We start from the raw sequence: 115,373 nt of genomic DNA, 5'->3' as shown, positions 1-115,373 counted from the left end.
TTATTCCATCTGCTCAAGGCCTAGGGATGGAACATTTTCTTTTCAAATGGGTAAAAGTGGGGTCCTGAAAGAAGATGGGTAAATGAGAACACTCAGAACGAACACTAGGGGAATGTGAAATGGCATCTGGTGCAGCGAGAGGCACCACTAACACCTACCTGGCTCCTCAGCCATCAGGCCTAGAAAAAATACCCCACACTCTTGGGGTAGCTGATGGCTGTTTTATGCTCTTGGGTGTAGAGACTCAGAAAACTGGATGTTTCACTGATTAAACCTGTGCCTAGTCATGCTCCAGCACTGGGTGCCACCTTTCTTCTGGCTCTGTTGTTAGTTGGTGCTACGGAGGGGGAGTATATAGCACCTATAGGCTGGGGCACTGGACTGACTTACACTTCATACTGCTAGACCTGTGAGGGAGTAGCAAAGCCTGCCAGCATGAGGCCTCCAGGGACTTCTGAGCATCCCTTTGGACTCACAGACAGGAATGTCACATTACTGCTGCTTTATTCACACACCTAAACTGAAGTCAAAGGGTATCAGTGTCATCACACTCCTGCTGGATCAGTACCATAGAGACCAGCAAGCTCTGCTTTGCGTTGTGTGTTTCTTTGATTTGAGAGGGATGGCCTGAACTCCGGTATCAGTCTCCTGGTAAGATGTAGAGAAGCAGGAAAGGGGCAGAATTTGAAATACTTGTGAAATTAAGTGTCAAGTTCAGGACGTTCTTAAAAATCCGCACTTGTTAGAGATGGGTGCCAGAAGCTCAGGATGTTTTATAGCACACATAGTCCTGATGGACCAACAGTTGACAGCAGGGAAATAATGAAAAGGACAGTTCAGACATCTGAACAAAAATCCAATTCGCTAGCCCTGTAAAGAAAGAGACCACATCAAAGCCAAGTTCACGTGAGAGCCAGATGCAATCGAACCCAAGCTTGTTTCAATGACTTTGCAGATCCCGACATCAAAGATCATGGGCTGGGCCTGATCTGGCACCAGCTCAGTAGAAGCCAAAGCTGCCGTCCCTGTGGAATGCCTCTGATGCCAGAGCAGCCCGAGCTGCTGCCCAGCCCCTGGCAGCCAAGTGGGTGGTGACAGAGCTGCAGTGTGTTGGGGACTTCTCCAGGTTGTGTCACAAGAGCAGAACAGGCCACATGCGCTGCAGTTCAGAAGGGTTCCATGTTAATGGGCTTCTGAACATCCTGCTGCTTTTTCCCACCAAAATCCGGCTTTACTGGCACCAGTAAAGATAACACAGCTTACAGCAGCCAACTATTTCCGGGCAGCCTGTGACATCTCCTATCCTGGTTTATTAACTTTCTCCTTTCAAGCTGTGTTAGCAGGAGCTGCTCTTTCAGCAATATCACCGTGTGATGTTTAACCGACCCGTGTTTCTGGTGCCCGTTTTTGTAAACTGCACTAAAATCTCACTGTTGGTTTCCATAATATTATTTCTACTCAGATGAATTTTTATATGGTTCCAGTTGTTCAAAGAACACATCTGGAACACTGTAACCTTCTCCAGATACTTCTCCCTTAAAGTTTTATGGGAATGGGATGAAACTTTGTGAAATGCTGACCTGCCAGAAGCAACGCAAATCAGCAGTTACTGGAGAAAGTCGACAGTGCAAACAGCAAAAAGCTAACAGAGATTCTCAGCCACCAAGTTCTGATTCTGAGTTCAGGTACATGATCCTCTTTAATTTTAATTTTGAATTAAAACCATATCAGAGTCCTGGTATTAAATCAGAATTTGAGTGGTAAATCATTCTTTAAAAAAAGCAAGCCCTTAATGTTTCTTGCAAAAGACTACGATCGTTGCTCTGATTTATGGATGTAACTTACAGCCCATCAAGTACCCTTTATTCAAGCGTTTTAAGCTTTGTATAGCTTTTCCAAAATTACGAAAAAAAAACCAGCAGCTAAGGAATAATAACCCTTATTACCTATTCTTCAAATATAAAAGCAAACTATATTCAACCGAGGGTATACAAACCCCCCTCTTCACCCACTGAGGTTAGCTGCAAGTTCTGTACTTAAAAACTGGTCATTAAGTAAATGCCTTATATATCTTAATTTCTAATGAAAAAATTAAGGCCTTTAATGTTCTTACTCATTTCAACTTTACCAAATAAACAGCACTGTGAAATATCACTGTGGATTAGGCTGCAGGGCTGGTAAAAAAGATGTTCTGCTGCAGGTGCATATAAATGTCCGTGGAAGTTAAGATGAGAAATACTACTACTTTCAGAACATCCAGTTATGATGATTGGCCGCGTCATGGAGCACAGACATGCCTATAAGCACACGGTCTTGGATTTATAGCTGCAAGAAAGAAAAATGTATTGAGTGCAGAGTTCAGTTCCTCATGTGCTGCTGAACAGTTTCAGATCAATTCTCTCTTCAAAACACATACAAATTCTTTATATTCTGCACAGTCACTGGCTGTAAGCCCACCCGATCCGGTGTGTAATTACCAGTGTGGGTTTTCCTGAAGGACCACTGATTATTAGGGCACCCATCCGCATAAGCGGCTCTCCCAACACAAAAATACACCTTCGCTCTTAAACACACAAACCAGGTAAGATGGCATAAGATTTATTAATACTCTCTTTTACTAAGGCACGTGACGTATAGAAATACTGAGGTACAAAGATGCAGTTTCCTGCACATGAGATTTAAAACCCCATTTTGACAAAGTTGAGCTACATCTCTTCTGCTCAGAACATTCAGCTTTTAGCCATTTTTTTCTTTTGTACCAGTTCAACAAGCAGCTTGTATCTTGCTATGCACTCCTCCTAAAAGGAAAAACAAAACTGTTAATCGACGTTTGGTATTTTACCAGTCCTTTAACGCTACACATGCTAGAAGAGTTAGGTTCTGGGGCTCCTGAGGTTTGTTTTGGGGTTTTGTTTGGTTTAAAGTTGTGCACTGAATTTGAGAAGGAGAATCTACATCTAGCAAAGAGTGGATTAGAAAAAATGAACTTGCAGTTTATCACAGAATCACAGAATGTTTTGGGATGGAGGGGACTTAAAGCTCATCTAGTTCCAAATCCCCTGCCACGGGCAGTGACACCTTCCACTAGACCAGGTTGCTCAAAGCTCCATCCAGCCTGGCCTTGAACACTGCTAGGGATGGGGCAACCACAGCTTCTCTGGGCAACCTCTGCCAGTGCCTTATCACCCCCATGTTCTTACTTCTTAAATATTTTTATTATACATCTAAATTTACGTTTCTTAATGGATATTTTATCTCTTTAAAGAGCACACAAACCCAAGAAAATAGTTGCCTTGTACTTCTTGACAATGACTGTAAAGGCAATTATGAAACACTTGGATTTTAATACCTATTTCAGAACAGTCCTTCTGGTATAAGTGATCCTGCAGGTTGGTGAGGACAAGCCCTAATGGGCACTAACATAGCAGCTACTGACACCAGATACTACTGAACAGCTTCAGAGCCAGGGAAACACTCCCACCACGTTTCCTGCTCTCACACTGTGTTGGGCACAAATACAGTGGGGATTTTCTGCAGCTGCAATGCCTGAGGCAAGCACACTACGCTATCACAACTGCTATGACATCTAGCACAGACCAACTATATCAGTGACAATGCTATTTGAAAAAGATTATACTTACAAAAAGGACATTAGATTATTGAGCATTTAACACTTGCAGACGGATTACTTATTTTTGTTTGTTCATTGAGTTGGGTTGAGAAACGTAGTGTAAAAGTGTAAGCAAAGCGGCTCACCAACGTTTGGTTACTAAGTTTGAATCAAAATTTGTTTTAAAATCTAATTTGTCCTGCAACTGAAGACCTGAAAGGCAGAGGAGAGCGAGGTACTTTAAATGGAACAGGAGGTATTTCAACATCTTCTGTAATAGATCAAGCAAACTGAATTAAGTGAAAATGTATTTTAAATAAAAGCAACAAACATGCCAGTAATGCTTCTTAGGTTGATTGTGTCTGGACCGCTAGGCTAAGTAAAGACCTCACCTTTCTGCACAGACCATATGTTCTTAAGGTAATCACAAATTGGTAGAAAACACGTTTCCCCTCTATTTATGCTACAATTCAAACACAGCCAAGTGTACCTTGTTTCTTCCAGGAACACACTTTGCTATTTTATCCCAGCGGTCCGATGTTCCCTTTGGATACTGCTGCAAGGCCATTTCAAGGAGTTTCTGTTGATTTTGAGTCCACAGTTCTTCTGGGGCACGGCTTTTCTCTCTTTTTCTACTCTCATCATCACTCTCTTCCGCTTGCTCGGTGTTACCAAAATCCTTCTGGCGCCTTCCCCTGCCCTTCTCTTCCGGGACCTCTTTTGTTGCTGGCACAGTCATTTCAGGTGCTTTGACAACTTTTCGTTTGCGGTGTCTAGTTTCACCTGCAGTGGTCTCCTTTTGATCTGTCTGGACATCCATCTGCTCTGGAATATGACTGTAGTTCCCCTCCTCCTCCTCCTCTCTTTCTCGCTGGGTGATTATGTGGTCTGGCAAAGTCATGTTGACTTTGACATTCCTGGAGTTCTGGGCCAGCGTTTTAAGCTCGGAGAGCCTAATGATACCTGTTACAAGTATTGTTACACTTGTAGGTAAATAAATCACAAACAAGCAGGGAAGTGCTCAAACAGTAAATACTGGGAATAGTGCAGAGAGGAGAAAAAGATCTTCTGGATTAAGAGCTTAAGGAAAATGCTTATTGACAAATCAAGATACTTGTTATGAAGCAATGAACTTTGCCAGTTCTGAACTTCTCTGGTGTATGTGAAGTACTAATAAATTACCACACTGATACAAAGAAAGATAACAGCCTGAACAAATGAACAAACCCCAAAATAAACTGAGTAAGAAAGCCCAGGAGGATGCAGTTAAAGGGAAACATTCCCTCAGAATAACCATCAGCTCTTTGCTTCGCTCAAAGTAAAGCGAGGAGGCAAAAGTCCCCAAGGAAAGCATACCCTGGAAGGTACAAAAACACTACATTTGCACAGTTCTAATCCAAACACAGCGTTTCTTATAAGCATCACTGAGGATCTAGCAGCACACACCTGGTGTATATGCAACAGAATCCTTCAGCTGTTTGGCTTTCATGGTAACCTGCATGAAGACAACAAAAAAAGGGACTATTAAAAATTACATTATGTGGGCTATTGAAGAAGTCATTAGCATTTCACTGCAAAACACCAACATTGCACATACGTTAAAGATGGTGACACTGAGGTTGTTCTGCTGGCCTGGTTCAGACATGGATCCCACATTGCCAAAAGTAACTTTCTACACTTACGTCCTTTCTAAAAAGGATTCCTTGCTTATTAAAATGATGCAAGCTACACATTTCTATTACTACCACCATTATACATCACAGTCGATTGTTAAACCCTCATTTTCTAACCTAAAAATACCACAAGGAGACAGGGGAAAAGGAAACAAATGAGTTCTATCTATTAGTTTCTCAATACTGAACAAAAGAACAAAATAACCCACACAGGTCTGGGTTATGAAGCACACTAATGGACACAAATTTGGTCCCAAAATAACATGTAACAGTTTAACTGGCAAAACCAGCAAAGACACCTCCCAAGTCCTGATATTTCAGTGAGAAAAGTTTATTACTGAGAACCCAAAGGATGAAGAGCTGATGCTTCAACCCCTCCATGTACACCAAAATCTGTGTCCTGGGAGAAAAGTAACACCGGATTTAGCATTTTCATTTTAACTTAAGTAGCAAAACAGGTTTTCTCCCCACCCAGAATGGGGAGCTTCCCCGTTCCAGGTTTCTAGACCTCAGTGCAGATAACAAAGAAATCAGGCTGCATTTCAAATTAAAATCCTTTTAATCACTTAGCATCTGCATTACATCAAATGATCTAGAGTCCAAAATTCAAGTACCACATAACAGCATGTTAAAATTAGAACTCAAAGAAGGATGCTTTTTAATTCCTGAAAATCTTTTACGAAGAGCTGATTTTGATTTCAGTTTTTTCAATATGAGGTCTTTGTGAAAAAGCTAGAAATTGAAATCAAGTGGTCTGAGTCACCCATATCAAGTAAAACTTACAGGCAGCACTCAGTCAGAAACGATACTACCTGGGACAGGTAACCTGTGTTTCCTGCTAGGTGAACCTGGGACTTCAGATGTTAACATCCATTTAGTTTAAGGCAGCCTGCTGCCCAGAGGAAAATCAAAAAAATACAACATCTACAAAGTCAGAAACTCCTCCATGTGGAATCATATTTACCCACCATACGGATCAGTCAGGCCTTCATAGCCACAGCGCAGGCCTCTCCTGGTTTAGCTAACTACACTAACAACGACCCTCTATGTAGAGCAGGGGGTTGTACAGCTATTTGCTGGAAGGAGAAAATACAGAGATTCAGGGGTTTTGTCCTATGACAAGATTCATGAGTGAGTACTTCAATAGTTAAAATACTATGGTACCATTTGCTTCAAGTCTGTCTGGTTCCTCCTACCCACCTTTCTGCCCGTGAAATTGCAGTACTTTGCTCTCAAAACAGGCAAGTGCTGGATCTCCTTAACGAAATGATGGCAAGACTTAACGCGGCAAAGTGGCCTATTTTCCTTACAAATTAAGCCTCATTTTCTGGGATGATTAAGTTTAAATACAAACTCTCTGTGAACAAAAGAAATCCAACTCTAATTAACCAAAACCTTTATCCAGGGGTAAACATCTGGCATAGAAACCGCCAGTTTCTACTGCTGCAGTATGATAAACTTTCAGTTGTTAAAATCTCAGAATACTAATATGAACAGATCCTTTTACGTGTCACCAACAGTCTGTGATCTGCATGATCCTGATTTTGAAACAGGATGGATCCTCTTTGAAACAGGTGATCTGTTAATAGTAACTGCCTTCCTTGAAGAGTTTATAGTCTAAAATAATCCAAATTAAAAAGTTTGTGTTCCATTTTCATTTTTAGCAGTGTCTCTGTAGGGCCACTGCTTTACAAGGCTTGGTGGAAGGGAATTCATTCTTGACTGCCGAGCAGAATGGACCCTTCGTGGTGCCCTGCTATGCATCTCTTAAATAGAAATTCAGTTTTATAAACTGGATTGTAATAGAACATTTTGAAAAGAGAAGATCTTTTCGTGCAAACACGTAGCTGATCCTCTAATGCTTACTGCCATGATGCAGTGGACTCATTGTGAATATGAGAAGGCATTATCTATGTTCATGTATTCCAGAACACAGTTTCTAAACCATTGTGCTATTTTTAAGAAGTTCTTTCCAAGATCTACAGCCTACTCGTAAGTCCAAGAAGTCAGGAAAAAGACAGAGGAAAAGATTCCCTGAACAAAACAGAGCAGAATAAATTGCAAACAAAGGCAAAGACAGGCAAACTGACTGGGCTGCTACCTCACTGGCAATGTTCGGTTTTCTCCGTGTTGAACTGCTGACGTTTTTGAAGGTTGGCAATTACCATTTTATCTTTCAAACTGAGACTGGACACCCAACATAAGGGTTGCATTGGAAGGAGTGTGAATTAATATGCTGGATTCAAGTTTCCTTTACAAGACAGATGTTCCCAAATTAGGTTAGAGTAGGTAGCCCATGATAGATACATATTTTGCTGCATATTACATCTAACTGAATTAGAATCTAAACCAGCCCTCTGCATTAGAACAGTGAAGGATTTTTGTTTATTCCTAGATCCTAATGGCACTTCCATTTCACCATACATGCAAAAACTTCAGAAGCAACAGTCTTGCCACACGTTATCTTATTTTGGATAGCTTCAGCCATTAATAACTTGGTGAACCCAGATGTAGCATTTGTAGGAAGTTACTCCATTTGTCATATCTAATATTTCCAAGACTGTCTCTTTTGAAGGCATTAGGATGTCTGTCTGTATTTTGATGGACTTTCAATTTGAACATTCACCTGGTAAGCTGGAAATAAAAAACGTATGGTTTAGATATTGAAAACCTTCAATTTCAAACACTGAAAGCACCTTCAGTTGACATTAGCTTTGACAACTCATCAAGCTTCTTACAGCTTCACTATCATCATTCACAGGTTACATGAGAATGATTATTTGTCTATTATTGTCTCTCCCTTTTTCTTTTGTCAGATTTCCTCTCCATACAGATGATTTTGCAAGTCCTTTTCCACATGCTCTGTATGGTTCATGTTTACTCCAGCTCTTTGCAATTCAAGTACAGGTATCGCTTATCAGATTTGTTTGTCCATCAGCTTCAGCTGTCATTGCTGTTAAAGATGCTGACACAGGGCAAGAATCATAACATGCCAGTATTAAACTACAAAGGATTATTAGGAATCCAACCTATGGAACATAGGAAATTGTATTTCAATTTGATCTGTTTGAGATTAATCATTTCTCTTGCCACTCAGATTTGCAGACTCCTGTTGCTGGTTCCTCCATACTTTCTGACGTCCTTAATATCAGTTTAAGTTTCCTCTCCAGTGGTGAGCAGTGTTAGCTACCAGCTAGTTTTAACAGTGACTTTAAAAAAATAAATCACTAAGTTATACAACAGAAGCTACTCCACTGCTTTCTCTATTCAATTTCTTACCGTATCTTGCTTGTATTACAACTTTTTCTTAGGTAACAGATAATGTACTCGGCAATACCTTTATTCAAAGTATGACGCAGTTGTAGAATTACTCGTCTGGTTATTACTACTGATTGTTCTTGCATAAAGCTTTAAAAACCACAGTTTTCATGTATATTAAATAATGAGTATTATCATGCTGAGAAAACTCAGATGGAAAAAGGAAGCTTATAGAAGGTGGAAGTGAGGACAGGCGGCCTGGGAAGAATACAGGGACATTGTCCGGGAAGCTAAGGATCAGTTCAGGAAAGCTAAGGTCCAGTTAGAATTGAGTCTGACCAGGGATATCAAACATAACAGGAAAGGCTTCTATAGGTATGTAGCAAACAAAACACAGACTAGGGATAATGTGGGCTCTCTCCAGAAGCTATTGGGAAAACTGGCTACCCTGGATTTGGAGACGGCGGAAGTTCAGATATAGTTAGATATAAAGAAGTTCTTTACTGTAAGGGTGGTGAGGCACTGGAATGGGTTGCCCAAGGAAGCTGTGAATGCTCCATCCCTGGCGGTGTTCAAAGTCAGGCTGGACAGAGCCTTGGGTGGCATGGTTTAGTAGGAGGTGTCCCTGCCCATGGCAGGGGGGTTGGAACTAGATGATCTTAAAGTCCTTTCCAACCCTAACCAGTCTATGATTCTACAACTGTGAAAAACTGTGCTAAAAGCCTGCTGTTGTTGACAACAGCTTTCACCAGAGCATTAGCCAGCCCTTAAGAAATCCTGGGTCTGGGGACACCTTAAATAATAAGGATCAAGGCTGTGAAATTGATTTAAAACAGAAGAACAGAAGAGGGCAGATTTCATATTCCTGCAAGTATCTGTAGTGCTGAACAGACACACTGCATTATTCTAAATGAATCAACTTTAAATGTTGCTGTCTCTATGCTCAAATAACCCTGTAGTCCATCAGGGAAAACAGAAGTCACAAATAAGTCAGACAATGCACAGGGGAAGAGATTTTCTTAGACATATAAAAATGACCAAAAAAAAAAAAAAAAGAAAAAGGTTGGATGCAAGCAGTCAAATTGCTGAAGTAGAAATCAAACCATCTTACTATGGACCTACAGAAAGAAGCTGCAGGAACAGTTTGCTTCTGATGACTCCCTTCTGAATTCAGTTTCAATAGCTCTTCAGCCACAAAAAGATCTTACTGAAAGCGAGTGGGATTAGAGGGATGATTTATGTGATGAAAGCCAGACAGAGCTGGTTTCCTCCTGGACTGCTGACAATCAGTCCAGATTACTAGACTAGTTGCTACTCAACAAGACACCTAGCAGTAAAAACATTCCTCTTCATGATCATCCAGATATTAAGTCTCATTACCCTGCACACCTGCCAACTCTTTCAGATGGGACAATCAATGCTTCAGAGGTGCACAGGATTAAAAGAAGTATTATCCAGAGTCATGTTAAAAGACCCATCAGCACAAGCAAAAGGAAATTTTGCTATCACATGCATGAGAAGCTCCTTTTCATCCTGCAGGGAAGACAGGCATAAAAAAAAGCACAGAACTGTGACAGACCTAGAGGGAAAACCCTGTAAAGAGAGGTACAGTGATCTTCCTGATGCCAGAGAAACAGCCCTTTTGCAGAAGATGAAGAGCAATTCATCATTTGCGCAGCATCAGCCACCAGCCTTCAGCTGACCCCTCCAACACCCTGACCAGCCCAGCTTCACAGGGCACACACCAACAACACCCTTGGCAATCTTCTGTGGGCAACAATCTACCTTCCTTCTCTGGATAGGATACTACTTTGGTTAGGGTTGCACCAGATCACTACAGAAGGAAGGATGTCACATTTGGGAAGCCAAGTGACATGGGTTGTTTGTCTTCTACAAACCCCACATTATTTTCTCAGAACCCAAGAGGTTTGTACTTCTGCAATTCCTTCTTGCAAGGAAGGATGACATGTTATTGTGCTACTGAAAACTGGAGGCCCTGATAGAATGGTTTGCTATTCTTAGCATCTTCCTGAGCAGTTCTCTAAATATTTACGAAAGCTGCCACAGTTTCTCAGCATCTCAGCATCAACTATCAGATATTTGCCAGTCCCAGCAGCAGTGTTCTGTTCACCCTCTTGTTATCTTCCTGCATGCTCTCTGTCCAGTTATGTTGTGCAAAAATACCAAGATCTGTGGGATTATGGAAAAAATGACATGGAGACAGCCTGTGAGTAGTTGAGGCTACTATGAACAGTAAGGAATTTCTTGAATCTCTGAGGCTAACTTGAGTTATAATCCCATCTTTCTCATAAGTTGAAAGCCAAGCACAGCAGGATTTTCATGCCTTCCTAGCTGTGTCAAAGCAGTAGGTTTTTGCAAACCAAACCTTCCAGAACAGCAGGGAATAAACTGCCAGATTTGAAGTTCTCCACTTCAAACCAAAACACTACCTGCAGCACTGAGTTGTTCTTCCAGTATAGATCTAAATAGCTTTTCATAGCAACCACCGTCGTAACAAGAACTGCTTAACCTAAGTCAGACAACAATAATGACCCTTTATTTTCATGTGACAAACTCAAAATTTGCTGCTTTATAAATTGCCCTCCCTTCCAGACACTAAAAGGGCTGCTAAAATTGTCTTCCAGTACTAACAGATCGGTGAAACTTCACATACTGAAGCATCAAGCCAAGTAATTCTCCATTTTCACAAGTATCCGAATTTGCTTAGACCTCAGTTTACTAGACCTCTTGAAATGAGATGTTTCAAATCAGAAGATACAGCTTTGTTTTGGCACTGCTTATAAGAGTTTGCTTAGTAGATTGTTACCACCTTTCCCCAAAGTATGTAGCACAACTAGTCTTTATCCATTGTTTAAATTACATGTTGAATTTAGTGCTAACACAGCAAACGAGTATTTTAAGGACAATATGCTTTTATTCTCAAAAGAGCTAAGAAACATTAGGAATTTAACTGAATTTGCTTAGACCAACTAATAGCAGACTGCAACAGTACAGTTTTCTTAGGGTTATGGATTTTGAAACTCTGTGTGACTCTGAACTGTGCCACAGCAGATGGAGAAGGGAAGCTACATCCTCAGAAATCTCCCAAAACCCTTGAGCTTAATTATGAGGCAGTTTAAGGGGTGACCTTCAAAAAAGGCAAACTTGATCTAAATCTTCACATGAGGAACACTGGCAGGTCTCCAGTTTAAGAGCCCAAATACCCAAACAGCTAATTTAAAGCAGCAGCAGAATTGCTCCTTCTTTCAGGACACAGAAAGAAGAACTCGGTAGCTGGAACTGTCAGGATGTTGGGAGACTTCATAACGTGCTTTCTTTTCGTCTGTTGAAACCCATGTTTGAGAATCTTTAGCTCACTTCTGTGGGTCCTCACATAAGAGGACAGCTTGTCTTAAATGCAACAACTTCTTGGACATCTGATTTCATGACCATTAATGCAAAATGCATTGCCCTTCCTGAGAGTCAGATGATTTGAATTCTGCAGTGAAATTCAAACCCAGCTCATGAGGATGCATATGGGACATCTACGTTAATTGCAGCGACTCTGAAAAGCTTCAGCATCAATTTGGTGCCTGCTACCTTCTGTAAAAAACCTTCTCCTTTTTTAAGTGAGAAGAATGCTCTTCTCACTTAAAATGAATCCATTTCGCATTTGGGTCTGCAAAACCCATAGGGGCAACTGCAGGACTGCACCGAAGAAAACTTTGTACAATGAGGGAACTGTATACAGCAACCACCTTTTCCCTCCTCTCCAAGTATCAACAGAGACATTTTAGTGTGTGGGATTAGACAGGTGTTTTGAAGATCTCTCTCTCAGAATGAGGGATCTACATGACCTGCACGAGATCTAAATCCCATCTTAGATACTCATAACCTCTTTTGGACCTCGATCCAGAGGTAGGTCCTTATACTTCAATAAGCAACTGGAAGAACTATTGATTACATAAATATATGCAAGTTGCTATGGGTGAATATTTCAGAATATCCATGACTGGATTGTACAGTAATCAAGTTAACACAGACATAGTATGCAAAATGAAATGTAGAACAGTCTCAGGAAAACACTTAATCTCCAGAAGCAAAAAGCTCCTAAATTCATGAACTTTTACATGTGGATCATTTCTCATATAGCTGTATTCTTACTGGAAAGGTAATGAACTTGCATTTGTCAAAAATAGGCATATGAAGTACAGTGAGAGTGAACTCATGCAGTGAGACCTAAAGGCTGAAACTGTTGCTTGGGCACGCAAGAGACACCACAAAATAAGCACCCAGACAAACCTTCTGCTTTCAGGTTTCATGACGATTCAGAAAGTCTGCTCAAATATAGCCACCTGTCTATTGTTTTGCTGTCTTACCTTAGTGTTTTTCTATATAGGCAGCAAAACCCAATCAGTCTGTTTTTGCAACACAAATGCATGAGATTAGTGACTGGAAGGGCAAACAGAATCAGTTTAAATCCTGTAAGACAAGTGAATGATATGACTTCACAAGTATGAAACCTGAGATCTCTTTGCCTTTAATTTAAAGAACCTGTACCTAATAATCACATTAAAGTCTGTTTGGCATGCCAGACAGCTTTTACTTCCTCTGTTATTTTTACTATTTGAACGTCCTTTGTAGTTCCTGAAATTCATTTATGCCTTTCAGCAAATATTTTCTTAACTTTTTATCTATAAAGATAGGTACTGTGCAGTACAATACACTTCTTGAATTTCACATCTAAGTGCTTCTTCTCAATTTCTGAATTCAGCAAAAGCTGACAATCATCATTATAAATCTTCATAAGGCTTAGCATTTGTCAAATCAAACAATGTAATTTTTGCAGAATAGTAGACTTGAAACTCCACTCCATTCACTATTTTTGTTATAGGGTGTGCACACTGCTTAGGAAATTCAAACATAACTTTTAAATTTTGTTTTAAAAGGTCAATTATTTCCTTAAGTACTGGAAGAGAGGAATGAGAACTAACCCTGGAGCAACAAATTCAGCACGGAAAATGGGTCAAAGAACAGATGTTTAGAGGATGACAGAGAGCAGTTGTACAGGTAACCAGGTCAGCAGACAGGAATCCTGATTAGAGTTAACTGAACTCCATTTCCCTTTCATAATCAAAATACTTGAAAATCTAATTTATAACACCAGCCGACTGCAATAAAAATTACTTTAAAAGCTGTAGAAGCTTTCAGTTGTGAAAGCAGTAAGATTCCATTAGAGTAAGCCGGTTGAAAATCATCTTTATGGGAAGAGATTGCTAAATTCCCCATATGCACATATTAAAATGACAATTAGCAATTTAAATAATTAAACATACTGATAAAATGAGCACAACTTAACCTCATCTATTTTGGGTTGATTATTCATTGGCTGTTAAAAGATGTCTTCCTAGAGAGAGACAAGATAAACATATCCTGTATTTAACATGACAAAAATTAAAAGTAATAAGCCTTCTCACAGTACGCCTGCACCATAGTTGCAAGCTTAACCTAGCTCCAAGCTGAAAAGTACCGGAGTATGTTGCAAAGATATTTATGCTGGTATCACATGAGGCAGCATAAACAGAAACAGTAGAGCTGAATGAGCTCAGGGGCACTACAGCATGGACATAGCAGTTTATTGTTGGATTTTGGCTGGCAGTTTCCCAGTGGCCTGCAGCACACTGTATAGACGTATCTATCTGGACTGGGAATCTGGCAGACATACCCATATAATGGGCCTTATAGTAACCTTTATTCCTGCAGTATTTTGGGAAATAACAATTAACAAACTTCAATGTATACAAAATCCCAATTTGAGTAGTAGTAGAAACAAAATCTGAAAGAACACTTTGTTAGGAATGACTGAATTTCAGAACAGTTAAGCTAAGGTATACTAACCAACAGTCACTAATAGTGACTGTCTGGCTTTAATTTTACATCTTTTTGAATGAGTTCACACATGCTTCCAATTGTAGGGAAGGTCTTGTTTCCTTCCCCTTTCCTCCTAGATAGCTTGCATTTGTTAGTCTAATCACAGACCATATGAGGAGAAGGACCTAACCTCAGGCAGAATCACTACATTGACATTTCTTGCAGATGTTTGCGTAACCTGTTCTAAAGGCCTGCAAATATGGAGACTCCACAGCAGCTTATTCCACTGATACATCGTCTCCATTGTAATTCTGTGCCCCTCCATGTCTAACTCTGGAGCCTGTGATAAAATCTGAGGTAATTACTTCTTACCCTATAAAATAATTACAGTGCACAAGCCCCTTTCTCTTTACGGTTTTCTTTCCATGTAGATGAGTATTTACATCCTTACTACACAGTTTCTTTCAGTTCAACAACATGAATTCCTTCACAGTCTTTCCCTGTAGGTAGCACTTTAGAGACCTATTATTTTCTTTTATTCTCACCTGGACTCTCTGTATTGAACCACTGTTTTAAGTGCAATACTGAAAGCTAGAGGCAAACTAAGGATTTAGATACAGGTTTACCATCCTCCTATTTGTATATTCTCAGTAAGATGCTTGCCTTTTTCACAACTAGCTATTTGTTGACCTGTATCTAGCTCGTTATCACTGCTAATCCCCACATTCCTCCTGCTTTTTAACAGTTACCTCTAACCAGTTGTATGGCATCTTTTATTTGTGAACCTCATTACCATCTTGCTGGGTGTCCTTGCATGTACTTACTGTCTGTTTAACTACATCCTATTTTTTGCATCTTATTTTTCCAATTTGTCCTGACATTTCTGAATTCAAATCATCTTCCAATAGCTTTTTCTCAGCTAAGCGCTAATAGTTCCTCTTAGCTATGTAAGATTTACATGTGCTCACCAGATTCTGGGGTATCAAAGCCATGTTCTAGCAAATCAAGGATTTGTTCCAACCTGAACAAATATCTCAATGAGTCTGACACACGAACTTGGGCTTGCTTTGTATGTGAAAAAGCAGTATTAAAGCTACAAGCATTCTAATGAATCCCTTTGCTTCACACTGTTCCAAACCTCATTAACTTGATGGCAGGAGAAAAATTCAGAAATATATTAAAAAACCCTCCAAAAGAAATAAATCCACAAAACTAAGTTAAACCAACACCATGAAGTCGAAAGTTAACAAAAGCCAAGAACACTTTCCTTAAGTCACTTCATGCTGCTTAAAAAACCTGCCACTGGGAGCAAATACAGTTTGATGTAGGAGTTTACTTTTTTTAAAAAAGGAGTTTAAGGCAATTTAAAATGGAATTTCTCTGGGGTGGTTACAAAGAGTGAATTTCACTGACGCTTTTCTGGTCTATATGAATGGTTTCAGCTTATTTTTTCAAAAGTAACAAAATACTTTTCTAACCTTTTTTTGGTGAGGAAGAAAGCTTTGAGACAGAAGCAACAATGGAAAGATCATTTTGGACTGGATTACTTTGAATGTTTTTATTAACACCTATTTAGCTAATCTACTATTAAAATGGGTTTTAATGCTTAAAATGACATGGAAACAAGCACACTGTACCTTGCCAATCCTTCCTACTACAGTTCTCTCAACTGTGAAAGGAAAACCAAGCCTTACTGCTCAATACTTTACAGGAAAAGAAACAAGCAGAAGGTGGTCTTAAGTTTTTAAAAAGTGTTTCCTGTGTCACAGAAAATATTGGAAAAATAAATTCAAATTTGCCCTTTAACATTTTTCTTTTTTTAAGCTCTAGCGCATTTGCCAGATAATACACACGTCAAACTCTCTCTGGCTTGACTAAAGTTGCATTAGCTGTATGGAAGGGACTCCCAGACTCTCCTACACAAGTTATTTCAAATCAGCACCTCATACAGCACAACTTATCTTCACTGCCAGTGAACCAGGGAACAGCTGTTTGGCAAGGAAATGATGCCTGCACATGCAAGCACCATTTTTTCTGTGCACAAAGTTTAACAAAACCAGATTTTTCTGCAGCTTCAGTGTAATGTTTCTTATTCAACTATGGTGATGCCCAAGCAAAGTAAGAACCCTTGCTGTAAATTTAGATGACTACCCTATGTCATCCTCAACAATATCAAGGATAAGCTGTCCATCTTGTTCAACAGCTGAATGAATATATCTGAGGTAGTTCCCAGTTTCCACATCTCTGAGATCCAGACAAAGTGCCAGGATGCTTTTGTTTGTGTTTCCTCTTACAACCTAATCACTGCAAAAGTAGCAGAACTCTAATAACTAGCCTGTGTCAGGAAAGCTGACCTAGCACTATCAGCAGTCGGAAATTTTTAGAGAAATAAAAACTTGTGTGGAGAACACTTACATTAATCACATAGTGGGAGGTCAATGGAAGTAAAAAAGCATTACACTCAGACCTTTCTCCACAGAAAAAAACCTGGAAACTCCTTTTTTGTTCATACAGGAAATGACAGCTCTTAGAACATACCCATTTCATTTCTGTCTCCAATTCACTGAAAAAAAAAAACCAAAACATGCTGCTCAAGACTTTTCCCCTTCTTTCCAGTACTGGATGTGTGCAAGTATGGTGGCCAAATATATTATGCAAAGGTTTCTTAATAAAGAACATTTTTACACCTGCATCAAGGAATAAAGCAGAAAATGGGTGCAAATGACAACTTAAGACAGTTTTAGTTTTGTGATCGGTGTATGTGGAACCACTCCACATGTTTGTGTTGTCAGTATTAAGCAAATTAATCAGTTTCTCTAAAGCAATCTCACGTCTTTCCCATGTACACAGCATACTACCAAGCCATGTGAAATATTTTTGCTGTTAATATCTACTTAGCAAAATGTAGCACCTTTTTAATAAAGCACTGCAGTAGTATGAATACTGCAAGGAGTAAAATAAACAACACTAAACAGGATAAACAAAAAAAAGGCAGAATTTCATTTGCATAACAGGTTAGTAACTTCTTGCTTACAACCACTTAATTGCAAATGATGTATGTTGTTCTAAAACGATAAGAATGCAAATGGCTTGGGTTTTGGTATGTATCCGAACTGTATAGATGCATTAAATCTTTAAAAATAACCTCTGAAAGTGTCTTTTTGTGATGATACCAATAGGGGTAAATAAACCATTTAAGACATACGTAATTTGCCCAGGCGGCTATAATGGGTTACATTTCACTCTAGCCAGAGGCTTTGTTTCCCATTATTTAAGATAATTCCTGAAATATAATAAATAAAGAACATCTAATCTCAAAATGTACATCAACAGATTTAAACATTATTCTCATTAACCCCTACAGAGCCTATAAAATAGGGTCAGCTGAAAGGGCTTTCAAATGGTCCTCAGCAGACACTACATCATGTTCTAGTGATCTATTGCTTGAAAAGGAAAAGTCTTTTACAGCCTAGCCCCTAAGGGTTTTAAGATCATAACACTTAAAATCCTTAAGTACAAGCTTTCTTTGATATCTGGTACAATACTATAAAATATGAATTAACAAGGCTATTAATCATTTTACACAACATTATTAACCATGCTATAATCCAGGAAAAGGGCTTGAAATAGTATCATATGTATAACTTGTTTTAAAGTTTGTAAAAATATTTCAGTTTAATTAATGGAAACCACCTGTCTAAACACCATTAGCTCATCTACATTTTTTAAGGACTGGCTTGAAACAGAAATGTAATCTTTAACCAAGTCACACAAACATTCGCTCAGTGAAAGGAAGTTGCTACAAAACCTGAAGTGCATTGTTTTTCTGTTATTGGGTTACAGTAGCTCAAGTCTGTAAGCACTAGAATCCCCCATCCAGCTGATCAGTTACAGCTGTTAATTGTGGAGAGAGAGACTGGCTCACATCTGCTTCTTGCATAGTCAGTTAATGGTTCACTTCCAGGTCCTAAAAGGACTGCAGCCTCTCTCAAAAGACAATGTCAGCCCCCATATATGTCTGGTTCTACACTGCCCGTCTTGTTCTGGTTTGTCACTCTCTACACAATGCAAATCTGAGTGAACTCACATCTGCCACTGATCGACCCAATTCGTGAGCAATCTTTTCCCATCGACCTGGAGTGCCCCCTGGGAACTTAACCATACTTCTTGTCAGCTGGCTGAGGTCCTCCTCTGTCCATTCAGGTGCCTGTAAAACATTTGTAAAACATTCATTACACTGGGATATTGGACATATTTTCTGTGAGGCAATATAGTGAAAAAAATAATCTTCAAATGAATTCATCAAATCATGTAATAAAAGTAATCAATAGCTTCAAGTATCTGGGTACCGTCTCCTTGCACTGTTGCCAAAAATGCATAAAGCCAACAGACTAACAGTAAGATATTAAAAATCCTTAACATTCAAAAAATGCATTTTGTATATTACATAGACTAACACATTTAATTTCTATCAACATTTATACAGTGTACATAATATAAAATACAGCAAAAATAAAAAGCAGTAACACTATTATTAAAGATCATGGGGTTTTGCAAGGAGAAAATTAGAAGGGCTAAACCCCAACTATAAATTAATCTGGCTACTGCCATAAAAGACAATAAAAAATATTTCATTTAATATATTAGCAACAAAAGGAGGGCTAAGGAGAATCTCCATCCTTTAATGGATGGTGGGATGTGACAAAGGATGAGGAAAAGGATAAGGCACTTAATGCTTTCTTTGCTTCAAACTTTACAGTCAGACCAGTTGTCCTCCAGGTACCCAGCCCCCTGAGAAGGAAGACAGTAACAAGGAGCAGAATGAGGCTATGAGGCTGCCATAACCCAAGGGGAAATGGTCAGCAACCTGCCACACCTCTCAGACACACACAAGTCTTTGGGGTTGGATGGGATCCACCCACCCAAGGGTATCAAGGGAGCTGGCAGAAGCGCTCAGAGCCAGTTTCCATTGTTTCTCAGCAGTGCTGGGTAACTGAGGAGGTCCCAGTTGACTGGAGGTTAGCAAATGTGACCCCATCTACAAGATGGGCCAGAAGGAGGACGCAGGGAACTACAGGCCTGTCAGCCTGACCTTGGTGCTGGGGAAGGTTATGGAGCAGAACATCCTGACTGCCATCTCCTGGCATGTACAGGACAACCAGGCAATTGGGCCCAGTCAGCATGGGATTATGAAAGAGAGGTCCTGCTTGACCAACCTGATCTCCTACGACAAGGTGACCTGCTCAGGGGATGGGAGACCAAAGAGTGGTGGTGAATGGCATCACATCTAGTTGTGACTGGTCACAAGTGGTGTTCCCCAGGTCTCAGTTATGGGGCCAGTTCTGGTTAGTATCTTTGTCAGTGATATGGATGAGGGGATCAAGTGCACCCTCAGTAAGTTTGCAGCAACACCAGGTTGGGTGGGAGTGTTGATCTGCTGGAAGGCAGGAAGGCTCTGCAGAGGGACCTGGACAGGCTGATCAATGGGCCAAGGCCAGTGTATGAGGTTCCACAAGGTTTAGTGCTGGGTCCTGCTCTTGGGTCACAACAAACCAATGCAGCGCTATAGGCCTGGGGAAGAGTGGCTGGAAAGTTGCCCAGAGGAAAAGGGCCTGGGGTGCTGATTAACAACTGTTGCTGGAAAAGGCTGCCCAGGGCAGTGATGAAGTCACCATTCTGGAGATATTTAAAAGACATATAGATGCAGTGCTTAGGGGTATGGGTTAGTGGTGCCCTTGACAGTGCTAGGTTAATGGTTGGACTCAATGACCTTAGGGTCTTTTCCAACCTAAACAATTCTATGATTAAACCACAGTTTAAGATGCAAAATTTTAGATACTGAGTTACTGCACATGTAAGATTTTTTTCCAGCAAAACCAAAGAAAATGTCCTCATTTTTATGTTTTAAAAAGTCTCTAAATAGAACAGTCGTTTTAGCTTTCTGTCCTGTGTTTTTAGCATTCTGGGATGATTCAGGAATGAAATCTGTAGATTCTAATATTCCATTAAGACAATTAAACAACACCCCTTCCCCACAGAAGCACAGTTATGCCACAAAACCAAACCGGATGCTTGTACCACCCCATAACCAGAAGACACAACGTAATCTGTTATAAATAACTGTCTTCATAACGGCCATATAAAAGTGAACAAAGCAAGGAACCCACAATTAGAACAGTTTAAGGCATCAAATCACACTTGCCTCAGCAGGCAACACACAGTAACCATCTTTGACATTTGCAGCATCTCTGCCAGTGACCGCAGAGCCGAATCTTTGTTACCATTAGTAGTTTGCCATTTTAGTTATTTTTAAGAAATTCTTTATGACATACCTCTTCTAATCACCATTTCCGATAATGAACAGGCACGTATCAAATGGTTTGCATTACAGAGCCATCAGGACAGAACAACAGTCAGAGGTGAGTGACCCCAGGGACCATCTCCACAACTACAGCAAAGCTTCTCCCTGACACTAATCCTGCCTGTCATTCTCCCACTGTGCTCTAACCACACTGACATCCGCTTGCCGCACTGCAAGCTTAACGGGGCCCTTCCTGACTTCTTACTGTCTCCCCCAATCAATGGTTCAAGCGTGCTCTTTTCACCATGTCCAAATGGCAGCTTCACTCATAATCAAAGTGCATCGCTCCTGTTAAAGGGCTTCCCGAAAGGCTCCACCATTTGCATTCATTTGCAAAGCAAACTACTTTTATTCACTTTGTTCTGCTATCAAGAGTGTTCCCTGAAGCAGATAAATTGGCATAAATACAACCTGCCACTTAAAAGACAGTAAATAATAGCCAATAGTAGCAAGGATTTCATCAGTCGTCCTACTTTGGATCCATGTAGTCCTTTATTCAATGCTGAAAGCCTCAGACGTTCATATTTGGATAGTTTATAATACAAGTATAAAACGAATTATCTATGATGATTCAAATGCAAGATGCTTAAATAATGTGTGTGTATGTGAGAGATATCACACATACAATATGTGCATTATCATACAATTACACTCTGGCCTATGGAAGAAATGATAGATACATAGAAAGTCTCCACATTGCACAATCACATTACTACTTTTATTGTATTAAAAATGAAATATAGTTCATATATTTGTTATATCTATATGTAGACTTTATACTATTTCTATGAAATTTTTAGAAGGGAAGATTTGGGGTATTTAACATTCTAGTTAGAATAATTTTCACACTGGAATTTAAATAACCCAAAAATCTTAGCAGTCTTTTCTTTAAAAAATAATAAGATTTCACACCTCAAAAATAGCCTTAATATGCAGTTTGCTATAATTTTGTATCTAATTTTTATTAAAACTTTTGTAGGTATTTGTTGTTGGTTTTGGGGGTAGGGGGAGGTGTTATTTCTTTCTTTCTCTTATTTTTTAAAAAGTAAATTCACAGCTATTCTTTCTTACCATAACCAAAGCATATCTAAGCAATTACACACGGAAATCAAGATGATCTTTTCAGTGATGTGCAGACATCGGAAGCTTGCTGGTAAAGTTTTATTTTCAGGCTTTTTCGGTAACCTTTGATTTTCCTACGTGCTTACAACTTTACCAACAATTTGTAAATATAACAAAACTCATAAGGTTATGTTCCTAAGTAACAGACAAGATTACAATCATTCTGTGGATGTGTAGCTAATTACATAGCTAATTCACAGCACAAGAATTCACCAGCTATATTAAAATATCAACTTGTTAACCTTATTTCAAGCTGATGATAATTTTAGAATGTGAAGATCTTAAAACATTTATGAACTTGGAAAATCTTTGAAAAAGCTTTTAGGAAATCCACTCTTAACTGCAAAGCTGTAAAAGAGCTTTTGTGAATTTGCAATTCCTCAGCAACAGTTAATTGTGTCTTTAGATGCAACAGCGCCTACTGTGATCCAACTACTACAAGCAGCTACGAGGGTGGTCATGGTGTGAATGTATTCTCCCTGTTCTAATCTGTAGCCAACTGTAACTGTGAGAGTCAAATGAATGCATAAACATACTGCTTTGTCACCTAAAACCATGTGTGTCCAATATTACTGAAACACTGGGCCAAAATTCATCTCTACAGTAAAGCAATGGAAGACACCACATGGTGAGGGGACAGCTGTTGTTACTACACAAGCATTGAGATTTTGCATCAAAAAAGCCCCATTCTGGGATTAACTCCCCATACTGAATACAAAATTAAAAGTACAGAGTTATGGTCTACAGTCTTTAAAATGAAAATAAGCTACAAGTGTAGATATAAAAAATTCATCGCATTCCCATAAATAATAATCCTCTAACATGGTTTATTATACATAGCTGCCAGTATTGAAGGATTAGTTCATTCAAACACTATGTACCTTCTGTAGAAAAGAAATATGAATGTGGTTCATTGTGTGGCATCACTGTTACACGTGCATCTTTGCAGTTTTGTACTACCTCTTCCAGCACAACAGTGTTTTACACTCTTGGTATTTTTTCCTTAAATTTTAACAACTCTATTTTCAATTACATTAAAAGAAGATTTTTTAGACAATAAAACACTTCAAGAAAACAGTCTGACTTGTTTAGACATGTTAACATTAATAAGTATAAAACCGTGTACTCTCTTATTGATAAAATTGGGAAGTGGCTAGTATTTGAGAGTTCATGAAGAAACTTCTATTTATGCTGATTTGACAATGAGATAATTACATTTTTTTTAGATTAAATTTTAAGTTTGGACCATTTTTTCCTGCCATCAATATACTGTAGATTCAATTTAAATCACTGTTGTACAGAAGTTTGGCTAATGTTTTCAGTCTGGCTAGGACTCTGCTTCATCTAATTTTGGTGATTTACTGATCTGAGCATGTCTTGTCCACAATCTTGCAAATAAACCATGAGGCAGCATCTATTTAAAAGTATCTGTGCAAGCATTTGTAGAGCAAGGGTCCTAGTAAAATCCCAGACAGTTTTGCAAATCAGGAAACATTCAACTAACAAGAAAGTGGTGTTTCTATCCAGTTACTGGAAAAATAGAACGTAAAAGTTTTCATTATTTGATTTCTTGCCCATAATGTCTTATTTTTCTTATAATATTCTATATTATTACAATTTTTTGCTTTATCTGTAAGAAGTCTGAAGCCAGTCTTGCTTTATCAAGTCTAAAACACATCTAGCTGGCTGCTGAACCCTAATATCTTCTGCAGTTCTAAAGATCTCTTGTGAAGATCTGAAGATCTGCTAAAGAGTATTAATGATCTGAAGTCATGTTCAGAGCCACATGTTCATATAATCCTTTGGCCCTTCAAAGACCTTGCTCAAATCCAACTTCCATGAGTACTGTTTTTATTAAGTGAGCCAAAAAAAAACAAAGACAGCTATACTGTCCCAGAGCAATGGTCAAGGTAGGCCAGTAAGCTCATTATTTGCGTTCAGTGAGTGCAGCTGTAGAAAACTTTACTATATACTTTGTGATAACAAAAAACATTATGTTTATCATTCATCCTTTCCAGTCTTACTCTGCTCTAAAAAACAGGAACCATATGCAGATACCAAGTAAAAGGCAGGCAAGCATATAGGTCTCCTATACTTCCTCCTATTACTTTCCCAGACTCCAACTGGTTTTTGCTCAAGAAATTTCTCTAGGTTATTTTATCTATTTAGTAACTCCCGGTGAATCTGCCTTTCAATGTTTTTTTCAATCTCCCCAAAACCATGTAAAATTTCTGTATTTGCAGCATCATCTTCTTAGGGAGTTGCGCATACCTGCTACCCATTATATAAGGAACCAGTATATTTTGTCTGTTCTGAGCCTGGCTCCTGCTAGCTTTGCTGAAACCTACCTCTTGGCTTTGACTGAAGAACCAGCAAATAGTCTAAGTCTACTGACTCCCATGTCACTTACAACTTAGTTAAATTAGCTCTCTAGAGTACTCCCCTGTGAATTGTCTGTTCCTGGCTAAAAGAGCCCTAATCCACTCAGGTGGTTTCTCATGTAAAAGCCATTTTATGCATAATACTGCCTATCATGCCTTTTCCTCAACCACCTGCAATTCCATTATAATCAACCTCTTTGGAACAAGGTACAAAACTGCATAATCATAAATTTATACAGTGGAATTCTTCTGGTTTTGTCTCTATTCCCTTCTTAACAATTTGCAACATTTGCATTGGGTTTTGGGATGAGCCAATCTTTTCAATGAAGCCAGTACTGGCAACTCCTAACATCTCACTCCTCAAGGACAGGTCAGAGCTCATCATCTTGTGCATGAAGACAGGACAACCATTCATTGTATCAACATTTGCATCACTTCGTATTTAAATGCTGGGAAATTTTTCTGCCAGTTTACTGCCCAAGCAGTCAAATTCTTAAGATCACTCTGCAGTTCTTCAGGGTCAGTTCTCACCTTCTCTATTCCAAATTATACTATCATTGATAAACTCACCTTAAGGCTAATTTTTTTACCATGTTAGAATTTTTTGTTACACATCACAATTCCCAGCAGAAACTCAGCTAAGTTCACTGATAACCTTGCTCTACTGAAAAGAGCTGTTCCTGCCTCCATTTCCCATCTTTAACTAATTATTTATCTAGGATTTATCCTTCCTCTTATCCTATGACTGTTTTATTTCCTTATAAGCTTACAAGCCTTGTTAAACCCTTCTGGAAAACCAAGCAGACTTTATCAATCAGATAACCTCCCTGCCTATTTGTTAATCCTTCTATGAAGCCCAGAGGGTTTAAGGCAGACTTCACTTTATATAAGAACATTTTCAGGACCCCATGCAAGCCATTTACCTGGTGCAAGCCCAAATCTCCACCAGTAAGCAGCGTGGTCTCTTTAATTACAAACACAGCTGAAAATTTTTCTGCAGTAGGACAGTCTGTAGGAAAACACAGAACTCCTCAGGAGATATTTTTCTAGACCTCTCCTGTTTCAGAATGAAGATTTCACAGACATTTCAATTAGTGCTGCCCTGAAGAATTCTACATAACCCCTTGCAATTCACCACACTGTAGACCATTTCCAGTACTGAACAGATCCTTGCAGATATACATGAAACAACTCTAATGACATTTTGCAGTAACAAAAATGTATCTGTTTCCTGTTCTTTAAGCATTACTCTAAGGACTTTCATCTTATCATTGCTTTGTCTCTGTATGAAGCCTTGCTGACAGATCCTGCCAAAAGCTTTATAAAACCCAAGTACACTGCAACGCTCTAATAAGGCAGTATAACTTTTCTTTAAATTCACCCTGACTTTTTACTATTATTTTAAAATCAGCACATCTAACATTTCATTCATTTAATAATTTCAAAAACTTACCCAGTATGGAATTCATGCTAACCAGCCTGCACTTGCCAGAACTCTCAGTGAAGCTCAAAAACTGGTGTACTATTGCCATCTCTCATTTCAAGGCTCATTTAAGTATAATTGCTAAAATATTAACAGCAGTATTAAATTGATTTAGGTTCAACTAATGGTGAAGACCATCATTCCAAGCAATTTTTTATTTATCAACTTAAGATGAATGCTTCCATCTAAAACACTCCCTTTTCCACCTGCATTCAACACATGATGTCAAAACTCCCTAGCTCCTTTGTAGTAAACATGGGTGAAAAGGACTTTTAGCCCTAGCAAATTCTTGAAACTGCTTGATATTTTGATCATCCACTACTTCAACAAAATCCTTGGCAGTGCTCCTTCATCTACTTTCTTACAAAAAAGTAATAATTATTTGGTCTTGGGCTTACCTTATTTTGGATTTACATTTGACTTGAAAAACTTATGCTCTTTTGCATAAGACTTTCCCTTTCTGCAGCTTTTTCCCTCCAATTAAGGAGCTATCTTCACTTTTTAGTTTGAGACAAGAATAACTTCATTCCAGTAAATGAGTATATTTGAGATTCTTCCACTGGCTACCATATTGATTACTCACAATTTTAACTTTTTTTTTAAACTTCAAGCAGACTGTTAATCCCTCCTAAATGCATGTCAACAGATGATTTATAAACACTACAAAAAAAATCCCAAAACAAAAACTGATTTTACTTTGAGAGTATAAGAATATTAGAAACCAAAATGCAAATTAAGTCCATAACTGTATAATGTCAATAAAACATCCCCCCTATGTTTTTAGGAAAACAAAAACAGTTGCCACCTATTCAGAAACATCAACTAAAATCTTTATTAACAAATATATTTCACAGGTTGAAAAGGAATTATTCAGCTTCCTGATTCCGAAGCTGTGCATCTATATGTACCTATATATATTGCTTATTTAAACTAAGCAGGAAGCCTGAGTGAATAATAAGAGTCTTTCACCACCAGCTTGTGCAGAATTACATGGTGCTGCCAGGCTCCTCCTTGACGTATAATAAGCCACACCTTAAGACTGAAAAGTTTGTGTTGTGACAGACTGACAAAAAGCAGGGGAGGAGGGTGAGAAGTGAATATAAATCAAGTTAAGAACCAGCTACATGAAGCAGGAAGTCATTTAAAGTTATGAATACATTCAGAAAGTTGCAGATATTCGAAAGACAGTAGTAATCAGACACCCAACAGAAAAGGTGGCAAAGAGTGACTTAAAAATGAAGTGCTGGATGAGCTATATTCTCAAGATGATTGCTATTATACAGCATTGATTCCAACGTCTTTGGGTTTTACTTCTAGCCATTGGCTCTTTTGTGTCTTCCTCTCAGACCAAATGGCCCTTTAATAACAATTATTTGCTCCCATGAAGGCACCTGCTAAGTTAAAAGGTCACTCTCCAAGTATCAGTAGATACCATTTCCACTCCCTGAGTAATTTCTACAGATTTTCTTTGTGTCTATTTTCTTCCTTTTTCCATGTAAATCTCCAATTTACAAAAAGCTGTTCAGATCTGACCTTTCCTCCCCTTTCTTATTCATTATTCCTACTTTGAGAATTCAGAGCCAAGAGCAGTTTGTATTTTTTTTTTCTGAGAAAGTACTCCAGTTCTTCATAAAGAATCTTTAGGGGAAGGCAATTCTGAGCAGTAATTTTCAGATTTGCAGAACAAAAACACCTTAAAAAGCATCTCTAAATTAGTTTAATAAAAATATTTTCTCCTCAACAGAGCTGAAATTGCTCTAAAATAATGCCTTGTTAATGACTAATCGCTGATATGAATGGTCACCTGGTTAAAGCCACATCACCGGGAAAAACAGGAGAGGCAAAAAGCATGATACTTCAGGATTTTATTGCAAAAATATTTAGGAATATGAGAGGAAAAGTGAGAAATTTATCAGATGTTTGTGGGCAAGATTTTGGTAGCCATGGTGGCCTCTCTGGAAATAGGTGAGAAGCTGCCCTGTGTGGGTCACAGCCAGCTCCAACAGACCCACTGCAGGAGACAGCTAAGCCTATCAACCAAGCTGCTGGCACCTCTGGGGAAGTGTATTTAAGAAGGGCAAAGTGCTGCACAGCAGTGTGAGGAGGGAAGGAAAGTGTGAGAAACAGCCCTGCAGACACCAAAGTCAGAGAGGAGGGGGGCACCAAAGCAGAGATTCCCCTGCAGCCCATGGAGGAGACCACGCTAGAGCAGACATCCACACTGTAGCCTGTGGAGGATCCCATAATGGAGCAGATGGGTATACCCTGAAGGAACCACAACCCACGGAGGACCCATACTGAACCAGGTTTATCTTGAAGAACTGCAGCCTGTGGAGGATCCATGCTGGAGCAAGGAAAAGTTTGAGAAGGAAGGATTAGCAGCAAGGCACTATCAGAGACTGACCAAACCCCCCATACTCCAAGCCCTCCATGCCACTGGGAGCAGGAAAGAGGTAGAAGAATTGGGAAAGACGGAGTGGAGCCGTCACCTTCAAGGGGAGTAAGAGGAAGGTATTCTAGGTTTTGTCTTTGTTTCTCACCATTCAACTCTATTTTAACTGGCAATAAAATACTTTTCTCCAAGTTGAGTCTGTTTCCTCTGTGACAGTAATTGATTACTTGATTTCCATGCCTTTACCTTGACTTACGAGCTTTTTCACCTTATTTTCTCCTCCAGTCCTGTTGAGGAGAAGGAGTGAAAGTGTGTCTGGTTGGGCACCTAGCAATCAGCCACAGTAAAGAACTAAGCCACTAAGGAACTATGAAGTAACAAATTACAACATCCTGGTTTGTATTTAGGAGCAGTTTTAGGAAGAATTCTTCAGTAATCTCCCCTCAAAACTACAGGAGTAGAAGGTAACTGGCACCTACAATTGCTGTTGTTGGTTACAAGATTTAAAGTAAAACTCTGCTAGCAATACAGTAGTCTGCAAATTTACCTCCACAAGAAATAGAAAATTGTTATCAATTAGGTATAACAAAACAAATTGGTTGGATTTTGTATACTAACCAGTGATAACTTTAGGTAAAAGTTACTGATTTCTAAGAAAAACTTACTCCCTCAACGACTTAGGCACTTCTGACAAAAATATCTTTTCTTTTTTCTAGTTTATAAAAAAGGGAAAATCTTCCATGGATGTCCACATTCTGAAGATGCTAGTGTCACCACTTTTAAATGGCGGCATGTACCGGTTGTCTTCACTGAAATACTGTAGCCCTTTTGTGATCACAAAAGTTCAAAAAGATCACAGACAAAAAGGACAATTCCATAAAATACGGATAAAATGAACACATATGCAAAAGACACAAAACCAAGAACAAAGTTATTAGAGCGTAAATGTCCTCATTTAAAGAATAATTATTCCCTACACAGTCCTCAAATAGTATCAGAAGCCTAAATCAACTAATGAACTTCCTACCCCTGTTTTTTTTTTAATGAGAGGTGTTCTGAGGAATAATTTCTATTTCAGAAGATATAAGTCATAACTAACATTTGATTCATAAGATGCTTCTCTCAGAATACTTTTAGTCAATTAAGACTGACATTACCCTTGCATTCTTTGCAAACGGAGTTAAAGTCAGTGAGCAAATGTATACCACTTAACAGTACAGAATCAGAATAGTTGAGACTGGAAGGGAAATGACTGGAGGTCATCTGATCCACACAGTGCTCAAGCAGGGCTACTACAGCCAGTTGCTGAGAACCACAACCAGACAACTTTTGGAGACCTACCTCCAAGGATGGAGACTCCACAATCCCCTGGGCAACCCATGCCAGTGCTCTCTCACTCACAGTAAAAAAGTGTTTCCTGATATTCAGAGAGACACTCACATTTGTGCCTATTCTTGTACCCTGAAGCACATTCTTCTACCATGAATCACAAAGCCTTGTTAAAACAGTTACATTTGAGTAAAGGCATAAGTAATTTATAGGTTAAGAAATTAGTAATAAAGGTAAAAGTTTTTTCAAAGTTATGCTTCTTAAAATTCTACATGGTCTGAGGGGAAAAAAAAAAAAAGGGTTATCCATCAAAGTCAGTGCAGAAATAAACCCAAAAATCCCACAACTCCTCCATGCAGTCACAACATACCAATGGAGGGAAAAAGCCCACTACAATCATGTTGCTGCACTTCAGTAAATTTGAGTTCTCTTTTCAGAGGTCATCCTTCCTATGGTATATGGGACAACATTTCAGGAGCTACAGTTCTCTTAGTACATCTCTCAGTACATAATCATCACATCAGTTATTGCCATCCTTCTGCTTGCTCACTGACACCAAGCTTTGAAAATCCTAGAAGAAAGAGTATTTTTTTTCTTGTATTATACTCTTCCCTCCTTTCTTAAACAGATCCACCACTCATGCTCACATTGCTGTTTGGAGGACACTAAGTTATAAGGTTGGGATAGGAATTGCAAGACTTGTCCAGCAATGGTCTAATTAAAAGATACCAAGAACCCTTCCTGGTAGAGAAGCTGCTGAGTCCTCACCAAAATGAGGTATATTCAGCATCTAATCAAGGCACAGGTCACTGCAATACAGGAACTTGTTTAACAGAAGGAAACAACAAGATGCCTTGAGGTTCATTCCAGCCCCAAGATCTATATTTTCATGAAACAGGATTGGACACCACCAAAAAAAAAAGTGGTATTTAGAAATTGTGGTCCTTGGCAAAGATCAGCATCGCCAAGAACTTTATGATAATACAAATGGGATGGCATTAAATCAAGAGCATGAGCCTTTCAATTTATATACAGACTGGTATCTTATCAACTGGAAGTGACACAGAAAAAGCCAGGTTTACTCTTATTCAGAGCTCGGAAAAACAAGAGATAATACCAAATGAATGAAATGAGGTCCTTCCAGAGACACAGAGGATCTAGCTTTAGAAAACAAAAAAGCTCAAACATGTTTTTTATGCCAGGTTTTGTTTTGTTTAATCCAGAATGGTTTCTGATCCCGTTCACACCCCTGCACCCGATTACATAAACATAACAGACTAACACATCACAGAAGCAGGACATGAGCACTCAGGTGTTAATCTACCGTAAATCAGAGCTGGAAATTAGAGAACGCTTCAAAGTGATTTTCAGCATGCTAAAAGGACCTGGGGTGACTTGAGTTCAAAGGGGAAGAGAAAATCCTAATCCATTCTAATATGGAGCTTGCTCCAGAGCAAGTTCCCTCTAGTATTAATATAAAAAGACAATAATTATTTGCAATGCATCAACTAAAATACCATATTCCTTTTAAAATGAGCTAAAGCCAAAAGTAGCAAAGCATCTGTCTCTAGCAATACACACCTGAAAAAAAACACTGCTCTAAAAGAGATGTTTTTGCACTTCAGGTTCTACCAGGCTTTGATTCTAAATATGAAGCTTTTTTAAGCTATAGCTCTTAGTATGAACAAATACATTCATGAATGTTTCAATGTCCCTACCTACATTACGATAAAGCACTCCGAATATTCCTCCTATGAAGCAGATTTCAAACAAAAAAAATAGATCAAATTATGTCATATATTTATCTGTCTTTGAAACAAAATTGTTCTGTCATATTTACACCAAATTCAGCAAACCATAGGGGGAAAGAGGTTACTTTGAAAATTTGAATTTTCAAATTCAAATCTACTTTTTTATCACAGAAGCTAGAGAAAAAAATGTCACAATTAAATAGTTCATAAATATAACACTAAGATTATTATTTAAGTCAATGTAATTGAACAGACATTAAAATGTAGTTAATTGCATATTACAACTTAAATGGTAGGACTTAGCAGAAAGCATTAACTCATTTATTTTTTAATTGTTAGCTGCTTCAAGGCAATTGTTTTAATGCAGAAAAAAGTGAGAAGCTCTACAGTAAATTTGATTGTAGGACACTCAGGCATGCAGATCAAATAAACTATAGGTTGAAGAGGTAACTACGTTTGGCCTGTGATACGTTAATGTGGAGACAAATTCCCAAAGAAAGTGTTTTTCATTTAATTCTCTCTCCAAAAAAATGCCCTATTTGGATTTTTAAATGCAGTTGGAAAAGTATTTCCATTTGATAGAGAACATGAAACTGCAAATCTTCTAGAGTACACATGTCAATGAATTCTTCTAGAAAAAGATTTTGTAACTTTCCTAAACTTCAATATGTACATAGGGTAGTGAATCCTCAACAGATTGCAGGTGGCAACTTCTTTTGTAATTACTTGATAAATTAAAAAAACTTTGGCCATGCTGTTAAATTCACTAGAGAAGATGAGCCCAAAGGCATGCAGATACATTAACGCATATGATTAGTCTTTATTAGTAAGGAGGGGTTTTCCTTGCAAAGTTATTATTTGTCTCATGAAATACTAAGCAGACTAAACAAGTGTCAAATATTTAACAGCACAGGGCTGGATACTCTTCTTTAATCTGCTTCAGTATAACATGGCATATTATGGATATTTTGAAAACATTAACATATGGTATTAAAAAACATTCAATACACTGAACCACCCACAGTCTTACAGACTGTGTCATAAGGAACAAGATTATTACTACATCCTGCTGACTGCTCACAGTGCTGTCCTTTGTTGAGTTTTTCTGTCTTGCTTCCCCGTGCACTTTATCATAAGATAGAGATCTTATCCCAATAACTTAGGGATTTCCCCCCCCCCTTCCACATTGGTCTGTTGCTGGCAAACTATTTCTCCTACCTTCATTCACCTTAAATAGCTTACCCAAAATCAGGGTTTTTTTTGTTGTCCCTTGCCTTTCTTTAACCAACTCCATCGGAAGTATTTCAACACCACAGTTAATGTCTAAATAAATTCTTCCTTACACATCAAATTTATCTAAATTCTTTCACTGACAATGCTATCTTGCTCTGCCAGTAATCAGGTATTCCCTAAAACAGCCTGGATATTCTGACCTCTGTATTTTAAATTCAACTGCAGGGAGTACTCTGCATCCCCAAAACGCACACACTGCACAATTAAAAAGCAAATATCTCCATCAGTGTTATTCAAATATTTCTTCTATGCAAATTTTCAGTTCTGTTTTCCAGCAGCCTAAGTTGCCATGTACCAACATGAGGCATGGGGGGAATCTGAGTTTTCATGAGTTCGTGGAACACAGATCTGTGATGGCAACCTCAAATAACCGCACTTCCAAAAGTAACCCAAATTTTAAAATTGCTTATTATCATGAAATCATAGGCATGTAATTGAAAATAAGGGCAACACTACTTCAGCTGTTTAACATATAACCACTGAATTTACCTATTAAATATCCAAATATAACCAAAAAGTCAGGGTTAATTAAAAATCAAAGTTAGCCTTCACTTTTTTCATATGCACAGCTTTTTCTTCCCATAATTTGTGGCCACTGGAAAATATATCATTTATGTCAGCCTCATTCTTCCTGTTCTCACTCTCCCATTACTGAGCAAATCTTCTAAACAAGGACAATAATGAAAAAGCCAAAGGCAGTGAAATACCGCTGATACTGGCAGATATCCAGTTGAGACCAGTATAGTTAAACGCCTTTGTCCTGGGTTCAGCTGTAACAGTTATTTTTTTCTCCTTCCTAGTAGCTGGTTCAGTGCTGTGTTTCAGCTTTAGTATGAGCACAATGATGATAACACACCAATGTTTTAGTTGTTGCTAAGTAGCACTTACACTGATCAAGGACTTTTCAAGTCTCTTGTGTTCCACCAGTGAGGAGGAGCATGGGAAGCCAGGAGGACACAGAGACAGAACACCTGATGCAAACTAGCCAAAGGGGTATTCCATACCACAGCACGTCATGCCCAGTATATAAACTGGGAGGGAGTTACCCAGAAGGGCCAGATCACTGCTCGAGTCAGTCTGGGTATTAGTTGGCAGGTGGTGAACAATGGTATTGTGCATCACTTGTGTTTAGTCTTGTTTTAACTTTCCCCTTTTAGTTTTATATTCTCTTCCCCTGTTATTTCCCTTAAAATTATTATTAATAGTAGTAGTTTTACATTATTACATTACATTTTACATTCAGTTATTGGACTGTTCTTATCTCAACCCGTGGGTTTACATTCCTCTGATTCTACTCACCATCCCACCTGGAAAGAGGGGATAAAAGTGGGGGGGGTGTTAGCAAAAGGCTGCACAGAGCTGAGTTACTGGCTGGTTTTAAACCACAACAACCTTCCACATACACTAGAAGTTACTAACTTACTACCTAGATTCTCTGTTGACATTATTTTCTTTATAGAGCTGTTCTAGTCTGGATTTCCAATGTGAATTACAAGTATCATCTAGCAACCAGTAAAAACTGAAATATTGTTTTCTGTGTTGGGGGGTGTGTGTGTTTTAACAAAGCAACAAATCCAGGCACCCAGTTTATTTCATTATTAGATCGTGAAAAACACTAGGAGAATTCTAGATGGGCAGGATGCTGATGTTCCCTAAAGAGGTCTATGTAAAATATCTGATGCTATACAACACATCAAACCTGCTGTGTTTGTAAGTAAATACATGCTGAAGTAAATGCATTCTGTAGATGTATGCTTACTTTTGAAAGTCCAATGGCCGCAGCAAAACACAGATTTTGCATAATACTCAGCTGCATATGAAGCAAGAACCTCCACACCTTCACAATTTGCACCTGAAGGATAGTCACTGTGTTTTAAGATAATCTGCCTTTTGGGAAGAGCCATCACCAATATGACAAACAAGCCTCAACTGCTATGCGCCATTTCTCATATTGTGCCATCATTAGGAGTGCTCTCCTCTTTTGCAGGTTTGGGTAATTAATACATTATCCAGTGGCTTTTTATAAAGAATGGTTTGGGCCAAATAAGTACACTTTGAACTGGACGCAAATTAACTTTAAATATGGACACAACTCTGATTCATTTAAATAGAACGCAATTGTGTGCTCAAGTGCGTTGAACTGAGGGTTTGAAGGCTTCATCTTTTCAAGACTGCATCCTCACTGTCAAAAACCATACAGAGAATGGTTAATAACTAGATTTAAATTCTCTGAAAATTCCTATGTGGCAAAATGCTTATGTCAGGGGTATTAAATCATTCCTTGGCAAGGCAGGATTACATATTCATCTTTACTGGGAAAACAAAAGCCAAACATTTCTCACACTGCTCAGTTTATTTTTAGTTGCTAGAGTTTACCCTAGATTATAATTTCTGGGCAATATCTATAAATAAATTAGGCCAAACCCCACTATAGTCACGGCCTCAGGAAGAAAAGGAAAGCTGCAGCACTGTGCATTGTGAAAGGTAAGATGCTGAATCTAATCAGCTTTTAATTGGTTTGTCTGGTAAAAATGATATAAAAACATTAATATGTATTCACATTTATAAATTAAAGTAGATTTAGTTGAAGCTGACTTAATTCTTCAATTTAAAGATAGCTAAACTTATACCACGAAAAGTAAGTAACTATTTTGCAACAGTCCACACTTTTCAAATTCATGTTAAAAAGCTGAAAAGAGCAGCAGTGAACTGCACTACAGAAGTTGGGGCCATAAACTGAAAATTCTTTCTGATCCCCAAATTATGGATCCTGTGAAAATCCCTTTTCAGGGATATTTATCATCCTTGTCTCTCATTTATTGGCAAAATTACGAGGATACATTGTGCTAAGACTGGACTAATCTCTCCCTTCTGTCAGATGGGCAGGAGCAAGCAGGGCAAGGTCAAAGTGATTAACCAGCTTTCACATCTTCCTCCAGCTTTTACCCCTTATATGTGCAACTACAGTCTATTCCTTCTGTTTTTCTCCTCTTCCTTTTGTAGTTGAGACAGGAGCGACTTTGTTTTGGGAGGTGACAGGGAGGGAGCACTGCCAAGGAAAATCAGGATTTCCATCACAACTTGACCCCAAGTGCACTAAATTGGAGCAGTCCCATCAGATGCGTTTTCTACCTCTCTCCCAGGCTAAAAGGAAGACAAAACCAGTGCAATGAAGACTAGTGTTTACAAAGGTACTGCACATCTTGCAAATTTATGTAAAATGGATATCAGCTTCAGGACAGAAGAGACACTGCCAATGACAAGAGTCAGATTTTCAACAGTTGACTGGGAAAGATCGAGTTCCTGTTTCTTCTCACAGGTACGAGGTTTCTCTTATTGTCATTACCATTTCTTTCCGTGATAGACAACTATCATGTAAATCTCAGAACTGAAACATGAGTCAAGACCCAAGTTAAATTCAAGAAGTCCAACCTGAGTTATAAAAGGTATATAGAAGCTATATAACTCTAGTTTGGGCTAAACAGAGGTTATAGTGCTGCCCGGTGCAGAAACAGAGCTGCATTTAAAAAACCCCGTGTGTTTGTCCATGCAGATTAATACTTCAAAAAAAATTAACATGAGCTCTTGAGTAGTTTTTCAACTGACAGACTCAAAACACTAAGGAGTACATACAGAAAACACACAGGTAAAACTAGTCAGACAATTATGGCAGCAAGTCACATCAATCCCTTCTTCTGGAATACAGATTTAGTTGAAAAACTACTGAAAGCTAGAATTTGACAACAGAGCACCTACAGCATGGTGCTGAAAACAGTGTATTATTATTACTGTCTACACAAGACAAGAACCTATGCTACTATATTAATAGGACAAAGTTTAAAACCTCAATCAAGATCAGGAAGTACCAGGCAAATATTAACTGTATTGCCTTAATTCAATACATATGCATGGCTGATTTATTTTTTAACTAATGTATAAGAGTTCATATAACATATTGTTACTATCTTTACAGAACATCCTGAGGGAAATATGTATTTGGCTGTTTGTTTCCTTTGCAATCTAGACTGAAACTTGGTTGTGCTGTGAAACATACTGTTTCCAAAAAATTTTTCCCTGGCTTTCATATCAAATAATTTCTCTATATTATTTAGAAGCTTTTAAATATTCTCCTTAAACGCTCATAGAATTACTTTCCTGCTTACATAGACTAAAAAAACCTCTCCACCCAAACTAGTTGTAGCCAGCCGGAGCATGATACGTTCAAGAGCATAATATTATTAAATTACATATCCTATGAACACAGCATTACTTTCTACAAATAAAAGAATAAAGAAATTAAAAGTTTCCTGTGCTTTGTTAACCTATTCAATTTAACTAATAGGTTGGAGAGAGAAAGGCAGAAATTCCACATTCTTACATAGCAGTTGTTCAGTTAGTGTTTATTCACAGTCTTGAAATATTCCTGACCTATTTTAGGCAAAACTCCATAATGCTTACTACTTCTGGCATTTGTCCCAGACATAACAACTATTTTCTCTGAATCCAACACTACGAGAAATTATTTTCTTTAATTTGTATTTACAATTTGTTCTTTGACGTGCATTTGCCTTAACACTGAGAACACCAACTTGAGATGCTAGTCGAAGAATATACCACCATCGCCCTATAACTTTATCCTTCCTTAAGAAAAGCTAAGGATTAAAAGCACTGCATGTTTAATACTGCAGATGAAATTAGATTTCTCACCCTAATGAATTGATATTCACAGCTCAAAAGCAGAGAGGTCTTATTCTAGATCTAAAGATGTGGGTCATCCTCTCCAAGGAAAACTCAGTAATTAAAAATATTTTTTTTTTCTAAATCACATTTATTCTCTCCTTAAAGCTACTCAAGTCCAAAGTAAAGTCCATAGAGGCTTAAATAGTTAAGACAGAAACCTGAAAAGAAGGTTACTGTCTTCATTTAAGGAAAGAAGACTCAAAGAGTACATAAATCTACTGTTTCTAAACAAAATAAAAATACACCACTTGAATAGAAACATACTAAATACCCTAATTTGCTAGTAATAGGCTGCTCTAGTTCAACAGTCACATAGAGAGACAAAAAGATTAGCCATAAAACAAACAAAAACGTTGGCTTCTTAGTATGATCTTGAAAAATTCAAGGTTTTTCTAGTTTTCTTTTGGTCATTAGGCTGACTTGGTAGGTAGCAAAAAAAAAGAGAAATAGAATCACTCATACGTATGTATGGGACAAAAATTACATAAACAGCTTACAATAACCAAGGTGCCAGTTTACCGTTTCAGCCCTGTTCCCTACTTCCCACACTGTCTGAACTGGTATCATCAATATTTTATCAGTGTCATTCTGCTGCACAAAAGAAAAATGCATACATTGTTCTGTACCTGTTTCACCCACCTCAGGCAGGAGCCCTAGTATATTATACAGGTAAACTTAAGCACCTGTTTTTAAAAGTATGTGTATAGGACAAAAGTAGCTTTTTTATTCACACTAGTAACTCTAAATATGATAGCTGTAGGAGTTACCTATAAGACATGAACTTAGAGTTATTTTAAAATGCAAACCCCAATATAATATTATACTCAGGCTGAGTCCACAACATTCGCAGTGACACAGAGCATAATAACCCAGAGGAAAGCCTGGAGTCTTCTGCCTTAACACTTTCAGTATCAATCTAATGCAGATTTTTGGGTGTTTTTTATTAAATGATCTATCTTCCCAGTGACACTACATTGCTTAAAAGTTTGGTAACAGAATACCAAGACTTTCACCTCAGGGTTACTAAATTTAATATGGCTCAGATCAACAGTCACTCAAAGTCATCACCATTTGATGAGAGTTTGGAGCGCAGGTTAAAATGTATTATGAGCTTAGACTAGCTTCTAGTGAATAGCTTCATAACTGACACCAACAGGTATGGTTGCTGGCAGTCTCAATATAGAGCCTTAAATTCAATGGGCACACAGAGCGATTTACTTCCTGGACCTACAGCAATCTCTCTGGTTCAGGGCCAAAGCGCACTGGCAGGACCCCCATGAGGAACCTCTGACTGCCAGCTGCTCACTTGTACCCATCCCAGGCATAAAAGAGTGTTAGAATACTAACACTTTTCAGTTACTATTATTTGTTTCACTGCTTAGAAGAAGAAAATTAGTTTATTTCAAAACTACATGACCTCGGGTAGCACACTAAAACAGAATAACCCTTCCCCTCAAAGACCAATTTATTAAAACATTTGGTTTGTACAGTACCTTAATCCTGCTAAGATACAAACTGCTTGCTTAAGGAATTAACATTTTTTAAAAGCCTGGAAACTGTATTCAGGTAATCCATCATATGACGTCTGATTAGAACAAGCACCATGTTATTTGCTACTAAAGAAAAAGCATACTCAGATTTCAAAGCAGCACAGATGTGGGAAGATTCAAGGCAAAAGAGAGCAGGTGGCAGGCTAGCTGGCAATTATGAAATGTACAAGATTATAAAATGGCTAAGATTTAAATGTCAATGATACTTTTTAAACTAACAAAACAATAATTTAGCATTTGTACAGCATTTTGCTTTTTAGTGTTATAAAGCAGTGACCTCCTTTGTCCAAAAGTTACTTTATATTATTGTTCCTCACCCAGCTTTCAAATAAAGCCTTCATGATTAAAAAGCTCACTCAGTTATCAATATCCTATCTATGAAACACAGTGGTTTGATGGCCTAGCTTGAGAAAAACACAACCACAAACTGCATTTTAACCAGAAGAGAGCTCAGTACAAGATGATCACAGCTGACAGTTCAACAACTGGAAAAAATGGTAACTACTGCATTTCCAGCACCAACCAAGAAACTGTGTAAAAACAATGCTTACGTATACTTTTGTTTCATGATACTTGTAATAATCCTCATTTAAGAGTAAAAAGTGAAGTCTAGCAAATGCAGGGGTTCCACATTATCTAAGCTTCCCAAGTTCTGGGCATAAAAATAGTTTTTACTACCCCTGCTTTAGTAAAATCAAGTCAGGTGCTCCTGCAGTATCAAAACCACCCAAATGCCAAGAAGTGCTGCAGGATAACATGAAAAACAAAAATAATGAGAAACATCATTTTCTATCCATACATCTCATCCAGCTGGAAGGGATCAGGCACTGTCTGTCTCCACCTTTATCTCCCCTCTACAGACCAAGCAAATATCAAAAGGTCAAAAGTATTCACCCCTCATTGAGGTAGAACTTGGAACTCTATCTTCAAGAAACGAGTGAGTCAAATAATGATATGAAAGGAAGAGGAGATACCAGTGGGAGAAAATGAGGAATATATAAACCAAAAGGAATTATAATCCCAGTCCCACTGAAGACAACAATAAATCTCCCATTGATTTCTCAAGGGCCAAGATTTTCATGCAACAGCATCATTATTCACACAAACAATGAACTCTCATGAAAACAATGTGTGTTACAAATCATGTAAAATCAAATCAGAACAAACAATACAAGAGAAATCCCACTGGGAGAGAAATTACTTGGCAATGATTCATCAATAGAAGGATTCCAGAAACTGCAAATATGTATATTCTTGCATGAGTATTTGCAGAAAGGACAGAACAAGACCCGATCTTACAAAATATGTCCTCCAATAAGTTTCCCTTTTCCTTCCAGTTCCACGTAATACGTGGCACAATAGGGAAGTAAGGGGTTAATGTAACGCAATAGTGGCTACAAAACAATGCAATGGTGGCTTAACAACATATGCAAGGCACAAAACAATGCAAACTATTAGGAGTCCATAGCCATATTCCCTCTAAATTTCCCCTAATTCCTGACAAGCATACACAGGACATTTTTTTCCAGTAAATTCTTGGTGACAGGTAAAGGAAAAAAAAAATAAAATATCAGAAATTCAAACTAAGTAAATTAAGCTGCTTATTTCCTCTTAACAACCTGAAAGAGGCTCTGATCTGGAAGTACAAACATTCAGTGGCAAAACAAAAATAATTTTACAAATACACTTTTTCAGTACTTGTTTTGAAGAGCTTTATTATTAGCATAAGAATGAGCTTTTAGTAATTCCTCTCAGTTTCATAGTCATATGTGGTTTGCATGAATAGTGTAAACAGCACCATATGAATATGCAATTTAGCGCTAGGTAAGTGTATGATCTCCTATACTGAAAAAAACTCCTCACAAGTCTCATCACTTTATTTATAGGCTCTCAAATGCAATTGAGTCTGCCCACACTATTTTCAACAGATGAAGTTGAAGAATATGATAGATGGTGGAAGAAAGTCTTCATAAATGGTCCAGGTAACATGTTGTAGTTATGTGCATCTCCAGTCTGAATTTAAATATCCTGGCTGCAAACTGAATTTGTATTACTTTCTCTCTGAATTTATGAAAGGCGGGAAGCAATGATAAATGATTATCATTTTACCTAAAATAGCCTGGAATGGATTGGAATAACAATCCACCCAGTTTTTACCCAACAGCTTTCCCTTTTTTGGTCTAAAACTCCACCTACTTAACCTTTCCTCACTAATATGATTTTCTAAATTTATTTTTATTGCTGATGTAGTCTTCTTGTTAATTTTTCTTTCTGAAAAGTACAACAACCAAAATTATACAAAATATCCCAAAGGTGGATGGATCACTACTGCAGAAGTGCAGAAAAATTACTTCCCAGTTCTGTAATAATGAATATTATCTATCTTTCAATAGTTCACTTTCTTTTAACAGTTATTCTAAGTAAAGAGTAACAACGTAAGGACATAAGTCCTTTAAGGACATAAACTTCATGTATTTGCAAACTAAGACAGAGGAGTAACTTTACAATGCTATAAGCATGTTTTAGGCCAGCTATGTAGCCTTATGAAAACACTCCTCTATCTACATCCCTCAGTAGATCATTTTACCTTGCCTAAGAAGGAAGCTGTTTTCTTCTCTGTAGCCTGTTCCTTATCTACTTCAATACTTAAACCCTATGGAAACAGTAATCAATAGTACACTAATAGCTTCCATATCATATTCAGACACCAGACAGAAAAAAAACAAATGTTTCTAAGCAACTATCAATAAAAATTAGTAGACCAATCCAGAACACATACTAGTATGCCTAACTGCATTTTATATTATTTTCCATGCACTTTTACATTGCTGCCATTTCATTTTGAGCTGACAGTCACTTAGTAGGGAAACGCATATATTTTTATTTTCCTTCTTAAAAAAAAAAAGACAGTGTCTGCTCTTCAGTAGGAATGATACTTTAAATGAATTCCAGGGTAAGGACTAGCCTACAGACTCTTCCGAATTTAAAACTAAAACTTCACCTCCCCATTAGAGATGGGGATTCTCATTTCAAGGTATTTTAATTAACCTTTACTTTAGGATCACCTTCAATAAACACTGAAGCAAATTATTTGTTCTATTCCAAAGCTAACCTCAGTTCATGACTAATCTTAATTCCAGCCTTTCTGCCCAATTCTTCTTGACCCATTTCTTTACATCAACATTTATCATTTTCTTCTATTCGGTTACAATATCCAACAGCTTAACTTCTGTCAAGTTGCACTTTATTCCTACACCTCCTGACTTACCCGGACATATCTTCCTAGGCTACCCGAAGTGATATTTGCCTCCAGAGCCACCAATTTTAAATTAATCAAATCCTTGACAGAAACACAAATATCTTTTTTCTTTATAAATTCAGAATTCCGATTATTGTCAACCATTACTAGAATTTATTTTATGAAGAAAATTGTCGTTATCTTTCTGCAGTGCCAAAGCCACACTCCTGATCTACAAATAAATTTTAGAGCTTTTATGTAAACTTAATGAAACAATGGTGAGGTAGATAATTCTGAAAGCCATAATCTTCTCTACATTGGCAAATCTACTTTACAGAGCTATTAAGTTTATGATAATGTTACTTGCTAGATTAATATCTGTCAGAAAAATGTTCAGACTCCTGTTAAAGATGGAACAATAAAAATCTGAATCTTTCTTTTCTACAGCTTTGATACATCTAAATTCATAATGTTAGCCTTCCAGAGTCTTTCTTCCAAGGACGCCAAATGTATTCCTCCAAACTGGAGGAAACGTTAGCAAACAGCTTACAGGACTGTAGCCCATGAACTGTTAAATCAGCTTTAAAAAAAAAAAAACCAAACAAAAAACCACCAAATCAACAAAAAACCCACAAAACAAAACAAACAAAAAAAACACCCCCTCAAAAAATTTTTTAAAAATAAATATAAATAATCACACAGACTGACTAACTTAACGACTGATCATTATGTAATTTTTTATCAAACTGGGTGCTCTGCATGGTACAGCACTTCCAAAACAGTAGCCCATTGATTGCAGGCACCTCCTAAAGTACAAGACGTCAATAGTGCAAAGCAGTTCATGAACAATATTAAATGAACTGTAATCATCTACACTCAGGGTACCAACATCAGGAACAGCAATTCCACTTTATCAAGCTACTTTGATCTTACTACTCAGCAAATGACTGTCAAGCCTCGTTGGCTGTCCATAGCCCACATCCCCGAGCTATTATGAAAGAAAATTAAAAAAAAAAGAAAACCAAAAAAAAACAACAACAGAAACCTACCAAGATTTCTCATGAGTGAAGCATAACAATCCAAAGAAAAAGTCTGATGGCAAAATGATTTATGAAAGAGTAGCTTCTTCCTAAGACAAGCAGAACTGAGAGGTGAATGTTGCACAGCACTTTACTGCACACCCATGCAAGAAGCAGAAAAGGGAGGCAGAACAGGGATGCTGTCCCAGTTCATATCTATGATGTGTGCTGAAGGAAAATACATCTTTCTAAACAAGAAAATATGTCAAATGACAGTTGGGAACAATTCACTTGTGGTACAACTATTTTCCCAGCGAGCTTATTACAAATCATATGACACAGACATTCTCATATTGACATACAAATGGCTCCTACAAGCTGCTACAGCTGGTAACATATATTTTCCATTTCTATGTACAGTTTATGAATGTGTTTCTCTCCACTACTGTATTAAATGTCGATGTTGCATTGTGGTAACATATTAGCTGTCAAGGAAAGGAAGCATGCCTCATCACAGCTTGTTCAGGTCAAACACTTTACTCAGACAGTACACCTGCAAATTGCCTGTTTGTCCCTAAAATGTTAACCCCATTTGCAACAGAATATAATTCAAAAAATAAACTCATCAATCAAAGTGGTAGGTGCAACACTGAACCTCCAGGTGGGAGCACAGAAAACCAAGTTACTTACCTTTTAATAACAGTTCTCTGATACGTTTTAATTTCTGTGACTCCTGTTTCTGAAATGCTACAGCTACAACTTGTTCTCTTGGCAGTGTCTCTGAAGATACAACTTCTATATACTCTATGTAGGAGGTGCAAAATTATAGATGACATATGCCCAGTCTTACTCAATTGCTTAGTTTTCATGGAAATCCAAAGACTTGATTTCCATCAGAGGGGAATGTGGACTGGGATCCAGACAGTCAAGCATGCAACCAACCTGAGCGACTGTAAACAAAAATACACCTTTTCTTCTTTAATCATTTGTCCACACAGGCTGGTAAGCAAACCTGGTTCACAGGGACGCAACTAACAGGAATCCAATCCATGGACACTTTCTTGAGTTAAGGTAAACAAAGCAATGACTGTACATATGCTCTTAACTCCCAGGCAACTCATCTGTAGAATTAAGGACCCGAGTTCTTATTCTAAGTGCATGAAAATATGCCCCAGTGGTTAAGGATTCAGAGTGCCAATCCCTTACACAAAAGTCAAAAGATAAGCATATTTGCAGAACGGATTTGTTACAGAAATATAACAGCAAACAGAATACAGATGTCGGTATTATTTATACAAAAAGACAAAAGAAACAGCAAAAGAAAGCTGACAACCAGGAAGTCATGAAGCTTAGGAATCCAGTAGTGGTAGATGATTAAACAGGTTATGCAAAATTCTAATTATTTTAGTAAAAATTTAAGGTCTGGCTAAAAATGTGACAATATTTTTCACAGGTTTGAAGGAGGAAAGGAGGAAGCACATCTGCAGCACAGAGGAATCAGACAAAAGGCAACAGGAACTTTTCACTATTTTGACACTGAAGTCAGTGTGCTGCCCTAACTCCGCTCCAAACACACTCATCATAGTCTTCAAAGCAAGGCAGGGTTTTGGGTTAGGAAGGCAATTTATAACACTTCTTTCACTTCTGTATCTCAGTCCTAAGATTAAAACTATACATTTTTCAAGCCTGTATGTTTTAATAAAATTTACCAGAAGATAATGACACTAACCGCCAGTAAGAACAGTTATCTCTAAATAGAATGAACCTTAATAATAGGCCGAAGTCAAACTTTTAGGACTTTTCCATAAAGCAGATGAAACGCGCAAAGTACATAAGGAGTTCCATGATCCAAGGATACTACAGCTGGATATTAAGAGGCAAAGATTTTTTCTTTCTTTTTCCTTTGCCCCCCCCCCTTTTTTTTAATAGAGAGGAATCTATTCTTGCAAGCAGAATGTTATTAACTGCTATTAAGAGAAAGAACCAAGCTTCATATAACTTGACAGCATTATGTTCCACTAATTTCCAGTGAATAAGAACAGTATTTATATTGGAAACCATAGAAAGCTTTCATATATTTTAATCAACGACATCCTACTATAACATTTCCAGTATCGTTATACAAATTACGTTGAACATCGATATAATCTTTTCCATTATGTCTCTGCTTGACAATACTTCTCTAGACTTCAACAGAATATGAATATTGTAGTGGTATACATACAATATTGTATTTTCCCAAGAGGCAAGCAAACAAACCAACATATATAATGACATGAAAGATTTTGAACTTACCTTTTTTTTGTGTGTTCTGTTCCTGCCTCCCAACCAATCATCCATCTGTTCCTCAATCTCTTCAATTGAAGCTCCATGATCATATGATGGTATATATGCACTTGACTCCAGAACTGTGTATACAGGGAATTCTGATTTTGGTTTCTTGACTTTAGGCTTCTTCTCCTCTACACAAAAGTAAGAAAGAAGAAAAAGCAATGCTACTAATACTGCAGAGAGGTACAAATGAGGAGCAGGCTTAGCTCTTGAACTCTCTAGAACTACCACAGAGGAAGTGGCTTCAACTTTATTAAGAAGAGAATTCAGAGTTTTACATAATAATTTTGTTTTAATGAAAAGTAAATAGCTTAGCAGTGCATCCACTTAGCTCCTCTTCTATATGAACTATGCTTTAAAGGACCAAACAAGGAGCCTTTCAAAATCATGGTTAGCTCTCATTACTGCTACATCACCTGACAATTAAGATTAGTACAGGCAAAAGCATAGGCAGCTGTTAAAAGATTTTGGAAGTCCAGCTGGCTTCAAAGAAACTGGCAAAGGTAGAAAGGTGAGGTTTAGAGAATTCCATATTACTTTATGGTCAGCTGTGCTGAGTATAAGCGCCTGAGTCAATAGATAACTTCTCTGTTCTCTGATTTTTGTAAATACAAATAGCTCTGTTCTAGTATTTACACATTTAGAAATATTTAAATGTTGGACCTCATTTCTCTGATTACTCTTTCTTGCTCTCTCTGTCCTTCAAAGGATTTTAAATGCGAGCAGCAAACTCAAGAGACAGGAAGGAAGGTCAATAACGACCTAAACCCCAGCAACTGAAAACATATCTGCTATATATGATGACCTCAAATGAAAGATTCAAGATTGACTGAAAATTGCCAGAACTTCAGGGAAGACAAGAGGATGAGGACAAAAAAAAAACCAACAAAAAAAACCTGAACACTCAGAAAGTATCCAGAAACCTCAAGTGTGCCAATGACTTTCTCATTTTTTCCTCATTGTTTAAAAAATATGCTGTATTCACAATAACTGGATGCTCCTGAAGATACCACAAAACCAAGAGTTGATCTAACAGCTGGCTGCAGCCAAAAGAGGAAAGTTCTACTCTGCTTCCAGCCTTCTACTCTCCACTGTGTGCTTGTGTGCTCCTCTCTCTTCTATTTGTGCTTCAATAATCATCCAACCACTTAGAAAAGTAATTCAATTCACTAATCTAGTAGAAAATTACTCCTTTACACTCAAATGAAAAGAAAAAATCCAAGTCATTTAAAGGTGATGGGTAAGGAAAATGAGAACCACACTCAGCAGCAGTGGGCCATTAGATCAGCTTATGTGCCTTTGCAACCATGCCCTAATACTTTTCAGAGCATCAGGGGAGAAATTTCTGTTTTTCCATGAAAACCTTCTTGAAAAAAATCCTAAACAGGCCAGAATGACTGCTCCCTATAGGCCCTAATGCAGAATTCCCGTTTCTAACAGTGTATATACAGAAACAGCACAGTGAAAAGACTACAAAGACTTGACAAAATTCTAGGAACTGCATATTTAAGAAAACAATAAACGAAGAGAGAACTGTTTCATGGCAACTTCTCGAAGTCCAAAAAGAACAGGAAATTTATCTAGAGCTGAAAGGTAACAGAGTGTCTGATGATCTTTCAAGCTTTTACATGTACATTGTTCTGACACTTGTTTTTTTGAAAATCTCTTTGTTTGTAGTGAACAAATTAAATAAATGAAACATTAAGTAAAAACTTGTGCACGGATTTCCTTTTCTTGCATCCTTCTATAGGTATGTATAGTAAATATCACGAAATGATGTATAGTCCCCAAAAAACAAAATTAAAGAAAGCCCAGAGTGTTAACCAGCATTTCTCTGACTGTTCAGAGGCCACTAAAGACAATACTGGTACAAAATTATTTTTGTCTATTTCAAAAGGTGATTTTTATAATCAAATCACAATATATTAACTATTATCTAATAACTGCCACATGTAATAGCTTCTGGAGTCAGAGCTAAGATTTGCCAGGGTAAGTTAACAGTGGCTTCACCAGTTATTTACTTGCAAAAATATTCTAGGAAATTACCTTAAATGATAATTTCCATTACTGTATTTCAATCCTGCAAAATAATCAAGCACTATGTCTGTGTTCGCTTGGAATTACTTAACAGCAGAGACACACCAAGACAGTTGTTTTTTCCTGTACCTCACATCCCATCAGCTGTTTCCTAATTTTCCCTCTCAAAATATGCAAATAGTTAAAGCCTGAATGAATGTAACTAACATTGAAAAATGAAGAGCCTAGCCTGTAAATAGGTCATCTAGCCTCTTTCTGTAGCTTTAGAAATAATTCTGTAACAGTATTTCCAGAAGACATCATACTGACTTTAAAATGAGATATCAAAGACAATATCTAGGCTTTCTTCAGGCATTTAAGTGACAGAGGAAGACCTAACATAGACAAGATACCCTGCTGTTTGTCGACTATCAAAGTAACAAGAAATCCGACCTAGAGACAATGGCTGTACAACCTCAAACAAGCACTCAACCAGAATGAGAAAACTTGTCTCTACTGTCTCCTGTGCATATACAAATAAGAGTTCAGCATACCCATTAAATACCACAATGGCTGTCTTACTTCATTAAAAAAAATGAAATTGAAATCACAACACCTTTAACATGGGAAACACTTTCACCTCAGAATTTTCAAAAGCCACTTTTTAGAATAGGGAATCACATGCAAGTGGTTGAACAGTTATCATAATACAGGATTTTAGACAGGGGATGTTCAGACCACTATACCACAGGTGGGTACCAATATCTAGCAGACTTTAACTATGACCAGAGTTACTAGTGCTCATCCACTTAAATGCAGACAAGAGAAACAGAGCCTCACTTTAAGCTCAATCAGTGAATAAATAACTTGCTTAACACTATTATTTTATGGGAACATTATGTAATTTAATTGCCAATTTACAGTGCAGCAACTTTTCTTGTATATTAATTAGAATAATACAACCCAGGCAACAACAGAAGGTAAATGGATAATCCAAGATCATAACCAGTATGGAAATAATTTTGTATCTACCACTCCAATGTAGAAAAGATGAATATTTTACATGGTTTATCACTTCTACAGTTCTGGTCCTTCTGTAGCAGAAGAAATTTTGGTTTATGACTTACTGAATTCACATGCTGCAAGGATACTACTTTTATGTATTTTTCACCTTTAGAAATATCAAGTTCTTTACCAAAAGACTGTGTATTTAACAACTTCAGAGTTAAAAAAGGAGATATAATTTGTCCCCTACATTTGAACAGCATATAAACATAACTATCAGTGGGATGCCTAGACTTTAACAGATAACTATTACCTAACTCTCTTAAAAGTACCATACTTTACATTTCTAAAGGCTCCCAATAGTATTCCAATACTATTCCTGCTCTGGCTATACAACAGACTCAAAAGTCTGGAAAAAAACTTGTGCTAAGGTTTTGACAGTTTATTGAAAACAGTGGAGCAAACTATATTCAAACACTCATGTTTAAGAAGCACACATTTCTGTACTCAAAGTCAATGGAATTATATGAAAGCATCACAAGTTGGAAACAGATTCGTACATCTGCTGTACTGAGACCTAGAAGGTAGTTTATTTTTGAACAAGCTGACTAAAAACATGCTCAGTGATGAATATATCAACTATAAAAAACTTCTCACAAGCTGTAGGTTTGCATCTTTCATCTTTTTCTCTATCTACCCTTCCCCAAACTTTCAAATCCCCCCCCCATCTCCGTAATATGAAAGGATTAGAAATAAACCTCCAACATTTGACAGCTAATTTGTCTTCTAACAAACAAACATATAATGAAACACGCATGACTCTTTCAAATAAGCCTCCTAATGCTGTATGTGAGTGCAATATTTTCCATAAAATCTGAAGCAAGTTTTGTAAGGAGAGGCATCAGACAGCCTAGTTGAAACAACTGGAAAAACACATGAGCTTGCAAGTTCGAAATCCTTTTGGCAGGCCTGCCAAAACTATCAGTGAATCAGATGATACTTAGTTTGCCATAATTAGGCTTCAGAGGTAACAATTAAGTGATCAGAACATTCACACCCACACTGACCAAAAAAGGCCACGTTATATGAAGTAATTTTCTCTGAACCTGTCTGTCAGCAAATCATTACTGAGCAGGCATGTGAACACTGCATTTTGGCAGCAACTAACACTAAATACAATTATCAAATATCTTTGTCAATTATTTAGAAATAAAGTCAGCTTCAGTATAGTGCTAGATTACATAAATTGGGTCAAAATGGTTTACAGTGAAGAGGAAAGTACACGAAGAAACAGGAACATGGACTGGCTGGTAGTCTAGGACCAATTAAATCAAAAGCATTTTGTAAATCACAGTTACAGATCTTATGCTGTATCTGCACTGACGATGGACTGCATGCAAGGAACCTCTGATGTAAGAGCTTGCAGTTCTGGCGGTTAAGCAATCTGAAATGAGCTACCAGTGCAATGGAACTAAGGTAATCTGTGATTCTGTAAACAGAATAACTAAAAGCTAAAGCTAGAGAAATTGGTACTGAAATTAAGACATAACTATGTAACAGTAAAATTAATTGTCTGAACAAACCATGAAGAACTGAAGGCATCTCAAGGCTTTCAAATCAATATTGTATCTTGCATAACAAGATTCTAAAAGCTGAAGTATGTCACCGGTACAAGTCAAACAAGACAAGTCACAAGAATCAGTATTTTTCACTGATTTTTACCAGTAAGGGTTTGAAATAAACACATTATACTAAATGATCTAGCGATGTCTTCTATCCCTAGGTTTCATGAAACAATATAAAATGCTAACAAAGGGGCATGCTGTATTCCAAGCCATCTGTAAAGGGAGAACCACTAAGCCTAACCAAACTTGATGAAATATATTATTAAAGGTTTCACTACAGCTCTGGATGTTTCACAGAAAGACATTTTTTCCTATAAAGCCCTATACAAAAATATAAATACCACTACAGCTACCATCATAAAGCCCAAATACAGAAAAAAGGCTTGTTATGCAGCCTCAGGGCTAGTAACTTCGTATTTCCATTAACCCTTGAATGATGGGTGTAAGGAAAAAAACCCAACAAACTACGTACTATTCAACATGGTTTATAACTACAAATATGGATTGTTCCAGATGCCTTGTACATCAGGCCAAGAATTCTGGATTTACAATGCAAATATCTTTGGTAACTGGGATGCCAGTGAAGAGTTCACCTGCAATATCTAGCAGGTGTTACTTCTTTAGAAAGGTGTATTTTAAAAATAAGTTTAAGCCTCCATATTGAAGGCCAAGGAAAGCATAAGAATGGAAAGTTAGAGAACTACCAAGGCTAAGTATAAAAAAACAAAAATAGATGTGTTTCCCCCCACAAGGGATGTGGTTGAAAGTAGTAGTTCATGCAAGAAGAGGACTGACAGAGTTGCTAGAATTTGTCTTGATAACTACTCAATTTATGTTTAAAAATTAGAGAGCCACCTGTCCTGATAATGTATGCCTAAGCCTTCTCAGTTTAATGACTACTCAGTTTACTTAATACATAGTCTGTTTTACTTTCCATGACTACAAAGAACAGGGCCATCTATTGTTACAAAATTATTCCCTGTTGCAGGGGTTATACGCATGTGTAACAATACAGGAGAGGGAGAAACCGAAGTTTATTAATTAAAGCTTTTCCATTTTAAAATAAATTTTGTGTTCTGCTATCTAAATGTGAAAAGGGCATCAGAAAATGTAAGGCAAACCATTTCTATTTTTGCACATAAACCAGCCAGTTATCTGTAATCCCATACAAAACAGCATTTTCTAGAAACATAAGGTCTGCATTTTAAGTTGTTATGTTTTTGTAAGGTAAAGTTGCTGTATTTTTCCTGAGGTAGTAATGACAGTGTTTAATAGATTGACTTATTTTGCCAGCATTTTAGCAGGGTTTCTTATCACTTCTCAAAATTGTGCATAATGTTACCTTGCCAAAAATTACTTTTTCACACTCCTTATCAAATACAGCACTTTAATAACATGCTAATACTGTCCACTCTTTCCTACTCTGCAAATTGTATTTTCCTCCTTCAGTACTCTTTGGTTTTAGTTCAAGCCGCCTACAGAACACTGCACAATTTCAGCAGGGAAGCAGATAGACACGAGGGTAAATTAGTAGTTAAGTCATGAAAAAACAAGCATCGTAAAACAGCTATTACTAACCTGCACGAGCTAAATTTACTCAATTAGATAGATGAAACTGTTACTTTCATTCCACGAATGGTCTCTAAAATTAAGAAGAATGGGGGCAAACAAAATCCACATTTGGTGATTTACAACCTTTCTATGCTAATTGTGAAGTGACAATGCAGAACAATATAATAAGAAGCAAATTTAACAGATGCTTTGCATGCAAGGTTCAGTAAAGAATTATATAACTTCTTTTGCCTACAGTAACATAGGTGCATCTCTTGTTCTACTTTTGGGAGTCCTATTTCTTAAAAAAAAAAAAGGTAGCCAACAGCTCATTCTACTGCCCATGCAGTGCCTGTAGCACTGCTATGACTGACCAAATTATTTCCAGGCCAAATTCCAATCTCTGCTAATTAAAGGTGGCTACTCTCCATCCCTCCTCCCGCTCTCTGCCAGCAAGCCTACCAAGGGAGAGTGGGATGCCAGCAAGACTGGTGAGGACTGGCCCCTGATCACATGAGTGACACTGGGTCACCCAGCACACATGGGCGTCGTGCTGTGTCACACCCAGCAGCATGACAGGGGACAGGATAGTGAGAGGTCATCAGTGACCCTAAGAGGAAATGTGCCAAACCCGCATCTCTCACATGTGGGCACTGATAATGGAAGTAACAAAATAAAACCCAACTCCTGCGACATCTGGCAGACGGGGAATACTGAAAAGTTCACACGTGGTCTTTCAGTCAAACACAGGAGCGTGCACACACAATTTTAATGACTTTTTACTTTCACTTGCACTTCTGTTTCCAAAAACTAATCCTTTTTTAACAGTAGTTCACAAATTTCAATGCAGAACATACGCCAGCTATTTTGAACAATGGCAATACATTACTATCTGACAATTTAACAAGTTTTTAATAACCCGAGTCAAGACCCTTTTCAAGGCCCATTTTGTGGCAGGTATCTCAAATACAATGGCAGGCCTCCTAACAAGCATTAAATGCACTACTTTGCTACATTTGGCCTGGGTCCACAATGTTCACCGAGGTGCTGAACGCCACCTATTTTCTTAAAATAGATTCAGCTACAGATAAATTGGGAATTATTGCTGTAACTAAGTATATTTGCTGATTTTACAAAATTAAGCTATCTTGTAAATATAAATAATGCAGCTGTATTTTAAGTGCCTAAAGGCTTATGCATACTTAAAGCTAGTAAATTATTATAGGGCACTCAATGCACTTGTCAGAATAAAGGAACGTAAAAGCATGCACTTAAGTATGGTAAATAAAGCAAGCACGCGCATACAAACAAACAAACAAAACTTCTAAAATTGTCTTCAGAAAAGGGTAAGTTTAATCATTGTCAAAAGCAGATAACTGAAAGAAAAGGAAAAGTCACCTATAATTATTCTGAATCCTTTATTAAGGAAAATGGTAATTGTCTTCCCTGGTCTTTTATACGAGCGTAAAGACTTTAAAGCATTTATTTCAATAATAGCATGAATCCACCTCTGAAGTCTGCATCCATGCTTTTGGAAATTCAAATTACATTGAATTTCTATCACAAAAATCAACTCAATTTGCAAAACAGAATTATTAAGCATATTTTAAAAAATATTTACAGACAAAGAGAATACAAGAATGCTCAAAATACAAGAGGTCACTTCTGAAAATTTATACTTCAAAATCTATGCATTTGAGATTTCCCCCTCCTGTAAAGCAATATTTCTAGCAAAGCATGCTTTTGTTGCTGCAATATAACTATCACCTGACTTTCATGCTTCTGTAGGAACAAGCCAGCAGCCTACTGCAAAACTAGACAAAAAATTAAAAGCTTTTTAAAATTTATCCACAGTACAGAAATATATAGAGCACACATTTTAGATATAAAAATGTTCACACACATTCTGTGTAGTAAGTATATCATATTACATCTTTGTTTATTAAGACAGCGGTAAAAACTCACTCTGAAGTGTTTCAAGTTCAGCCTTAGCCAGGGCATCTTCTTTCGCCTTCATTTTTGTTTCTTTATATTCTACATATAATTGTCTGGCATCCTTTAAGAAAATGTTGCAATGGTATTAGCATCCTTATACAAACAAGTTACTCCAATGGCTCTGTTTTAAATTCTCAATTAACCTTGCAAAAATTTTAAGATACATTTGTTCTCTTGAGTTACAGAAATTGTCAGTATAGAAAGCATTTATTGAGAATGTAGAATTTTTGTGTAATAAAGGTTCAGATGTAATAATGTAGATATTATAGACTTTGATGCTCACTGACAACCTGAAGAGCAAAATGGTTAGAAAAACATTTCTGATCACTACCTATAGCTTTGTAAGAGGCCATGTAGCCACTTTGCTCACATCAGCAATCTGGAAGTTCAAGGAAGAAAGAAAAGTTTTTAATTAGAGTAGTATGTGGAGGGACAAAGACCATTGCTAGGCAGCAGTCATCTTAGTGTGAACCCACTATGGTAACACTAACCACATGTTCCAAAACCAAGCTTTGTCCCTTTTTATTTATTTCCTCCCCCAAACCAACTTCTAGATAGCAATTAAAGTGTTGAAAATATATATTGTATTTTGTTGGTTGGTTTTTGGTTTTGTTCTTTTTTCTTTTTTTTTTTTCGCAAGGATTAGATTCTAACCTGAAATCTATTTGGCAAATTTACACATAAAAAACAAAATCACAAATCTCCAGTAAGGTACATGCTTCCAAAATCTGACGAATTACTAATTATAGATTTGCATTGAAAGCTTTTCAATATGAACAACCAGACTGCTGAAGTAAGAGACTCACCAACAGTAAATCAAAATTACAGTATTATGTAAACCTAATTTTAGTTCCTTATAGCCAAAACTAGTTTTATTCTTGTTACATTAACAGCCCTGTTTTTTACATATAAAGGGTGATTCAAGTTTTTATGTAGAATGTATTGTAAATCATCAGTAAATATTTTTATAATTTCAACCATAATCCCACAAATTTGAACAAAATCCAGTCTCATTAAAATAAGACAACTTAATGAACTTTGAAAGTGAAAACCGAGTTAAGCAGTCATTGCTACCTCTAATGGTAGGAGTCATCCAAAAACATTGCTTCCTGTAAAGATAATGACAAAAGCTGTTCTTTGCATTGTACTGGCATCTAGCCCTTCAAAACTACTTGAGGAAAGTGAGAAAACACAGGACAGAACCATGATCCACCTCAGAACTTTGTAATGTTTTAGAGACATCTCACTGATACACATCAGCGTGCCTGAAGAACAACTCTGACAAATTCCCACAAAACATCAGTAAGATTTAATCTTTTTCAAAATACCTCTTACTCTCTAATTTGTCTTTACATTTGGGTACAGGGAATAGGAAGTTACATTTCTCTGTCAGGTTTATGTAGGAGACCACTGTGCACAGAAGAAATTTTAAAGAATTTACATAACTTTACACTGTTGGAACATAACAGATGAGAGCAACTCATCTCACACAACTCACCTCAGCAACACGCTTTCAGTTTTCGTTTTGGGGACAGGGAAGAAGGGGGGTTTGGTGGTTTTTGTAGAATTGGGGCTAAACAAAAAAAAAACAACAAAAACCCACCAAGTGTAGGTACAGGAAGACTACTGTTAACAGCAGATATGTAGACTTTGAGGAAACACATTCATTTTCTATGCTAGAAAACCAAATTAAAAAACTAGGGTCAGCATTGGTTTCCCTTTTCATTTACCTGAAATATGAATTCCCTACTGTATATGGAAACTTCCCTTCTACTCTCCAGATTTGGACTGCTTGCGTGATTAAGAAACAGAGACAGCCATAAATGTCATGGTTAACTTGTGCTGTAAGTTTGAGTCATTTGTGCTGGGTGGCATACACAGGACTCAGACATACTGATATCCAAAAAATGCTTTTGTTTAAGGCTATGATTTTAAAATGGCTACAATTAACTGGCATTTAAATTTAACCCATTTGACACTGAAAGCCAATATTTGATGCTAAATTCTGGTGTAAAATCCATTATTGCTTGTGGGATCTCCAGACAGCAGGCACTAGGGGGTAACTGTCAATCTCTCCAGCATGTCAATCATGGAACAATTGGAAATGTGGCTCAGATGAAAATGAGACACAATAGCTGAACAATAAAGAAAACTATTCTGAAGCACGTAAATGAAATTTAGCAGTATTGTTGCTTTAAGATAAGAAATGGATTATCACTGCAAATGGCGTAATATGCAGGTAACAAAGGCAACATTAGTCTTTTATCTTATTTATCACAGTTTGTTATGGCTGGTACCATAACCACAAAAAAGGGGAGACTGCACATTTTGAATCACACAAAAATGTAGGAAGTAAAGCAAAGAAAAAAGAACAGAAAAAAAATCAAAATGGATTCTGAAGATTTGAAAATGAAATCCTTCCCACAAAAGCCTAAGAAATGGCTCTACAGGTTGTAAGGAGAAATTAGAAGACATACGTGAGTAAAGATTTTAGCCACAGACACAAACTAGATGGGTATTCGACCTTATACGTCAAAATGAAAGCAAAACAAATCAACCAAAACAAAACAAAAACAACAACAAAATCCACTGGAAGACAGTTTAAAACAGAAGTTATTTGAAGAAAACTTCTGCCCAACATTTGTAAGCACATTTCAATATGCTCCTTGTTAGTTTTCAATAGTTTCAGTCTAAACAGGAATATTCATTTTCAAGCATATTCGCGTTTGGTAGTCAGAGTATTTCAAAAGAGATTTATGTTCAGAATTTTTACTTTACAAAGTGATAAATTCTAGTAGTCATTTTGCTTCAATTTTAGGGCCCTAAAACCACTGGCAGTATAGGTACAGCCTCTTTCAACCTAAGGCTCCTTCCCCAGGATTCAGTAATAATTTTTCTTTTAGAAGATATTTCCCCAAACAGCTCAAAATATGCACATCAACATTTTAGACCTGATCACCATTAGTTCACCATTAATAGGTAATAAACATTTCCTATTATATAAACACACAGAAAAACAACTAGAACTGTTGTAACTAAAAAAATCCACCTTACCTAATCAGAAATATTTTGCTCTCATTTGCAGGAGTTTGAACACAGATACATTACTTCTCTTCACCCTCAAAGCAATAATGCATATAATTAAGCAAAAAGAATAGTGAAGAGTGGTAATATGTGCTGGTCTTTTATACTATGATTTCAAATGTACACTTCCCAAAAAGGAACAGAATGAAAAAAAAGAGTATATCTGAAATGTAAAATTCTGCTATTAGTATTTCTAAATTATATTTCAACTGCTGTGTATAGGAAGTTGCTGTGATTACCCTCATGGCTAACCAAAATATTTCAAAAAGTGTTAAAAATAAAAATCAACATACAAACACTGAATTATTTTCAATATTTTAACCATAAGAAAGAATGAAGAACAGTGAAAAAAAAATCTGGTATTTTAGCTCCTTTTTATTTTAGTATCGTCTTGTGTCAATAAACTTAAGATTGCCAAGACAAAGCTGTGCTTGAGTTATACAGAAATATATAAATTCTAGATACTGGAAGTTTAAGGGTTTGGGTTTTTTTGATTTGGGGGTTTGGTGGTGGTGACTGTTGTTTGCTGGTTTTAAATCAACAAATACATTATTTATTCAAACTGTACTAATTCGGGAATAAAAACAGTTCTGAGTAAGACTCACTCACTTTGGCCTCTCCTTGACTCTTGGGTAGGGTGATGAGGTTTTGTTGTTTTGTTTGTGTTGTACGGTTATTTTTCCCTCCAGCTAATCTTCCTGGCTTTGTGGTCTACCTCAGAAAGACTAGAGATTAGGAGAAACAAGGCAAACATTGGAAACAACCTGCTGTATTGGCCATATGTGAATCTTCATTACAGATTTCATGATAGAATCAGCTTCACATTTCAGTTCTCTGGGTGAGGGACTGATAAAAAACAAAATTTATCCCCTCAGAATTCACAGTTAACTGGAAACTTTCCCACAAGCATAATTAAAATCAGTATATTGAAATAATTTTATTTGCATTAATTCTCATTAATTTAATCTATAGAATTGAAGAGAAATATCTGTATGAAGTTCCTGAAGTAATTTTGGTGGTTTTTTGAGTAGTGTTCTTATACAATTTGTACGAAACCAGAGAAAATAAGGCAAATTAAAATTACTGCAACATCCACCCTTCAATTTGCTATTTTCTGTGCAATAAAAATGACACCCATTATACCACAGCAAAAACACTCTTTTGATGGTTTTATAAACCAGTGATATCAACATGTTCTGGTAAAAAATAATGTTAAAAGTTAAACATTATGATTTATCTTTATCTGTTGCATTTTTACATGTTTTTCAAAGGTAAACTAGCAAATAAATAGGAATTGCATTACTTCCTCCTTTATAACCAGAAAATCATGCTTTGGCCTTGAAATAATACCAGGTGTGGCCAGGATTGTCAGCTGTGTATATCCTGTAGGCAGTTGAAGCATGGTTCCCAAGCCTTGGATGCAGGGTGTGCTCTGCAGCATCTGTTGGGTATTCCACATCCAGAGTGATGGAGCAAAGGTGGGCAAAAGGGGGAACTGAGGCCAGTGCTGCAAGGTCTCCCTAGGACCCATTCACAATCCACAAAGTCTCACACCACAATAGAACAGCACCATTAATTGAGAAGCAGTATTGTCTCATACGTGAGCTACTCTTGGAGCTATGCTCCTCTAATGTGCGTGCTAGGATATGCAGACATACAGTAAGTAATTCAAAGGAGCAGAACAAAATTCTCTGTTACAGAACAGCAAGCTATTAAAGGCCAATTTCTATAGTGTGTTACACTGACTTAAAACTTTTACTATGCAGCAAAGCACGTTTTGTCTCCAGAGTCTCAGTGAGTACTCTGTTAGACACAAATTATTTTTGCTCACTTGCATACACCCAGAATACTTGTTTTATCAATCACTCTCCTCTGACCTGCTTCTAAGCTTCTAATTGACCTCAGGGTCAAGAGCTTCATCCCTACTTTGGTTCTTCCAACAGCTGCAAAATAGCAAGAAACAGAGCAAATAGGCAATCACTCGTGCCACACATCCTGCAATTGCTCACTCCCCACAATTTATATCAACAATGGTGCTGTACAGTAAGTTGGAACACATTAAAACCCTGTAAAGCTGGGTATTAAGGAGATATTTAACCTGACTTGAATAAATCTTCTCAAAAGATCTCATTTTAGGGCATAAGTTATTAAATGCAGTAAATTTAATTTTAATCTCATACAATGATTTTATATAAAGTAATATGTGAAGACAAAAACAACCTACATAAATGTTTGCTGCCCTAAATAAATCTTACTTAAAAGCTAACTTTGCCAAAGGAGATGCCCTGCTGGCAAAGCCTCCTGAGTTTAATGACACATTGCCAATCCAGGTCAAAGCTGAACCATCTCTAAACAGGTGTTGAAATGTAATCATGGATTAAAAGAAAACCTGAGGAAAAAATTAAACACCTCTGGGTCACTAGTTTGAATCTATTCCAGGCTACTAAATCAGCTACAGTAATTACCATCTGGTAGTCTACATAAAAATAAATTACTGGCCTTTTTGTTTTAATTCACTTCACACTACCCAAAGGTCTCCATAAGCAAAAGTTTCAATTGTAATTGAAAGCTCTGTTGAGAATTTCACTAGGTTATACCCGGTACTACTACGTACTGAGTTTGAACTGCCTTCTCGTTACTGGCAAGCCACCAGAAGTTCTCCCAGAAATTATTTAACTAATACAAAAATATATCATAGTGCTGACTAGTACTAAGTTGGTGTAAAAACGAAGACGTTCATTGCTAGGCTTCACCCCATCAAGGAAGAGAGAAAGTAGTTGACAGAACATTAACAAACACTCTTATCTTCAGTTTTCTGAAGGAAATACTTTGTGAAGAATAATTAACATTTTTTTAAAAGACTTTGCTTAAGTCTTATGTCTGCACATCCAAAGAAAAACCTCTCGTAAACTGATTTGGGAATAAACTGCAATTTACATATGACCATTCTACCACAAAATGAAAGTTCACTTAAAACAACCGTGTCCTCTGTACTACATTCACCATTTGAACTTCAATTCTTGCACACTATATTTGGTTGGTTAACTTTTTGTAAGAACAATTTTCAGTTCCAATAAGCATTATAATTAAAGTTGGGTGTTTTTTTATTTCTTCTGCTATGTATTTTCTTAAATATATAGACTTCTTCCTGGCCATTCTCATGAAAGAGGAAACTATAAATGACCTTAGAAACAATTCGTATTCTTTCTTTATCTTTTTTCTTGAGCCTACATTATAAGAATTAAACTTGACAATAGTCAATGTAATTTACACTCCACTTAATGTTTCTTTCACATCAGAGAGATTTGATTTATGACACATTTTATGTATTCTTTTCCCTTTGCTTCTTAAAACAAGCTTAAAGATGCTGTTTTCACCCCCCAAATTTAACTAAACTAAATGTGTGGATATAAAAACCTATGCAATCTCTCTCAAAATACAATTGTCAACAGTTTAAAAGAAAGAAAAAAAAAAACAAACCAATCATTTTTTAGTTGCTCTCATCCTCCTCTCACCCATTTTTCTTCCAGTTTCTTGACATAAAATGTAGACTACGATAAAATGGCATAGGCCATCAGAAGGGCATGCAAACAAAGCATTTTTCTTCAGTAAAGGCCCACCTTAATTATTTTAAGTGCCTCCTTCTGAAATCTGACATTTTGAAGAAGGAAGGGAAGTAGGAGAAAGATGCTCAATTGGATAAATGAGAGCCGGGCATGGGCAGAAGCTCAGCAACCTGAATCCTCAGACAGAGCTGTTTTTAGTAGAATATTCGCATTAACTAATGGGGGAGAGAGATGGATGCTAAGTAAAAGGAATCAGTACAAAAAATGAAAAAAAAGTTTAAATTGATCTCTCGTGTTTTTTGTTTTGTTGAGGGTTTGGGTTGGTTTTTTTGGTTTTGTTTTGTTTGGTTTGGGGGTTTTTTTGTTTGTTTCCTTCTTTTTTTTTTAATAAAGTTTCCTTTAAGGAAGAACTTGCGTACACAGGCAGGTGGAGTTTTTCCTTAATTTGACTAGTAGTTTAGCAATTTCATTGTCAGGGCTTTCAAAAACTCAGTGGCAGAAGCAACACTACATTAAAAGTATTGCTAACTCTTTCCTGTCCCAAACAGGGTTCATTTAAATATGGATGCATTTTCAGAAGTTAATCTACAATTGGCTGGATTAGTTGTAGATGAATGACAGCCAACTTTGAAAATAATTTGTTTGCTCTTAAGTGACTGAAGAAATTATTTAGATTAACTTGTTAAAGAAAAATCTGTAGCAGCCATCCTTATGTCAACCACTGTAACACCTTGTTAAATAATTTGCATGTGTAACTAGTACAAATTACACTACTCAGTATCAGCATGAGTCTTATCTTCTAGATAAGCTGCCTTAGTGATTCTATTTATACTATAAGTGTGAAACACTGAAATCTCAAGCCTATGTTAGTGTATTACTGAAGAGAAAAGCACTTACATTCAAAACAGGACCTCTGTACCAGGTTATAATCATGTAAGAACAGCCACTCTTTTGTTATTACCTTGGTAATTCAATTAAGGCAGAACTTGTTAAAACCTTAAATACAACTTAAAAGAAGCCCAGAGGTGTCCCTGTCCAGCTGGCTACAATATCTATCGTCTGCACTGTCATTTCAGAAAAGTCACCAGCATGAGGTCACTGCTGCTCTTATGCTCTGCAAATGAGGGAATACTTCTTTAAGTATTGTCAGCTAATAAGCTACAGTAATTTATTGCAGTTATCTGAAGTCCTGAATATTCCCAATATTGAAGGATACTTGTATTTTATTGCATTTTAACTTATGTAATTGGCAGGTCACCTTAAACAACAACAAAACAAACCCTAGAGTTAAGCTGTAGCACAATTCATGTACGGGACAGTTTACTCTAGAACCACATCTGCATCCTCCTTGCTCCACAGTTGTCCTGTCCTCAATTCCTCTACATCATGCTTCCCCTGCCACCAAATCCCTGCTTGTTGGTTTCCAATTTTCCATGAGTTTAGATAGGGTTTTTGTTTTTTTCCACTCCTATTAATTTAATGGATTTAAGATCCACAACAAGAGGTATTGGCTAGGTGTCTACAAAGTGCAAAACCATTTTTGCTGTGTTCATCTTTTCTGCCTATTCTGGCAGAGACAGGATCTGATTTTTGATGAGCAAATCTGAAACCTGTTAAACTGACTTCTTAACAGACTGTTTTAAAATAAAAAGTGAGAAAACTTCGATTGAAAGAAGTATTTTGAATATTTTACAATTAAGACAAAAAAAGGTTGGATAATTATGAAAATTCAAAAAATGCAGCAACAGCAGTTGCTGAACTAAATTCTTTTCCATCTGATTAACCAAAATGAGGGATTAACATCAAAGCTTAATTTGGACATAACAGTTGATTTAATTAAGCACCATCATTTTTCCTTTAAAAACTTGCAAAAAGGAAAGGTTTCTTTAATAAAATAGCCACACAGTGCTGGTGAAACTTTTAAAAGAGGAAGATACTAACTTTCGCATCTCTTTGCAGGAAAAGTTAAAGACTGAAAGACCAGACTTTATAATTTTTATAAGCCTTTTCCTAACATATTAGGAATTATGAATTATATGCTTTTTTCAGCTTGAACACAAACAGAAATTGAACACTGATGCTATTTCTACTTCAAAATGAATACTAAATGTTTCTGTAAACCTAAGTAAAATCCACCTTCCATTCACTGATCCATATTCATTAGTGACAAGGGTACTAAAACCAAATGGATATATTCAAGGCAAATGAAAAGAAAGACCACGTCATATTAAAAAAGTTATTCTGATAACGGATCTGACAACACTTACGCTGGCTGAATATCAACTAAATTTTACAGTTTAGATTATTAAATCAAAACCACACAACCGTGGGCAAATCTGCCACATTCACTTCTATAAGTTACAACTATACCTTTGTTATTTTACCCTTAGTAGTATTTTCAGGTATTGATTTACATCCTTAACCAGTGACTTAAAAAAACTCAATCAGAAGAAGTAATTTCACTGTTCCCCCAAATTTAAATGACATTAATGCTTGCCGTGAAAGCACAGCATTTCCCTATTTGAGATAAAAATATTTTTGTTAACAGATCGCTCATTAGGAATACCAATGTCTTTTTACATGTATATATATCACCCCTCTCCATAATATATTCCTGTAATTTTGCCTAACAGGAACTGCTGCTGAATTCTCTAGCACATTAAGATTAATGTACATTTTGAATATATTCATATTTTGATGAACTTATGATAATATATTTGCCTCCAAAGAGTAATTTTTATACATATATATATACACACACATGGCATGTGCTTGAGCCAAAAAATTTGTAAAAACAAGTGCTATGCATCTGATTATCCATAATAACACCATCAAGAAAAATAAAGTAATATAACTTAGAATCATTACTATTACCTGGAACAGCTGAGGTAAAGCTTTCACAGTGAGACAGAACCATATTCCCAGCTTGCATGGAAGTAAGTCATGCCACTGTGGTTTGTCCAGTACTCTGCAGTTAAATAAAATTGTGAGGTTTTCATTACTTCCACACAATCATAAAGCCAGAACTTTACCATATCCTTCAAGATGATTAGCACTTGTCAACTCCTATAAAAGCATGTAGCTACATAATATTAAAAAAACATTTTGAATATTCAATTAAAAATACGTAACAGCTCACTTCTAATCACCGCTGTATTTAATCTCTTAAAAAGGGCTTTTCAAGAAGATAAATTCCTAAGCCACATAATCACTTTAGTTTGAAACAAAAAAAAAAAAACAACCAAAAAAAAATGCCCAACAACAACAAACCAAACCAAACCTGGAAAAACCTCAAGCCTCAACGAAGTGTTCACAAGTGCTGACAACCAGATATGAAGACTGTAGCATAAACAAAACAATACATAAAAATTAATGTCATTTGCAGTTCACTGGAGCATTACTCACTGATGTCATCAGGAAAGACAACAGGCAGAATGGTCTCTGATCTCCATCCTGCATTGATCCAGTTCATGCCCCTGCTGTGTGAACTATTTAAACCCTTTATTTCTTTCTATGAATCAATAGAAGAAATGGTGGTATCTTTTGGAGCATCCAGAAAGTCACTATTTGCCTATGTGTTTCTTAACAAACAATGGTGTTAGCAGCCTTTACCAACAGGCTTGTTTTTAAATTAATAAGATAAAAAGCATTAAATAAGACAAGCATTAATACCCCATAAAAACTCCTTGCTTGGTATGGTAAGCTAAAGCTTAAATAAATTGAAAATTGTTAATTGTAATAAAAGGGAAAAAAAAATCTTCAAAAGACAGAAAAAGTCGTAAAATATTCTAAAATCAACTTGTAGAAATAATACACCCTTCTATAAGCCAGATATCATTAATTCAGCCTTAATCTTCCAATTATTGTTGATCTGCTGAATAAACACCACACATGTATTCCCAAATCAAAAGCTGAGAACACATCTACACTGGCACGCTTTATATCAGCAATTGCTGCTACTACAAATACAGTTGTTTTTCTCATTAAGTATTTCAGAGATGCAAGGAGAACATGACAGAACTAAACCAGCAGCTCATAAAATGATTTAAAATGCAGAAAACGAAAGAGTTCCTTCCCACCTTTCATTTTTGTCTAGAGCAGCAAGTTTGGCTTCATCTGTACCCCTGCCGCCTGTTTTTTTCTTCTTCTCCCTCTTTTTTCTGCCAAGCAGTTCATCCTTGATGCAGAAAGAACTACGGTTACAGGTTATCATTAGCATGTAAACCACAAATGTTACTGGGACTCTTCTGTGAAGGGTAAACAGTAGAGTAGCATTTATGCAAATGTATCTAGGGGTCCTACATGATTAAGTAAAATGATCTATCTTAACAATAACTGTTGCCATGGTATCCAGTCTTTAAACACACATGAAGTCCAGTTCTGTCACTCATGTGTATCTCCATAGCAATCAAAGTTTTCTAAGAGGAGAAAGCATTCAACTTGCCTCCTTTTCTCATTCATCAACTTCAATAATGCAGTGGAAAATAAAAAAAAAGTAAATAGATGCTAATGTATGAATATTTTTCAAGTTATGCTTAGGTTTTTTTCTAGTCGAACAGCAACAGATCTCTATATAACAAAAAATTTTAAAAAGTCAAAAAATAATGTGGTTTATACTGCTTACCAGTGCCTATCCTGTTAACAAAAAACCCAAAGCAAAAAAGTATTTAGCTAAGAACAAAGGCAAAGCAAGTATGACTTCTAAATGAATGAAAACTCAATATTTTTAAACATCTTTTAGGAAAGCCACAGACATGACTACAGTAGCATACGATTCTGTGCCAAAAGATGGTAAAAGAGTTTTTATTCCTCTTCTTCCTTCCAGTTAAACACCCATCTCTTGCTAGTAATTACCAACTGTAGAAAAGTTAAGCAGTTTTTAGATTACTATTTCTGTAGCTCATTCTATACTTATCACCATCTTAAATATATTTTTTTTTATTAAAAATCCAAATTCAAATAGAGGAAGTAGAAGAGATGCCTATAATATGCAAACTTCTGCAGGAAATTCAATACTAATAATTGAAGCAAGTTTGATTTATTACCAATACTTACCAGCTGTTTTTCCAGGTAGATTGACCAAACCACAGCATAATGACCCACTGTGAGTATAATGAACAGGAGTAATGCCAGCTCAGCATTGCTCATTTTTCTCACCCGCCTGTAGTAGAATACAGGCTGTCGCCAATCTGGTAGTCCATTGATCAGAATATCATCATACCTACAAATGATGTAGCAAATATAACAGGCTTTCATGGAGAGCTAAAAATTAAATAAGCCAAACCATCCAATTATAAAACAAAACAAATGATAATCCAAAACCAGCTTGAATAATATACACACAAAAGATCATTTGGGTTTTGTTGTGTTTTGTTTTTTAGTTTTGGTTTTGTTGGGGGGCTGGTTTTAGAGCAATGCCTTGTTTTGTCAGCTGCTAGGCTTGCATCTGGAAACAAGCAGAATCCAGAACCAAATGCTGGGGAAATGTATCTAGTCTTTTGCAATTAAAATAAATAAATAAAGTGATTTGACTGGTCCTGCAACACCCACCCACCCTCCAGTTCATTCACTTCTGAAATAACAGACTCCTAGAAATGTAGCTGTGTTCTACCTGCCTAGTAATCAGTGGGCAGGTCTCCATGATAGAAGTAAATAACAAACCACACACTACTAAATAGGTAGCAAAGAACAAAAGTCAAACACTAGAGAAATCCATTTTTCTTTTACAAATTGAAAGCACAAGTGCTGGGGGAGGGGAGAGGTATTTTTGCTTTCGTTTTGTCCTTTAGTAGCACAATATCCATTACGTAAAAATGCTGCCAGACTTAACATCAATTCTGTGTCAGATACGAATCTGAAGTTAAAGGCTTGATTTTGATGTTAGAAAACAAAGTTCACCACAGCAAGATGATTTTGATTTTCTATTTGAAAAGCTGTCGCCAAAAATCAATCTATTTTAAAACTGTTTAATTTTACTTAACACCACTGACTGTACAGAAACCATTTTCTGACAATTTGTCTGTTTTTCTTCACACAGATGTCTTGAAATATCTTAGTATGTCTGGGGTCTTTTATTTACAGTATGTTACCATCAATTTAAAAATAAACAAGCCACAGACATGCAAAACAGATTTTTCTACTTGTTAACTTTGAAGAGTAAAGTTTCAAACAAAAATCTCTACAGTAAACTCAAAAACCTGTATGCTCAAGATGCACAACCTGTTAATCTTAAATTGAACACAACTCATTACATATTCTAATCACACCATTTCCAGAATTAAATCTGCACTGAAAGGCCTAATTTGGTGCAACACATTGACCAAAATATTTTAATTAAAAATATTCTGAGTTAGTCGCAGGCCTAATTACAGGAATAGAAATAGAGCCTATATTGTCATGCAGGTCAGTAGAACTCAGTAGTAGGTTTTTCTCAAGTAAATTGACCAATCCAGGAATAATAGCGCAGCTGCTAAACTGCCAGTCTTGACATGTAAATCAATTTAAATGCAACAACTGCACTAGCTACTTCGATAGTTATTAAATTGATACCTCAGAGATGTACTAAAAAAATTCTCCACAAGTAAATTCATTTTTTTAAGCAGAAAAAGAGGCAATGCTTTTCAATTAAAAAAATATACTTTAATTCAGCATATCTAGAAAAGCTGACTTCTGGTAAAACATTTGTTCAAGCTGAATAAATGCAGAAGATTTAACCATGCAGGATTCTTCAGTGCCCTGAATGCTATCAGCAGTAAAATTCATATTACAAAATTCTATCTTCCAGGGAAATTATAAGACCACTAAGATTAATATCCATTACTGTAAAATTTGAAGCAACCTTTTTCCTTTCCAGTAAGTCAAAATAAATTAACTACTGATGCCTTAACACAAAATCTGGTCAGAAAAAAGCCTTAGCATGTTACTTCAAAACTGAAACTTCTATGTAACTTTTTGTTCAAGAATTGAGTAAAAGTTTTAGCATTTTAGAAGCAGTAACACATTCCCTAAGCATTGTCAGAATACATGAAAATGTTTTAGAAAACAAACCCATTTTTAAACATTAGGTTGATAGATTTCACAACAGATGTTATTCCTTTGAAAGCTTCAGAGAAATACATGTAAAATCATAAAAATTTTTTAATACTGCTATAAATTTATTAAGCACTTGCCTTTCTTATAATACTAAAGCTTGCTAATTTATGTACTGAAAATGTGGCTACTGATTAAATAAGGTCCAATACAACAATATGTAAAACAGGATTGCAAAACTGACGTTTGACAACCACATCCTATTATAAATTATCTGTTAAAAAAAAAATAAGACAGCAGAGTCTCTTGCATTAAACACTTTAAACAGCACTCGGTATTTACTAGGCTACGTCCGCTGTTCTGAACAACAGTCTCCAAGGATTAAGTCTCAGAATCAATGCCCTATTGATTTTACTATCAATGAGCATTATGGCTCACACGACTGGCCATTTTAAGGGAAGATAGCTTCTATTATAACCCACTTTTTAGAATATATACTGTTAAAAGATAAATCACTGCTTTCAATAGTAATTAAGCTCTGTATTTGAAAAATAAAGATATCAATGATTTTCAGGTTTTCAACTGGAAAATGATCCTACTGAAACTCAGAAGCTTCCCATAATTTTAAAATCTTGATTTCCAAATTTAGGACATGGTCTAATTAAAAGCAAGTTTCTCATTAAAGAATTTCTTTATAGAATCCTACATTAGCTACAGAAGATAGTTAGTTAATCCACGTGCATCAAGAACTACATTCGAAATTTAATTACAAAGCATTCTTCTTTCAGCAACCTGTATTGTTACTTTATGTAAGCGGAAAAGAAAAATCAAGCTGAAAAGGAAAAAGAAAGTACACCTGCAGTATTTTTTCCTCAGACATATGTATACAGAATGCAACAAATCTGGCATATGAGTATGCCTGCCAGTTGTCTGAAATGCAGCAGTCAGCAAGCTACAAAAACCCCAAAGTCCCAATACAGGAACAAAAAGACAAAAAAAAAAATCCCCTTTAATACATTAAGTTGAATTTATTTATTTTTTTAGAACTGAGTACTCTACAGACTTGTTAGTCTTGTACTCACGAGTAACTAACTGCAGTATTATTAAAATTTCACTCTTCTGTAAAGTTGCATTAAATAGTTTTTAGAGGTCTTTGTAGAATCAATTACATTGCAAGAAAAAAAATTCCATTACCTGTAGTAGCTAATTACAATATCATCTCTTTTAATATAATTATGATTTACTCTTCCCTCCATGTCATATTTCAAATAATTTAGAGATTTGATATAGTTTATATCCTGTAACCTTGAATTAATGAGATCTATTCTGAACTACGGGAAGACTGCACTGTTTTTTTTTCTTTTGGGGCCTTTTTTCCTCAAGATGTCAAAGACATCCAGTGCAACATCAGCCAGAACAGTTTATACCTATGAATACAGACAATTATAATGAGAGCTAAGATAAACACCTTTCTTACTCTAAACAAGTATATCTTGATTCCTTTGCAAATGCTTCCTGTAATCAAGCCCACATTGTTACAGAGAATAGGCCTGGTAACTTATAAAAGCTCTTTAAAATGGTAACAAACAATGAAATTAAAATGTAAGATTTTTGACTAATTACAATTAATAGAAGTGTGTGAAACTACCTCCTTTTTCATAAATTAAAAATAATCAAAGGCTAATAAAATTTATCATTGTCAAGTTGATTTACCAATAAATGCCCTAAAGTAAAATGTATTTCAGGAAACACACCTCTGTCTCCATTCCCCAGAGATAAAGTTTTACGTAGAATTTTACACACCACAGTGTGCATACCAAACATGAAACATGTTCTGCCACATGTACATTTAACTTAATCTTAAACACTTTATATTAAATAATGCTGCATATATATTTAATGTTAGAATATGAGAATGCTTTGGTCATGTATAAGTCAGTGTGTAAGATAAAATTACTAAGAGGGTAATACTATCATACTCTGTAGTTTTACTACTAATATTAGTATATTTCACAAGCAACTACATAACTTTCTCAAAAAAGCAAACCACATTTTAATTTGTAAGCCCTGTATTATAATTGTCACTAGAGGAACTGTGATGTTTTAAGAAAAGCTTCTGCCACCAGATAAAGTAAAAATTTACTGATAAATCTGAAAATACAGAGTTTAGAAAAATAATCACATACAGGTTGCCAACAGATCTGGCTTTTTAGAATGCTGTTTCTTTACACACACAGAGTTAACACCTCTGCCATTCACCAAGACAAGGAGGAAAGGTCTAATTAGACACAGTTATATTGTTTCAAAGTGAGTTCATCATTCACTGCAAGAGTGCAGGACCTTATTCCTGCCTTTGCTGGTTCCACTCTGTATGCACATCAGGACCAATGCCAGCCTACACCACTTTCAATATGAGCAATAAGAAGCAGGTACAGCTGATTTCACTGTTCAGAAGCAGAAGTCTGCAGCTCACTCTTCTCAAGGTGGTGTAATCCCATGCCCCAGCCCATTTAGGTGTCCAGTTGTGAAAGAATTCCCAGCTAAAATGCCAAAATTTCTCACTGACTAATTTGTAAGAAACAGAACTTACTTCCTTCTCATCCCATCAGGTCTTTGAATTTCAGGTATAAAAAATACCACACTATCCGGGGTGGGGGGGAACCTGGCAGAAGGCTTTGTTACAGCAGATCCAAGTAAGCATCTCCAAAATCAGGATGAAATTGAGTTGATAAGCTCTGAGAGACAAAGGGTGCGGTGTAGTTTCTTCCCAGTACATGGGCATGACAGTAACCTTTGAGCCCCTTCACTACATCTATCACCTCACACAATGAATAGGCAAGTATCAACATCTAAAGTAGGAAGATTGCAAAAAAAGCAGTAATTCTCCCTTTTCTTCTGCCAAGAAACCCATGAGTTACCTTGGAACACAAACAATATTAGAGAGGGAGCAGCTCCTCGCACACTTAAGATTTGTTTTAAAGATGTACTATAACAATGCCTTACAGGGTACAGGACAGACCACCCTCCATTTAGAAGCTCAACTGAGAGTTTAAGAATGTCAACTGTGTAATATATCTGACCAATAAAGGTTTTTTCAAAGCAATGACACCATATAGCTATGCTACTGTATATGTTATTTCTAAACTCTGCATATTATTTCCAGAAAATTCTCTGAAGATAAACTATTTAATCAACTATAGAGGCAACATCAACCATGCATCCACACTGTGCAAGAAAGATATGCCACTACGTACAAAACAAGTTATTGACAGTGAACTCAATCTAAGTGAGAACAATCTACCACTGCTTTAAGTTCTCATTTGTAATCACTGTGCTGCACTAATTAACAAGATTCTTGTAAACAAGTTGGGTTAATTCATTCATATTTGCAATGCATGCAAGGCTTAAAAACCTAAGTTTTACAAGCTACTGCATCACAGTTCCATGCAAAAAGCTGCTATTACAGCTGCAAGGAAATTCCTAAAGATGCCAAGCTGGAACTAAGTTCCAGAAAGGCAATATCAGAAAGTAGATGTAAACAATGTTATAAACAAAAAATTGGGAAAATTTGGGGGATAACTCACTTTTCAAGTGGTCTGGAACCACTTAAACTAACATTAAAAAAAAAAAACAACAACAAAACCCACCAAAAAAACATTCCTTGAGTAGAACCTCACAATGAAATTCTCTTGAGAGAAAACAAAAAAAAAAAACCAACCCCACCAAATTTCCAGAAGTACTTCTATTAAGTACATTTTCATGACACTTCAAGAGATGATTATCAAAAAGTAGATAATCTGTACTATAAAACCTGGACTCCTGCCAAGACATCTACAAAGCCAATAACCCTTCAAGAAATGTCTCGTGAAGCCCTGTTTAAATACTTGTAAGCCGAAAGGTGATTTACTATAACTCCAACCCAAAAGCAAAACTCTTTCAAGTGTCCCAGATAATCACTAAATGCTCATCAGCTCAAAAGAATAAAAAAAAATTTTAAACAATCATCCAAAAAGCAGCTCAGCCCCAGGTTCTCAGTGCCTAATTCTATCTCCTCCAGGTACTGCTGCACACACTCCTGAAGCAGCAAGGACAACTATTACTTATTAAAAACTTATGCTATTTATACCAAAGTTTACAGTATTATAAATAATACATCTGAAAGAAAAAACAGTTAACTAAGCAACAGAAAACAATGCTGAAGATGTACACTGGAAATAATTCCTAAATATCATGCTACAAACCTCAAGATATAAATTTCATTAATACAATGAGATACAACTGTCAGCTGAATCAGTGGCCTGTATTTTCAACCATTTCATTGTTTTAATAAAATAAGCAATGAGAATTAACACAACTCAAGAAGAAGTGATATAATTAAGTGTTAAAAAAACTGCTTCAAATAACAGCAAGCTTCTGAAGTTGAGATACCAGTTCTAAAGGAGTACAACCAGTATATAACACAAAAATAAACACCATCTTCCACTTTAAGCTATACACAATCTTTAATTAAACCTAAGAATTGCAAATGTAAATTATACAAAAAAATCATCTGAAGAGTTACAATTAAGTCAAATAGGACTTATATATATCACTTGCACAAATGCTTTATTTAAGAAACTGTGTGAATTAACTCACCTCTGCCTCCTTTCTTCATCCTTTAAAACCTCATAGATGGCCACCAACTAAAACAAAACCAGAAAAAGGAAGGGGGGGGGGGGGGGGAGAATCACACACACGAAATACTTTACAAACTTTGAGTAGTAGTATAATATTTTATGTTTGCCAGCTAATGACCTTTGCCAATTTTCACATTCCCCTGCAACACTGAAAAGCAAACTCAATATGCAAAAGAAACAGTGACATATTCATACACAAAGTATCATCAGAAACACAAACAACTCCTACAGAAGCCTTGTTTTTTTCCCCTCCTTGCATCTGTCAAACTGAGTCTTGCATCAGTTACATCTTAAAAATAAAAGGTATAATTTGTTTCATCCTAAAGATGTTACTGAAATTAAGTAGCCTCTATTTAGTCATCAGAAGTATATTTCTAAAGGTAGAGCCAATTACAAGAGTCTCGTGGTTTCACTCTGTAAGGATTCAAAAGGCACATATTCAAAAACTAAAATGAATAAATGAATGTTTTCATTAATTATGCCCACATATGGCTTGCATTGAGAACTGATCAGATTTTTTTCCCTGCTGCTTTTGAAATAGGTATTTATAAACAGCCTTACATAAAGTGCAAAACATATTACCCTCCTAAGAGTACAAGTGTAAGTGTTATGTTCAAATTAATGTTAATAACAGGTAAATACTAATTTAGGAGTTAGTCAACAAGTTAATTCTGAAAAAGTGCACTTGATTTTAATCAATATATCAGGAAAAATGTAATTCAATGTTCAGCTTAGTCATTTCAAAGGTGTACCATTGTTCTTACTGAAACACACTATCATAAAAAATTCTGATTCTATTTTCCCTAAAAAATTTATTGCCACACATTGCACTTACTTGCCTAAACTGTGTCTCTGCATTTTCATCTTTATTCTTGTCTGGGTGCAAAACCAGTGAAAGCTTTCGATATGCTTTCCGAATGTCTGCGGACGAAGCATCCTGAAAAAGTAAAACAAAGCAAATGATCAGAAACTAATTCTCAGAGTTTGTTAAGATGTGAAGACAGTCAACCAAGTGCAGGAACTAAGTCAACGTAATTTGAGACGTCTAGCAACCAAACCATGCAACTAGCCTAGCCTAAATGACTGAATGAAACAGTCATCCAGGCCAATTCATCTTTCAACTTCCTTCATTACCATACATCCATTACAGTGATATTTGCCAAAACTTCCAAGCACTTTCTTGCTTAAACACTAACCCAGGCACCTTCTACACCACTTGAAAGTTCAAATAAAACCTCAAAATTATTGCATCTGCATATCTTCAAGACAGACATCATTTCAGGAAATTATCATGCTCAATTTCCCAAACTCAGGACTTGCTCTGAACTCTTCCCTTATTAATATTTACATGTAATTCACCAGTAATAGGACTTCCATTCAACTTCAGCTTCACTGTGTCTAAAGAATTGTATTTTTCTAAAGTAGCTTCAAATTGCAGTCTTGAAGCTATACTGTAGCACCGTCATCAATCTTTATCTTAATCACTGTAAGAATTGCACACATTTGGGGAAGGAAAAAATAAAACTCAGAATGTAAAATGCATCAGTGAGGTATCAAGTTAACTGCACAATGCACAGATTTCTGAATGAATGACCGCTATTTAGTACATGCTATAAAAATATCCAGAAATGGAAGATTTCAAGAGTTATATTATGTAGTATATATGTGTTAGACTCAGCAGAAAAGACACAAAGCATCATATTTAAACAGAACTACTTGCATTCTATTACTAATGTCTCCAAGGCAACATTTTAGAAATCAACTGTTTATCTGACGATTTTTATTCCTTGATTTTGTATATATTGTTCCCCAGTATATTCTCTCTCTCAAAATTACAGTGTCAATAGGGATTAAAAACCACCAAAACCCAGATCTGAATTAGCTGTGAGAGGAACAGAGCTGAAATAAGATAATAATTAACGCAATACTATAATTAGTCTGTCAGTCTTTTTATTACAAATCATTATTTTCATTTTAAAATTTTCAGTTTTATAACATGAGGCTATTATAATGCTGTATACAAGTTTGGGCCAGGAGTGAATATTAGCAAAAGACTGAAGGAGGGGAAGAGGGAAAGGATAAAGCGGGGAGGGGGGGAGCAAAAGCAGAATTTTCTCAAATTCAGCTTTGAAATGATATTTTAAGTAAGCTGGTATTATCCCCGAATGCGAGACCAAAATTTCCAGAGTCTCTTCTCCGCCAAAGAAGGAAGGTGCTTTTATTAGTCGCAGGAAGATTTCTCCTGAAAAGACTGCATATGCATTTTTCATTTTTAAATTTTCCAACAGCTACTTCTAAGGCCTGGGACACCAAAGCAAAATTCCTCTGGTTAAGTACCAGCTTGCTTCCAGCTTCATTGCTGCTAGGGAGCTGTTTCATACTGCCATTGTTTTATAGGTTTAACTCCTGGTGAAGTGGAAGGAAGAGACAGTGACTAAGTATCTATTCTAAGCACAAAGAAACATTAAATTCTTGAGATACAAGCTCAATAGAATTAGATTAAATAAATGAGAAAATGCAAAGTAAATAAACTTTTTTAAATTAGAGATTGAGAGCATCATAACCTCAAGATATGTGTATAAAAGTATAACCTCCAGACTGTGTATCTAGGATAAAACACAGTTTATTCCTTCCCTACCACACATTTAGATGTGCTTGGTATTATTTATGGAACAGTCACAGTGAACAGTTAAAAACCTGATAAAAGCACATTAAAAGGTTGACCCACAGAATTCTTGCAATTACTTCGAACAACAAACAAGTAAACAAAGTTATAGTGTTTTCAGTTGTATCCAAACAATTTAAACTTCAATTTTGAGAGCAGCATAATTATTTGTGCAAAAGATCAGGCCAAAAGGTAGTTTATCTGTTTCATGCTTAAGCAAAGCATGAGATGCCAATTCAGCTCTGAAAGAATAAAGTTGCTTAAATATTTATGTTGATTCACCTTCAGAAGCTGAAACAAAAACTTATGAATTTACAAAAATAGATTGTTCCTCTTAGTTACCAGGAATAATTTAGAGATACTTTTATTTCCCTCATCTACCAACCCAGTCAGCCACTTCATAAACAATGCGGGCTTGTCTTCAAGATGAAGTATTTCAATACTACTACTGCAAATAAAAATCAGGAAATAGTTTACTGGCCATAGTTTTAGCTAAACCATGAAAGTGATCTTTATGAACATATCAGCTAATTGTAATTACGCCCTAGAAGGTTGAAAAGGTGATAATAATACTGACAAGAAATTAAATATGGGATGTTGCTGTGAATGATTTAATTACAACTGGTCCACATAAATTTCTGCAGCAACAATAATTCTGCCTGCTAACCAACTTCTCCACAATACTGTCAAGCACAACACAGGAAAAGGTTGTATGTTCCAAACATTTTGCTAATTAATGCTACCTACAAGTAATGTTGGGCATCTTCAGGCAAGGCTCCAGATCCTCTGGGAGTTGCCCTGAACAAAAGTGGTCGGGCTTTCAGAAAAGCCTCTCATCACTTGAGAACTTCCTAGCAGTGTATGACCCTACATAAGCTACAAAGAACGATTATTTTCGAATTAATAAAGAAGCACATACCATACTTAAGTCAGCTGTTCTAAGAGACTTTCAATTATAGCTAACTGACTTTGTTAGCAAACTTCAGGAACACTGCCATAAAGGCTGAACAACAAAACACCGAGTTAAGAGTCAATATTTCAGTCTATAGAAAACACTATTTCACATATTAGGGCAGAAGTCCAAAGATTTGAGAGAGAAAGCCATGACCACATTAAGGTTTTCTGCGTTTTAAAGAAAAAGCTCAGAAGACATGTTGGATGGCTTTGTTTGCAGAAATCTTCATCTTAGTTACATTTAAGGAGGGAAAAATAAAACCTGTATAAGCATATCAGTTAACAGCAGAAGCAGCAGGTAATCTTATAGACAGCTAGTGCATTAAGTGATTTCTCCAACACTGTGATTCAGGTTGGCAAATTTTACCACCAATTAAGGCAAATGAGCCTGTCACACTGTCTCCCTCATATGGATACAAACATCAAAAGCACCACCTGCCTTGATAACTATCTCTTCAAAGCAATATTGTCCCATAATGCTTCAAAAGTTGAACATCTCTTTGCACATCCATTTCCAGTTAACGGATCTTACAAGTTGAGAACTACTCTCACTGCAACAGCAGCACACACTTCCATATGCAAGTCCACTTTCATATGAGAGAATGCTGTTCAGGAGGAAAAAAGGCAATAATCCATCTTGTATATTTTGAAACAGGGAGCATAACACAAGCACTTATATTAAAAGATAATGCAAAATGAATGCTCTAAGCTAAAATAAAACCTGACCAGCTGTCAGCTGCAAAGCTGGAAAAAATGCACATAGTAGACAACTCAACGGAGAAGGTATTTTGTGCTAGATTTAGTTCTCAGAAATACCAAACTGCAAGACTACATTTAGACAGGCCACAGTCTGGTCTCTTATGCATGCAAATATGCAAGTACTGATGAGGGAATTTCTTAATTGCTAACACTTTATTGAACAAGCAGAGTGTCCATGTGACTAGTTATATGACTTCGAGGTAGATTGTTAGAAGTTCATCTTTTCACACTGTTTCATGTAATCCTTTATACTACAAACAAGTATTTTAGCACACAAACAAACTTACCATTTGAAGGGATCAACAGTGTATCAAGAGCTAAACACATTTCTTAAGGTACTCTGTTAGAATATTTGATTTTGTCTAAAAGGTAATACACATCAGATTCCCAGAGTGGGGGAGAGGAGAAAACTTTCTTATCACTATTTCTGCGTTAACTTTTGGCAACTTGTTCAATTCAGACAATGAAAAACACATTACTAAATTTTACTTTACTCAGCATCATTTTCATTTGCTCTAGTATTGTGAAGAAAAGTTCTATCATTAGACTACAAACACCAAGGAGAAACAAAGAAAGAATATTTTCACAACACATATAAGAATAAGTCACCTAACCACGCATTTGTCTCATTTTTAAAATTCATTTCTTGCTGAAAAATGTATGAAGATCCAAATCCGGTCTCCTCCTCTGTCTATGCAAATTCAGACTCACACCTACAGAGTTCACTTCCACCTTTACAATAAACAGAACTGGCGTATTACAGTACAAGCATATTACTCCACTACTTTCTTTCCCAATGTAACTATGATTACTAATGAAGCTAAAAAAAAAGAAAAAAAAGAAAAAGCCTCATTGTGGTCCCAAGACAGTTCTTGGTGAACACATATAAGATATTGCCATAGGCAAACAGTGATTAGGTCAAGGGGAAAAAATAATCAATGCCTACATAGTTTTCACTTACCAACATACACAATTCAAAACCCAAATTGTTCCCTTGAGTGCAATGCAGTTATACAACAAGACTTAGTTACTTACAATTTAGCAACTGCTTCTAACACAGTAAATGTGCTTGATTCATCCTGGGTTTTAAATATGCCTGCTCATGTCTTCAAATAGGTGGCATGTATCTTTATTAGCAATATATCTTTATTAGCAATGGGAAGGCATGTGGTCCAAAGGACCAAGTATGAAGATAGAAATCACATTTCTATTCACCTGCAATCTGGCCAATCACTTGTTAATGGGTGAAAAGAGAATGACATCAGTATGTCTATTTCATTGCAGTGCTGCTGTATAACTGTGTAGAATTTTCCAAAGCGCGTGTTACTGAAGCTATACAGCAACCAAAGGTGACAACTGCATAGAGCACCAGATGACTGTATTTCAAGTGTGAACCTTATACCTGTAAATAACCTCTGCACAAGCAGGCCTTCATGAGGCCTTTTTTCAGCTTTCCCAAATTATAAATCAGACTTATATAACTTTTGTGGTTTTTTTTTTTTTATTCAAGAGCAATTAAAAAGGAATAGTCTTTCCTCAACAAAATATTCCATTCAGATTTTTTTTTGTGTAGAATAAGGGGGTATAAATCACTATTTTCCTTTTGGTAACCATCAGGTATACAAGTTAAAGTAGAACAGTACAGGGGAAAAAAAAAAAGCAAACTTTGTAAATTCACAATCGTGTATTTTTCTTCCATGATTTGAAACTGCAGGATGCACAGACTGTCCCACACAAAGTCACAACACAAGCAGGGACAAATAACTGGAGAGAAGCTACACATGTCTATTAAACGTTGTGTCAACACTGCTGCTTTATAGCTGGTTATTTTCTTGTGAAGTCCACAAAAAACTAATATCCATAACCAAACAAACACAACTGTAGGCCAATAATTAAATATCCACAGCCCTCATTCCTTGAGCAACATCAAGGCACACAGTGTGACCCCCTCTTTAAGTGTCTCATTCTCTTAAGTGGTCAGAACACAACCATTGCTGTTCCACAACCCTTCCCTAGGTAATTCTTATGGCAGAAACGATACAGCTGTGACACTTCTTCCAACCCGATTCTCACCCCTTAGTTTCACACAGACTGACACAAACCTCTTCAACCTGATGGAAGGCCATTCTGACTGGAAACTTACCACCAGAACTGTACAAGTCAGTGGCTGGCCTTAGCTCTAGACTTTGCTCCTTTTATTTTTTTTTAAATTAAAAAAAAAAATTAAAAAAAGTCAATGAGACTTTAAGAAACAAACAATAAAATTCAGCATTATCAGCACCAACGGCCTTAAATGTCACAATACAGATGACCTGTGCACAACCACAAGCATCCTCATTTCCCCCTCACAGCTTTTTTTGGGAAGTAACTTCCCTTTAAAGATAAAAAAAATAAATAAATAAATAAATTTTAAAAAATCACACCTGTTACCCATGCTGTTTCTACACAAAGAAACTGCTCAGTAGCACCAGAAGGAAAAGCAACAGCCACATAAAGCAGACATACCCATATCTAACATGGTTGCTCCTGCAACAGCAGCAACACAGGACTAGGAAATAAAGGAATCTTCATCCATATCAAACTTGATTAAAATACCATTCCCATATTTGCTTCATATCCATCCACTGCAACCCAGTCTGAATTTAAGCTCCCATGACCAGGTTAGTTCCAAGAAGCACACCTGAGTTTGCCAAGTTTGCACTTGGAAAAAAATGTACAAGGGATACAAGAGTCTTATAGAAAATTCCAGCGATGGGAAGGACCTGCCAGCAATTCTCAAGAACCTAACTCTAGCAAAGAAAAGCAAGTGTCTCCCAAAAGATCAAGCATTGTCTCTGAACTTTCACAATTAAAAGATACCAGCTGAGTTTTGGCTTACATTTCTGGTTGCACATCCTTTGTTTAATTCATCCTTTTTTTATACAACTTCTTTCTAAGACACTCATCTTTTTTCAAGAACATAAATTCAGTTAAACTCAAATTTGCTGCTTCTCTACAGATGAGTGCTCCAAGTATACCCAGGCAGAAGAGATCTGCTCCAAGCGAAGCCATGTATCTCACAACATTCCATTGATTTAAACTGAATAACAGCACAGCAGGGAAATACATAGGAACTAAAAATAATGCTAAAAAGGTGTTTTAACGCTTTCTTATGTTGCTAAGTTTTAAAGCAATTCATGAAATGAAAATGAACACAAACCAGCACAATGTATTCCTGTGAGCTTCTGATAACTGGCACAATCCCTTCACTGGCATGTTTGTTTCCAGGGGAGTGTGTCAAATGAAAGAAGACTCTGTTTTCAGCCTGGCGTGCCAAATGAATGAAAATTCTGCTGCCTCATGCTTGAAAAACCAAAAAAAGTGATCTCCTCAGCACATGTGCTCAATTATATGGGTTTAGGTTTTCTTGACCAATTTGAACAACAGTATTTATATGTAATTTTTTTCTTCTGCTGAAACTACTTTAGCCTTTTACCTTTTTTACTTAGGTTTTCAGAAACTGATTACGTAGGAAAAATTAGATTGCCCAAGAGACCACTGTCATGTATAACCATAAGTTATGTTTTAACGTAAGCTTTGTCTCTGAGATGCAGAGAATACTCATCAACTCTCAACATTTTTAGAACTGTTGTTCAAATTCAAAATGGACAAAAGCTATCGAACAACAACAGCAGACATTATTGGCTAATTTGAAATCTTCCTATTGTTATAGTTTATGTCCATTTAGGTTTTCATTCTGGTAGTTCAAAAGGAAGGAACGAGTCAGTATCCTTTATTTATTTCACATGTTTCTCCAGGATCACTAGGAGATATATTTTGACTCAATTTTATAGATTACCTTTACTGGTTACACATTTATATAATATATCTTATATAATTTTTATACTATATATAGTTGTGTGTATTTATGTATACCTGTGTGTATTCTCGTACAGGGTAAATAAAGCTGCTCCTAGGGAGTTCTCTTTAAAATCTGCCTATCATACCAGATTTCCAGTATACAGCTCTCGGGTAAAAATATCCCCTACAAAATTCCTGATCCTTCAACCTATTCACAGCAACTAAATTGCTACAAAGACAGACCACTACTTTTACAGTCCAGGCTGGCAGGGAAAACAAAATGTGATCGTAGAATCATATAATAGATAGGGTTGGAAGGGACCTTAAAGATCATCTAGTTCCAACCCCCCTGCCATGGACAGTGACGCCTCACACTAGACCATGCTGCCCAGAGCTCTGTCCAGCCTGGCCCTGAACACTTCAGGGATGGGGCAGTCACAACTTCTCTGAGCAACCTGTTGCAGTGGCTCACCACTCTCATAGCAAAGAATTTGTTCCTAATGTCTAACCTGCAGTGTCTAAATCTTGCTCAATGCCTTTGCCCCTAGATAGCACAGGCCCCTGATTTACAAGAGAGGTGGCACTATACCCAAGGACAGCTGAACACAGTCAATGTTAACCACTGTGGAGAACCTGTACAAGGTGGCGAAGATTTTGGGGTGTAGTGCCCCAAATACCCTGCTATTTGTTTATATAGCACTCTTGCTATATTTCAACTTTCATACATTTTCAACTTCTTTCCAGAAGGTAGGGAATTAGAGGAAATTAGAGAATCAGAGACGTTGCATCCATACCAGGCCTCTACCTCCTCCTCCTGTTGCTTATCCTGTTCTCATTATACCCTTCCACCAGAACTGACATGCCTGACCCATACGCTCCTACACAACTAGCCTGTCTTTTCAAATAACTGTTTCACAGATCTCAATTTAAGCATAATTTTTAGAGGGAGATTACTAATGACCACAGATTTTGGTAAAAGCAAACCAAAGATCAAAACAAATAGAACAAATAACCCCCCTGCAAATTCTTTAGTCAATTCCTGTGCACATGAATTGCTGCTGTCACTTTTGTGACTACATCTTTAATTTATTTGTGAGCTCTAAAACTTCTTACACTCTTAGAAAGGTGTTTATTGCCATCCTTTGTGACATCCACAAAATGAGGAAAGGGCATACAAGAGGCAAGATATAAGATGCATGGCTGAAAAGAAACTATTATAAAGCCATACAGGAAGCCAGCAGAGAGCAACTCTCTCCAACACAGTTTTCAAAAACCTACCCATTAACTTCTGTATCAACACAACATTTACATAGTGAATAATCCCCACAGGCATTACCTTTCAGAATAAACATTAAGTATTTATTAGCCACTTCCCCAGCCCTATCAGCAGTGAAGGACACCAATTTATGGGCCCATACACCCACAGACATCCATCACACACACTCAGAGATGCCGATATAAAAATACATATGAACAAGTGTATCCACCCAGCAGTCCTGAATGCTTACACAATGCTCCGATCTGTATTTGTAATTGTTGCTCAACTTCACAAAATATTTAAGAACACAGTTAAATAAAAGCTATTGCATAAGCTTGGAATGAAAGCAGTCATTTTCATATCTTAAGTAACATATATCGTGTACAACAGATGACAAAAACATGGGTATGGTGAAGCTTCTCTTGCAGGTGCAAAACAAACCAGAAAGAAAATAAATCATACCTTGAATAGATTAAAGGATCTGTCAAAAATGAAAACGTGCATCAAACAGGATTTTATGAGGTCTGTCCCAGGTGCACTGATACTCAATATTTTAACCAGGAAGTTGAATTACAGAATCACTATTACACTGGTAGTTAACACTAACCTGGGAAAACCTACAAAGATGCTGTCAAAGAGAATTAGAATTTTGAAATATTTGGACAAATTGGAGAATTGTTCTAAAAAAAAATATGACATTATTTCTTAAGTGGAAGACTAATCGTGTACATCTGGACAGAATTCATCAACTACACAAACACAGGATAGAAAAAAGCAGTTAGGCAGAAATGATCAGTGAATCACAAGCTGAGCACGAGTCAGTGGCATGATGGCTTTCTGTGTAGCACAGCCTGAGACACGAGCAGTGTGGCAGGGAGCAACCGTTCCATTTCACACAGCAATTGTAAGACCTCAGCAGATTGCTACCTCCAGTTCAAACAATGCATTAAAGAAAGCTATAAGCCTGTTCAGAAGATAAGGAAAAAAACCCCTGAATAATACGAGGTCTAGGAGACAAAAATAGTGACTTGTTCAGAAAAACTGAAAAAAACAAGAGCAGCTTAAGCCTAAAAGAAAGGCAGCTGACACAAGGAAATAACATCTTCAAATACATTAAAGGTAGCCGGGAAGAGAAATGGAATAATTGCCTGGTCTGATCTATCAGGTCTAAGCAGTAGCAGTCGGATAACAGGACAGGGAGATTCAAGTTAGGTACCAGGAACACTTCCTAGAAGCATCACTAGCGTATCACTGGAACAGGCTGCTGATGCCTCCTTTACAAGCAGGTCTTGCATGCATTTATCAGGCGTGACTTAAATTTAACCGGTTCTGTCACAGCAGGGTATAGTAGGTCACCAGCAGCCCAATATTTTAGAATGTAAATACCCTTTTGATGATCAATTTAATAATAACGCTGAAAATATTCCAACTGGATTTACTTTATCTGTTTCTGCAGTTTTAAAGGTCCTGGCTGAAAGACAGTATTCTTGTCACACTGAAGATGACAGATGCTCATGCCAGAGGAGAAAATGAGATTTTCACAAAACCTAAAAGAGCTTCAGAAGGAGTGGCAAGTATCAAGAGGCGGCAGGAAACACTTCTTTGCTATTAAGTCCCATGGGGCCCTGCTCCATGACTTGGTCTGCAAAGCATTAGGTTTATTTTTCCTGTTACAGAGCAGTTACTCTGAACTACTAAGAAAGTCATCCTGTAGGAGACGATCACTAGTAAGTCATACACATAATCTGAGTTTATAATACCTTCTCTGTTATCAGCATTAGCCTTGAAAGATAGTATGGAACAGGAACAGGTATGATCAGCACAGTTCTTTATGAATGTCAGAGGAAAATAAGGACTAAACAGAAGACAAAAAGCAAATGGGGATTTCTACAAATAGATTTTTTTTAATTCGGGCATTCCTTTTAAAATGTCTCATGTTTTGTTTATTATAAATACTTAACTTCTGCAACAAAAACACCTAAATGAGGATATGGTAAAGCCGCTGTAGTAAACCATATCCAGCTATAGCAGTAATAATTTTTTCCTCTATGCAGAAAGCAGAAACACCTCTCTGAAAATCATATATCTGTTTATTGTATGTTTACAATATATTTATATATTTATTTAATGTATTTCATATTTGCTTCCACCCTCCTTTTCCTGTTGTTACCCTAGCTTCTGTACCATACTATGATGTTTCTGAAGGGTTCATTTCATGGAAGCAATGTTATTTTTCTTGATTTACAGACACTAAAAATAGCCCTGTCCACTGAACTTGAGCTTTGAGATCTGGGTGTTCCTGAGCCTGCAGTCTTTCATATGCTTGTCTGTCCTTCTAGAGCCTGGAAAAAGACATGAAGCATTTACCAAAATCAGTAAGTTTTTCATCTCGCTGCTAAAAAATTCACATTGTTCGGTTTGGATAAAGCTACTTTTCTCCAGAAAATAACGGTAGTTAAATGAAACGCATGAAAAAGAAGATCTCATGTGTGAGGTGGTTGTTTTCCATGAAAAAAATCATATTAGGGAACATTACTTTCCTCCTCCCTCAAGGAGAAATTGCTCCATAATTTATTTTTGGCATATAGAACAGAAAATGTCCACAAATCTTGAGATCTTAAAATAAAAAGAAAATGTAGCAGCAATTAGGGGAGAATGGAGGAATTATTTTTAACTTCAAACCTAACTGATCAGAAGTAGCCAAACGCTGCATATTTTTAACCACAAATGCTTCATTACAGACTATGTCAAGGTAACTTTGAGATTCTAAAGGAGACTAATACCACTGAAACCCCTAAAATACATTTACAAACTTGTATAAATTTATTCAAAAATGTATTTCTATGTTTTTCTAAATGCATCACTTTAAATAGCTAGGTTTATAAAGAACTACCACCAGCATTTATCAAATTCTTTCCTTCCTTATTTAGAATACTTTCTACTGAACTAGTTAGGATTTAGCCCTACCCATCATGTAGGAGAGTCACATAATGATCCCTTTATACTCATTAACTACCATTTTAACGAGCTATTACTACCTCGGGACTCAGAAGACCTCAGGGAGGTTGTAACATGCCACTACCTATATAGTAATTCACTGCTGAGTTAGTACATAGCCTCCTTGAAAGAATATAGGAATGCCCTCTATCACTTTCTGTAGTACAGATGCCAGCATCAGCAAAATTTCTGTGTGAAAGACACATCCCAGGCTGAAACTTAACAAACACCTCAGTTAAACTCCAGTAAGCTTAACATATTATCTATTGCTGTGGCCCACCACTCTGCTAAAAGTTATCACACTCCTAACAAAATGAAAGCATGAGCATTGTCTGTCCACCTTGACTCACAGCTGGGTAGCAGAAAACATGGCAAACCTGGTAAAGGGCCAGGGCATGAGGCAGGGGACACTAACATCCCAAAAGACTATTCAGAAACCCTCCAGAGTCTGTCTGAGCCATAAATTAGCCAGCTGGTATTCAGAGGTACCTGGATAGAGAAATCACGTTCAGCATTAGGAACCGTCAATTAAAATTCACACAGGAACTTAATTTATAAGCACCTGAAACCTAAATAAAATTAAATTTTAAAAATAATCTCATATTTTAAAAGCCGCATATATGCGAGGACCTGTGACAGAAATGACTTGGAGACAGCCCTTACTATTAACCAGCAATTTTGTATGGAAAACTGGTATTGTGGCCACTAAAAATGCTTATCTGACATTATTTCTAGTGAGAATGAGCCAAATAATCCTTAAGGAAGATAATTACCTCTCAAGATTTATGGCAGCTGTGGGCAGATACTGTTACACACAGTGGCACACTGTTCCCTGAATTGCCCTCTGTGTTTTTCAAATCAAAATGTTTGAACTGAACCACAAAGGCCCAAGCAGGCAGAAAGATCATTCCCCTGCTTTTCACACAGCCATTCCCTGCAGGCAGTTACTGCTCTTCTTTTCCAGTACTACCTTGGAGACAAGGTTTGCGTTAGGGAAGGAGGGGAGCAATTCATACTGATCCATCAACGGCTTCCCCCTTGGCCTGCAAGAGCTGGAGGAAGGGCAGAAGACGCTGATTCTGCCCAAACTGCAAGACCCTCACAGTGGGGCATTCCCCTACAGAAGCAGCCAAGGGAACAGGCACATGCCAAGCTTCTGCTCTCACAGCATATCTACAGCAAGGCTGCAGCTGAACCAGATACTCTGAAAGCTCAGACAAGTCTAGAAAAGACAAGAGGGCAGGTCTGCACAAGGAGGAAAGGTTGAGATGAGTGTTAAGTAAACAGTTCTCCAGATCAACTTCAAGCATTCTTCAGTTAGGTGAATGCAACACCCCACCACCTCATCACTACAAAAGGCAGTGGGTTATCAAACATGTGTATGTGCCTGCTTCTCTCCTTATGCAGACATAAAAGCAATTCAGCAAAAACAAGCCTTTTTTTGCTGAGAAGCTGAACAGTGTCATCATCAGAGGGCTGAGGGAGGCAAAATAATAGCTCTCACCCAGTGTTCCCTCTGAAGTCACAAGTGAAACAGATTGGGAAATCCTATCTACTCCTGACAGAAAAGTAAGTAAAGGCAGGAAGGTAAGCTCAGTTTTTCAGCCACTGATATTAAGTCAGCAGTTGTATGGAGCATATTTGCCTCCCATCTTCTAACCATCCACCATCACAAGCAGAAGAAACAGGTAAGAGTTTTCTTCTGACAACCAGTGTTTTAAGGATTGCTGCTCAGACTGGATGCAGTACAGAGAGCAATAGCCAACTGCAATAACTACCAAGTTGGGTGAACAGAGCTGATAGCAAGACAAAACTGCAAAAAGGGGAAAAGACTAAAATAAAAAGGGAAAGTATGCCTTTTTCTGTGCCTGTAAAATTGAAGAATCAGCAGTTGAGTGAGCAGCAATAAAAACTTGGAACAGGTTACATCCCATTAACTATGCTACCAGAAATCTGTCTCAGCCAACTGCCTGCAGAAGATAGTGCCTATTACCCATTCATTTACTTGCCTCTCAACATGAGATTACAGGATTATCAGCATCAGAGATAACAGTGAAAGTCGGAAGATAAAACTGCGGTCCTACTGTCTCAAGTAGAAACACTGACAAACATAAAATATTTCAAATGCAAAAGCTACAGAAAAAATATTTTGATTGCAGGACTTAAGTGAAGCAATGACAAATCCTTACATGGGTTCTTCCCAAGTTTTCAAGTTATAAAGTCAACTCTAAAAGAAAGACAACAGACAACCAAGAATGTATTTAGAAAGTAACTTTTGACACAGATGGAAGGACTGAAACTTCAAGTCTGTAAGCTGCTACATGTTAAAAAAGCATTGTTACTTACAATCCTGCAAGTATCATAGTAGGCCAAAGCTGCACTTCACTGTCTCATAAGCCCAGACATGAATCAATGCCAAGAAATGAAGAAGGATTCCAACAAATGCAATTTCTTCCTTTCGTAACTTGTCTTTTTTGGTAAGGAAAAAAACAAAACAAAAACAAACAAACAAAAACCCAAACAAACAAAAAACAAAAACAAAAATCCTAGCAGAAATATTGCAAAACTACTTTGGAAAAAATCTGTCACAGTTTAACACAACTGGACAAAACAACAGAAATATTTACTGCAGGGTGAAGCAGGAAGAAAGGAAGAAGGGGACTAAAATTAGTCTGTCTCCTAGTCTAGCTCCCCTCTTCCAATTAGTTCCAAACAGACCCTGAGCCAACTTCAGGCAGATGCCAGCAGTGGAAGCTGTATACCCTGTGGCAATGTCGACAAAGAGCGCACTGTTGGCAAACAGACCAAAAGGATGAAAAATTTGTTGAGTTCTGGTTTGTTCTTTGAACCAAGAGAAAGGATGGTACCATTTTTTTGCTTTTCTTTTCTGAGCAGCAAGAGGAGCTATTATTAATTAATGAGGTTGTTAAAAGGCAAGATTTGAGTTTAAATAAATCTAAAACATAAACTTACTGTTTAAAAATTAAATGTGATAAAGAATACATGCTACAGACAATAATGAGTATTCTGAACAGGTAAAGGAGATTTGGGAAGAACTCCATGGTTCCCTGAAAAGGACCTACAATCTGTCACCGTTACTCCTGCCACTCTGTCTTTATGCAACGTACAGAAGATGACTGCATACCCAGTGAGCAGCTATTCAGTATTTTTCTCCACACATTTGTTCATGTGTGGCCTCATTTGCTCTTAGCTGCATGCTGTTCAAACACGTTTGGAAGCTGTGGTTATTTGTTTTGAAGGCCATCACAATGGCATCAGACCGTCAATAATATTATTCACCACTAATATCTTAAGAGACAAGCGTGCATTACTTTCCCTTTTTTATAGATTGTAAAATGAGGCACAGATTAATGCAAAATCTTCAGCAATCTCAGGTGCTAATTTTATCTCAGACATGATTTTTCCAAGTGCTCAGTATCAAACAACATTCCATACATTCACGGCACAGACAGTAATCGTCTTCAGCTGCAGCTGCAAACCCTCAGCATTTCTGCATATAAGCCCCTAGTATCTCAAATTATGCAACCAGAATTGCAGAGCACTCAAATCAATTAGTCACCACTTGGGAAAAGTTTCGTTTAAACGACTTGCCTAGCATCACATAGGAATTCTGTGGCAGAGACAGGAACAGAATCCAATCCTCAAGGGCACTTTTCGTCTAACTGGCTTACCCATGAAACCATTTCCCCCCTCCCCACGATCTTCTCCCCCACTCTCTACATACCCTCAACATCTACAGGTTAAACAGTTTTTACAGACAACAGTCTCTTTCAATACATAAGCCTGAAGCTGCACTGGGGCCAGATCTCTCCCTGAGCCTGAATAAGTAAAGACCCTGTAGAATATAATGTAGTGAATTAAAAATCATCACAATGAACAAGCACAAAGAAACCAAATTAAGATTTGAGACATTCTGAAAACTGACATTCCCTAATTTTAGGGTATGCACTCCTGGAAATTTGTCACTAGTCTTTAAAAGCAATATTAATGTACATAGCTGTTGTACAAAAAGAGAAACAAGTAGATTCAAAAAGAAGAAAAATATTTGCATAAGAAATGCAGACCTGCTTTATAATACAAACTTACAAGCAGTGCTTTTCCCCCACACCCTTCAAATAAACCCAGCTCTCTGAAGAATCATTTTGATTCTAACAGGCTCCACTAAATTGCAGAATGATCTGGCTAGTTATCAGCTTGCTTATTTCAAATTACAAATCTTAACACAAATATAATATAAAAATGGATTAGTCCTTAAAACAATTAAAGCATAATGTTTCCGAGAGATGTGCAGTAGCAGACGGATATCTGCAGAGAACAAAAAACCAGCATATGCTGTATCATTTTAGAAGGGCAGGGAGAAATCAGTAAACCAAGTGCATCAGTTAGGAAGGGGAACAAGATTGCACATATTACAAGCAGATGAGCCCAGGTGTAGACATACAGTTCTGAAACACACAGTGTCCAGGCAACTAATGATTCTCTTACAGGAAAGTGTACATTTTGTCTCAAAAGACCCACAGGTATTTATCAAGGACTTTCTGCAAGGCATATGTATTTTTATCACCAGAGACAAAGCAGCACAAGACCCAGCACTTTGCAAAATCTCTGCAGTGTAATGAAAGTAATGAGATGCTAAAAATAATGGCAGCCACATGAAAAACTGGCTGAGGGGTTTAATTACTAATTCTGTCATGGTACAACAAAGTTCTTCCTTAATAATTCAGTAGAACTTCTCTACACGAGGGTACTAGAAAAGCATAAATGGAGATATCTACTTTCAGACCACAAACAACTGCAACCATTTTAAATCCACATTAGTCGGAATCGTGTTGAAATATAATTTGAGGCACATTTTCAGAAATTATAAGTAATCCAGAACTGGTTTGCTTTTGTGAATGGCATTGTTAACATTTATCAATACAAGACATACTTGCAATACTTTCGTATCACCTCCGCCTCATTTTATCACCACATCTAATGTCAAACACTTGACTAAGAATTATAAAACCTTAGATACCCTGGAAGACAAACTCCATCAAACTGAATAAACATGAATAATCCAAGTAATTCCTTAAAAAAAAAAGAGAACAAGAATCTAAGTATTTGTAGTTGTATTTCTGAAACAATACTTCATGTATATTTGATGTAGTTTTCCTGCACTATGTAAGAATAAATTAAAACATAGAAATATACTATTCCCACATAAGGCAATGAAAATTTGCATGCAATTAACACAACACTGTTTTAAAGACCAAAATTCCAACTGCGCAAGTTTACACGAATCCTGGGACTCATGCATGTATTTACATGGGAGTCAAAAACAACTGCTGCCTAAACACTGGTAGAATTATACTCCCAAATAAACTGACAGGCATGCTAAGCTTTTATTCAATAATATTTATAGATCTAGAGTCAGACTTAAATATCCATGAACTGAAAAATTACAGGCACCTTTACAAGCAAGACAACTTTACATATGGAGAACTGTTCGTCTTACCCAAGAAAACCTTTCTGTTTATATTGATCCAGAGTTGCACGAAAGAGCCTTATTTTTAGCATAGCAAGCATTCCTTGAAAAACTGAAATGAGGAAAATTTCCATCATCATCTTCACTTAGATGGACTTTACACACAACACATAGGTTATTACACAAAATATGTACACATACAGGTTGCGTTTTTCACCTAAAAAAAAAAATCATCTCTTTTCAACCCATAATGTTTGACAAGACCAAGCAGGGATGGGGGGTAGAAAAGCAACTCTCAAAAATGAGGAAACAACAGAAGAAAACTGGGATATGGTCCACCAAAATACAACTATAATTATTCTCTATATTTCTATACCAACATTTGTGCAAAAAGTGAAAAAATATTTTAAAGACAAGTCAAGGATATTTGTTCCATTAATGGCTGTTATTAATAGGATGCACAAATAAAACCAGACATAAGAAGTAAAAAAGCTTTAATGATAAAACAAGAATAAAGGAATTCTGATTTTTTTTTCTTTCTTTATTGAAAGAGTCTCCAAAAATCTTTAATTAGGTCTGAAATATAGGTGAATATCAAATAAGGGCACACAAACAAAAAACTTGCTGCTCGCTGCATTAATGAGTGGCAGGCACAATGAAATTCAAATTCTGAAAGGCTCTCTTATGGCAAAATAAAACAAAAACATTAAGAGGTAATCCTATCAGCAACCTTAAGTTCTTCATCTTTATTCTGCTCTCATTGAGCGCAAGAAATATGAATCATTAGTTTTATATGATCAGTTTTATCAGCTTTTTTTCCCTATGTTTCTATGATTCTAATAAAGTAAAATAAAATTGTTTATAAGATCTCTCCAGAGAAGGGAAACTTCTGATTATTTTCATGAATTCAGTAGTTTTAAACAGTGAATCTTTTTCATCACTATTAAAAATAAGCTCAGACAAAAATGAACTCCACAACAATATGAAGTCTTCAGTTATGGTATGGTATTTTTACTTTTAAATGACAAAGTTAAGTATTACTTACAGAATTTTTTGTTCAAAGTAAACACCAGCAGTGAATCCAGGAATATTCAAATAATTTTTGTCCATATATTGGTTGCTAATTTGCGCTGTTTCATGCCTTTTCCAAGAATTCACTTGTTCCTTCAACCCAAACAGGAAGTAACCATTTGAGATTTGCCCGGCAGTCAAGGATAAATAAAAATACCATCAATATTTTTTTTTAATGCCACCAAAGAACCTCAACATTTTAATGACAACCTTAATATAAAGATATAACTAAGAGACAATCTCAGGGCAAAAATGACCCCAAATGTTAGCTCAGTAAAAGAAAAAAGCCAAAGGATTTTTAAAAGATCAAGATGAATTTGCCAGAATTAACAGAGCTGAAACCTAGAAATTGAGACCTTTACTATTATCTGCAACTCTTAACCAGATACGGAGAAATAAAAATAACACATTGCTTCTGCGGAATTCCTACTGCTGCACTGATTAATATAGGAACTATTTGCAACAAACTAGTTGCCCTCCAGGAAGTGCAAGAGTTGCATTAAACCCACAGCCTTTTCCCCCCTTTTGTAAAAAGTTTTTTCTTGAATAAAAGATTTAACAATTGTGTGCAGTCATATAACATAAAGCCCAGAATGAATCAACTGCCCATCAGCCAGACACGTTTACACCTCAGGTGAAAAAAAAAAAAAAAAAAAAACAACCAAACCAGATTTTTTTAAAGTTACATTTGCTAAAATTCTTGACAATCACCTAGAATAATAAACTGTATTTTGCACAAATATACATATTCTTCCCATATCTGATTTTTGTCTATTATGCTGATCAAGCCTGGCAAGCACACAGAGCAAGATTAATGTTAACTTCCTAAAACAAATTGATTTCATGTTCCAAACGCTGTGATAATTTTCCTTGTATCTTTCAGATTTCAAATTTCCCTAAACTGAATAGTAGCAGCTGGAAAAGCTTGCACTAGGTTCTCTTAAAATTGTATCGCACCACAGTAGCTAAGATTTGCCACTGACATTAAAATAGATGTAGCCAACCCATATCACACAATGAAGTAAAATTCCATTGTTTTCTAACAAATCTTACCCAAAACAGCATTGACAAGAAACTCATTTCAATACCGCTTCATGCAACGTGATGAACTAATGCCAGAGATGAAGAAACACTAAGATCTCACCAGGGCATTTCCAGCAAATGAGTCTCCACTGGCTGAAACAATCATTCTAAGTACTGCATTATCTTCATCTCTGTCTTGTAACCCTTTCTTTTTAACACTGGAAAGAACATGTATTTGGTACTTATTTGGTAAGATGAACTTGAATTTTGCCTAATAAGTATGCTCTGGCTGCCATTATATTAAACCAGCAACAGCAATCTGTCAATTAGACTAACAGATGCCACCTAAGACTAGAAATAATGCCCTTAAATGATTTGTAAAAATAAGAATGCTTTTTAATAATAAGAACTGCATCTGAAACCAAAGTAAATATTTGGTAGCTCCAGCAGATTTTCCCTGATTTTCAACTATGAGTTCATGTAGTACTGCCTCTTACAGAACTAGAACAATGCTGCTAATTATTTAGATATTTCATAATTATGCTTTGTTGATATTTTCTAAAATTAGTAACAGGCTGTACATTCACAAAACTTAATAATCCAAATTCTTTTTTGGTATTCATTCAAGAATACAGCTTCGAAATATTAACTATGTGTATTTTTAACAAACAAGCTCAATCAAGTTGCTTGCTATCATCCGCATGGATGTTTTTGATACTCATTCAAAATCACTTACATGTCAAAGACACTGCATGAAATTGAAACCTTTACTAATGCCAAGGTTTGACCCAGGATCCAAAATAAATCTGCATGTACAGACCCTTGTACCTACACAAAGCACCAATTACTTCAAATAAGGTTTTGTCTGTGTGCTAGAGTCCACCCATGTGGAGCCAATTACTATAGCAGGGCCATTATATGGTTCATTTCCCCATACCAGCTTGGCAAGAGATGTACATGGGTGTAGGAAGTGCAAAAGAACCTTCACTAATAAAGTGCCTCAAACACACATCCATGCATTGTAATATTATTGTTACAACAAACACTTCTTCACTGGGACTAGACCATGCAAACCAGTAAATACTGCAGGGCAACTTCCAATTTCAAGAGTATTTTCCCCGTTTCTTTTTGGTCCACCAGTAAAATCCAATTATCTTACTTTTTTTTCCTTTAAAAAAAAAGCCTGAATAATTATGCTGAACCTTAATCTACGTTCACATTTCTAACAATACCTGAGAATTCCTAAGAATGTTGAGAGGCTGTAGGATTTGAACAGAAGGTGTGAGGAAAACGGCACAACTGCATGCTCTGTAAGTAGTATGTTTATAATAGCAGAAGCACTGATATTACTTATTGATTATGTCTGGTATCATCCCATTCCTAAATGGGAAAGTTGTTTTTTTGAAATAATTATTATAAATAGGAGCAAACCACTTGAGTATAAAAATCTTTTCCCCATTGGAAGTACTAAAGCTCCATCTAGAGGCTTTTCTTCCTCGACTGTCATTTGTGGTATATGTAATATCACCTAGAAATGTGAACAATATTAAATGTCAGAGGCTTCCTTTGTACCTCCTCTTTTGTTATTCATAATGGGTTCTTGCCCTGAACCTTTGCCTGGCAACACTAGCTCCTTCACTGCCATCAAGTGGTAAGAAACCAAAACTGAACTTAAAAACGTAAAATCTCAATCAGATTAAATGATCAGTATAGTACAGAGACAACTATAAATACTGAATACTGAAAATCCTTACGGTTCTTTTCATTGAAGTTCTGGTGTACCTACTACCAAGCACTACAAAGCCCCAAGCAATAAATTCAGCAATGGCTTCAAATCTGGGTTTGTAAGGTTCCTTTTCACTTCAAATTACACAGAATAAAAATCAACATCCATATTCCCCAACATTACATTTAGAACAAAAAAGCATCACAACAAAAGAATTTTTAAGCAATAATGTATATAATGCTTAACATTTCAAAAATATTGATTTTGGCAATTATGAGGAATTCCATAACATAATAAGGAAGGAACAGCACAAACATCTTCTCAGATTTAGTGCTGTCTATTGGCAGTATCTCAAAAGAAAGGGCAAAACAGCAGCCCGTCTCTTCGGCAATGTCTAATGCAGCAAGTATGCAGCTATGTCAGCCTCTCCCTTTGTGCTCCACAGCTGTAATCAACTGTGGACATTTGTTATGCTCTATGTTAATGCTCTACAATCAAACCTGACCTACACAGAAACACACACACAACACACCGAAAATCTGGGAGGGTTTGTCTAGATCAAGTAAATAAGAAAAAGAACTAATAAAGTAACAGCAGAATGGAGCCAGGCTGCATGACCTTGATTACTTCCATTTCAAACCCTTGAGTGACTTACAGTACAACTACTCCCATAGTTACCCATCACTCCCACATACAATGTTTGAATTATGGAAATCACACAAGGTCTTCACCACAACTAGGTATTTTGTCCACGGAAGAAGATAAAAGTACAAAGACTTCTTGATGTTGTCCTGTTAGACAAAATAACAGCTAGCACATTCAACGGAGCTTATAAACTCAATTTCTGTTACAGAAATTTAAAAATTAAAAAGAACAGTTATCACATTAAAATGAATAGGAAAAAAAACAACATTCTCCATACTGGTAATATTCTATGCCTTATCAATACCTCATCAGTAAGTACAGAACTGTTGAACGATTTCTATCAAATCCTGGGTCTACCAGCCTCCAGATTAAACCTGCGTTGTGCAAGTACTGGATGGCCACTTACCTACTTCTAACTGAGAAGAGCCAGCTCTCCACACAAGAGACTGCTCACACAAAGTAGTTTGCTAAAACTTCGCCATTGGGAAAGCAACCTCCAGACAGCCAGGCTTTCCAGCTGGAAAAGGTCAGTCTGAAATATATGACTTCTGAATTTTCTTGGCCCTGTAACCCAGCCTGCTCGTCCAAAGACACTTTGTTTCTAAACCAGCAATTTTCAAACACAGTTATGAAAAATCCTCCTTCCAAATAATCACTGCTATAACCCTCCTACCTATTAAAATTGAGACCACATCAAATATTTGTTCAAGAATGATTGGAGAATGCCACAGATTCTAAAAGTAGGTATTATGAAACTTAGGGAAAAGAAAAATAGGACCTATACTGACATGTAGAAGTAAAAATGGATCTTCAGCAATCATACAGGAAAGAAGAGACCAAACAACGGAACAAGCAAAGAAAAAGCAAAATAAAAACCACATCAACAACTACAGTATGTGAGGACTGGGGGAGGGAAGGGGGGGCGGAAATTAAAAAGGCAAGAATAAGAAAAGGGAATATACAGAGGATTGTAACATGCAGCCTGAAGCCACATGCAGCTTTAAGCTCAAGGCAACACTAAGTGCCTGTTGCTTGGCAATTCAATCTCGAGGTCCAACTGAAAAGACAAAACCAATTTTAGACAGTCATTTTAGTTACAGGAAGCATAGGGATTAGACAAAGAGGCTGTTCTTGAAGTAACTGAAATGTAAGTTAACCAGGGTGCATACAACCACTTTAGCTCCTGTGCTGAAAGAAAGGACTGAATTTATGATGAGCAGTGAAAGCCACAGTAAAATTTCATGGCAGCAGGAATACATTTAAAAGCAAACCAACCACACAATAAAGAGAAAAGATGACCCCCAAGATTAAGAGTGACAAATGGAAGTAGGAGACATTGGAGATTGGGGGGGGAGGGGGTGGATGGAGATAAAAACAAACAAACAAAAGAAATCTTCAGTTTTTCTTCCTGAACATGATTACATGTAGTTCAAGCTGATTGCAGATCTCTCAAAAGGATGTTTCGGATACACTGATAAGAAAAAGTAACCAGAGGAAGAGTGCTTAAAAGTTATAGATATCCCTGATTGATAACTACAGTTCCCCACGAGAGGACAAAAAAAAACCAAAAAACAAAAAAAAAAACAAAGAAACAGAAGATCAAGTACAGTAAGTATATTCTCAAGCAGAAGAGAGAAGACTGTCAGACTCTTTCAGCCTCTGAAAATCAGAACAGCAAAAAAGCCTAGCACAAAGCCATGGGAAGTGTCATCAAGGAAGAGAGAATAATTATTAGCTCCAGGGGCTGCATGGACAATCACCGTGGACTCCAATGCAGAAGGTTCTGCAATGCATTTACAAAGCCCTAACAACGCTCAACCATCACAAGCCAGCTCAGCAGTTCTCAGCTGCGGCCACCAGGGACCCTATATACTGCCCTCATTAAAACAAAACAGTTAGTGCGGTCCTAACAACAATGCTGTCTTGGTGAAAAATAAAGCTCTAGGCATAGCAAAGAACAAGAAGCCATTTAGGTAACGGTCTCGTTCTCCATCATTATTCTAGAATTGACAGTTTGAAAATGGGGATTTAGTTTGGAGGGACAGAAGACAAAATAAATAAAAAATACCTCCATGATGCCCAGTAAGCAAACAGCTAGTGAAAACTGTAAACCTGCTGCCAAACATTAACCTAGAACATGAAGCCTAGGTAGGCAGGTCTAAACAGATCTGCTATGAAATCTAGAGAGGGATAAAGAGACTAAAGAGAGAAAAGATCTGCGCATGTCATTCATTTTAATGATTTGTTTCTATCTTTTCTGGGTAAAGGAAATAACAAAGAGCGACTCAAAATATGCAGGAAATCTAAGGACTCATCTGCTTCCATTTCTGGGCCACAGGTGTTTATGCTAGGAGTATCACTGGGTCTCTAGGATGACAACTAAAGCCTAAAAATTAAAGATCAACTCATATGAAACACTGCCTGGACCCAGCTTTGTCAGAAAATGGGGCAGGCTTCCATATTTCATCCAAATAAAACAACCAAGGTTCAATTTAAACAGAATCAGTGGATAGCATAATAAACAAAATGCAACTTAAAATGTCATGACAATATCAGCAATCGTTCTTTTGAAGAGTGGCTCCTTTCCTTGGGCTATATCAGCAACTGCAGTACATTTTCCAGATTACTGATGCTTGAAACGAAACAATTTTAGAACATTTACACTAGTGCACATGCAATGATTCTTGCTAAAATCACCAATTCGATATTTAACTTCAAAAAATTAATATAGAAGAGCTCAAGCCTGTTAAATATTCACTAACAGTGACCGTAAGAACTCTAGAATAACCTGGCTCCACTGGATTCTCCTGCTTTTCTTTCCGTTGCCAGCAATTTTTTGAGTCAAAAAATTGCTATCACCACACTGCATCTCACTTGACTAAGTGACAGATTTTGCAGTAGTATAACACATCTAGAGTATTCTTTCACCTCTTGTAATGATTTTTTTCCTTAACCATGTCATTACAAGACAGAACCTTGTGCAAATGAGTCCTGTTTTCAAGGTGCCAGTATATGAATCTGTTACTACTGACATTCAATAGATCCCAGAGCACAAGCACAGGGCTGAGAGTCAGAACACTGTTTTCTAAACAAAAAAATTACCTCAAATAGTCTTACCATGGCCTAGCACAGAAACTAGCAGCTTGTATATTAATTGAGTCACACACACAAAAAAAGAAAAAAACAAAAAAAAAAAACAACCCACCAGTCTATATTTTCTGGGGGGAAGGAATCCATTAATTCCCACATTCCACAAAACACTGGTTTTCTTTCATGTTTTATTGTATCTGAGTAATCAGTGTTCTTCAGGGGATCTTTACTCCTTTTAACTGCCCCTTCAGGACTCATACCATCTCATCTTTAAATGGCATACTGGTTTCATTATATAACCAGACAAAAGACGAAGTTTTTAGCATTATTTTCCACCTTTGCCAACTTACACCAGATACCATCGCTTTAGGCATTCTTATCTTCATGCTTAAAACCATTAATAGATTGGGGGTGGCGGGCAGTGGAAAAGTTTTTTCGTGTTGATTTTTTTATCCACCCACCCCTGCCAGTGAAGTCTAATGGGCACCTCTGCTTGAGCAAGCTACCCCTTAAGAATAACCAAAAAATAAGCCTCTTACTAAATTGTTCCATGAATCTGATGCTCAGGTGAAGAATGGAAATGACTGCAATATGTGCACTTTAAGGCTTGCAGCCAAACAGCCTGGGACTCCACAAGCAGCCCTCGTGCAACTTGGTGGGGAGTGTTAGGTTTTATGCTAATAGCAAGTTCTACTCTTGCAGCTGGAATGGGAAATACTCTGTATATTTGTCTGAGCTGGACTGCAAAATATTGAATACCTGATCAAGATACAATTCTATCTTGACTGAGAAATCAATTTCAGAAACCAGCCTAGCCCAGTTCTGTCTTTCCTGGCCATAGTATCAATCTGATCATTCTAACCAGCTGTCATGTAAGGCTCTCATATCTCATGACAGCAGACAGGATAACCGATACCCTGATAATAATGGGATATTGTTAATTCAATGACAGTGTCTTTGACTTAATCTGTTTGAAAGAGCACAGAGGCTGTAGGAATGCGTCTTCCATATTCCAGAAGTGATGAAACTCACATTTTACAGCTTTCTGCTTTCTTTTGGTCAGAAATTTAAGAAGTTACCACACCTCTGTTAACAATTTTCTAAATACCAATTAATATCTTTTTTTATTAAAAAAAAAAAACACATTTTGAGGAAGGCAAACACATAGAAGACAACTGAAATTATGTCTTAAAAAGAAAATATGGATATCTGTATTCAGTCTTAAGCAGTGTTCATATTCACAAATACATTTACAAGTTAAAAAGAAAAATGACTGCATACAAAAACTGTGCTAAAACCTTGAAATTCAATACATTTTATTCATTACAAGTTTCAACTTTAATAGGTTCACTTACAGTTCCTGTATTTCTAATAAGTTCCCTGCTGTAAAATTTATTTTGGCAAATTTCTGTCTTTTAAAAACTTTTAGAAGTAAGGTTTTAAGACATGTCCTATGTATCTATCCAAGTAAACTAGACTGGCAAGTCATTCAATTTGCAAAACCCCTTTATTTCTTTAAATGAAATAAAAACCAGGATGCTACCCTACAGACTGCTTGATGATGAAACTATGAGAAGTTTCATTCAGGAATAAAGCTACAGCCATGCAATTCAGTAATTCATTTAATGAGTCTTTCTTGTTGGAGATGTTCAAGAGATTACCGCACCAACATATTCTTTGCAGTAGATGCAGACAAGTCACAGAATCATGGAATGATTTGGGTTAGAAGAGACCTTAAACATCATCTAGCTCCAATCTCCCTATCATTGGCTAGGAGACCTCCCACTAGACCAGGTTGTTCAAAGCCCCATCCAGCCTGGCCTTGAACACTCGCAGAGATGGGGCAGCCACAGCTTCTCTGGAGAAAGAGAAGAGCTAGGTCAACAGAGGTTAATTTAACTTGAAATAAATACACAAACATATCACTCCAAACAGACAAATTAGATGCTAAGAAGTGGCCAGGATCACTGCTTTCATCTGAGATTACTGAATGAAATTTATATACAAAGTCAGAGGCAGGCAGGTGACAAAAGGTAACCCAGTACTGCAAAAAAATGCCATCAGAGACCAGGCAAGCTAACAATGAGATTCCAAACCACATACACACAAAACCAACCAACCAAACCAACAAAAAAAAAAAAAAAAACAAAACAAAACAAAAACCACAGCCAAACCAAACAGGAGACATCCTGGGAATTACAGACCAGAAAGTTTATCATCCATCCTTACTAAAGGCAGGAGGGGCTACACAAATAAACTTACTGTAGTCAGGGTTAAACGTGGTCTGTTGTAAAAGACATTGCATAGCTTCTACAAAGAGAGACAGCCTCACCAACCCACCCGAGCCATTGGAGTGCATCAGTAAGAAGAGAGGAGGCCCAGCAGCCACGGTACAGTCCTATTATGAAAAAGCTTTTGACAAGGTTCTACACCAAAGGCTATCAAAGAAACCAACTTGCTCCAGGATGGGAGGAAAGAGTCTTACAAATACAAAATTAATTAACAGGATACAAAAAAGCAAGGTTTAATGGCCAGTTTTCAGGGCAGAGAATAGGCAGCTGAAAGGTCTCCTGCTGGGGGATTGGTGCTGGGACTGGCTTTATTCAGCACTTTAAATGACAACCTGAAGAAATCTCACAGTTCATAGGTGACACTACACATTTTGGGTAGATACCGGACAGTAATGAGGGAATGCCAAACCAAGCGATCTGGCAAAAAAGTGAGATATAAGAACCAGTATAGGTAAGACCAGCACCTTAAACTAAACCATGCCTACACAGAACAGAGCTCGGAGCTGGCAGCTAGAGCAACCAAAGACGTGTTGCTGACAGTCCTCCAAACCCACTGTAGAGCACCAGCTGAAAGACACCACCAGAGACACACCTTTTAATATTACTGATCACAAACTGGAGGTTGAGAGGTAAAGGGAGCAAATGGGCTGCAAAATACGGTTAGGTTCATATTGCCCTGGTTTTGGCTGGATAGAATTTCTTTCTTAGTAGCTGGTGCAGTGCTGTATTTCAGCTTTAGTCTGAGAACAATGCTGATAACCATCAATGTTTTAGTTGTTGCTAAATAATGCTTACTCCAATCAAGGACTTTTCAGTCTCTCACACTGACAGTGAGGAGGGGCACAAGAAGCCAGGAGCAAGCAGAGACAGGACACCTGACCCAAACTAGCCGAAGGGGTATTCCATACCACAGCACGTCATGCCCAGTATATAAACTGCGGGGAATTATCCAGAAGGGCATATCACTGCTCAGGTCAGGTGGGGTACCTGTCAGAAGGTGGTGAGCAATTGTATTGTGTATCATGTGTCTTTCTTGACTTTATTCCTCTCTCTCTTTCCCCTTTTATTATTATAAAAGTATTTAACTTTATTTCAGTTCTTAACTGAACATGCAGGTTTTACCTTTGTCCAATTCTCCTCCCTATCCTACCAGAAGGGGAAGTGAGCAAGCAGTTATATGGTACTTAGTTACTGTCATCTGGGGTTAAACCATGACAGTCCTTTTTGGGTGGAATGCTTCAAAAATTTCCATTCTTGCACAGCAGTCTATTCTAGCTAAAACCAGGACACACATGCATTCCCCAATAACACCATCTGGCTTTATTATTTTTATTCAGTAAATGCAAGGGTTATACAGAAGCATATATAAATAGCAAGAAACCAGCCAGAGCTCACTGACAGCATCCAGCACTCCTTTGAAGGCATTCACAGAGCTTGTGCATGACGTGGAGGGGAGACCAAGAAGACTAGCAAATGGAAATAGGCCCTCACAGGGACCAGGATATGTTCCTTGAGACACAGTACTAGACTCTTATTAAACATTTTAAATCAAGACCAGGCAAGGATGTTTAGTATTCTCAATTGCAAATAGCACTTTTTTCTTTAAATCACATTATTTCTTAACTGATATATGGTTATAAAAAAAAAATATTCTCTTCAGAAGCCATACTGCATGACATCACTAAGGAAAAGATTATTTAAAAAGAAAACAGAAGTAGGTATCTCCAGTGACCAAATGAATATCCAACCACACAAAGTCAGATCAAAACGGTGTCTAACTACACAGAGACAGAGATTTTCAACCAATGAATTACAAGGACCTGGAAACCAGGAAGCAACTGATCTACTTCAGCTATTGTCCTTAAACCTAAGTTCACTAACCAGAAAATTAAGGTCTTTATAAATCATATCCATTTGGAGGTAAGAAAGGTAAGTGTGTGAAAGGCATAAATCATCATGATTGAGGAAATTAGTAGGTCAGTAACTCATTGATAGATAAGTCTCCATCTGTCCAGCAGAGGATTGGATTTTTTTTTTCTTTTTCCAAAATGAACACAGCTTTTGGGTTAAGCACCTATTATTATTCAACCAGAAAACATAAAGACTTGCACACTTTGGTATGGGAACTCTGTACCATGCAACTGAACATGAATGCAAGTTACACCTAATTTTTAAATCTAGTACATAACTGATGAACAGAGGTTTCTTCTTTCACCATTGTGAGCTGCAAAATGCAAGTGACTGGCTCATACCCTCAATCTGTATTTCCACTGTTGAAATATTCTCAGCAGATAGAGGCCAACATTTTAATTCACTAATTTGTTTTGAATGCTGCTGGTCTAGCTTGTAGTGTTGGAAAGCTGCTGGAGCAGAAATATAAAGAGGACAATATTCAGTAGAATAGAAACTACAAACCACACAGCTTTCAAACTGACCAAAGAAATAATTTCTATTCTGCCTAACAGATAGATAGACTCAGGATGGAAAATAAGCTTATTTCAACCAACTGAAAGAAGTGTTTGAATTGAATAAGATTTCCTTTCCACCAACTAAGATTTTAAATAATTCCTAATAGGAAATGGGAAGAGGTTTCCATATAGGATGGATTTTTACAGACTTTTTTCTGCTGTAACACTGTAGTACCACTGTTACACACAACGCTAAGTAAAGCGATTGCTAATATGATTGGAAACTGTCACAAATTAAATGGCATACAGTCCTACTCTCCCATGACAACATCTATATCACGTAAAAGAACACTACAGAAATGGTGATTATGAACTATAAAAGCTAATCTAAATCAGTTTGAAATTTAATCAAACATTGATCAATCAAACTGTAGAATTATCTGCAATATTTTCAGAGTAGGTAAAAAACAATTATTGCCTCTTAAAGGAGAAGCTATTCACCCCAAATCAGTGCAATAAGGCTACTTCACAGCTTTCTCAGGTTCTCATCAGCACAGACTTTTTTTCAACAGGCAAAAGCACTTTTCAGTGCTGGAGACAGCAGCATTTCAGAATTATAGCCCATGCATAAAAGTAAGGCTTCCGTAGTTCTTCCTTTTGTCTTTAGTCAGAGAAAGATTGCAGAGTGACTTTATTTCAACAGCTCCTATACATCTTCTGGTTTTCTCTGCAGATTTTCCAGATTAACACTGAGAAGGAAGAATTTCACATCCAGCAAAGACAAGGGACTGCTTAGGAGTTATCTTTGCTTCTCATTCCACCACTCATTTGCTTGACATCAAGAACAGTTTGTAACGCCTGTAAACTGGGTCGTTCCAGAAATCTGCATTTAGCAGTCCATCAGATTAGAGCCCAGTAATACACAGTCCTACTTTGAAGTGTTCCATTCAAACTGTGTTACTGTTTGCATAACTGTAACATACACCACATGTACCACACATTACCACACACATAAGATTGTAAACAATCACTATTATACAGACCTAACAACATCCAAACAAGGTTGATGGACACAAAAACAAGAAACAAAAGAAAGCCCAAATCTCATAGTTTGGGGAGAAACAACAATTTTAGGCTGCAGGAAGAAATGAACAAACAAAAAAAAACCCAAACCTACTGCTCAGGAACCCAAAATTGACAGAAGCAAACTTTCAATGGGTCCAGCATACAGCTAAACAAAACCACAAACACTAACAAGTAAATCAAAAGCAAAACTGCATGTTTTCATATGCTGCATGAATTTTGTTAGCCCCCTAGGATGCTGTAGAAAACCAAAACATTTCAGATATACATTAATTTCCTCCTTTATTTCATTTTAATATCAGACCTATTCTTAGAGATTAAAATCCCTTTGTTATCGCTTATACTTTCATTCTTCCTGGCTCAGCTGTGCAACAGCACCATGGCCTTTTTGTTACTGGCTCTGCTGAGAGCACAAGGAGCACCACCCCAACTAAGGGACATTTGATATGCTTAATTCCATTCTTTTAATTTTAACAAGTACTTAAAATAGCATCAAAGATACCTCCAAATATCTTCCTAGTTTTCTCTAGATCTTATTAGAAAACACTGTTAATGTTAATTGTAAAAGAAATCCAGACAGAGCACAAAATGTTTATCATTCAACAGAATGAAATTAAGACGGCCTCTAGGAGTTTTCTTTACACATCTTTACAGGCAAAGATGATGATCACAGTCCACAGCAGTCAAGTAATGGAAAGCCATTTACAAAACTGTATGTTAGGCTAACTGTGTGGCTGTTCTGGATACCAACATAGGCACATGGATGAGAACTTCTGCAAAGGAGATGAATTTGAAACAAGCATAAAAACCTACAGCCTTGATAGAGCACCAGAGGCCACCAGTACAGGTTAGCTACCTTTCCTTGCCAAGAAATTGGCCACTCCTTTCAATGAATTACAGGTCAAATAAAAGAACTTCTAGGAAGAAAAACAGCTCATTTGCAATTTGAAGATTAAGCTATTATGGATACATCCTTAAAGGATTAGTGAAGTGGGAAGTATAGAGAGGAAGAGCTGAAACATTATTGCTGCTGCAGACAGAAGAACAAGGGAAAAAAAAAAAAGAAAATCAAGACTGCTTGTTTTATCCTTTTCACAGTGCTTTGCATAATGTCAGTTCCCTTGGGTTCCCAAGCACAGTAGTTTCCTGCTGCTATATGTCCTTTTACGCAGCAAAAAAGAAGAAAAATATAATCTGAAAGAAATCAAGGAAGTATCATATGAATGAATTACCAGGGAAAGTTAACAGTAAATGTCTTTAAAACTACTTATAATGGTAGATTCTAAAACACTTTTGTGTCTTCAAGAAAGGAACCAACAATGAAAGCAAAAAAACCCTGGATTTCCTTGGACAACATCCAAGGAGAAACTTAACAAGAAACAATACAGAAAGCCTATTTTTATGGAAAATACAAGTTTCACAAGTCTAGATGTCTCGATCATTTTTAAATGAAGCAATTGTGAACAAAACCATCAGGGAACGTTATGCATACCCAATACATAATGTAATCCATTCTGTAAGTGCCCCAACATGTATCAGCAGCTTACCTGGAAGTTCAGCACTTAGAACAAAGTGAAATTAAAACCAAAACACACAAAACCCCATATCCTGCAACATCCTCAGTTACAAATCTGGGCCGTTATCCTTAGTGCTTCAATATGGTGACCCCTGTGAGCAATTAAGCTACTCTGTAGTTCAGAACAACTTTGTTTTAAAGTATCCAAGCAAATAATCAGAACAGTGGCTTCACACGCTTCTAATAATTAGCATTTGTTATGAAAAAAGTTTCCAGAACCACTGGAAATCTCACTTCCACATATAACTTAAGTAAAAGACTCAAACAGAAAGTTTAAAACCATGAAGGGATGGACAATTGTGTCTCAATAACACACTGAGAAAAAAATACACAATTACTTTCATGGAATTAACTGAGACTACAGCTAAAGCCATTAGAAACAAATCTGGATTTTCTAATGCTTTTTTTTTGTTTGAACTAGTGCAATGGAGTTCATCCCTGCCTCAATGTTGATAGTGTATTTGGGGGCTTTTTTGACTGCAAGTACCACAACAGGAGCCAATTCTTAAGGTTTAAAAAATAAAAATTTGAAGAACCCCTCCCTCATCCATCACTTAAACCTCACATCCATTATTTAAACCTAGGAATTACAAAGATCCTCATTGTCCACATAAAGGTCTGCTACTACTATCACCTAGTCACGTATTACAGGAGTTATTTATTTTTTACAGTTTGGGGCAAGAAACTTAAAACATATTTCATCTTCCCAACAGAGAACTCCGATGCTGTGATTAACAGCACATGAAAATCTAAAGCCCTGCAAAACTACAAGACCTGCTTAATATATATTTTGAACAAGCAGTAGAAAACAATCTTGAAACAGGTTTAGATCATTAGACACGATGTTTAATCACTAGCCCAACAACTTGATTCCTCAAAGGGGAGGAACTGAGGTATCAAGCTGTGACATGGCTCCATGTCACTTCACAGCATAAGACTGTCAGAAGTCACAGTGAATATCCTATTTGGCATGCAAAGACAAAACAGTCTCACAAAACAAGGCAAGAAAAGCCTACAGCTCATAGTTTTGACACAATCATCTGAAAAAAAGTGATGTCATAATTGCATACATGTCTCACTAAATCAAACACTTCCACATCTTAGAAGACTGAAGCAGTATCAGCAACCTAGATTTTCTCTAAAAAATTTGGAGATGATGCACACTCCATGATTTAGTAACACTGCACCCACATATGTTAACCTTAAAAAGCAGCAGGGAGGAGGCCTGCCTCAAGTGTTAGAAGAGCAACCAAAATAAGTTTCTGGAGTGTGATATTCCGTCAAGAAGTAGAAAAAAACTATTGAGTTTCTGGGCTTCCTCAGTTCCCCTTTCTTGTCCTCCTTATCTGCATCTTGCCTGTCAGAGAAGACAGAAAACCTGTGTGGGTACAGGTAGGCTGCGCTTGCTGAGGACTTGAGAGCATTTCTTGAACAGGTACAGCTCTCATTCACATGCCTCTTCCCACTTGGAAGGATCACTCCAGGTGCTCAAAGTGCCCCAAAAGCTCCACAGCAAAAATACCTTTGTCTAGATTTATTATTTTGTTTCTGGACAATGACCCATTCCAAGCCACAGCTATGGCAGTGCCAGACAATAAATAATAGAATCATGGAATAGTTAGGGTTGGAAAGGACCTTAAGATCACCTAGTTACAACCCCCCTGCCAAGGACAGGGACACCTCCCACTAAATCATGCCACCCAAGGCTCTGTCCAACCTGGCCTTGAACACAGCCAGGGATGGAGCATTCACAACTTCCCTGGGAAACACTAACATATTCAGAGATTGCAATTTTTTCTGAAAAACACATTACCAAATCTATGTCCAACAGCTTTACTTATATATAACATGAATTCACAACTTCAGAACTGCAGTGATGTACATGTTGCGTGTCAACACACTTACATAAAACAGACCACACCAAATCTATTACTGAGAATTTTCACAAGTCTCCCATAATGCCTTGTAATACCGTAAGAGCCACACAGTTTGTTGTGGGGCTCATTTCTGCTAAGGTTCTTACAGAGGAATGCCAAGAGGTAAATTCAACATCAACCATTTACTATAAACTTAAGTCTTAAAGGTGCATCCACATCAACTTTTTAGCGCAGATCAGAAGTGCACGTGTAAAGCAAACTTCCTTATTGTAGCTACTAACTGCATGTCATGAAGCAGTCCTGGAGTGGATGAACTTTTGGATTTCTGGGGTGGATTTCTTTTGGACAGAACTGGACTGTCATATGTAAAACCCGGAGCACAAGCAGCACACTTCAACACAAACAGGCACTGAGTCCATGCAGCCAGCCTGGAATTAGTTCAATGCCAAAAACAATCAAAGTAAAAAAATATTTAAAAAAAATCCCTGAAATGCAAATAGTACAGACACCAATTCCTCAGCACCAAATACTGAGTTCTACAGACACAACCCAGTCAGACCCTGCTATTTGCTAAGGTACACAACAGCTCCCCTGTTCCAGTGCTCTTGAAAGGAGCCTATTAGTCCACATCCAGCTCATCTAGAGGGGTTGTGGCTTCCTGCAGCCAAAGAAATCCAACTCTTTGGTTTTCACATCTTGTACTTTCTTGGGGTTGTTCACATACCAGTGTCTCACATCCTGTAGGACCAAAATCAGGTTCCGGATGCACAGCCCTGCCTTTGTGATGCAGCATCATCTAGCAAACCCATGATCTAACAATGAAATCAATACAACGCTCTTAGTTCCCTACAGTAAAGCCACATGAATGGATTAAAGTTTGATTCAAACTAAATCTCATGTGTCACAGGAAGGCATAAGCAAGTAATGGAGAAAATACCCCTCTCAACATTTTTGGGGGTTATATATTTATCCACAGTGCTGGCCACCAAGCCCTACCTGTGTGTTAATTCTCCCTCAGGAACTTGAGCTCCCAGGCCTTCTACTACCTCAAAGGGCTCTTGTATGAAAGCAAATACAGAGTGAGTTTCTCCACTGCACGGGCCTAGCAGAACATTTAATATAAACCTCTTCCCTTATCCAATTACCCAGTAGAAGCCCAAGCCTTAGTCAGAAATTCCTTGATACATAACATACTGCTCTGCACAGGCCAATTCCAGGAACAAAGCTAATGCATTTTGACATACCTTCACAAACATTTCCTAAAAATGTATTGATCAGATCCCTTGTATCCAAGAACAGTATCACAAAGTCGCAAAAGACATTCAGAGGCCCATAGTGCCTTCGTTACTGCAAGCCAAAAGTAGAGAACTAGGTGATTCTCTTAAAGACATAAACAGTCATAATCAAAAGCATATTTTGCAAGGAAATCCACAGGTTCAACTGATACCAAGCTGATTAATCCAGAGCATATCATATTTATGCCATTATCAGCTATTGAAAGCTGTAAGAGACAATAAAATTAACTTGATCAGTTCATCTGTTCACCAAACAAGCTTGTAGCTCCCCAGATCTTCCTGGAATTTTTTCACAAAAGTTGACATCACACTTGCATGCTCTCATTCTCAGGTAACAGGGTAGTTTTATACCCTGCGAGTGTGCATAGCCTCTGGTTTAATTCTGCTGCTTCATGTTAGTTTTTAGATGAATACTATTTGGTCCTGATCCCCTTGTCAGTTTGAAACTGGCAATACTGAAGTGAATACTGAAATAATTATTACATCTGATCTGTCAAGAGTTTAGGATTCTATTTTCTTCAGTAACCACTTGGGGGAAATGGAAATGTAATCTTTTCTCAAGCCAAAGGTTATCTTATCTCCCCATTTCACTAGGTCAGCTTCTTGAGAATAACAAGGTTCTAAATGAGCCATCTGAATTAAATGCATCATCAATTTAAGAATCACCCAGGAAACAGAAAGGTAGAGAAAATTCTCAAATTGTTCAGAACAGCCATAGTAACAAAGTAACAATGCAGAACTTCTCATATATGCTATGCTACCATTAGATCTAATGGATTAACATGGTATCCTTGCACAAAACTCAGAACCTTCTTAATCTAGGTGCTCAGCCCTAATACCGTGGTTGGACAAGGGGACCCCCAGAGGTCTCTTCCACCCTCAACCATCCAGCTAGCACCTACAGATTTGCCAGCCAACCCCTCCTTGCAGTCAAGCACTGAGAACAGTTATTCTAAGAGTCAAGACAGTCACAGCCTCTTTCCTCTGTCACTCTATGTTTACAATAAAAATCACTTCCATGAGATCACCCTCTAACCCTCAGTCACCCAACTTGGAAAACACTACAGCACCTTCAAAGCTAACACCCTGCCTGTGCTGGATGACAGCTACCTGACAATGTCAAGAGAATTCCACAAGGCCCTTTAAAAGACGAAACACAAAATCCTTACTCATGCAAGCATAGAGTGGCACCTAAACAAAACAATAAAAATCACCAGTCCTCTCCAATCCCAAGGAAAAATCTGCAGCCAGAGGCTTCATGGTAGAGAGCTACAGGACTTCCCACAACCCCTTCTGCACCTTGTCAGCTGAGGTCAATATCAGCTTCTGACATCACATCAGAGATTCAACAAGCAGCTGATACCACAATTCTCCCATCAAAACCAAAGCCGCTTTAATGCCTTAAGGAAGCATTGGAATCCTACCCTTTATTTTTTCAAAACACAAGATGACATGTTTAGAAAAATTCTGGCAGCTATGATATACTACTGTTAACAAACATGGTCAAGCATCCCTATCACAGATGCAGAAGATACATCCTGCATAAAGAAATGCTGCTTTCCCCAGGAGTACATGAAGGGATTATCAGGACACAATACAAGGCAGTGAACACCAAGAGGAATACAGGAAGGGAGGGAGCAGGTAGAAAGCAAGCTTTGATGAATGAAAGGTAATGAAACAGTCCAAAGGATTCACCTGAGCACAGGGAATAAAACCATTAGCACCAGAACTACAAAAAGTTAATCACAGCATTTTAGTCGAAGGCATCCCAACTAAAACAATAGTGACATACAAAATAACCAGTAAGCTCTATTAAACCACAGCTTTTAAAAATAGCAGAAAACATGAAGGAATACACAAACAGCACAAAGAGACATTATGGTAAAAGGCAGCTACATGTTAAGACATCCAAGCTAGGCTACAGCACACCGGAGATTTGTGCACTTCCCTTGACCCTGTTATGAGACCTGTTACCCTTCTCATGCAGTTGCAGCTATCTAGAGAGTCACTGCAAGTCAGAACCCTGCTTCAGCATCTTGTTTGAAGCTTCGAGTACAGGTCAGAGGTGGATAAGCAAACATCAGGAACAAATGATTCAGTGTGGAAGAACCTGTAAACCTACACAGCACCTTCCAATGCTTACAAATTCCTATTGAAGCTCAACTTCAACACTATAAATTCTATTACTGTACTCACAGGTATATTCTGCTCTATGAACAAAGTGTCTAATATTATTTACACTTCCAGTCTTGGCTATAATTACATTATGAGCAACTTGCATATACTTACAACTAACAAAACCTTGTTTCATTTGCATTGCACTTTCAACAACTTCTTCCCTGCTCGCACATCACAAGTAATTCAAGTTCTCCATTGAAAGAGTAAAAGCATGAACTAGCAGAACATTTGCTTCCTAAAAGTGATATTATGTATTGATAAACACATAGGTCCACAAGGTACAGATGCAGCCCTACAAAAAAAGTTTGCATACCAGATCTGAACATCACTAATCAAAACAAACAAAACTGTGTTTCACTACATTACCTAACACTAAAATTGCCTTTGAGAAATTAAAACAGATTTTTGGTCTCATGAAAGTGAAACCTGGGTAGCAGTGTTTGCTGTGCTGTATATATGTGGTGTTCCATAGTACTTAGCATCAGATGTTTAAGAAGGAGTAAAAGAAAGAGATGAAACTGATTCAGAATCTCCCTAATCATCATTAACAACCACAGCCAGGAGTTTCCAAAACAGGACCCTTAAATTGCAGGCACCTTTCCTCTCTTTGTAGGCAGGACCCTAATAAAATGCACCTGGAAGTATTGCTACTATTCTCAAAAACTGTAAGAACTACATCAGAATAAACTTACAGGTTGTCAGGGAAGCCATTCAAATAGCAGAGGTGCTAGGAGACAAAGAACAAACAAAACATCTTTTGGGGACACTGGGTGAAGTAACAGACTATAAAGAATTACAGACAGTTATTGAGAGGAATACCAACTGGCAGAAGACAACAAAAAAAGGAACTCTAAGATGCACAAAGAGAGATCAAGCAAGATCACACACACGCAGCAGAGCATCTGGAGATGAGGAAGGCTGTCAAGTGAAAGGCAGGACAAGCAATACAAGCTAAAGATGCCAAGCGGCTGCAAAACCAGCAACCACATCTAAAACATACACAAAAAACATGCGATGAAAGTTTCTGGAACAGGAGTTCCTGTCTTGACTACACATGCATAAAAAAAAATAACAGAAGGTGCATAATAAATGCTTTAAGATAATCTTAAGTGTTGCCTAGCAATGAGAGGTAAAAAACATACATAATAAGCAAAATACAACGAAAGTAAACAGTCACCAAGCCACTATCAAAGCAGTCTACCACATGGCACACGAGAGAAAACAGGAGACGCGACACATAGCAATGCACAATCGTAAGAAGATACGGGACTAGCAGCTATTGCAGAATGAGGGAAAGATGAAAAACAGCCATACCCAGGATACACACGGAAAGTGGAAGAAGCACACAAGCTACTTTAGTCTAGATGCATTTGGAGAGAAATAGATATATTCAGAAGAGCAACGCAGTAAAACACACAAAGGTGAAGCGGGAGAGGGAGGGCTGATTTATGGTGGGGCCAGAAGGAGAAAAACCACAACAGTCTTTGAAGGAGAAGAGAGCCCCTGCAGAGGGAGAGAAGAGGCTGGGAAAGGGACTGGAACTGGGGCACGGGGGGGAGGTGGTGGTGGTGGTGGTGTCCCGGACCGCCGCGGCAGAGCCAGGCAGCCGCACGCGTGCCAGGGACGGAGGCGGATGACAGCGCCAGGCGAGAAGGCAAGGTGCCGGCGGCTTGCCCGGCACCCTGTGCCGCGGGGAGCGGCGGCGGAGGGGGGAGCCAGCCAGCCATGTTCGGCGGGGGCAGGGACGGCGGTGACAGGCGAGGCTCGTGCCCGCGGGAAAGGCCCGCGTCTATGGGGCGGGCCCCGGCCCCTCGCTCACCTGCTGCACCCCCAGGAAGTCGTAGAAGTTCCGCGGCACCTCCTCCACCAGGTCGAAGAGTTCCAGGTCGCCGCTGTCCCAGGCGCGGGCGCGGGGCGCCGCCAGCCCCAGCAGCGCCAGAAGCGGCAGTAGCCGGAGACGCGGCGCTGCCCACTGGCTGCCCATGACCGCGGCCCCGGCGGTATCGAGGACGTGGCCGGGGAGGCGCCGCCGCGGGCACGCACGGCCCAGCGACAGCTCCGCTCTGACGGCAAAGAGACAGGCCCGGCCCTTCCCAGGACGAGTCTCACAGGGGAGGGGCGGGAGAACGCTCTCAGCCTGGCCAATCGCCGCCTCCGCAGGCTGTGACGTCGGGTACCCCGGCAACGGCTGGCGCTCGCGCAGTCAGGGGCTGTGGGGGAAGGGCGAAGGGGGCGGGGGTAGCGGGCGGGCTCGCGGAGGAGCGGCGGGGGCTCGCCGGGACCCGGCCCGCGGTGGGTGCTTGCGCCCGCGCCGCGCCTCCGCGGCGCGGGCGCAAGCACCCACCTCGTGCCGGGGCCCGGCGAGCCCGCACCGAGCGCCCTTCCCTCCCGCAGCCGGTGGGTGCAGCCGCCACCGGGGCAGGCTCGCGGGTTGCGTTGTCCGCCGGCGCACGCAGCAGGGAAGAGGCGGCGGGAGAGCGGCCCCGCGTGCCCCCCGGGCGCTGGATTCCCCTCAGCGGGGTTATTAATTCCTTAAGGATGCGTTTGGTTGTTGGAGCTGGCTTTGCCCTAAAATCACTGCAGTAAATTGCCGACAGCGGATAGGTTTTTTAGCGGTTTCCACTGGACCTTTCGTGCTTTCCCTGCTTAAAATCAATACAAATGCTAGGTGAGAAGTAAAGAGACTGAGCGGCTTAACAATACAAATTATCAATGTCAAATCACTTGTCCGTGGTACGTTCAGGCTCCTTGGAACACCCCATCTGTTTAACCAGTTAGGCCTGGTTAATAACTCACTGTGAGAATCTTCAAGAAAAGACAGTTTCACACACCCCAGAAACATCCATGAACTCAATCAAGTTCTGAAAACATTTTTTTTTTCAATTAAAAAAACAATCCCAAATGCAAATCTCGTGCACCTGAGGTCACTGAAGAGGAGCTAACTGCCATTTACAAAATCACTGTACAGTAGTAGAGCACGGCCTTGGATACTACGTGGGAATAGCAAGATACGGCTTTAAAATACGCTCTAGTTAATTTAGAACAAGGACTTGAATCAACATAGCCATTATCAATTTTCCAACTCATAGAGTAGTCTTAGGTAGTCTCTTCTATTGAAACTGTTCCCTTTTGTATAAACTATTTAAATATTAATTAGATTGGTATTTAAACTCGTGTTTCCATATCCCACGTGCATGCCCACTGCGCTGATAGGATCATGATTCTGCCTCTGGCTCTGTTTTCTGAAAAGACCTAAACCCATTTGCCAGGAAATGATAATTTAACCAACAGTGTCTGATGTTTTAAATTCACCCTTCTCGAAAAGGAGTGCTTAACTGTTCATTCTGATCTTCTTACAAAAGTGCTTCTCCCACTTGATCAGAGCCAAAAGAAATAATCCTTTTCTAGAGAATGCCAAAGTAAAGAGAAAACCACGGGCTAGTTAATTCATCACTCCTTTGTTTTGTTGGAGTAACTGAACCTGGTATAGACCAGTTTCTTCCCTTGTCCTTATTTTCTTAATCTGTTGTGTTTTGCACACCAGTATTAATGGGGTAAATTCCCTTTGTTGCCTCATGTGTCTACGTTCTCCATGCTCTGAAGCCTCGAGCTTTATTGCACAAAAATACCAGCTTTGGATTCAAAGAGTTACTTCCTCATAAGGTTGTAGAACAAAGTTTAAAGATGCAAAGTACCCTCAGAAACCAGGGGCAAATAAAGAGTTCAGAAAGGTGGTATTATTTTTAAACCAGGATAAAGATTTTTCTTTAATATGTAGGATTAACAATACTCCATCGCTCTTAATAGACGTTTTCCAAATTCTTCCCTTCTGACTCATTCTGTATTTTCCATATCTCCTTCGTCTTGCCTCATTAGCTTCTAAGCCTCCTTAGTTAAGTTGACCTAGTGCAATAATCAACCTCAAAGAGAAGCATTTCTTATTTCCATCTTATTTTTCATCATTCAGAGTTTTTTATGTAGAATGACCCCTTTCAAAATCCACCCCTGGCTGCGCTTGCTGGAGCTGTTAAAACAGCCTTCAAAAAAACTGATAAAAACAGATGATCTATTCTGTTCTGCTGGGACACAGAGAAACCGTCCTAACACTGACAACCAACTGCAGGTATTTTGTGTCTTCAGTCCTTTGAGAACAAGAGCAGATGATAGCTATTTTGAAAGAAACATCTCAGAATTCTTCAGATAAATCATGGTTTCTTTCACTCAAGAGAAATGCGAATTTGGAAGGGGTAATAGGGGGGAAAAGTGCACTAATAATGGGATTATGGTTATTTAAAATCCATATTTAAGAGTTATCTTACATTTAAGTCAGCATACTTAAATTATTCCAGTCGGGTTTAACAATGTGGGAAATCTGAATATTCATTTTTATTTTGATGTTTAAACCATTGGAAGAGCAGGCCTGATACTGCATGTAACATTTCTAAGAAGGATTTATTCTTTTTTTTTCATTTCTAGACTATGAGATTAGTTTAAATGTTTCCATTAAAATCATTCTATGTTCCAAGAATAAATAATGAAATTTTGGGAAGAAAATGCTGAAAGTGCCGTTAAAACGCTACAAGCACCACCGTAACAATGACACATTATCATTTTCTGATTCCTCTGTTTTCCTCTTTAAAGTCATGAGAAGTTATTTTTTCTTGATGAGTCATTATAGCCCTTCCCCCTTCTCCAATACTTCAATTAATCCAAGTCACACTAAGCTTCCACAGTATAAAATAAATCAGTTCTGTCTCCCGGTTTCAGAGAAAGCATTAAAACACAAACCAAACTTGATAACAAGCATTGCTGAATGTATCTGCTGTGAGCCTGCAATGACACACAAGAGATCTCCAGTGACACATGCAATGACTGGTGAATTGGGTGACCAGTGACAAAAATTTAGATCTTAGTCCTGTGAACTCGGACACAAAGGCAGCACAGAAAGTAGAGGCTTTTTCGTTACAGTCTAAAACTACTTACTTTGGGAGGTATTCGTATTTGAATACGAATTCGTATTTGAATACTCAGGCATGACATTTAAATGGCTAGAGGATTAGAGAAAGGGTTTTAATTCTGGATGTAATCTCTGCAGCAGGCAGCTCCTTTAAGAGCTGTGAAGGCAAGGATGGCATTTTCTTTCTCTGCCCTGAGTTTTTCTGCGCATGCAGGCGGGCGTCACTGAATCAGGTATGTTCGG

The 115,373-nt window shown here is 37.4% G+C and overlaps 1 protein-coding gene across 1 annotated transcript; it reads right to left on the bottom strand.

Annotated features, from left to right (window-relative positions):
• Positions 1-2,582: 2,582 nt before the first annotated feature.
• On the bottom strand, positions 2,583-112,289 carry DNAJC1 (DnaJ heat shock protein family (Hsp40) member C1). Its single transcript, XM_062633659.1, has 12 exons — positions 111,993-112,289; positions 72,785-72,886; positions 71,909-71,955; positions 65,300-65,465; positions 64,324-64,421; positions 63,119-63,212; positions 53,565-53,655; positions 45,367-45,533; positions 18,500-18,619; positions 5,057-5,105; positions 4,101-4,573; positions 2,583-2,798 (listed from the first exon to the last, which is right to left on the bottom strand). Exons 1-12 carry the CDS (start codon positions 112,155-112,157, stop codon positions 2,730-2,732), a joined length of 1,641 nt encoding a protein of 546 aa, XP_062489643.1. The 5' UTR covers positions 112,158-112,289; the 3' UTR covers positions 2,583-2,729.
• Positions 112,290-115,373: the final 3,084 nt, after the last annotated feature.

The sequence above is a fragment of the Pezoporus occidentalis genome, unplaced genomic scaffold (genome assembly GCF_034315485.1).
Source record: "Pezoporus occidentalis ecotype Australia unplaced genomic scaffold, CSIRO_AGI_Poc_V1 ctg40, whole genome shotgun sequence".
Classification (NCBI taxonomy): Eukaryota; Metazoa; Chordata; class Aves; order Psittaciformes; family Psittacidae; genus Pezoporus; species Pezoporus occidentalis.
The sequence above is the reverse complement of the archived record's forward strand: the minus strand, read 5'-3'. Positions and strand labels throughout refer to the sequence as shown.

What these genes read in the sequence shown, in the direction of transcription:
- DNAJC1 (XM_062633659.1), bottom strand. Translation starts at nt 112,157, where the DNA reads ATGGGCAGCCAGTGGGCAGCGCCGCGTCTCCGGCTACTGCCGCTTCTG. An exon ending in ACTTCCTGGGGGTGCAGCAG is followed by an intron (nt 72,887 to 111,992) that starts GTGAGCGAGGGG and finishes TTACTTTTTCAG; the next exon opens with GATGCTTCGTCCGCAGACAT. An exon ending in GCTCTAGACAAAAATGAAAG is followed by an intron (nt 63,213 to 64,323) that starts GTGGGAAGGAAC and finishes ATTTAACTGCAG; the next exon opens with AGTACTGGACAAACCACAGT.